Genomic DNA, 123,624 nt, shown 5'->3' on the forward strand with positions numbered 1-123,624 from the left:
CTATTACGATAATTGCCTTATTGATGGGCATATTTAGAGCTAACACAGAGGAAAATGTTCTTTTCCCCGTTTCTCATTTCACTGAAATGCAAAACACTCAGTAGATCCAGGCCGGTTTGCATACGCTTCTGCATGCCTGTGGTGCCCAGCATGGGTGAAGGAAGAGGCTTTCTTTGGATGCTAGACCCAGGAAGCTGTTTATTTTCCCTTCAACAATAGTGGCTACATTTCCTTTGCAGCAAAGTGCCACCTCCCACACATCTTTCTCACACAAATATCCCTGTAAGTCCCTGCTCTTCTCACTGTCTGAAACACCCATCTTTCAGGGGCCCAGGGGGAGTCCCACCTCTCTGATCAATTCCATCTTGAGCCGGTGAGGCAAAAGCTGTCCTGAGACGGGTCCAGGTAAATGGTCTTGGTGACAGCCACCTGACCGAGCAGTGGCCCTTTGCACAGGTGTATGGCCATCCTGGACCCAGTTAAACCTACAGTAACCTACCAAAATGAAAGGAAAGCAGGTTCAGTCAAGTTCTCACTTAATGGAGAGTAGATATTTGGCTCAAATTCCTATTAACCTTTTTATCCTCTGTAATTATGACTTAATAATGTTGTCAGTGGGAATTCTTTTGATTTCTGAAAAGAATTTAAATTATCATTTCAGCATGTGCCACTAATTAAAAATGAAGAGGCAAAGGAACCAGGGCAAAAAATAAAGTACCAGAGTGTGAGGTGTTTCCCAGGTAATTCCCTGTCATTCTTCAGCCTTCTATGCAGAGAGTCCTGGGGGTTCAACTCCCACAGGTCTGATCCATGTGACAGCTATAAGCCTTGATGCCTTAAGCTTTAGCTTTCATATTTTCAGATTCTGTGCTGCCTAGGGATGTAGTTCTGAGCCTCACAGTAAGTGCCAGTAAGCTCTCTTCACAGAAGCAGGGAGGCAAAACAAATCCTTCTCCTGCTGAGGACCAAGAACAACTTTCAGCCCAACAGCATAAACAACAGTGGACTGAACAGAAAAAACAAGAAAGATGAGACCTCGCAACCCGAAGCTGTGGTTGGACAATTCAACTCCAATATGCAAACAGACCAAAACTTATAAAAATGTAAGATCTCGTGACTAGTTAGCCATTTTGTGACCATCTGAGTCCACCTGATGTATAGCCCTGGTCAGGTTCCTGTCCTGCCCAAGGTGGATCCTGGAGGCCTTTCAGTAAATACCTACTTTATTCTTTAGCTCTGTCCAGTCTCTGTTTCAGGTCAGCCTTCCCAAGGCATTAGCCTAAACTGAAAAAGGGCCAGACTTTGAATTGGTTTGGGAAAAAATAGAGCTTGAATGAAAGAGCCGAAATAAATCCTCTGAAGGTAAAGCACAGAGCAAGCACAGCATTGAATATTCTGCAGCATAGAGTGATCCTTCAAAAAAGCCTGAAGGTTTTTTTCTCTGTATTCATAATCTTGATTCTTATCTGTGCCAGCTAAGTCAATGGCAATCAGCCCTCCCTCAAGCCCACACAGGCAGGCACATAGGCAAAGGGTGGTTCTGTAACATTGTGACACCATAACCATAACCTCCTCTTACTCCTGCCACATTTAATTGTATTTCTACCTCATTCATGATCTGAGACAGGAAAAATGGCAAAACACAGAACAGACTTGTTCCTAGAAATCATTTTTAAAAGTGCTGGCCATTTGTATTTGTTTTGTTTTGGGGTTTTTTTTGTTGGTTGTTGTTTTGTTTTGTATTTAAAGAGCATGTTAAAAATATTTCAGTTAGGGAAAGAATGGTTTTGAGGCACTGGTCTGCGTTTTGCCTGTGTCCTTGTTTCCTAGCATGGGTGGAGTCACTCATGAGAGCAGACATTTCTCAGGAGCAATGGTGGAGTTCTGCCTGGGTGGCCAAGGAAAGACACTGGCCACATCTTCCAATTTCTAGTTTAATGTCTTAATTCAAAAGGAAGTCATGCTTCCTGACCAAATGCACTTGTTCCCTTTGTTTGTCTCTTTTCTTTGAACTTGACTCTGATGTCTCAGCAGTTTTCACTGAAGACCCTGCTACCAGCAGAAGCTTGTTTGTGACTTTTTTGCTCTCAGTGACTGATAGAGGTGAGATAATGAAGATAGACCAGAGAGGTCCAAATTCTGCCCTCAGCTGTGTTTGCAAGTTGGCAGTGGTTAAAAAGCTCGTTGTTAAGGGTTGCAAAATATATTCACTCTGCTATTATTTTTCCATAAATTACTGGTGATAGGGTTATTGAGATTGTTTTTGTTTTTTACAATCCTTCTGGATACATGACATTTCTAGAAGGCATTTTTCCAATCCAGTTGAGTAACAGAATAATTGCTGACTTTTTAATTGTTTTGTAGAACAGCCTCTACCTCTCAGACTGCACAGATGCAGATTCACAGCTTAGCTCGATTCACAGCCAAGGAAATTTCATTTTATGGAGAAAACAACTTTTACCCCTTGATTCAATCACCACTCATCACCCCAGCTCCAAGACGCGCTCAGTGCACACATCTGTCAGAGAAGCAAAGAAGATGAAGAAGAGGGTTTCAGGAAGCTCTCCCCAGACAGGTTTCTACACTAACCATCGAGACCACCTCTGCGTCTCCCGGTTCCTGCCAGCCCAGCTGCAAGCCTGCCGTGGCCCTCCCGATACAGGCAGCCCCCAGAGAGCCTTGAAAGGGTGCCTGCAGGTGTGCTTTCCTGCCCGCTGCCTCTCTCGTGTTTCACTAACTCTCTCATCAGTGTACATCAGAACAGGAGTTATCTGAAGGTGCAGGGAGGCTATCATCATTTCAGTGAGGGGTTTTTGATATCTGTGTTCCTACCAACTCAAGGCAGAGACCTCTGAGGTGCTGGCTCAGCCTTCCTGTGCAGATAAAGGTGCTGCTAGCCTGTGCTGCTGGCTGGGAAATGGAAATCTGCAAGAGGCTAGAGCTCCTACCTGCTCAGCCAAGCCTTCTTACACCAAAGAAATAAGAAACAGCTGTGGTTTGCTGTAGCCAAAGGCCTAAAATATCTTTCAGTGAAATAATAAAGAAAAGAGAAAGAAAATTCTTTTCTGCACTGCTCATACTGGCCATCCCCTCTGCACTCCTACCGACTTCATCTCTGTTTCACCAAGGCGCACATCCCTGATGGAGCTCAGGCCCAAACACTGCTGCAAAAGGATTGATAAAAGTTTCTGGTCTCCATAACAGCAGTGAACCCAACCCCATACTTGGCCAGGACTAAAGACATGGATGGTTTCCGTGCCCATGGCTGATGTGCTCCTGCCACTCCCACTCAGCAGAGGCCCCACACACTCACAATGGTTCTCTTGGTATCCTCAGGTTCAAGATCATCTTCACTGAAAAGCAAGCTCTGATGGTATCTCAAGTAACATCCTCCATTCAAGGAGGGACACAAAAGCCTTTCACTGGAGGTGATATGCTCCTGGCTGGAAGGCCCACCAGGAATAGGCAAGACAGGCCATGTTACACCCAGATTTTGCACCCTGTCAGCAGCTTCCCACCTGCCCAGGAAAGGGATGGGTTCTCCTGCAGTCCCACAGTGGCAGTCCAGGAGCAGCAATCTACAGGCACTCCTCCTGAGCTATCATCAACACAGAAACACCCTTAACTTTCTTTAATCAAAGAGGTTAGAGTAATCCTTTTCTTGCCAACCTCTGATTTGTGGCCACATCCTTTAACAGCAACCCCATAACAAATACAAACGCAGTTAGTATGGTGATAAGGTACAGAACCGATATGATAGTCCCTCCTCCATCACTGCTCTGAAACCCAGGGCTTTCTAGTACAAACCTTCATTGCAGCCAGCTGGAGTAGCTATGGATCTCAGAGCCAGATCCAGCATGATCAGGGAGGATTGAACCTGACCCACACCTGCACCATGATTTTGCCTCAGAAATCACAAAGCAGCAGGCATGATGATTAAAATAAGATGCTGGATTATTCCAGCAGTCCCCCTGCCTTTTTGTCACTACTAAGTTTTGCCGTGCTGTTTGTCTGACATCCAAAAAACACTTATGGCTATCCTCTCTGGAGCTGATCAGTGGAGCAACTTGGGTTTTATGTGAGAAATTGAACAGTTAATGGTGAAATTTATTTGGTACCTTTGTTTGCCTTCCTGTCAGTGATACAAGTTCTTCTTCTTTCCTCTTTAACATCCATAACTAACATTTTCCCAAAGGATTCCTATAACAGAAATACACTTTTGTCTAGAGCACAGGAACTTTTCTGGAAGGCTTAATGTCCCAAAGATAGCGTTGTACTCTGTGGAAGACCATGCTGAGGGTGCTGCAGCTTCAGCCTTGCTCCACCAAAGCAGGTTTCCACACCCTAATCCAACCTTTCCAGTAAAACCAGGCTCTGTGAAAGAAGGAGAGTCCAACAGCTACATGTGTAGGTTTGGACTGACCAGATTTCTCTTGACTAAACACACAGGCTGGCCAAGGACACCCTAGTTCTGGAGTTCAAGTGTTGCAGTGATGAGGATGTTTTGAGAAGTTGCATGTAGAACAACACAACCAAGCAACAGAGTGTGCTGCCCTTGCAGTTTCCAAGTCCTTGAATCTGTTGAGGAAGTTTGCGTTCATAAGACAGCTGCTGCAAGTCAGCAAAAGACTTCTCTGGGAGGTGATGATTTTCCCTTATCTCATGTTAAGCAAATGCATGCAAATCTCTCTCTCTTTCTTATCCATATATTGTGTATTTTTTAGAAATAAAGGAAGGATATTTTACTGAGCAGAACCAAATCCCAGCCAGCAGTCTGAATCTGTTACAGGCCGTGTATCGTGTGCTTGCTGTATGGAGTCTCTTGTCCGTCAGAACAAAAACTCACAGAGGACGGAACTCAGACAAACATCAGACTCCGCACTCAGAAAAAGAGAAAACGATCCAAACAAGTGATTGCTGTGAGAACATCTTCTCTGATGAGAACTGAAACTGCAAGTCACTGGTTTTCATTGAAAGCAATGCAACCAAAAGTCTGAAATCAGTCATGTCCCCCAACTGATGAGTCGTCTGAAATCCACCACCTTCCAGATCACACAGATCCTGAGATTTCTCAGCTTCCTCATTTGTGATCAGCGATTTCTGTAGAAGGGTATTTCATGATTAAAATCAAATTAATAATAATAATCATAAAGACACCATGGAAAAAAATAATACACAGAAGTTGTCTGACATGTTTGGCGTTTTGTTTTCCCCCTGATGAATAATGTGTTAATTTTTCAATTTATGCTGAAAGCGATTTAACACAAAACTTTTTATCTTAGAAGCAAGGTTGTCAGAGGTTGGTTCAGATACATTGGGGTTTAGAGTAGACTGGACTTAATTTCACAACCATATTTTAACCTAATTCTTCCATGCCTGCTGCAAGAGTTTCCAGCCAAGTCAATGGGAGTAATCATGTGAATAACACACGCAGGTTTCAGCCTGAAAATCTCTACCACCCTCATTTGTGGGTCAAGGTTGGTCTGCTTGGGGAAAAGCACAATGCAGTGCCAACAGTGAATGGCCTTGACATGGTCCATTTCCAAGAGATACAATGATACCACCAAACCACCAGGACTGTATGCACATAATGAAAAGTGACAATGCACTCATTTGTGAAGGATATGAGACAGCCATGGTAGTTAGGGCAACATTTGCATAATCACATTAACTTTAAGGACCTACTTTAAAATTGACCTAACAATGGCTGCCATTGTTTAAAGCCACAGCTGTCCATGCTGATCGGACAACATGCTTGGTCAACTTGTGTCCCAGCCATCTTCTTCAGGAGGACTTAGAAAGTTTGACTGAAAAAATCATAGGCTTCAGGACATCCTGTGAATGTCTGGCCTCCCACTGTGGTTTGAGTTTCAGAGAATCCACAGCTTTCAGGGCTGCACAACTGCTGCATTCTCATTGGGACTGGTGTAACCTATGACACAGCTTTATTTTTCAGAATTGTTCACCAAGGTTGTGTGAAAAAACGCATACCAATTACTTATTGACTGCTAAAAATATTGCAAAACATGAATAGTCTGAGACCTAATTATTTTAGGCTGGAGCGAGTTACTGCTTGAGATTTTTTTCAAAAATCAGAACTTGTGCTCCACACATGACATTTCAGTCAGATATTTCTTCTACACACAGGGAAGACTGAACCATTTGCATCTTCATATGCCTTGCACAATCATCCCCCACCACAAAATTGCTGATATTCAGCCAAAAATGTACCTGGTGGATGTTCTTCAGTAGAAAAATATTTACATACATTATCACCACATTTCAGGGTAGTTGGTCATGTACATGGTTATGGTGAAAACCCAAACTCTAAGATTTTTTTTGCTCTGATTTTAGAAAGGTAGCCTTGTCCACTTTGAAAAACATGTTTATTTTTAACTATTTTCAGGATTCTCAGACAATGGAGGTGGTACTGGACTAGCTGGAGGGAACTCAGAGTTTCAGTTGCAGTGTGTCTTCTTTGAATAACACTAACCACAGGTAGGAGAATGACTAGAGCACACATTCTAGAACGGAAAACAAATAAAGAGAAATGTTGAGGAAAAAAATGTTGTAGCAAAAACAGTTCAGCACTTTCTGAGAATGAGGTTGAGGAAAACTCGTTTTTCCTTGCCCTGGTAGGCCTAGTTAGCATAGCATGAGTCTGTGAACTTTAACTGACTTTTTGTTTTGCATTGCATATACTGTGATTAAAAACCCATTTAGGCTCCCCACTGTCATTTGGTCTCAAACCATATTAACCAGTTTAAATATTCTTATATTGGTCTCAATTAAGAAAATCTCCTGGCTTTGCGTTGTGGATCAGGGACTCAAAATTTTAGGCAGGAGTGTAATTTGTGACTCCTATTCCTATGAGGATTCATATAAACTTGACCAAGTCATGCCCTCTGAGCATTTCATTCAGCACAGGAGCACCAGGGGCTCACCTCCACTTGGCAGTTCCCCTCCTGGGCAGGACATGCCACAACTCTGGGGGTGAGGGGCTGCATTTGGCCATCCATCACCCTGCTCTGTGCTGTAGGGAGTGATGCAATGTCACACCGGGCTCAGCTGAGCTGCCGTGGTCCCTCCTGCTGCTCCACACTATGCCTGCTACATGGGCAGGACAAGGTTGCCCAACACCAACGTGGAGGGACGCGGGGTAAGGTGGGTGTAAAGGCAAGCTGGAAGCAATGGGAATCACTGGCTAGGAGCCAGATGTAAATATGTGCATTAGTGTGTGCACACACGTAAATGTGACTGTGTAATCAAGATCAGTGTTGTAATGAATATACAGAAAAGTGGGGAGAGAGGGGAGGGTGAATTAATTGCATGTCAAACCTCAGTTCTGACTCTGCTAACTTTGAAGTACTGCACTCCCAAGCCTTAATGATCTTTTAATTTATACTTTAAATGATAACTTTTACCTTTTGATTATTCAAAAGATGGGCAACATTTGACACCAATAGTTTACGTTTAAGAAAAGTAATTGAAAAGATGCAAATGCCTTTACTAAACAGATATGCAGAAACGCCCATTTGCGTTAAGCACAGGTAAAGTGAACAAGCATATTAATATAGGCAAAGCTTCACTAACCACACTTATTTATATTTTAGGCACTTGTTCATCATGAAGATCAGCATTTACTCCTCATATTCATATCTGATCATATTAAAGCTACTGGAATACTTCAATGGCATTGCAAGAGAACTGCAGCTAGAGCAAAGATAGGGATGAGTTCTCTGAAACCTCTTCAGAAACACTTATGCTGTTTCAGCACTTCTATACTTTTCAGTACTTCAGAAACCTCTGTACTTTGGGACTGAAAGAAAATACAGCTTCATATTATATTCAAAATACAGCTTCTATCACTTAGACACTCATACCTTTTCCACACGAAGGAAAGCCTCAGAGGCGAGTACTGTTAAAGAAAAAAAGTAATGGTTCTGCACTACTGTCTTCTGACAGTCAAAATAAACCTTTGGCTGGGAAAGTGATATGACACCTTCATTTGATCTTATTTTAAGATTCTAAGAGCTATGGCAGTCCCTTTATGTTAAGTCCATATCAAGATTCATTATGTTATTTCTACTTTCGAAAATCAGCATTGTGGCATTTGTACCTTCCTATGGATTTGGTTGTTGCTGTTGAACAGAGTTTTGTTGCAGTATGGTAACTAGGCATTTCGTTACACAAAAAGTCTTGTGTAAGTTTCTGCAGGGATCCAAGAATGAATGGTCAGGTTTCATTTTTCAGTGTGGCAAGGATGACATTAGTAGCTCCAGGATTTCTGCCTAGAAAAAGTCTCAGTATTTCATGGGAGAGACTAAAATGTGTAAAGCACAAAGAGCTGAACTAGGGAATCCATTAACCTACTCAGTAGGTGGAGTATCAAATCCCTCCTCATCATCAGACATGTCCAGTACCACCTACCTGCCAAGAACATTTCTGCATTCACATTAAAAAACAAATGCCTTTAGATGCCATTCCCAGCCCATCCCACATACAAGCCCAGTCAACATGGGCTAAATCCAAAGCTTTGCCAAGGGAAAGGCTAACAGCAAAACAATATAGCATCCAACTCGGGCCTTCTCCACTAACTGGGCCCATCCAAAGTTTGTGCATCTAAAAAGGAAGAAAGAAGTTCTCTTTAGGAAATCACACTTGCCTTTCAGGCTCAGTCCATTTGAGGTAAAAACTTGCTCATTTGTTCAAGCAATGCACATTCACTTTCCTGTTACCACTATTTACTGACAGATTAGAATATTTCAGGTTTCAGTCCCACCATTTTACACAGACTACAGCACTTACACTGAACACGTCTGCATTGGAGAACAATTTGAAGTAACTTGAAAATTATGTAAAATATGAGCTCGCAACAGCATAAAATTGCCTATTTACAAATTGCATCTCTGGTAAAAAATGCAGACTCTAAACATAACCTTAAATTCATTCTCTGTAAGACAAAATTAATTGTTAGTAGTTCATCTGGATGTGAAATGAGGAATATGAATAGGATCGTAACTGCTTTATGTAACTCTCCCTACCAGAGAGAAACAGTGAGTCATTTATCTTAATGACGCCAATATTCTGCCAAACATAAGATAAAACTTCACAGCATGGATAGAAAGTTCAGAAACCCATTCAGGCACCAAGAAAATTCTCTTCAGCTATCAGGAAAAGTAACTCATTTACTACGGAGTCAGACAAGGTTTACAAGGAGAGCAATATTTTTATTAGACTACCTGATACAGCTTCTTAGATCAATGGTTGAGCTAAGGCAAAGATATTACAGACTTTGATTTTCTCTGCAGCAGAAAGCACAACCTCACTTGCACCTTTGGGCAATCACAGGTTCGGGAGCATTCACCAATTGCATGACACACGTGAGACAGAGTGTTGTCCCACGACTGCATATGGAAGTGGTGGTGCAAAACCAGGACTGGCAAGACCTCCGACTCAAAATTGACACTGCAGGGCAGGAAGGCCAAACTGCACAGAGGCACAGGAGCACACAGTGTATGTACTAGAGCAGGTGAGATCCTCCATCCAGCTATTATCCTAGTCACACACACCACAGGTGCTGGTACCTCTTGCTGTAGGTATTTTCTGCAGTGGTAGAGAAGAGGCAAAGACATTGTTTTTGGGGTACTGCATGCCCTGACATGTGAGATTTAGTTAATCTTTCCTAATACCAAGTGTTATTTTGTAGCCAGCTACCCATGTTATACATATAAATACGCACTGCTTAAAGATAGATTAGCATTAGAAGGTCATAGACAGCTCAAAATAAAATTACACAAACCCAGCCCAGCTACCTCCTCCAAGGTCCCCACACACTTCATTGCAATATGTATGTGGGTTAATTTCAGCTGCTGTAACTCACTGATCTCCATTTAGCAACTTCTGGGGGTTTTCCTCTTTTTTTTTTTTTTAATGGCACATCAAAGACGTGGGCTTGTAGAGAAGTGATGTAAAACAACAACCCGAGAAAACAACCTAAATTAAGCATCTGTTCATATCACTGAGAAAAGAGGGGGAAAATCAGATGTGTTTTCCTTATGATAGTATTTTCAAAACCCACACAAACAGTGCATAACTCTTTAACCTTTCCAATGGATATTTAGGGGTTTTCCCCCTGCTGAAAGCCCTGTCTTGGGGACTGTTATCCTGCAAGCCTTAAATACTTAAATACAAGTCTCACATTTAAATATCTCATATCTTACTAGTGCTCTTTACCTGTTGTTCATTTCTATCACAGCACCAATCAAAAACGTCGAGGAGAGCCTCACTGTGAGACACAGCGTAGCACAACCCCAGCAAGTTCCTATTGCGTCAAGAAAAATTGGCTGCTAGGGGAATTATTTACTAGTAAAATATTGTTGTAAGAACAGATCTTGCACCTTCAAAGAGTCCATGCGTTTTCTGCTGCTCGTGACAGGCAGTGAAGACACCTTCACAGGCAGGTGGGACTACTCATTTTCATCATGCAAGGGCATATAATGACATAAATCTACACGGATTCTGGGAGAACTTCTTTCATAGGCACACATCAAGACATATAGCCAGAGCTCCCAAGCAATCTTTTGCCTTTCTTTTGCTCGTTGGAGGAGCTGCAATAGCTCCTCTATCGAGGAACTGCAGTAGTGATACTGCAGGGTGTGTACTATACCCTGGTGGCTTGTTCCCTCAGCTATAGTCGATCAGTTTGGGATTCCTTCCATGCTTTCACTGTCTCTTCCAAAAGAAAAAAAAAAAAAAGAAAAAAAAAAGAAAAAAAAAAAAAAAAAAAAAAAAAAAAGGATAAGAAAGAAAGGAAGGAGGCAAAAAGGGAAAAATTTCTCAGACTATTTCTTTCACATGGAGACCATGTGCAGCCTGCTTCCTGCTTTGCCATGTTCTGTGGCAATCACTTTGATCCCTGGGGACGTGAGACGGAAGTTGGTCTTCACAATTTAATTTTTTTATAGATAGCAAAGTCCATCCTTCCACCTGCATCCAAAGCACTGAGGCAGCTGGCAGAACAAAGCAGGAGAGAAAAATAGTTGACCAGAATCTATCTGAAATTGCCAGCATACAGGTGCAGCCTTGTTTTTCATCTCTGTTGCAGCAGTCCCCAGTGACTGTCAATGTTTTACTGAGGCTAATTAACCCTTTTTTGCCTAGAAAAGATCGGAATAAAAAAACAACCAAAAAAAACCCACCAAAAACCTAAAAGCTATCTGGACTAGAATAAAATTACATGAGTAGAGGAATGCAAGAATCACATCTAGTTCAGAACTGTGCTACAAATAAAAAGGTTGCTATGCAAGTAAAAATACCCTGCAATCTGTGGGGAAAATTTCCATCTTTTGATTGCTGAGACAGCTCCAAGGTTAGCATGTTACTTCTAACACCTGAACAAGGTGGTAAAGATAAACTAAGAAATCACTCAAGAAGCACCGTCAAGAGTAAAGGAGTAATTGTTAAGCAAGGAATAGTAAAACTGAACAATAAACTTGGATAAGCACTGTAGACGGGAAGTCAGCAAATCTAAACAACTGAAATAAAAGATAAGACTTTGAGGGTAGATAAGAATTCCCAAAGCTGCAGTTTGGCTGAGCCGTCCACATTAAACATTCCTCCAGATCCTCAAGGAGAAGCGGTGGCAAAGGAGCCTTATGAGGAAATTCGAGTGCAAAAGGCAGGACTGTTCCCTGCAATGTGGTGCCTCGTGCTCCTTCTCTGGCTGGTTGTTCGAGTCCTAAACTACAGACTTCCACTACTACCCTGAGGAGATGATCCCATAATCCCAATGTTAAGATTTTTCCATTTACATGTAGCGCAAGTTTTGCTTCTCATTTTCATCTCATTCCTGCTATTTATATCTCCTTCCATTAAAAAGAAAATGTCCATCGTTACCATTTGAGTATTACACATATTTGCCTCCTTTTCACTCTCTAGCTAAGCAGCTGTCATTAACAAGGGTGTATTTAGTTCTCTGACAGCCTCTGTGGAATCCACCCCTCAGTGAAGGGTCCTTCCAGCCCTCCAGGACCAGGCTCACTGCAGTGGCTGCCGAGAGGGAAAGGTCCTTGTTTTTTACTTCCATCACCTGATACCTCAAAATGCCCCTCTCAAAATGCACTGGGCTTTTTTCCCCTTCTCCAGTCACATGCTGAGTGCATGTCTAACCTTACAAGCAGTGCAGTTTTTTTCCTTGCAGAAAAGTTTATTTGGTCCAAGTTACTTTTCCCCCAACATCAGTTTTTCCATAGCAACTTGAATTAGAACTAACCATCCCTCTGATTTGTCACAAATTCTGACAGCTGCCTACCCACCACTGAAAGCTGAGTGATGGCAGGACAGAGAAGTCAAACACTCAGGCAACATCTGGGCTTGTTTTTACCTTCAGTCTTTGGTGCCTCAGCTTTCAGGGTGGAGAGTTTGTAAGGATGCTCTGCAGCTGCTCTTCAGCTGTGACAAACCCAGACTTAGCTCTGCCAAAGCCTTTGTAGCTGTAAATAAGGCAGTTTTGATAGACAGAGAATAATGCATAGGTCTGGGAGGAAAGAAAGGAAAATGGGGGACAAATGCTCAGTTATGCTGGTACAGCAGGAGTTCAGCGCCAGTGTCAGAGCTACTGAGCCCTCCTGATTCACCCCAAACAGGCCAGCTCAAAACACCTCACCAGCCCGGAGCTGGGGATCCTTGAGCTGCAGTCACACTCCTGGCCCCCAGCGAAACCACCCAGTCTGGCCCCGAGGAGCAGCGCCAGGGAAAGCCATGCCTCCAGACCCAGGAGCCACGAGCCTGCCCGGGGCTGGAGCTGCTGGAACGCCGGGCGTGATGCAACCCTTTGGCAACCATCGGCTGCGCTGCAGGAGCGCTCGCCTGGCCGTGCCAGGGGTGCCTTCTCTACCCCTCGCTTTGGAGAATGCCATGTGCAGACTCAGTGAAAGGGAAAACATTTCCCTTGCCAGGAGACTGCAACAGCAAGTCTTGGATGTTCTGCTGGCTGTAAAAATAGAAAACACTGGTGGTGGTAGAGATGCCCAGTTTCTTCAGACCTCTCAGTTCCTCACACGATGTTTTCTAAAAGTCTTACCTGAATCTTCCTCACTGCAGTTCAATTCTATTCCCTCTTTTTCAATCAGCAAAATCATGGAGAATAGCTTGATGTTTTCCTCTTTGCAGCAATGTTAATAGTATTAACAGATAATAACCCTCAAATGAAACGGAATGAGATTTAGAAATATCAGCCATTTAGGAGCCTTCAGCTGAAAGGGAGCTGAAGTATGACAAAACCTGCTCTTTTAAGTGTAGTATTTCGGGATTTAACTGGATTCACACTGTTAAATGGAAATTCCACAGCAAATGGAATTCTAGGCTTGCAAAACAACTTCCTCCCATTTATAAATCGTATCACTTTGCATATATTTGAATGGTCAAACATCTATTTAGTCCTTGGAATTATTTGTTCTTTCATTAATGGAGACTAGATGAAAGCTGCAGATAACAGCTAATAGTGACTGAACATAAAGTAAAACCCCTTTTATTGTACAGGCTCTGCAGCCCGAGCACCATGGCAATAATCTAATGATGCCAAAACTTGGATGCCCTTCAAATGCTCCAGAACAATAGGTGCTGCCAGCATGACCCACACGAGGCACCAGCGGCTGAGGAGCCAGGCTCCGAGGTTGCACTTTAACTCTGTGGCCGTGGCAGCGCCCCAGGGGCACCCTGGAAGGGCTGTGCCTGCACAGAGCTGGGCAAGGGGCCAGCCCTGCTCAGGCCCAGCCTCTGGGGCTCCTGCTTTAGACCCTCTGAAGTCCAGCTGCCAGAACTCAGGCAGAGGTAAATCGGAATCTTCGTCAGGGTATTCCAGAGCAGGGAAGCCCAGCAGCTCCCAGAGACTCCAGCAAGGCTTGCCCAGCAGTGAACCTCAAAATCATCTCTGTTTGCAGAACTTCCCCATTTTAAAGTTGGCAGGGGCTCAGTCTGGGTGTGGGATGTGAGACAAAAGTTGCCCCTAGAGCTGCTCCAGCACTTTGGAGCCTTCTCAGGGACAAGCGTGCAGCACACTGTGGACAATTAAATGCACTGATTATGTGCACTCAGCTGTGCATCAGCAACTCCTTTAGAAAAAATGTCCAGCTTCCGTCATTTGACACCAAAACCCAAATTATTTGAATGGCTGGTGGGATTATTCAATGTATGTGCCGTAAAATCCACGTGCACTCTATGTAGCATGAAACTAAAACACCGATGGAGAAAATACATTTTACTGGCAGGCAAAAAGTGATTTCTCAGACTAGTACTTGGAGTAGATTTGGTGCTTTGAGACAGTTTGTGGGAATGGGAAAGGGTAGGAAAAATAACAAAAGCAAAACCTGGTAATATGGTGTAATTAATTTCCTGACCATTATTTCCCTCCTGTTCACCAAGTGGTTACATTCATAGAGTACCTAATTTCCTGAACAGAAATCTTGTTAATTCTGAATTGTGGAGAAAGAGTCTCCCACGAAGAAAAAATGTGAGAACATTACAAACCATTCACCAACTGAGATCACAAAAGAAGGGAAATGGACAGGGAAAAGGCCAAGTTCTTCACCAGTGAGACATTTCCAGCCATGCCACAGTATTTATTTTACTTAAACATACGGCTCAGTGAATTAATGAAATGAAGGTGCAGAGGTGAGGACCTACCAGAAATACTGTCCTCTACCTGCTGTCATCAAACAAGTCTGCATATTTTTCAAAAGGCTAAGTGGTCACAGCTTTTATAAGTCCTGTTTTGAAGTAAAGATACTTCCACTCCTTAATGAGAGAGTGCTTACAATTGAGATAAATACTGGATTTGCTGCATGACCCTCCTATCTATTGGTAGGACATTATTATCTCATGTTCTGTAAAATAAGCAGGCTCTCCTCAACTACTTTTTAACACATTTCTGTTTTGTTATCAAAGCAAGACACCATCATATGTGCTGGGCAGGCATTCCTGTTTGTAGAGGACAGAAACTTGGGTCTTCTTCTTGCCAGCTTATCCAGCATTCATCTTTTCTCTCTGTTTTGATGGTAATTATCACTTTTGAATGCAAGAAACCTGAGGGGAGAAGTAACCTCTCTTTCCTTGCCATGGAACATACTTCAAGGCTTTCAGTTTTTCTGGCCAGACTCCCATTCCAGATTTTTGGAGCTCCAGTGGAGCTTGCTCTACTATTATAGCTGCCAGCAGAGTGTATTGTAATAAGTTACAGTGTCCAACTACAGCTGAGTAATTCACCTTTACAAACAAAGGCCTTTTCCAGAGCTTTTTCCTCTCCTGCCTGATGGTGCCAGCCCCAAAAATAAAATAATCAAAATTGCCTTTCCAAGCCGTAAGAATGAAAAACATGATTTTACAGAAGTACTTAATCCCCAAACCCTCAAAACTTAGTCTCACCATAAATACAGACTACCTTTCAACTAGTGAGTCCTAGGTATGTGACAGCTAAACTTTTAAGATTCTGCTTGAGGACTGGACATTGTCAAGACAGTCTTACACAGATTAACTCTCAGGCTGTCCATGGGACAAATATTAGTATCTTCAGCTAAAGACAGGGAAATTGAAGTGGAGGTTCAATTTACTCAAGGTCATGCCATAAATCACTGAAGAAGCACAATTAAAACTGAATAGCCATGGGCTCATGAGTTCTGGAGAAAGAGTCAGGGTCAGGATTTTTGATCCAGCTAGAGGTTTATGACAGAGGAGATAATGAATAAAACATTTTCACTGCAATTTTCTTCTCAAAGAATGGTTGTTATGAATCAGCACTGATCTAAGTGAGTCTTACAGATGCTATTCTAGAGGAGGAAAAAGGCAACTAATAATAGTAGACAGGACAAAGAGAAAGAAAGGAAATATATGATCATATAATTTAAATGGACCTAGATATACTTTTTTTCCTCCATCACACTGCTGTAAAATAAAACTAAACTTTTCCATGAGAGAGAAAAGAAATAATAGACAAACTTTGCTAATGAAATCACATTCAGATACCAAACAGAGCCGCCTCATTTCTTGCTTTCTGTAAAAACCTTAAGCATCCCTATTGTGTCTCCCAATCCTTAACTCTTCTACACAAACAATTCCAATCCCTTGCACATTTTTTGTAGGTTTCTAAATCTCTTGTCATGCCCACTGCTGTTCTCTGAACCATATTCAGAGTGTCTGCCAGATCCAGCATGCAGTGCCCAAAACTAAAGCAAAGTATTCCTGCTGAAGTTTCACCAGCCTAACTTGGGAAGAAGTAACAATCTTCTGATCTTACACACTCCACCTCTGCTGATATCTCTCAGGTGACCTTTTTTTCCAAACAGACATAAGTGTGCAAATGATTCACTTAGTTTGCCTTTGAACCTGTCACCTTTCATATTTTTCTGCAATGAAACTGAAAAGCCAATTTATATTTTTGTCTTTGGTTCTTTTTTCCTCTTGCACAAATTTCATTGGCTCCTATTTTACCGATTTGCACCATTATTTCCCTTTTCTGACATAATTTTTAATTCTGATCATGACCTACAAGCAGCCTGCAAACTCCTGGTGTCACGCACACATTTTATAAATACAACTACATCATCCAGCTCATTAATGGAAATAGTGAATAGAAGTGACAGAGAACTGACCCCAGGGACCTCACTTGCAATATCTCCCTGGTATGATAACTAAATTTGGATAACTCTTTTTTGAATGCAGCTTTTCTTTTTTAATTAGTTATGCACCAACTCCTTGTGATAGTTGACCATATTTCCCCCAATTTGGCAATAAAAAACATCATATAAGACAGTATCAAAAATTTTACTGAAATCAAAAGTCATGTCACTTATTATGCACTCTTATTCACTTAGACTGCCAAATAAATGAGTTCATTTGAACATCCAACATCAGTATTTTTCATAGAAAGATTTTACCCCAAAATAATCTTTAAATAAGCACAGAATTTCTTTGTGAAAAACTACCAATATTTTCAATATTTCCTATGATAATGTAATCTTATTCTTTTCAAAATTTGTAAAATCACTGCTGGCATTTTTTAGTAAGTACTGATAAAATATATCTAATGAATTAGGTCATTGAGTACTTAGGCACAAGTTTCAGATTAAAGTCAACTAAACTGATTTCAGTTGAAACTCTAGAAAACAGCTGTAAATTAAATTCAGCAAAGTGGAAACAAATAATTATTTCAAGATCTTTTGACAGAGCGTTTTCTTGGTTTTCAGACAGCACTAAGAACCCAGACCACAACTTTAAATTGAAATTTCCAAAGCATTTCCAAATGCTTTTCCTCCTAGAGCAGATACTTCTTAGGACAGAATAAGCAAAAACTACTTCTACTCACATCTTTCTAGTCAAAAAAAGTCATCATGATAGTGGCAAATCAGCAGCCAACCTGCCTACACAAAAGAGCCAACCTTCAAAAGGCCCGACATAAAACAAGGCAGCTATACCAATATTTGCACAGATTTTTCCAGGAGTGAGGAAGTTCTTTGAGCTACAGGAGGCACGAGTGCCTGAAGAAGTGAGTCACCCCGGGGATGGACGGCAGGGTGTCCGTCAGAGAGATAAGCGGCGCTTGGTGCCCGGGCAGCTGGCACGCTGCCACCCATCCCATTTCTCCATTTCAGCTGGAGTTTTACACAGGAGGCAGGAGGCCAGCAGGGAGCTGAGGGCAGCTGGGAGGGAGAATGGGAGCAGCACCACAAATTGCATGTCCTTCCAGGAGTCCTTAATCCCGTGTGACATGTGCCACTGCTTACAAATCTGCGTAGAGCCAGGCCTGTTTTCCACACTGCTGCACTGTGCAGAGAGACTGCCAGTGCCCTGCTCAAGCACTTCTCTGCTGGTATTGCACAGGTTCAAATGGCAGCAAATTCTCTTTTCCTCTCTCTGGCTGAGTTCTTATTCACTTTCAGGATTCAATCTGACCCTGTGAGATGTATTTATGACAAGAAACTCCAATTCACACCAGAACTCTGCAAGTAAGCTTAACCAGCATTCAGCTACAGGCACAAACACATGCATCTTCAATTTGGAAGTTGTGCTGGTCCATTGTTGGGTCCTAAGAAAGCAAGTATCTAAATTTAGCTAATTCCAATCCTAGGAAAATATGGCAATGTTCTGGAAAAACATACCAACAGTTCAAATAAATTAGGAATAGATTTCTTCAATTATACAAATTTCCAATATGTTTTACCATACATTAAAAAAAAAAAAAGGAACAAAAACATTAAAAAAAAAAAAAAGAAAAAGAAAAAAAGAAAAAAGAAAAAAGAAAAAAGATAACCCAAAACATTCACAGATGTTACAGCACTGTTTGTAGCGTGGGAAACTGGTGGAGTTTAAATGACTCAATGAAGTAACCTCAGCCTACAAAAAGACCAGACCTTGACAGTGTTTGACCAACGTCAGCTCCAATGTGCTGAACTAAGTCACTCTTTCCTCTCCTTGCAAAACGTGTCTTTAGAACAAGCAATCTGAGCTAAATGTTAGGTTTATCACCTTTGGTGGTAGGCCTTGTATGTACATTTAGGCTGGAAGATATTTGAGTCTTACAGCTTTCTTCTCCTAGTTATCATGGCTCAGGAGGAACATTTTGTGATGTTGGTGATGGCTGTCAGCATTACTTGTCCTGTACCACCTTCCGTTTCACTGGCATGAAAAAACAATCAATGCTAACCATTGTTAAAAGTATTAATTCTCCTGATGAAGCAAACTGAACAAAGCTGTTGCTGGATGATAGCACAAACCATCAGGAAATTGTATCTTAGACCATGTCTACACAGGTCTCTTCCTCCAACACAGAAACTCAGAATAATCAATTATTTTCCTTGTGAATTCAGGCCACTCAGGGATCTAACTGGAGGCAGCCAAGTCTCTAATTCTTGTCCCACACATCTGATGTCAAAAACACTACTTCAAGTAAGTCTCAGCTAGAGCCAGGTGCCCAGGTTCCCAAACATGACTTGAAAACCCATACTATTGTGTTGACAAAGAGTACAAAGGGCAAAATGCCAGAGACACTGAAATCAAAGAGCTGCCATTGAGGCCTTTTTCTGCTTTCAGAGACAATCTAACCCTGACTGAAAGAATACAAGAAAAAACAACTGTAGCTACCACTTCAACTGAGTGTGAGGCAAAAGCGCCGTCTAGGGCTCCCAGCCTCCTTCCCAGTGCTGGCTCAGTGACCGGCACTCATCCCTGGGGAGCAGGAGCCTGAGCCCCGGCCCTGCCCAGTACCAGCCCCTGGGGAGGGTGCTCTGGGTGCCCCTACTCACAGGAGTGAGGGTGCTCTTGCTGACCCTAAGGGCAGCCCACCTCCTTCTCATCCAAACCTTTGGGTACAGGCAACAAATTAGGAGCTTTGGGGTCTAAACTGGGAGTCCAGCTTCTGGGATGTTTCCCATGGAGGATAGGGCCTGCAAGGTCCCATGAAGCTGTATCCTTGGGAAGCAAGCCAGCGCAGGGCCACGCGTTGCTCCACACCTTCTGTGTGCCTGTGCACATCCACGGTGCATCACCAAGGAAAGCCACGCCGGGATGTTCGTGGCTCTGTAGCTCTGTCTCAGTTAACAGAAGAGCCATTTTCAGTCACCCTCCATTGCCACCTGGACCCCCTCAGCTCTGCTCGTGCTGTTGCTTAAGGAGGAGGGATGTCAGGAGCCCCTGACCACAATGCAGAGCACATTTACTGCCCCTTCTGCCCTTTCCCTGATGTCACTTTTTTATTATGACATTATACCAAACCACAATGGGGATTAACCACCCCCGTATAAGCTTATTATAGGCTTATGCAGGCTGCTGGAGCTTGGCTTTGGATGGCACTTATTTTAATGAGCCTCAGGCTGATGTCACTATTACACCCATGATTGTATATCCCCATCAAGCGCTAAAATGAATGCAGAACATAACGTGAAGTTGCTTTATACAGTGTCTATACAAAGGTGTCAAAATCCTGATGACATACACCGAGAAAAAAAGCAGGCTGATGATGCAATGGCAAAATAAAAACGTTGAGGTGAAACTAAGGGAAAAATTATGGTCCATAAAAAACCAGCACTGCCAAGTGAGTAACACTTGGTGACGTTAACTACTTGCATGTACTCTGCACGGCTCACCTGTAGCAATGGATATGCAAAGGCTTAACTTGTGCACATTAAAACATGCAGTGCAAGTAAGGGGGCAAACAAGCCTATTCTACTTACCAAAATTTTGGGAGGGGAGAGAGAGGATTTTCTTCAAATTACACAGTTGTGCAGTGCTGAATTAGCTATGTTTAACTGTGGATTAATAGCAGGATGTTCAACACTGAAGATAAGCCTGAGAAAAAGATGAAATTCAGTATTTATTTTACCTGAGAGCTGATGCAATGAACTTAGGATAAGAGCTGAATGCAAGGACAACCTGTTCTAGTCACCTCTGTAAGAACTAGGGACATTAAAAAACAGATTTGTGAAGAATCTGTACTAATTCTCTCTGCAACACACTGACAATTTCATTGGAACTCTTTCACTATTACTTGACAAAACCAAGAGTCTCAAACACGGGCAGAAAAACAAATATGGACTGACCAAGAAGAAAGTTAAAACAGCACTGAGCGTCTCAGCTCCACTTATTAACTTCATCACCAAAAGTCATGGCTAGGCCTGCGCTGACTCAGAAAATGTGTGAAAAGAGGTTCCTCAGTCGAACATGTCCACAGAACTTCATTAACTCTCCTTCTGATCACAGAACAGTAGGATCTAAGCCAATATATTCTGCAACCATTTCCTTCCCAGCTACTGCAGGCAGAGGTACTGACTCTGCCATGTGCACACCAGGATGCTGGTGAATGTTAGTCTGGTGAAAAATTTCAACATAACAGAGAAATAATGGTAATACTGGGCCATCTTTTTTTCTTTTTCCTTTAATCCCTGCATTTTGTGTGACTACAGAGTTTTCAAACAGCTATATCATAACAGTCTGTCGCAAGCGTATTGGGTGTTTCAGTTTGCCAGACCTGTCATAATAAATTAATTACAGGATGTTGCAGAAGTGGCTGAGCTCCAGCAGCATCTTGCACAGTTTAATATAGACCTATTTCCCCATTTCGATGTATTTGTGGTTAGATAAATCCTCAGAAAATTTACAGCTGCTACACACTAGTTTATTATACTCCCTGCCTTTGCAAGCAATATAAATGCAGCAAAAATTTGAAGTCTGCTCAGAGCATAGATTTTACTGATACTGCTTTACCGGTGTGGAAACATTTTTTCTGCTAAAAGTGGCATCTGCAGTTTCTGCTGATTGTTTGCATTTGAGCATTACACAGGACTTGTAAACTTGCTCATCACAGCCAAATATAGGGAAAATTCATTTGGCTTGACAAAGTCCTCACAGACAATCAGGTGGACGAAGTTTTTGTGAAATGCAGAGCTGACATTTTCATCTCTGACTGCAAGAGAGAAAAAGTTTTCCCAGCCTTTAAAGTTAGTATACACTAATTGCAGCCAAGATGTTGTGGCTCAAAGCCTGTTCCTTGCTGATTTTGCTGGAGCTTTGAGCATAGGGGTCCATCTACTCCGAGCAGCTTGCAGGACTGGGACTCTACATAAACATCCCAGTGCTGGTAAACAAACCCTTCTGAAGGGGAGGGCAGCAAGCAACCTGCATACAATACACGAACAAAAGACAAAACTCTTGTCAAAATCACTGTGAATAGCACACATCTTTCTTACTACAGGTAAAGAAGGGATCATATGACACTAAATGTTTGAAAGAGCAACTGGATTCCAATCTCTGCTGCAGCTGTTCTGCACCAGATGAAGAGGCAGGAGAGGACTGAATCAAGGCAGAGGTGCCTATTGCAGCAAACAACTATAAAGGTGCCTCCTGAAAACCTGTACCAGAAATCAGGAAATGAACGCTTCATCTCTCCTAATAGCTCTGCAACTCATAGACTATGTGGAACTTTGTAGGCTGTAGCTCAGAGTTAGAACACCAGAGAGCTAAAAGAGTTGGTGGAGAGACACAGAATGTTGTTCATCGGCTCTGAGGGTTCATCCAGAAAGTTTCTGTAAATGGGACAAAACAAATGTTTTAAAAAGTGAAGTGGTTAAATATCTGAATTTCTAAAGTCTAAAAAACATGACTGAAGCAACCAAAGCTCTGCTACAACACACCTACATGCTATCTTCTGTTCCTTCTTCTTAAGTTCCAATTTCTAATTGCCACATTTTTGCAAGTCTTCCCCAAGCAGCAGCTTTCTTCTCAAGTTGCTTATTTCCCTCTCTCAGACCTCCTCTTGTTTCTATTCCCTACACGCAGCAGTTTTGTTCCTAAAGCATGTATGCTAAACTTCAAGCAATAAACCCCCTTGAACTAACACATTACATTTTTACAAGTGCAGGTGTACATCTATAAGTTGTTTGAAATATTCTGCATGGACATTGGACAGAATGCTAAGACAAAAACCCTGGAGTACCAACCTTTACATGAATCTTCCTGGCCTCCCTCCACTAGTCAGAAAATACTTCTATCCCCTCCCAATTTCCACATCCATAAAATAGGTTGCACTGCATACATACTAATTTCATACGTGCTGGAAAAGGATCATTAAAAAACCCCATCACTCTTTGTGTTTACCAAACAAGTGTTTTTGCTCTAGTCTGTTCCCGCCTTAAATGAAGTATTTCCTATTCACCTGAGTAATTAGAGCAGAAGGATGTAGTGAATGAAGTGCCTCATTATCAAGTTTGCATCCACGGTCCCTGCAGAATGACTACCATGCCGGCTATTTTTCATAGCTGTCTGCTTTTGCTTGTAATGGGCCATTGTTAACCCTAAATGATCCTGACATTCAATTCTCTGTCAGACAATTGCGTCCAGCCGGCAGATTTAGTTCACTAGTCAACAGAGACTTTCGGTTGTCATGTTCCTCTGTGTTCTCATTAGCCCTTGTTTGACTGTGATCCATCCCCTACTGCCTTCTGAATTAAGTGATGCTACAAATACACTTATTATGTTTTATGATGTCTTCTCCTCAAATTATTTTAAGGAAAAAACTAAATGCAATATGATAGCTATTGAGAGACACAGGAAAAACATGGGCACAGATTTTCGTCTGCACTGCTGATTTACACACAGTTCTCGATATCTCTGCCCTATCATAAAAACATAATAGCAACTCTACGGTGTAACCACACACACAAAACCTACAAACACCAGAACAATGAAAGACCCACGATGCTGCTATCACCAGACAGCTATAAATATCTAACATTCACACTTTTTAATGCAACATTTTATCTGGTTTGTTCCAGCAATGAACTCATGTCACCCTCTAAGGAGTCTCACAGAGACTTTTATAACTCTTGCATTTTAATTCACACATCATGGCTCAGGGAGCAATTTTGCAGTACACTCTTAATGCTTCATCTAATAAAAAAGAAAAATTTTCATAGGAAATCTGAATCTTTCGGGAATTCTTTACTTCCACTGAAATTTAAGTCCTCTAAGTACTCAGGCAATATTCAGCAAATGTACTATGATACAAACGACAGTCATCGTAAAGTGATTTTAGATAATATGCAGATTGTATTAACACAGAAACAATAAGCATTTAAAGTTTTTAAATTAAAAACTTCTTTTTAAACCATTACACTAACCAAAAGTGTTTAAAATTTTTATCCTTTTTTGTAAGTTTAAAATCCCAACAGCAATGTCTGAAGAATAAAGACTACTAATACCAAAAAGCAGTTTTTCTGAAAATGAACTGTATCAGCCATATTTCTGAATAAAAGGTAAAAACTGTCTTTGCCACTGTGCCGTGCTCATAATTTGTTAAAGATATTTTAGGGTGAAGGCTCTAATTTTAATACTGAAGGATCATAGACATTTTAAAATTTCAGATATTTTTGTTCCTTTTCTATTAAATGAATGCAGAAAACTAGCACCACAGTGACACTGAGTATAAAGGAAAAGAAGTCTCTAACCAACCATGTGGTAGGGAAGAAAAAAACCTACAGAAGCAAAACAAAAGCTATTGCAATTACAAGAAAACATTATGAAAAGTTTATTTTCAACTCCTGCATTTTCATGTTTGGCTCTTATCTGATTCCTTCTGCTTAATTGTTATTTGGAACTGTGCCTTGGAAGACACTACTGCTGCCTCTCCTCTCAATTTGGAAAGTGTGGCAAAGCAGCTCTATTCAGCTTCAGAGCAGTGAACATAATTGGAGCCCTAGTTCGCAAGCATGAAAGGAGGTGCTGTGCCTTTGATTAGAACTTCCATCTCTCTGTGGTGTTTATCTGAAGTGTTATTTCTGTCTTCAGTGTCGACAATGGCAAATTAACATTTTACAACGCTTTCCAATGAGCTCTCAGATCTTGGCTACTGCTCAGCTCTCCCTGACGTGGAGCCTGATGTCATGCTCTGCCCTTGTTTTAAACGTGACCCAGGACATTTTAAGAAATGTAAGATGTCGAGATTTTTCCCCTTTATAAAATCTCTAAATGCCACATGTCACACAGGATGATGAGCTGAAACACACTGCAGGGACATAAGAGGTGGGGAGCCGTGACAGAATCAGCCAGCCCCAGGACTGAGGTAATTTTACACCACCTCTGACTGGGGACAGAGACATTACTAAGTTTGCAGTACACACAAGCAAGCCCCATCTAGGGCAGGGCTCCATACACACACTCTGGGCAGCGCAAAGTTAGGACTGCTGGCAAATAACAGCTACCAGTGGGGCGAAAAAAGAGGATTTGCTGCTGTGCTTTACTTGAAAGAAAGAAGTTTACAGACTTTTCTGGCTTCCAAACATGTGCAAGGAAGATATTACAATATACAGCAACTAGTCCTCTGCATCTGGGGGCATTTCACACATCAGTGCCCAGCATTGTTATTTTCACTTCTTTTTTTAATGGAATCAAGTGCCCTGTCTACTAAATAAGGGTTTTCTAATTTTATGTTATTTATTGCTTCAGAGGGGGAGGAGAAAGAATTTCCTAGCAGAGTAAAAATAAACTGGACATCATCAGCCAGAAAAAATACCAACACTAACTGGTAGAAAGTCTTTTGTTTAATATAAAATATAAATTATTTAACACTGTAGATAACTACTGAAGTCATTAGCAAAAGTTCACAAAATAATACTCAGGTAAAAAAATAGATTACTGATGCTTACAAGTGAATAAGGACTACAAGTAAAACAAACAGCATAGTTGGATATGAAATATTTCATTCAGACAAAAGAAAGTATATTTGGCAAGACTGCTGCTGAAGCAGCCAGGAACTCTGACAAAACTGCAATGAATCTTTACTATGTGCAGCACACCTCATTTGAAAAATACAACTGCCTGGAATTTGCAACACTAATTTATTTTGTTAAGAACAAGTATTCCTACTGAAGACAGCGTAGTTGCATAGGTAGTTACTCCACAATTCCCTTCAGAGCTGCAAAATGCAGTCCAAACAGATATTTGATGTCAGGAAAATATATTTTGAAAGCTTGTGTTTTCAGGTACACCTTAATATCAGCACTCCTTTGGTATTTTACCATTCTGAGCACTCTTCTATTTTGCTTACAGCACACTTTAAAATGCTAATTTAATAATTTACGTAGTGGTTGGGCTTGTTTTGCTCTAGATCACACTTTTTCACTTGATTCTTTGCTCCCAATGGATTAACCTACAGCCTACATAAATGCCTAAGTGACAGTTTAATCAGATATCAAATTAGGAAACATTGTATTTGACAGTTTCAGTTCTTTTCCAGTGCAGTGAGGAGCTGAACCTCCAAGTTCTGTTGATTTCAAGGAACTCAGGGCAAAAGTCATACAAAACAGGTTTGTACCACTGATAAGCCACAACTGGTACCATTTTGCATATTTAAGTATTTGAATTTCTTTGTTTGTTGTTAATCCTAGAAGAGAGGTCATAATTGCAGCCTTCAACGTGTATAATGAACGTCGCCCCAGTATGCAGAAATAAATTATGCCTCTGAGTCATGGCATTCGGGCTCAAAGGCAATATTTGTCCTTCCATTTGTGCTTAAGTTTGAGCCTCTCACTGTCTTTTTCTTCTTCTTCTTCAATTCCACCCCATGGGATGCAGGTTCGTTTTCAACACCATTAGTTGTAACTGATGACAGAGGAGTATCGACACTCATTAAGTTGTGCTGATTTTCTCTCTCATTCCTTTGTACCCTTTTCTTCTTTTTCTTTGTACCTCTAGAGGAAGGTGGATATAAAAAGAGTAAAAGAAACACAAAGTTAGCCCAAATTTAGAGCTTTTTCCACCTACAGCTGATGTGTTAGAGCAATTGTCTGCTTGTCCTCTTGAGCACAATGCTGAAACAACTACAAAAAGTACTGTTCCACAGCAGAACAAAGACAGAAAAACCACGAAGACAAAATATGAGACCACTCCACTAGCCTACTTTTTATCATAGCATTGCTTTGAAAAGAACTGCTCATGATCTTAAAAATCAGCTTGTCTTGATCAAAAAACAACAGATGTAATTAAAAAATACAAATTACCAGTCTCCTCCTCTCATAAAAGCAATTGCACTTGTTTTTTTTCACTTTCCTAAGCTCAGACACCAAAATACTTACAAATAAGGAGAGATTCCTGGTTTATTTATGCAACAAGAATAAGGCAGGCAGTCAAAGTGCATAAGATTAGTTTTTCCATTTTAATTTACCTTAACAAGGACAGAGTCAGAAATCAATTTAATGTCTATTTAAGCTTATCAGCCTTCATACAGTGCCAAAAGTATCAGTCAAGCTCCTGCATCCCAGTTGATGCCTCTAACTGGTCTTGCACATGATGGCAGGGATTATGCAGATGTTACATCACTTCTACCATGAACTCCCACTCTTGGCAGAAGTTGTAACTTTATTTAACTATAAATACATAGCAATACTTCCACTCTAACCTTTCAAACAAAGGTATTGTCTTTGTTCAAAATCTGTATTGTGCCTAGCACAAAAGGGTCTTGGTTTATGACCTGAACTGTTTAATGCTGCTGAAATACATTGGCAAATTGATGAATCAAGACTGAAGAATGTAATGCGGGTCTTTTTCACAAAAACAGTGTTACAAGTGCTGCACTATTGATGATATTGTTCTAAGGTAATCAGACTTTATAGATGAAAACATTTACACATCAGACTTGCTAATGAACTGATGAATATCTGCCTGTAGTTGAAAAATTTTTAAAACTAAACTGTATACCTATATGTGGATTGCTGTGTCTCTAGTTCTTATTGGAACATCCTAAGGATGTTTGGGAACCCAAGACCCTCAGTGTTAGCATTCCCAAAACAATTTGAGCAGTACTGCTGCATGAGGAAATTAGGGTACAAAGTCATAATTATTCAGTGTTACAAGTACCAATGTACCAAACCCAGTGTTCAGCTGGGTCTCATGTAAATTTATGCAGAGCACTACCTAGTGCAGCTCACGAAAACTGTACAATGGGAACATACCTAAGGACATACTGGCTGTGCTGATGAGTAGCAGCTAATGATTAATATTTGAAGGGCAAGGTTACAATGCTATTTCCAATCTAAAGCTACTCTAATTGTGAGAAGCAGTTTACATCTTTTTATTATTTGAACATCAGATGTGATGATGTATCAAAACTTAGATTAAAATCACTTGGCATCATTTCTCTGTTTTTTCTAGATTCTGCAGGAGACTGCACTCAACTGCTTGGCTAAGATAAAAGTCTATTACCATCTTGTATAAAATTTGTTTTATTATTGCAAAGCCATATTTTCCACCAGAAATTCTCAAGAAACAGACATTTCATACAGACTTGCCATTCATGTTCTTTTACAGCAGGTATTGTGGCTGTAGTGAATGATGTTCTAATAAGCAAACCCGCAATCATTCATTTGGCTTAGTGAGTTGTGCAGGTGTTAATGTTTCACTCGTCCATACTGAAAGTGTGTCTTGGCAACCACTTGATTCTTAGGAATTGTGCAGTAAATAAATTTCATATTATATATGTCAATGTGACATGAATACTGAGTAAATTTTCACAGGAAACAGGAAAATAACAGCATGTTTTAGGTGGAGCAACTACTTAAGTACAGATTGGACTGGATCTCAAGTCATGTTGATACTGCTGTTAGATGCTGAAATATAAACCTTTTCCAGTTAAGACGGCAACACTTTCATATATGTATATTTTTAAGGCTATTTCAAGACACACTGACTGCAGTGAGCAAGAAAATTAGAGTCCTGGTAGGCTATGTTTTCGGTAACAGTAATACGAGAATTTTCATGAAAAATAGGCAGTCCTGTTTCTGAGCTGTTTTATTATCTGATGTGTGCTGTATAAATACCTATAAACAGAAATACTGACAGTTTTTCAAACTAGTGGCATCAGTAGTGTTAGAGGATTCTTTTCTAGCTCTCAAAATAAGGCACCAGCTTTCAGTCTTTTCTGAAAAAAAACCTGGTAGATGTGGTCACTGCTATGAAGCGCTATGACATGGAACATGCATGAATTCAGACTGGAATCTCCATGATGCTCCTGCTCCCTACAGTTCAGGGCGAGGGAGCACATTCCAGTAACTCAAGCATGCAGGTGTCTTCTCTCACTTTTTTGAAATGTAACTGAAGTGATTTTTGGGCTCTGATCCTTCAGTGTGACATCTTCTCAGAATAGCCCTAGTTTGCATTAAAATTAACATTTGTATTTAATATGACTCAAATTCTTGAATTTTCTTAAATCTTTTGTGATTCCACATTTTAAATCTATGGTCCCACATTTTTCAGTGGATGCCCTGGAAAGGTCACTCAAAATAACTGTTTCCTGAAGTCCTACCAATGGAGTTGAGTCATCCCAAATTTTTGATACTGACTTCTAACAGACTGTGTCAACCGTCACAGTAACTGTGCTTTAAGGCATTTCCTTCCTTAATGTATATACTACTAGAATAGTTGTGTCCAAAGTTCTACACTGAATTCTGTCAATGTGTAGTTGTTCAGCCCACTCCTCATCGTAGTTGAGGGTTAAACTTTCCACTCACAATTTATTTTCAAATCTACATACAGTTGGAGATAAAAAATTCAGATTTAAGTGCAAGTTAAAATGAGGTATGTATCTACATCTACAGCATAATGTACAGATTGTTTATATGAGGAGGAAACCAGCCTGGAAAATGATCAGCAAAATAACTTTGTTTAGGTGACAGGTACAATGGCAAACATGAGAATTATTTTCATATATCAATTTTTGAAGCAAAAATGGCTGCAAAAGCTAAAGATATTGTGGAAGGTCCTGTTCAAAATGCTGAGATCTTATCTGGTTACAGCTTTCACGAAACAGAAACCTACAATCTTTCAGATAGGCAAGTGTCACCATCAAAGGTGCTGCTGGCATCTTCTTAGAATGTGAAAACCTCTTGGAATTTACATTAATTAACTTTTAGAAGGAGCAAAAATAGCTTTCCGTCTACAGCAATAGTTCCTAATGCATAGCTAAGGCATGCCAGTGAGCAATCACATATCTCTGAGTTTTGATTGTCATGTACATTATAGTCCTTGCTCTTCTGGGGATGTGTATATGTATATGAACTGTTATTTCCTTCACATTTTTGGGTGTGAAGCACTCTCTCACTGATCACCCTAAAGCTAACTTCTTGTTTTGCTTGAAAAAAAAATAACCCTTCCAACATTTCTCACAGTTTTCAAATAACAGTTATAGGAATAACATTGCAAATTGTTTTAAGCATTTCTTGCTTACTGTGTTGTAGGTGAGTCTCTATCTGTGTCATGTTTGGAAATAGATTTCAGGCCCCCTGACTGACTGGCAACTGCTGACATCTGTAAAAGAAACAAAAAAACCCAGGAAGGTAAAAAGACGACAGACAACAGGGGTAACACGTGCATAGAAAACCCACCAGCTTCCTGAATAAGGAGAGAATATACCTCGTTTGAAAAAGAATGTCTATCAGCATAAAATGTTAACTCCTATGTGGTTACAAACAAGGAAAGAGTGCCCTGCTATTAAAAAAAAAAAAAAAAGCTACTTGCAAATAAAAGACAGTTTTCAGGTATGTGTAGAAACAGGAGGTTATGAGTCTGCTTGGAGACAGCTTAAAACACACATTGTTTTAAAAAATTGTTTGTCTACTACAAGTGAAAAAGCAGAATGCTATAAAGCCTTCTTGTGGCACAGTTTTCACAAGAAAAAACGTCATTTTTAAGCATGCAAGTTTCATTCAAAAGCAGTTCAAATCACTCCAGGTTACTTTGTAATTCAGGGCTGAAAAGATTCCCCAAATCTGGAAAAGTAAATTCTCTTATTTCCAAAACAATTGGAGGGTCTCTGTAAAGCTCGCTCCCTCTACAAACAAACCTAATTCTAACAGGTCTCAAACGTAATGAAAGAATTCCCATAAGGAAAAGTGAATGCCCTTCCTGAGTCTTCAGGGACAGGTTATTTTATTAGTTTAATATTATTTCTTTGCTGACTTAGAATAAACAGGGTCAAGCTCCCACTAACTTACTGAATTCGTACATTTACACTGCCCACAACAACCATGTTCAAACATTAGTCATTAGAATTAGTCTGCTGTAAAAACACAGATTGCTGGATTAGTTTAGACAAAAGTCAGCCTATCAGAATAGAATAATGCAGCACTGGCAGAGCTAGGAAGAAAAATCATCTACTTCACAACAAAATCCTTGTTAATACAGTAATAAACTTGACTAAGTCAATGGTGAAAGTAAACATAAAAGAAGGAAATATAATACCACTGATATGAAAATACAAGGGATGTTGTAAAAGGAATGACTCCAAGTAATTAGTACTTCCTTCAGCATTTTTAACCTTGTGGTTCCTTGCCATACACAATCATGAATTCACTCTGCTTGCAGTCAAAACAAAATCTTTTTCAGAAAATCCTGTGTGAATATTGTTGAACCACTTTTACCCACCTTTTTGAGTAAATACTACAGAATCTTCTCACTATACTAATACTATAATCAAATGTGAACCATTCTAAAGAATGGTAGAGTAGAATTCCCTCAAGTGCCACTACAGAAGACTGACCTCCTATAAACAACAAAGATTTTTAACACTTTCAGACACCTAAACACAGAAAATTATCCTTGTTTTACAGTTGGAAGATTAAAATATCCACTAAATTAAGCATCTTAACTGAAAGTTCTTCTTATCTGTTTTAAAAAGATCTCATCACATAGCCTTTCAAATATTAAAGCACAGCTTTTTAGTATGAGTACCAAGGAAAGCAGAGCACACAACTGGAGACATTTGAACAGCTGTTCATCTCACATGGCAACTCATGAGAATTCCTAGGTCTGTGAAGACAGACTCCCAACACTCCACAGTACTGTTCATGACAGCTTTCTTATTTCATTCCTACAAACTTTCAAGCATGTAACAAAGGAGGAACCAGATACTAGATCTTTTTGAAGCAGATCTTGCTGCCACTGACTCCTTTTGTCTGTCCCACACACCTTTGTGTCCCTCTCAGCCTACTCCTTGATCCTCTTTTCCCATCCTAGTGATGTAAGTAGTAGCAGTACTGAAGAACTGAGGGTTTCAGTGGCAGATGCAAGGAGGCAGTGCAAGAACTGGTGAAACAAGGGGATGAAGCGTCAGGGGGAAGAAGTGGAAGCTGGGAAAACATGCAGGAAGCATTTGGCAAAGGAGGTGTGGTAACGCACACTGGGAACTCACTAAGGACATGTCAATGCAAGGAGCAAGCCAGGGAAGGCTTGGAGCATGGAGGAGCTGAGGAGGCTGTTGATCTCATTGTTGTCTGTTTCTAAATCTCTCAATCACTTGTTCTGCATGGGCTCCCAGGAAGCTCCAAACATCTCTGCACTATCCTCACTGCCTCTGTACTGAGATGAAGTAAAGCCAGTGCTGGAACAGGAATGGTGTGAGCTGTGACACTCCTCCAGATCGCAGAGCTTAAATATTAATATAGTGTTATTAGGGCAGTGTTCGCTTTAAAGAAAAAACACCCTAACATTTCAGAGACTTATGAATATTTTTCTGTTCACAAGAATACTGAACACATTACAAAAAATGAGTTCATTTGTACAGTGCCACTAATGGCGTTCAATTTTGTTGCCATGTTCTAATTCTCCACCTGTTTGTGAGCCATAGCCTACCAGAAGAAGAGAATATTAGTTCATGTCAACTGTAGAAGCTTGGATTTTCTAAAGGGTTTTTTTGCTTTATGACCACAGAAAGGAAAATTGTAATACAGTACATATTTTCCTTCTCTTAAAGGCTTGCTTGCTTTTGAGCTCTTTTATTTTACATTTAACATTCTCTCTAGCTGCCACATGAGAAGCAAGCAAGGCAGTATAAATAAAGACAAAATACACAAAAGTATATCAAGTTCCTGATCCCTGCTGTAGAATCCACAGCAGTAAATCAAGCACTAAACCCTTCCTGTGCAACCTGTGGGAGCCATCAGGTATTTCAGAACACACTTTCTAAAAGAACCTGAAGCAGAGGGCATCTAAAGGCAATACTAAGGACATAGTCTCATCTCAAATCTATGTTTTTGGTGGTGCTTTCCTCTAGGCTGTGCAGAGTTGTCCCTAAGACTGATGGTCTGCAGATGTTTTCTGGGAGACTAGGAGGTAGATGGACAGAATAGAGTGGTGCAGAAAATCCATTCAGATGATTCAAGCCACGACAGTAAATGAGTTTGCTTTATAGCCTACAGAGGAATTCTCCCATAGAAGCTGTTTCTACAGAACTTCATCTAATTAAAAACTCACTGGATCACAGATGGCAAGAATGAACATGTCTCTGTGCCTTTTCAGACTTGTCTTTAGGACACTACACTCAGTCCTAAGTCTGTATTTTGTTTTCTAATATGCAGTCCATGGATAAAAGATTCCCAGCCATGTATTTAACTACCCAAAACTATGCCAATGCCTGCTGTCAGAACTGTTCTAAGAAGTCGAATTTGGGAGAAATGTGACACCACACCTCACTCATCATTTTCTTCCATGCTATTCTGCATCCATCCACACATTTCCCATTAAATGAACAACTGGCAGAAACCTTTGCTAGCAGAATTACATATAATTCTTTGCTACAACCTTCCTATTTAAAATGCAATTAAATTACAATTGCTTTCCCCCCTCTTTAGAGTTTTTGAAGAGCAAGCCTATCTTGTCTAAATCTATTAAGTCTAAATCAGACTGACCATATTCTGGCCCTTATATCTAACTGTATGAGCTTTGTTGTGAGAATCTAGCAGAACCATGGCTCTGTATACAAGACAGACATTGGCACGAATTTCTCTCTTTTGCATGAAAGGAAAAATCTGTTGGGTGAAAACTGTAGTTATTGCTTAACACCAGCAAATACTGCATCACAGAAATCAAATCCACTATGTGAGTTTTTGAGGGATAACAAAAGGAGGAGGAGGAAGAGTGGACACAAGATACTTCAGATTGAAGCAGTATGGTTTACAATACTTATTTTCAGTCTTGATGATTTGGCCTTTGGGAATTTATATGGGATCACAGCTTTGCATTAACACTTGCATTAAAAAAGTTCAATTCTCTTCAGAAAGAGACTATGAGGACCCAAGGAGAAAAATGGGGAAGGGGGAAGTTAGCTTGCTCCTGAGATAGTATTTGTCACTCAACAGCATTTTTGGTTCTTCTTGACCAACTCAGTAGCTCAGTCTGATTCTTCTATCTTTAAACAGACTGGTTACCTACAGCAAACATCTAAGCATGGAATTTCACCTTTTCTTTTTCCCCCAAACAGGTATTGATTTCCTTATAAACCAAATACCTTCTCTTTCAATGACTCAAGTAATACTATAGATACAGGCATAAATATTTCTTGAGACAGAACACGTAGCTACTAGCTTACAAAAAAGTAGCACCACACATACTTAAGAGCGAGTAACTCAACTTGCACACGCAGCTGGACATGCTAGAGGGAAGTCATGCCATCCATCGAGAAGCTCGAGAGCTGGGTCTATGCAAACCTCATGAAGTTCAACAAAGCAAAGTACAAAGCCCTGGGCTGTGGCAATCCCAGACACACCTACAGGCTGGGCAGAGCAGTGATTGATTGCAGCCTTGTGGAGAAGGATTTGGGGGTGATGGTTTATGACAAACTCAACATGACCCAGCCATTTGTGCTCACAGCCCAGAAGGACAAACAAATCCTGGGATGTATCCAAAAGAGTGTGGCCAGTGGGTCATAGGAGGTGATTCAGCCCCTCTACTCTGCTCTTGTGAGACTCCAGCTGGAGTGCTGTGCCCAGTTCTGGACACGGAATTGCTGGAGCAACTCCAGAGGAGGGTCACAAAGTTGATTAGAGGACTGGAGCACCATTCCTATGAAAACAGGCTGAGAAAGTTTGGGCTGTTCAGCCTGGAGAAGAGAGGGTTCTGTGGAGACCTCATAACCTTTCAATATCTGAAGGGGGCCTACAGAGAAGCTGGAGAAGGACTCTTTTTCTGCATCTTGATTTCAGCCAGGGCAGGGTTAAATTCTGTGCTACAGCTGAGAGGGGCACAGCCAGGACCCAGATGTGATAGGACCTCACATCATTGCCAGGGGTGGGGGAAAAAGGACTCGCTTGGAGAAGGGTCCTTCCAGTTGGAAACTTGGTGGGAGGAAGAAGCCATCTGGCGTTAATTTATTGCAGCAGGCTCCACCGAGAGCATCTTTGGATGTGAATCACTCCCTGTTTTGTACATTTTTCTTATTAACATTGCTGATGCTACTGTTCATTTTCTTATCTCATGGCTGTTTACAGTAAATAGTTTTTATCGCAAACCATGATCTTCATCTTTTGTGCCTCCAATTCTCAACTTCATCCCGGCGCAGTGAAAAGGAGGGGAGGAAGCAGGAGCAAGAGAATGGTGAGACTGGGATTGGGAGAGCCTCAGTGGGGGCACCGAATTGGGGAGTACCATTCCTACAACAGCCTGTAATGACAGGACAAGGAATAATGGGTACAAACCAAGAGAGGGGAGATTTAGGTTACATACCAGGAGGAAATTTTTTACTGTGAGAGTGAAGAAACACTGAAACAGGTTGCCCAAGAAAGCTGTGGATGCCCTAACCCTGTCAGTGTTCAAAGCCAGGTCAGATAAGCCTTGAGCAACCTGGTCTAGTGGGAGGTTGGGACTAGATGCCCATGACAGAGGAGGTTGGGACTAGATGATGTTTAAGGTCCTTTCCAACCCCTTCACATTCTAAGATTCTATCTTGAACAGTACAAACTGCTTTTTAAGGGAAAAACAGAGTACCAAGACATAGGAAACTAAAGAACTCCAAAGCTAAAATATGTAAGGATTAAGAAAAATGGCCCATTCCTCATAGATGGTGCCACAGGAACATTTCCTTCAGATGAATGGTTTTGTTAAAGAATAATCAAAGTCATTACTACTTCAAAAGTAAGATTTGTTAAGATATATCTGTTTTATAATTCTATTTAACTATTTATGTGGAAGACTACACAGCAGCTTTGCAGATTGATTCTAGAAATGCATAGTTTCTTTCAGCCCAGATGTCAATACCTTCAGAAAAAGAGATCTGTAATTATACTAGCTAGGAATGAAAGCCAGAATTATAAACTTCACTATAATACAATCTAATTCTATTGAAAATCACTTTTTTTCATATCTGCTCTCTCTCTGAACCTTAAAAATGGACACACTTCATGATGTGTCAAAAGTCTTCAGCCCTATTCACTGCATGAACTTCCCTGTATTAATTCCTTAGTGTTTCCCTCATTAGCATAATCACATCTTCCTATTTCCCCTTCCTCCTCCTAAAACATAATCAGTCTCCGAAGTGTTCCCCAGTAAACTGAAGAAAGGTACTATTAATGGAGAAAATAGGAACAGTACAAACTATAAAATTAAATTTTTTGATGAAACTAATAGAAAAAATTCTAGCTATTATTTTTGAAATATGGAACAAGTTTTCCATGCTTTTTAAATTTTTAGATTCAATAAATAAATTTTAAGCCCACAAAAATCACCCACATGTAAACAGCTCAAGCCCAGGGGAAAAGCATCAATTGCTTGGCAGGTTAGTTTCAGACACACTGGGCTAAGTATTCACAAAGTCTGATAACAACCTCCTCTAGGGGAAGAAGAGTGAGACCATGAATTATTTATGTGAACAGTGATAATCCCTAACTTTGTTTAAACATACAAGGAATCAAGTTTTGATGACCTTTGGGTAGATTATTCAAATTGTGCAATAATAATGTGGTTCTTGCCAGTAAGCCTTTTTTTTTTCTATTTTACATCTTGGCATCATTTTCCAAAGATAAATATACTAGCAAGAATACTTTCTTACACTTGTAATGGCACTTTTAAATTTACTGTTTTCTCTATTACTACTTCCTACTATTCTCATGTAACATGGCATTGCATATTTAATATTCAGAATCCAGTTACATATATTTCATGTAGTGAGTGACAGGCTATTGAATTACAAAACATGTTCACAAGATCTTACAGCCAGCAGAAAATTTCTGGGAAGAAAAAAAAAAAGACATTATATTGGCTTTGAAATGTTTCTGATTGGCCAAAATTTTGCAAAACCCACCTTCTCATTTCTAATAGAATCCTATCTGAATTCCTGTCCTTTCCAATTTCATCTTATGGAACTCAAAATAACAAATTAACTGGAGCAGCCAGATGATAAGTCCATCTCTATTTCTTGGAATTCCTCATCAGTGCAGCAAGAACTTCACTCCATGAAATTTCTATTGGCAGTTTACATGCATGTTGTAATTAAAGATGATTATGACCTAATTTTGTGGCTCAGGAGTTAAGTAACTCATAAGGCAGGAAAACAAGGTTTGCATAAAATTATTATGTTATGAATGCAAAACTGATGGTAGAAAGTATTTTGAAAGAAAGTTCTTTGAACTAAAGCTTTTCTAGAAATTATTTGCAAAGATTAATATTGGACCTTAAGTATTATGCCATCTTCAAATGTTAATAATTTCGCTTTATTCACTCATAATGCTCTGATGATTACCTAAATATGCATATGTAATATCTGCAGTTGGAAAACTATTCTTAATTAGACTATCTGGTATTCTCAGTAATTAAAACCATAGTCATATCAACATTTTAAGTGCCTCATTTAGTCTTGAACAGTAGCAAAATTTCACAAGCAATTGCTAGGATGATTTTCACAGTAACTGTTTTGCAGTATTAACAGTGCTAAACATTTGAGTAAACCTCAAAAAAACCAAGAAAGAATAATAAATACAGCAGATCTAGGTATAACTACGTATTTGGGAAAACATGCTTGTGTCAAAAAAACAAACAACTAAAATATTCTTTTATATTTTCCTGCTTGTGGCCAACAACTTATGTAACAACCTAATTACTCAATAAACTTTTTTGGATTAAAAAAATAAATGCTTTTCTGCCAAAGGGAAAAAAAAAAAAAATCAACGAACCAAGAAAACCCCAAGAAAACACAGGGTTTTACAAAAAAATGGTTTTTCTTATTTCCCATATAAAGGAAATTGGTATTTCCCTTCATCAGGTCTTATACTGAAAAAAATGAAAGGAATAGGAAGAAAAGTTGCTGTGTCACTGCTGCAAGACAGGAACTGCCATAACCGATGAGCCCCCTCAGTGGTCATCTTAACAGTTTTGTCTCAGAAGTCTCTGGTATTGCCTAAAGCCAAAGCCCTGCACAACTTTCATTCATTTTGGCAAACAGCTGAATGACAAGTTGTTTCTTCTATGCAGAACTCTGCAGCTTTTGTGACCCTATTACACTTCAAGGCATCCTAAGTCTTACAGAGATTTGATTCATCATTTGGTTCAACTCACTATCTTCTTGATGGTTTATATGGTGTTGGTGTGACTCGAAATGGAAAAAATATCCTCCACATCATGTTTCCCAGTTATTCTCATGCTTTTGAAATCTCAGCCATCATTTCAGCCTAAAACGTAATGGTTTGAGCATCAGCTGATTAATTAAGTTAGCTGATTAAAGCAATTAATCCCAAAGCACACACATTTAAGAGCGTCTTGTAGTAGCTGAGTTCACCAGGCTAACTAAGCATGGCATAAAGAAAATTTCCTTCTACCGACAGTAGATGTGTTCCATTCCAGTTTAATGCTCCCTGATCTCGTTTAAGAGCAGAAGGAAAGAAAAGTAAAAGAAAGAAGAGTGCATTGACTTCACATCAGGTACTACTTTGGACACTCTCTCCACTGCTCATTCTTTGCTAGTTTAATCTCGTATGTATACCCCCTCATATAGTTTTTTCCAGGACCTGTTGCATAACTTTCCTCTAAACTCTGTATGAGTTTGTCTGCCCTTGGCTGCTGTGCAAGATGAAAAGCAATATATTTGCTTGGTTTTGGGCTGTTACTATAAATTGGATTCATTATGTCATTCTTATGTCTGTAGGTACTATGTAGACTACTACAAAATTCCAACTAAATATTAAATATGTAGTTAATTTAACTCAAGGTACGAGCAGAATTCAAGTAAAGAGCATTTTAATAAAATATTATTAAAACTGATAGTACTAAAACAAGTACTACTAGTAATACAAAAACTAGTGTTAAGAAAAAATGTCACCCATAGACACTTGAAAAATTCTAAGCAATGAAAACTAACCAAATGTTGCTTCTCAAAAAACCGAGTAACAAGTATTATTGCAAATGTTAGCAACAGTAGTTGGTGTAGATAAAAGTATCATGATACAGTAAATTGACTAGATTCCTATCAGATTAAAACAGAAAAAATATGTGGATAACAATGACCAAGTCTAATAATAATAGGTATCTCAGTGTTTCTCTCTCTTCTAATCCAGGTATGAGTGAAACTGGGTGATTACAACAAGCTCCTCTGGGATACCCTTCTTGCCTCTAGCTATGTAGACAATAAACAAAGAAATCTTCAGTAATGTAATTTTTCCTGTATTTATTCTAGTCTGCCTTTACAGAAGTATCTGGAAGTAGTGCATCCTTGTCTTTCTTGGACAATGGTTTGGCTAGGAATTCCTCAGCTACAAAGAGGTAAAGGATACTTCAGATTAATTACTATTATTTAGTGTAGTGATTAATTCCCTTCTTCAAGTATAGTTAGGAACAAAACACTTAGTAATTCGATTTATAGCAGTTGGCTTCAAGAAGACACCTGGCTTCAACAAGATTGCCAAATGAGTAATCAATAATTTATTAAATGCTACCTTTCTATATTCACCTACTAAAAACAAAAGCTGCACAAAAAAGGTCAATAGAAATAGTCTTGAGTGTTTTAACCTTGAACACTGCAATGTCTTTCCCAGCCTAAATAATTCTATGATTGTATACATTATGAAGCTAAAATTAGATGAATCACCTGAGAAGTCCCCAAAAGCTGTAACTAAGCAACACAGAATATGCTTAGAGTCTTGCAAAGCAGACACAAAATATTAGATCCAATTTTAGAAAAGTACATGGAAAAGTCAAATAATTTAAAAAAAATCTGAACAACACTTTTAAAGTAGGTTTGTTAGTACCATTTCAGTAAATGAACAGTTGTAGAAAGTACACTTACTAAGGATACAAACATTCTAAAATAAAAATTTATTAAATTCTAACAGTTATTGAACTAATTTTTTTTTCTAGAAGATATCCCATGTTTTAAGACAATCATCAGTCTTATTTCACAGAAGAGAAACATAAGCATGCAAAGTTTCTAATCCCCTGGACAAGTGAGAGTCAATTGGCCTGCTTTGCATATAGTGTAATCTCTAAAATTCAGGGCAAAAAAAACCCCAGTCCATAAAAATCAAATGTATATTTCTTCCTGGACTAAAAATCGGGTCCCGTTTCTTTATTCTTCTGCACATACTGTATATTCTAACAAAAAATCACAGAAACGGGAATGCTTACGCACACATAACTTCTGTAAACTTGGAGTCAAGGGGAGTTTTGCCACCCATTAAAATGGTGGAAGTAAGCAGGATATTTAATTGCCACATGATGGAACAGATAATTCCACACAAGATAAATATTAAACTTCTGCTGAAAATATATCTGTTTGACTGGAATGAGATTTACACATAAGAATTTTTTACATAAAAGATCAAAAATTAATACAGTCCATGTGGCACACAAAAGACAATCTATCACTACTTACAGAATCCTTCCTTCTCAAATTATTACCTTATCTAGTGTCAGAGAACCTTCCTCTGCTTCTGTTGGTCCTTCTGGTAGGAGAGGAGCAGAATCTGGTACTAATCCTGAAGGTTGTTCTTCATATTCTTCTGAAAAGAGGAACCATAATTCGCCATTGTTAGAGCTATGAAAGAATTTGTGAACCACCATGACATTACAATCTCACCAAAAACAGGATGTGAACGAAAACAGGTCAAAAATGTTTGAAGGCAAATGTTGTATGAGAATTTATGAAAATTTCTCCCATAAACCTTTATTTATACTAGCAAGTTTAGATTTAAATTGATTTATATATTGGTTATTGTATAAAAGCATTTTTTTACTTAAGAACAAAGCTCATACTATTAGGAAGCAGCTGATACTTAACAAATGTATCTTGCACATATTTTGGTTCATTAAGATGATCACCAACTGCAAAAGCAAATTATTTACCAGAGATATTTATTCACAGTTGGACAATGGCCTCTAAAATTTTATTTAGGCTTTTTTTTTGTCATTATTGGTTTTTCTGACCATTTTTAAGGCCCTCCCTGAAGACTCTTCCTTCAGACTTCTTTCTGGGTTATTTTGCAAGCAAGAAAGGCAGAGCAAAATGCACAGCGTGTACAAGGAGAAGACAATAGGGGAGGGCATAGTAAATCTAACTTCAATTAACCTCATCAAGTGACCATAGTGTTACGATCAAGTGTTTTTTAGGAAAGAGGCTTAAATACTAGATTCCACTTTAAAGACATAGGGAGGAACTAAAAATGGGGGAAACCATCTTGAGAAATGCTGGGTTAGAAGATTTCCAAATACCAGTATAACTGATAGTTTGATAGTTTAGGAAGGCAAATCAATTTCTTGTAGTGTGCAACCACATGCTGTGTCCACAAGCTGAATATTTACAACTGCTAGCACACTGAGCATCTTTACAGCAGTGGACTAAGTAGGATGCTTCCTATAGTCTACATTATTTGTTCAAACTCATCTAGGTTTGTCTATACCAGTTTAATCAAAACTGTTTTAAAGAAAAGGACCTGGTAGCAAGTTCAATGCTCAGATGTGAGATTTAACCATTACTGCTCTTTAAAAACTTCATACTGAAATCCAGATATTTGGGAACTGAACATTCTCCATTAAAGCAGGGGGAAAATTAAGCGTTTGTACAAAAGCTAGATTTAATGGAAATTGCCTAAGAAAAAACCTCAAGATGTTTGCGAAATGCTCTGATGTTTCCTAAATCATTTCCAAGCTGGGGCCTGAATTAGGTAGCTCTGTATTAGAAGAGACAATCCAGCTGACAGATAATTAAGTCAGTAATAAGCTGACTTATTCCATAAGCTGAAATCTTTAACCAAGTGCAATGGTTAGCTAACTTTATACAATTTTTGCACCACAATAAGTCATCATTATGCCACGTGTGTACTACATAAATTCCTATCTTCAGAACAATAAGCAGAACAGCACAGTAAAATCTTGGTGCATCAGTTAAACCCACACCGGTATACCAGGAAGACAGCAGTAAACTTACTTTCACCAGCCACATAATTAGCTGGAAAATAGCCTTGCTGTCCATTTGCTAGGCTGCCAAACCACCAGTTATCATTATCTTTGTATAACACTTGGATAATGTCACTGCGATGGATGGTTAGCTCATCTGATCGATGCGCTGTGTAGTCATAAAGAGCCACTACCTAAAAGAGAGATAAGAACACCACAGCTTTATCACAACCATGCCACAGAGAAAAAAGCGCAACATTCACTTCCTCTTGCAGAAAAGCAGCTGAAACCAAAGCTGCACTTTGGTAAAAGCTGAGGCTGCCTCAAGTTTTGCTAATGGGATCAGGGGTGGTGGGAAAGCAGCAGGAGAGGCAAGATAAAGGACTGTGGGATTGCAGAAATGGTTAAGAACATTCAATTCACTAAGATTAGCTTCAAAACAGCAGCTGTTAGTTTTATAAGCAATTTGCTTGTGAAGCAAAAGGGAAAAAAAACTTCATACAGTCACTTTCACAGAATTGTTACACCACCTTCAGATCCCATTCTCTGTGTGCTCATGAAGCATATGTGTTTGAATAAATACTTCAACAGTATGACAGCTTTATCCAAGGAAAAGTTTAATACAAAAAGACACTGCAAAGTTTTGCTTTGATCACTCCGTTTTTTTCTTTTTTTTTTTTCTTTTTTTAATTTGTTTTGTTTAGCAATAAGCACTTGCATATACAATTTTATAAATATCTGCAAAAATATATTCTATTTCACATAATAAATCTATTTGACAGAGAAATTCAGCGCAGCTATACTTTTATGAAAAACAACTATCAGGGCCAGGCATACTACATATAATAAACTACTAGAAGCCCGTTTTCTACCCTGAATATGAAAATATCAAGTACAATTTCTTATTTATTTCCTATGCTCTATGACCAAAAATCTGTCCTAGTGAACTCTGAGCAGAAAAGCATGAACAGAAAACAAATGAACTGAAAGAATAAGGGAATTGCTCACTTCCCTTATCATAAGTGAAAAGCAAAATTATGACCTATTCTACCCAGAGAATGCTGCTTCCCTACCTATAATCTTCAACTCATGTTCCTCTAAAAAATCGTAAGCAGAGATCAGAAACAGGGATCATTAGGTGGTAATGATAATCATAAGGGTTAACAGGATTGAAGGAAACAGCAAAGTTATGATGATATGGACAGAAAAAAACCCCTCTTTTTTACTATCATGCATGCACTTAAATGTTAAGACTGCTGAATTCCACAGTGCTTTTTATATTTTTATTTCTGCTTAGTGTAAAATCACCTGTGAGTTGTGTATGTAAAAATACAGCCAAATGTCACTTTTATTTTCATAATTCCATGTCACCAATTAAACTGATTAAATCGGTTATGATTGGGAAAAGATGGAAATGATTCTACCACTGTAAAATTTATGTGGCAATTTGTGAGCTGGTCAGCACCAAAAAATTAGTATCGGCATAGTTTTCAGTAGACAGGAAATTTACCTAAATATGCATTCAATAATCCTACATTTACATAAAGATGTAAACCATGAAATGTGTTTTATCATAACTCTCCTCCCTGCATTAGGAAAGCCAACAGTAATCACAGGTGATGTTGGTAATACAGAAATATGAACTGTAGAACAGAACCAAACTAAACCACACTAATGAGCACCATGACTATGTCCAGTAAGAAGTGCTCTAACAGTGCCCACTTCAGTTCAGTGACAATCTCATAAAAACCGTGCGGTCACTTAAGGTAAAGAAACCCAAAACCCAAACAGGAATGTAGGAATGCAACACTAATTACTTGGCAGCATGAAAAACAGTAAAAGGCAGAGCAACAGCTACTTTGTTTTGCAGTGTCTTTTGCAAAATACTTCTGGTGGATATGTTGTGTTTTTTTGGAAAAAAAATTTAAAAATTCAGTCACATGAAAACTGCCACAAACCGTTCAAACCAATCAAACAAGTTCCACTGTCTGTCTTTCAAAAAAAAAGCCATTAATAAGTCAATATACTACTACTGGTTTAGTAAGCCTGATAATCTAAATAAAATGTGTAAATTGCCATTATATTCTCTGTCAACACATGATCAGAAAAATGACCATAACAGGATATAAGAAATGCACCTCAGAGTCAAAGAAGAATGTAAACCACTCACAATTACACCTAAAGCAGTGGACTTTCTTCTGATGTGAAATTTAAAGATTTGTCAAGTTCTATTTTGGTCAAAGAATAAAAGATCTATATTCAAAAAAATTTTATGAAATTGTTTTTCAAGATTGATATAAACACAGAAGGAATGTAGTTATACAGTTATGGACATCTTTGTAAGAATTACAAAAATCTACAGTAGAAAAAAAAGAATGTCCTTGGGATCATGCTAAAAAAAAGGGCATGCTTTCAAAAGCAGATACAGTATAACAGGTACAGAAGATATTGCAAAAAAATTACATCATACTTACTGTCTCTTGCCCGGGTGGACAACTGTTTCCTCCTCCCACTCCCAGTGCAGTCAGGCTGTCATCATTCTAGAAGAATAAGTTGTTTAAATTTTAATATGAAGCATTTTGCTAAACTATGATTGTATTTTCATTTCTCCTGTAAGATGACAAGAATTATCTGCAACAAAATGCTTTTTCAAAAAGGAAAAAGCAGAAGTCATGTTAAGCAACACTGAGTAAGATTGGCTATTGGCTGGTAGATGTTTGGAAAAAGATATTAAATTTTTCAAGTATGTACACCACACTAAAGGCACAACTGGACTGATGACTCTGCAGTCCAAGCTTGTTTGCACTGCAAACACCACAGCAGATATTTAAGAAGTTGTTGCAGTGAAATTTGCCTCTGAACCAGTATGCAAAAGATGTCACTTCCATATAATGGAGAATTTTAGGGTGGTCTTAATAACCAGTACTTTAATTCAAATTGTTCTACCCTTACCACTTGCTCTTTAGTCTTTCAATGAACTCAAAAGAATAGCAGATATGTATTGCAATAATCAGGACAAGTCTGTACCTTAAAAAATGATTTCTGTAAAATAATCAAATGCTTAAGCTGAAAGAAGATTTAGAATAGAAAAATTATGAAAATTAGCAGAGGAACAACAAACTAGGGAAAAAAAGGAAGAGCTGGAAGGCCTTTGCTGGTGTTACTCAATTTTTTTTCAGCGGTCTATCTTCACAAAGGGGAAACCAATTTCCCCTCAATTTTGTGTGCATCAAAGGAGACACACTACCATACAGAATAGAAATATTACACAGCAATTAAAATATTTTAGAAGCATCAAATGTGTGCTTTGTGAAGTAAACATTTCCACCTCTAACAGATATAGTGCATTATAACCATTTAAATCTGAAAATTTAAATCCAACATACTTCATCTCCTTCATATTTTACAGCCAGTCCTTTATATATCTTTTGCACAAACTTCTTTCTCCTCTGCTTTTAAAAAATACATCTAAAATGTATTTTTCTTTTTATTTTCAATGTTTGAGGTCTTTTATTTTTATTTTGGTGGTCCAAGGAACATCATTACAAATTACAGAGAAAATCCTTCCAAATCCACAGTAGAAAAAAAGCCATTCTTGTGAACAGGGATTATTGCCCTCAGTGTTGTTTTCATAATCTAGCTGGGCTTATCCTATATGGGAAGGAAATCACTGACTATCCTGAACTCCACCCAGTCTCCAGATTGTTTTGGTACTGCCACAGTAGTTGCAGAAACACAGAGCTGTTACAGATGAACTCAGTATAAAAGCAAACAGTTGCACTCAGTTCTTATCATCTACCAGAACATGTAAGCCTACCACCTAAAGAGTTCTGAATAATTATGTACATGCACAGAAGGAAAAAAAAAAAAAAAAAAAAAAAAAAAAAAAAAAAAAAAAAAAAAAAAAAAAACCAAAGAAAGAAAGAAAGAAAAAAAAGGTGTAACTACCTGATTTGATAAACAAATTTTGAACAAAGACTGGGGGAGCTGCAGTTCAGAGTACTCTGCTTGTTCAGTGGTCTATTGGTAGTCAGCACTGCTGTACAGGTTTCAGCTAATTCTCATTTTCCATTCTAAAGGTTAAGAGAACTGTGCAGGCAATGTGCTTAGCCTGTGGGATGGGAGTGCCTCCTGTTGCTCAAAAATGATTCATCAGAATTATTAGCAGTATTATTTAGGTATCTAGTTCAGGTACTCATATTGCCCCATTATTGTGTCTCAATCTGTCTGTCTCTCTTTTTTAATAAAGTATTTATGTGGCTCTCAAACACTCGAGAACAGCTTGAAGAGAGCAAGCTGTGTGGAAATAACAAGCTAACATCTATGAGTCACCCTGAGACTATGCTGAATGTTCTCAGACACTGCCTTAAACTTTTAAGGCAATAACAATCCAAAGAGGTGCCTCTTAAAGAGGTGCTCTGAGTACGTCACCAGCTGCACACACCTCTACCTCCAGCTGTCCAGGGCAATTGCCATGGCTGGCTACCACACACACAGCGACTGCAAGGCTGCCTCTGATGTGCTGTGCCATCTTTCAAGTAATGCCCAGCCATTCCTCAAATAGTGCCAAGTACCAACAAAAACCAGCGGCCTTTCAGCTTAGAAACATCCTTTTCTAAATGCTGTGTCACAAGATTAACATACATTTTCAGGATCTCAAAAAAGCAACAGGCATACTCTGAATGGTATGAATACATCATTCTTACTACAATATTAATGTCTCTTTATTTTCAGGCAGGATGGAAACTAGCTAATTCTTGCACTGGAACAGGTGTGGGGCTATAGCTATGTTCTGAGGATTTGGTCTTTTTGGGAGGCAGATCATCTGTGAGAAAAAGAAACAAAATGCTTGCTGAAAAAGTGTGCCATGTCACACTGATTGTGGTTGAACAAAGCTGTTAGGAGCTTTCAGCATTAAGGAATATCCTCAGATATACAAATCCATCAGTTGATGCAGAGTTCCAGTCTATGGAGTATCACACTGGTTATCCATGACTAACCCACTTAGATACCCTTGACATTTCTACTCAAAACCAAACAAAAATGTTTCAAGACGCTGATACAAAAGAGAACATTGCAAGTGAAAGTGTTATATCAAGTTTTATTGATTCCTGATAATAGCCTTAATTAAAATGTTTATGGCTTCTTTTTAATGGGTCAGTTTCAGTGATTGCTGAAATGGAGATTTTGTTTTTTTGATGCAGATGTATAGTGGCCAACAGGATTTGGGCATTAGATAGCAATCATTCCCTACAGAGGGGGAGCACTGCTTTTTCTGTAAAAATCTCAGCATTTCATGTCTACTACTGAACCAATATACTTCAACTACCACAATATCAAAATTTAAAGAGAAAAAGAGTAAAGTCTAATGATTCATATAGTTTCATATGCTTCTTCCTTATTTGTAAACACATTCTTCATTGCAACAGAAAAAAAACCATACAGATTAAATCCCACTTCTAATTAACCATTAACTCTTAATAGCAACACTTGGAAAATAAGCTTTTCTGAGATTAATTTTAGGCAGACCCTACACATACCAAGATGAACCCCAGTGTGTATGCACACAGGGCCAAAGCCACCCTCCCTCCTTTTCCCATCAGTGACAGACTCAGGGACATGAAGAAGGTCAAACATCTATTTTCTGGATGCTTCACAGTAGCACTGCTTCCCTCCCCTCTAGTCCCCCATACCTATCTGACACATTGTGAGAAAAACTGGGAACATTACTTATGGAAACACTGCAGAAAAGACACAAAGAATGTGTGTTACACCTTCTCTTGTCTGTCCAGTTAATATGTGCCTCAGTGTGAAATAGGCAACATTCTGAGGCTGTCACCTTTTGCACATTTCTTTTGTTGCTGTCTTTGGTTTTTGGTGGTTTCTTGATTATTTTTTTTTAAGGAGAAAAAACAACAAATTAATTTGCAGAGCCTGATTGAAAAGTTATTATGCAAAATATTTTAAAATTCTACAGAAATAATCTGAGATTTTACTGTTGCTTGATTGTCTTTTTTCTTCCTTAGGATCCTAAAGGTTAGAGATTTACTTAATTGTCTCCTCACCTAAGAATGCTATGCAATCTCTTTGCTCCAGTAAATTAAATTTTAAATTAAATGCTATGTAAGATGAGACTTAGAAGAAAACAGCTGGATACTGTTAGCACTTCTGTATTCTGTTCTCATTCTCTGGTCCTAGCTCAGGACAACTAACTACAAATTTTGTCTATGGGAAACAGAAATACAAATACTCGTATTAATAGCTAAATTAAAATTATGTTAAAAGTATCAATTGGTAAGAATGATAAACTCTTCTTCAGTCATAATTAATCTGTCTGTAGACACTGTAAAGTTACTTCCTCAGGCTTCAGATGACTACAATCCTGATTTGATTACAGCTCTTCAATATTTAATAAGCATGGGAATCTATAATTTGCCTAGAGAAAGAAAGGACCAAAGCTGCACCAGGCTGCATTTTATTGAAACGTGCAATGTACAAACAGAAATCAGAAATGCAAACACAGCTGCTGCAGTAAAACCTACAGGGACTTTAAAAAAGAGAGAGAAAAGAAAAAAGGGAAAAAGATCAATTCAAAAGCATGTGAAATACTCCAACTCTTGAAATGAAACCTCTTTAACTATTTTGACATTTACAAAAATGGTAGGTTTTGATATTAATTACTTGGTTGACCTGCACTTCTATATATTAATGCGTTTATAATAGAAGAAGTAAAAAATATATTCAAAACCTTAATTTAGCTCTCTCAGAAAAAACTATTTTAAATTAGCTGCTACCTAGTATTTCACAAACGGTCCTGCAAATGTTTATCAAGCTTGCTGTGGTGGAGAACACTACAGTATTGGCTGAACAATATATTTTTCCCTAAAAAATTATATATTGATGGCTAAAAATTTGAAAACATGAAAACAGGAATCATTTAGCAACTAACACAACACCAAAGTAAAACCATGCTTTCAAAATTTCTTAGTGAATCTTATGTATCTTACAAGATTTCCACAACTGTCTTAACAGGTTCATTTAAAAAAGGTAGGCCCAAAAATCCAAATAAAATTCCAAACTGAAACTGTAAAACAGATATAAATTGCCCAAGTTAATTTATGTCCATTTATCACATTTCTCTCAAGAATTAAAATTAGTGCAACTACAGCAGAATGTTAAACCATGGCATTCTGTCCATGGGAACAGGAGGATTAACATCTCCAGTACGACAGGCCCAGCTTCAGTACACTTGGTATTCAGAAGCACCACTTGTTCTTTCTTCACTAGTTTCTCCATAAATTTTATGTTTAATATAGGTTGATCAAATCTATAGCTGCAATTAATGGCATTTACAGATTTTGTTAGATTTTTATTATGGTGATCAGGAAATCAGAAATAAAGAAAGGAACAAACATAATTAGGAGAAGCTTACAATCAATATTTAGAAGATAAGCCACTAAGTAAACAGGGGATTGCCGTGATTTAATTTGTTACAAAAAGATGAAGTAAACAATGAAAACATGGTGCTGCAATGAGAATTTCATTCCAAGTTATTGTCTCAGCTTTTCTCTCAGCTACTCATGTCTGTTATCTCAGTAAAAACAAAAACAATGGGAGTGTGACTGTATTTTATTTATTTCTAAACAACAAAAATTAAATCATGAAAAAATATAAAGCTTTTGATTTGCAGATATCTGATCTCGCTACCAGCTGGTCACAGCATAAGTTAATTTGGCCATGTAGACTACTGGTTTGAAGAAACCTCTTTTTTGAATAAAGACAGGATAAAAAAAACCACCTCGCTACAATGAGAACTTGTGAATAATGACATTTTATAGTTAAACATCAATTTAAAAAAAATGCAAAGAGAGAATTCCTTACCTTCTGTAGTCTACCCAATAGTGCTTGACTAAGAGGATTTCCTACTGGGCTGAAGCACCCTGTGAAAAGAAAAGGCTGTGAATTTTCTGCTTGTTATCCTTTTCCATCGAATAAACCATTTTATTTTAAAATCATTATGTTAGCAGGGTATGTTTGACAAAATTCTAATGAAAAGCAGCAGCATCTTTCAGTCACAACTATGCATCCTTCAGTCAGGAACAGTTGGAGGGTTTATTTAACTAACAGACCTGACACAAGGTTAACTAATCCAATATTTCCATTCAAATGATTTGGAGAAGTAGCTCAAGCTATGTCCACATGCCACCTCGTGCTCAAAGCTGACACTATTATCTAGGCCGTATTGCTTTTCTCTTCATTGAATTTCCAAGTAATGCATACAAAGTTTTCCAACAGAAATGATCACAAAAACTCACAAAGGAATTACTTCCTTATTTTATCTAAAGAATAACTATTCCTATTCAGTAGTCCCCTTTGATCATCTGAGTTCCTATCACAACACATCTTGCTGTTTATTTTATTCACTCTCTACATAGCACACTTGAACAAGTACTTGTAAATTCTTTTCTTTTCAGACTATTATGTTAACTACTAAGCTCAGGAAAATCCTTTCATCATCTATGGATTTATCTTTTTGTTATTGGTCTCCTCAGCTGTATACTTAAGAAAACATCTTAAAAAGAAAAGATACAAAAAAATCTGAAAATCGTTGAACATGACAGTGAAAAACGCCACCGCTTCACTGGAGAACAGTTTCTTAAGTACAGAAATGCCAGGCAACACAGAGTTAAGCTCACTGGATTTTCTCTGTGAGACATTAGCTTTGAAACAAGTTTTGTTTTTGAAGAAAATAAGTTCTGAAAACTCATTTTCATTTGCCACACCAAAAACCTGCTTTTGAGGAGTCTAGTATCTGAATAAAGAGGACTTTTCAGATTCACGTTCCCATGTACTGGCAGAGCTCCACAAGGAAACCTGCACAACTCCACCTACAGTATACTTTCTAAAGCCTAGTGGTTTTCACTTTCACAGGAGATTTACTCATAAATGTTTAATCATTAAGATATTTAGATATTTCTAACTAGAATAAAAGCTGCAAGCTCAAATAACTGTAGTTAAACCATGCTCCTGCAAATCTGCACGTGACTAATCTCTAACTTGTGAGAAATTCTAAATACATGCAACAATGGATTATTCAGCTTCATGTATGAATTAAAAACATTTTGATCTTAATAATTCCAGAAGAATCTTGTACAAATTCTGAAATACTTTACTTTGAAACACTTTCTTTGCTTTTATTACTTTTCCACACCTCTTCTAAAAAGAAGAAAGAGATGAGAATGTAAACCATTTTCTGAATTCAACCCATATTATAGACAGTAGTCCTGAAGGCAACCTTTTTTTAAATAAGCTATTTGCTAAAACATTTGTTCAGCACTAACCAAAAGGCAGTGGGGATATTACTCCTATTAATATTGTTATCTACACACTCACAAAATGAGAAAACCAGATGCTACAGAGATGATACAACATATGGGTATACTGTCACATATAAATTGTATCAAGTCTTTGAATAAAAAACAAACAAACTGAAAGCCAATAAAATGTCTGCATGATAAAAATTTTTATTTTTTAGACAGCCAGTTTGAGCATGGGAGTCTTGTGCCAGCTCACACAAGCCCATACTAAGATAAAAGATATATAAAATACTCGATAAAAACAATTGTTTGTCTGGAAAAATACTCAAGTTTTAATTAAAAACAACATTAATCTGCATTTTTATCAGTAACATAATTGACCTTCATATTTTTCTAAGGAAAACATGCATTATGTCCAAGTGCTCCAGTACTGTACATTTCTGCATGTCAGTACTCCTGTGCAGCCTCTATATTCAGCTACTTCTCAGGTGAAAACTCTATGGTGAGACCAGTATTCCCAATTAAGTCCCAATAAAGGGCAGCGCAGACCTGCTATGCTGCAAGCATAGGACAGAGACAGATGTGTAGCTCAAAGATATAAGGAGTGCTGTACAGAATTCTAGAAGCTGGCACTGGTTCAGACTCAGCTTTTTCCATGACGAAAGACAAAACAAACAGAAAATTCTTATTACTTTGCTTGAGGTGTAAACAGATCACAGCACACCTGGGCACAAATACTCTATGATAATGCCTACTGGTCACCCCAAAGTAGACTTGAGTGTTATCTGTTACTTGTTTTTAATTATCAAGCATTCCTTTAGTAGCCCCTGCATTCAAAAGGGTCATATTAAAAAATACCAAGAAAACAAAACAAATCCAAACCAACAAAAAAACCTGTTCAAACCTTCCTCATTCACAAAACCAAGCTTCATTCAGAAAGCAAGGGAATATCCATCCCTTCTTCCCCAAATGAAGCAGTAGAATTTTAAAGCGATGTTCCACAGCTACGGGCTTGATATGGTTCCATGCTTGATGAAGCATGTAAATGCCATCAAGCAGGTGTGACTAACAGCCTCGGCAGTGCTTGCTTTGGTTCTCTCTCATCCACGCTCTACACGCTTTTCAACTACTATATTGAAACTGAGGTCTGCATTCCAGAAGGACATTTCCACTTGATCTAAAAATTAAGTTTACAGGACACCGTGACCTGCTGGCACTCTCACTTAGTCTGAACTTATAGAAAGGTCATTAAATCCATTGTAAGGTCAAGCCTGAAACACTCCCAACACCCAGCATAATCTAGACTGTTCTACCTTAAGGATGCTTCAGAATCACTAATGGAGAAGCATTTTTATTGATGCAGATGTTTTACTTGTACTCTCCAACAATCTTCTTTCTTATCTGCTGTCCTCACCTTCAAAATCATATGCATCTTGAGAAGCTAATCTTCCCTATGGAAGTCTCAACATTTGAATTACTGCATTTCCTATTACTCTGCATTGATTCTTCAGTGGTTTCCTTTACATGGAATTTTACATGAGAAGAACATATTACTTTTAGGAGAACTTACTAGCTGCAAATCAGGCATCTCAAAATGATAGATGTTAATCCTTTACCTCAAATGATCAGAATTTTCTCATCAACACCATTTAACAGCAGGACAGCTCCTCTTTAGGTCCACATAATCCTATTGTTAAACTTATGTTGTGAGCCTTTCAAAGAACTGGTTTGAAAAAATCTGTCTGCCTTGAGAGGAGTCTGAAACTCTTGTAGTTTCCTGAAAAATTTGAACAGTGAACTAAAAGTGTATCCTCAGTTCCCCTCTGGCAATTTGTTCTCTGCCAGTATAACTGCAACTTAACAGGAAAGAAGACAGAAGCCAATCAGTTGTCCCGTCCAAAATGTGTCTGTAATACCAAGTCCCCAGTTTTATTGCATGCTTTCACTGAAAAGCTGCCCTCTGATAACACATCAGTGTGAGGTGATCAAATTCTAAGTAGCTGGACTGAAAGGCACAAAGTAGATAAGTTCACTACCAAATAGACTTGACTTATGTATAAATTGATATGACAGCAGCAACAGTGCCCCAGAACAGCACTTGTAATAATTAAGAACACTTCCTTTTAAATAACAGCAACTTCAGTGATTTTGTTTTAAACTAATAGCATAAGAGGCAGAATAGGGAATGAAGTCTTTCTAGGCAGTCACATAATTCCACTGTTACCCTATGGGACTGTCTATAACCACCCAATGTGAAATATTTTTGTAAAAAAATGCTCTTTTAAAAAAGGTTAAGAGAACATTCATTACAGAAGAACTCCTATTTTAATGAACTTTTCAAAAGAAGGCTTTTTCTCACTTCCTGAAATGCTCTTGATAAAGTATTTTTAATTATTAAAGGTATTTGAGCATAATAAATCTCTAAGGATTTCAGTCACATAGAATCTACATCTAATGAAATAATCTGAAAGTTCATCCTGGAAGAGCCTCAGAAAATCACAAAGCAAAGGACAAATATGTATCTAAGTAAACTGAAATATGTTAATATTCAGACATTTCTGTGACAAACACCTCTAAAGCATGCAGAGAGAAAAAAATCTTACCCACTCTAGTTATACATTATTCTGTTTTTAACTTAGTTTTACTTTAGGTTTACACTAATTGCTAATGTCTCAAAACCCACCAAAAATCCTGGAAGACATGAAAATAAACAATGCCTCTAGGAAATGGTGTTTCTTATTGCAGACATTCTTATAAATTATATCATGGTCTCTTGCAACACAGTGTAGTTAAAATACACCCAATTAAATAACAAACACTTGAAAAAAAGGCAAGTCATATATGAATATGTGTAGATCAGCTCATTCATCTTCCTACTCCTCTTCTGTGGCTTTAAAACTGTTTCCAGTAAAGAGAATCATGTTTTCATCACAGTCACCTAGTGTAGTATGACCAAAAGTATCACCTTTGTGACCAAAGAATCCTTTAATATGCAATATAATCTCTACTTTAGGTTCCAAAGGTTTCAAAGGAAAGTTCAGAGATTTTTAAAGTAAAAGCTTTCTGCTATTTCTGCAATTTTATTTTTCAAACTGTATAATGTAAGGGAATTAAGATAATTTTTAATGATCTAAATATATATTAATCTTCCCTGAAAGACTTGATCCTCAAACCAATTATGCTCAAATAAATCAAACAGAATTCATTATATAAAATGATGGTTTATATATTGGGTAGGAACCTGTTTTCCTTTATTTAAACACAAGATCACAAATACATTTAAAATCCACTACAAACATTTTCAGATGCAGTTCACATAAAATAAAAGGAGTGGATGAAGTCCTTAACACAAGCATACCTTTTTGTTTTACCAAGAAAGAAGATTTTCCACTAATATCCATTACTTGAGGTGAAAGCCAACTTCCAACTCTGTTCAACATAACTTAGTCTAGCATCTATGATTTTGAAGATATTCCAGACAGAACAGGAGAATTGATAGGACCAAAACGTATTGAAAATTGTTTTAGTGAAGTTTAATCTGTATCATAGTGACACGACAAGAAGAGATGGTTTCAAACTGCATTAGGACAGGTTCAGGTTAGATGTCAGGAAGTATTTCTTCATGGAAGGGGTTGTTAAGCATTGGAATGAGCTGCACAGGAAGGTATTGGCGTCACCATCCTTGGAAGTGTTCAAGAAACGACTCGATGTGACACTTAGTACCATGGTCTAGTTGACAAGGTGACTCTTGGTAAAGCTTCAGCTCAGTGACCTTGTAGGCCTTTTCCAACATAAACAATGCTGTGATTCTGTCATCTTGCAAACCACTTAAAATGTATGTGCTTAGGACAGTTCTCACATGCTGTATATACAAAGGTGCTGTGATAGCAACATTACAGAATGCAAAGGTCTTCTACAAACACCCATAAGATTCTTGCAGTGTATTTTGCACTGACAGAAGTCTACTCAGTGCCAGCCCATGCCATTACTCGCACTCTCCTTGTCTCCTCCTCACTATTTTCTTCTATCAAAGCATCCAGAAAAGGTTGGACTATCTCCTCATTGTCATTCTCATTTTCTAAGTGGGGTTCAAATTTATTAACCTCAAACTATCCACTTAAAACAAAAACCCCAAATCTATAGGACAAAGAGAATCCCTCTCTGATTACTGTCTCACTTTTCATAAGTTATACAGAGGAGTATCTGTTAATTGATTTTGGTCATTGGATATGAGAGCTGTTTACATCCTATATACACGTCAGTAAAATGAGAGACAAAAAACCTCTGGCAACTGTACTGCCAGATGTCACTCCTCCAGTTAGTGGACACTGATCTAGATGGCAGGCATAAAAAACCCCAAATCCCCTCCACCTTGCCCTCTCCAAGTTCAGCTGAACCAAGTGTGCTGATAGGTAGAAAAGCATAACTTGTTTTTGTTTACCTTCCCCATCACTATTAATACAATGAAAACTTGTAAACAAACAAAATAATCTTGGGAATTTATGTCAATAGATCAGGCTTTGTTTACCGTTCAAAATACTACACTATATAGAAAAGTTTGTACAGAAGGATAAGCTTTCAATGAAAAAGTAAGTAATGTTTACCTTTTCAATCTACTGTTTCCTTAATACTGGTATGAAAAAGAGTTATCTAGAAAAAAACCTCTAGAGAGGTACACAATTCAGGACCACACAGTTCCATACATTGTGCTGCAGCTTCTTTAACACAGCATGTGATTTCCCAGTGGATGCCCCTGCTGCAGCTACTAGGAGATCCCTGGGTTCCCAAACCACGAGCAAGTCACAGTTTTCCTGAAGTCAGAGCCACAACTGCTCTAGTGTGCTTTAACATAGTAGCTTCCAAGGACTAATGCAGTTCTCTCTAGCTAATGCATCTGGTTGTCTGAATCCACAGCTCAAGTGACCAGGTAGTTTGTCCTTGTAGCAGAGCTAAGTGAATACTGGAGCAGTGGAACAGAGCAAGGCTTAAATTCACACCTGTAGATCCACAGAGAGATATCTTTGCTGTAATATCAACCAATTTCAATCCTCATATAAGAGACCTCAGAATCAGACAGCACTAACATGAAAACACTATGCTTCTGGCAGTGTCAGATCCCACAACATAATTATATCTCCCATCAGCCAAAAGAATGCATCGAGATAGTCATTCAAGGTTAGCCATCACTTTCATTCCTGGTTCAAGGTATACAAAGGCACATACATGTGTTTACTCTGAGAATAATCCTCCATGAGGAGGACTACAGAGATAGTCTGTCTGTCACTGACTTTGGGTTTCTTTTGAAAACATTTATTCTGAACTTAGGCACAATGAAGAGGCAGAATTGGGCCCCTATTTACAAAAAGCATAACGAAATAAAAACTATTGCATCACAAAAACAATTAAAAAATCCAACTTTTTAATTAGAGATTAAAATCAAATACATTTAGCAGCCTACACACCCAGCTAATTATTTCTGAGTAATCTTATCAAACCATCATCTTACATTTTTCTTGCAAATGTTAAGTTTCTACAGTACCATATATAAACAATGCAAGTAGTAGCACGTGTCCCAAGCATTCATTTGAAGTAAAGAACACTTATTGAATTCACGCTAATCAGGAACGTGGTAATTTACAACTTCTAACATTACATCACAATGGCAGTAGATATCACTGAAAATGAGCAGAGGTTATAGTATCCAGTTGTTTCTTTCTACAACTTAGAGTACAGAAAGTGATTCTACAGCAAACATCAATAAGCCCGCAGAGATACCATCAGCTTTCTGAAATCAGATTGGCAGCATTATTTACAAGCTTTAGATAGCAGATAAAAAAGATGTAAGGAAAATACAGACTATGACGCATTCTTTGTATTAATAAGGGTTATTTTTCTTCTAGTGCTGCAGATATCCTGAGAAAGTCATTATTAGCTTTGCTAAGCTCACTTGGACTATTTAAAAGCAAACAAACTAAAATAAAATAGAGAAGAAACTTATTTTGTATTCTATTACATGCAGTTTGTGGTGCTCCCTATCAAAATATGCTTCATGAAATATAAAACCTGGAGGCCCTTGGAGCTGTAGATGCCCAACATTGAAGTAGCAACCTTCACTTTTGGGTTTAGTAGCATTTTTGTTTCTGCTGTAACTTACCCTTTCTGAATCACAGGAAATGGAGTTCTTAAGCACGATTTATGATTATCTCCTTTCTAAAGATATGTAGGACAGTTAAATTTTATTTATTAATACAGATAATTCCTACGTGATAGTTAAATAGGATTTAACTATCTGCAACTCTCAGTCAAGTCTCTTATGGCCTCATGACTCTACTCGTGTCTTTAAAAAAACATAGTTAACTACGAATAAAAGACAAAGAATGAAAATTATGCAAGGAAGGAAAACAAAGTAACTTTTTCGCATGGTTCTTCCCACAACAGGAATTCAGCATTGGCTAGTTACTCACAGTTACTTAAATCAAATTAGCTTGGCTTTCTACAAGTGGAAAGCTGTAAGAAAATATGCTTAGAATACCACAAATATCTTTCAAAATCAGCCATTAACACATTTTTGCAATGCCAAGTCTTGTCGACTAAGTAAAAACAAGCACTTACTACATAAACTACTGAATTTCTACATTACCCAGTAAGCTGCACAATGTCAAATCACATCTTGACTGGAAAAAAATCTAAAAAAAAATCAAATCTTGTAACTGCTTAAAGAACTTATGTAGCATTTTCCTAACACTTACATTCAAGGTAAAATAGTATCACAAACATCATGAGCAATATGCTGGAAAAAATAAGTCTACTTGATATTTCAGGTCTTTATCATGACCAGAATAGCCACTACTTTAAAATACACCCCCAAGTTTACTTTCCACTTTGTAGTTCAGAAATTAGACTGGTCAGATACGTCATGGAAATACGTGTGCAGTGAAACCAAACTACTCCATGAGAGTTTTCCCACATGCACATTTTTTGAGTTTTCAGAAAATTTGTGAACAAACTACTTTTAGAAAGAGGTTTTCTACATGTTAGTGATTTGAACATGTATGAATAAGTAAGCCCTTCTAATCAGTATCCAACTGTATAGGAAAATAAAATAATGGCCTGCAATCACTTTGGTAACAAAAATCTGAACATACTTCCTTGTAAGTAACATATGAAAAAGCACTTGAGACTAATATTGGTATCATCTGTTACAGAGAAAAATATCCTGAAATGTTATGTCCAACATTAAAGCAACACACTGGAGATCCAGCTGGGCAAAGATTTGAATGATACTGATTTTTCAGTTTCCTTTACCTGCAAGGTCTGCAAAGATTTTAGAATGCAACAGCAACCTGTTACTGCTTTTACAGCAGTGAATTCTTAGAACGTTTGGGTCTTAGGTGGGGGATATGCGGAAAGAAAAAAGCATGGAAAATGCTTGCAATGAACATATTTACGAGGCAATACTCCCTTAATTTACAACAGTGGTACCTGATCTGAGGAGAAGTAAAAGAAGGAAAATCAAAACAGGCAGATTCATAAAGCGTGCCTGTGCCCAGCTTTAGGCTAAGACCACATTTCTAAAACTCTGGACTATCCTGGAGGAACAGAATTCTCTCCAAGGTTCAATCAGGAGCACAAAATGCTACAGCTGGGATTAGAAGAGAGACTTTTCACTATCCCAGTGGCAAGCCAGAAAGTAGACGTAACAGTCCTATCCAGTTAATTAGTTTCTTGCTTGTATAGCAATTTTGCAAGCAAGACTATGCGCACAGCAAATCTAAAGATGTAAACAAAAACAATAATGAAAATTAAATTCTGAATGAAGAAATACCATTTGACTAAGTACTTTTTACAGTATCATGAAATACAATTTAAGTACTTAATACAACACTATATTAGCTTTTTTCACATCATCACATAGGTAGTGCCAAACAGTTAAAAACTACAGTACTTTAACATGTAAGCCTAATTATATGACCCATCCACTCTGGTTTGACTACCAGTTGCAGATAAAATCACTACAGACTATGCTCATACAGCATCTACAATAAGCGAAAACCCAGACAAATGCAGCAAGTGCTAGGTCTTCATATTCATCAGTAAGAGGAAGGTGATTAAGGTCTGAGTATTCAAGGACAGGAAATTCCTCTCCATAGCCTTTTCTAAAAGGAACCACCCGTTTCTATGCATTATAATGATATCCGAGTTTCTTTAAAACTTGACTTCATCGCCAATTGCTACAAACATTTGCTTCTTCAAAAGGACCAAACAACTGAAAACCACAGAAAATTGTCTAGTTTGGAAGTTTGGAAGTCTCAAAGCATATGTTTTAACAGCCTTATTCAGTAAACCTTCCTAGATGGTTTTTGCACACATTTACGTGCCAATTATTAACTCAAGAACTGGTGATACAGACAATCCTGGACACACCTTGTTCTCTTTGAGTGATTCCTGGAACTTACTCTGGAAATTGTTTTGGTAAGAAAAGCTGATTTGCAGGAAGATTCTTAATTGCAACCACCATTTCAACTGCTGAAGATCCTTTACATGTGTGAGTAGCAAACAAAGATGGAAGTTTCCTTTATGTTCTTTACCAGAAGGAAAAAAAATCCAATGAAATACTGTTACCAAGGTACACACGATGTGGTATATTATAGATGTGCATTAGGTGGGCACTATACTCCAAATCTTGCAAAGAACAGTAGAACACTTATATTTTTTGTCCTCTTGTTTCTGCTTTTTATGCAGAAGCAGCCAAAACTGAAGCAAATATAATTTGGCAGAACATACATTATATTAGATTGAACTGCTGGACACAAAAGGTGAAAAGTTGCCACTAATTAATCAACATATATATTCAGAACTTGCATTTTCAATTATTTCAAAAATGAGAAATTCTGAGAACATGCTTGGAGTCCCCATAGGAAAGAAACACCAGCTTAGTTTTAGCTAGGACCTGGCTCACAACAGAAGTTCTTCAACTAGCAACGTGCATAACTCTGTTACAACATTTTCCTGAACAAGCAGAAGAGGTGACAGACCTCATGGATATCTCCTCTGTATTGAGACAGTCACAAAAACCTCCCCACTTTAAGAACAGGATCATTCTTTTTTACTACAGAGGTGAACTCTGCTTAAATGTGATTATCCATTAATGAAAACTCGAAGATGCAAGGAGTAGGAAAATGAAACCTATTCAAGGTATTCACCTGAAAATACACCACCTCACAAAGTGAATCTACAGTGAATCTCTGCAGGTGCACAGTGACAATCAGAAGTTTGGCAAATGAATTCTCTTGACATTTCAAATTGCTACTAGGCAATTTGTCACACCCAAAGATACTCAATGCATATTTTGAAAGAAGCTCCAATTTTCTGTATTATCTGGCATATTAGCTGCAGCAGTCTGCTTCCTTTGACCAGTCATACTCTAAATGGATTCCAGAGAGACCTGTATCAACACATGCCACTGCAACACCATTCAGCTAATCTGTAAAAAACCCCAATCAATGAGGCCATAGAAGCTAGCACACATATACAGCTGGAGTAGAGGTTGACAAGATAGGAAAACATGTTGTATCTAGAATTATATGGGAATGCAGTATGCTGGAATCAATCTTTAGATGAGATACAGAGTGTCAAATATTATCTGTTACATGGTCAAGTAAGAGCCTTCTGCAAAGAGACTGTCCAGCAAGCCAGAACAAAGCCCAGGGTCAAGCGAGCAGGGGAGACACTTAGAGAGTTGTTTTGAATTTACCTATTTGTCCCTTGAATCTTTTTTCTCTGCCTGAGAAAGTAAAACCTGAAGAAACTGAGTCCTAATTGTGAGATGAAAACATGAGAAAGGAACCTCTGCAATCTCTTCCTTCACTGCATGCTATAAGGTTGCAGAAAACACCCAAATAAGAGTTTTCAGAAGCAGTTTTAAGAGAATTCTAGTGCTTCATTTGAGGTCAACAAGCAATGAGTCACTGTTCCCTACAACCTCCAGCAAGCAAGAAAGCAAGCTAAAGATGAGCATGCAGGCTCCAGCGAAGCTCTCATTTCATCTGGATCAAGGCAGCACATTGAGGCCAGCTCTGTATGTAGCAGCAAACTACTGTGTAGCAACAGCAATGTCTGAGTTACATACTTACAGAAGCCCCCTCACTTCCCTCTACCTGCCTTCTGCTTTCTTAATGCTTTCCTAAGCCACCATCCTCTATCATTAGTTTCTACAGGACCAACATGATCCGTATCAAACTACAATGACCAAATTGCATCAGTACCACAACCCACTGCAGAGCATACTACAGACCACATACACCCAAAGTTAACTTCAAAGATGTTACATAAATAAAATTAATCATGTCAGGAAAGTTTGCTCTCACTGAAATCTGTGCTTCAGCAATGAGGATAAAAGGTGCATATGAATCCATGGAAGTTTAATTGCTTCACAGATAAAAATCTATCAACAAAATTAGAAAAGGCTTTTTGGAGCAGTTGAAAAAGTATGCATGTGTACAAAAATGGAATGGATACTACATGTTTAAAACATAGATTTTTTTTATTTTTTGATGCACTTAGGTTTTGCTAACTTGCCAAAACCAGTGATGAAGTCAAAGTACGTTGGTCTCCTCTTGGGAGATGGAGAAATCTCCCTCCTGTGCAGTGGCTGCTACCAGGTCTTTGCACAGTCCTCCCAGCTCCTCTGGAAATGACAGTAACAGAAGGATTGGAGCAGTACATGCAGGGATCAATTTTCCCATTTTATTCACTCCTGTTTATTGCTGTACAGACAGCATCTTTGCTGATGTGAGCTCTCTGCTGGACAAGAGAACTGATATTTTACTGGACAGTCCTTGGCAGAAGGACTGTTTCTCCCTCTGTGACCAGCTGAAATTTCATTCAATCATGTTGTTGTCTCATGGCTCAATGGCCCAAAATTACAGACAAACTCAGAGTGAAAACAGTTAACAGGACTTCTCTACTTAGGAATTAATTACATTCAGTTGTTTTAGGATCACATAACTGAGAAAGTAAGGGCACACTTAGGCCAAATCACTTTTGGCAGAGACTTTCCACAGTACTACGTCACACCCTGATTTTGCAATCTAAATCCACTGCTGCCAAACAGAGAGTAATGCTTCATTTAATCCACACCCTTGTATAATTTGGCTGCGAGTACTTCCTTTAGCCTGAAGGCTCAGCAGTAATTACCCTAACATACACCAATTTCAAGTAAATATAAATGGTGTTCTTTAGATAAAGTTTTTGGAAACTTCAAAGATTGCTGTTATTGTGCTCCGTATTTAGTGTAATTTTTAGAGAAATATTTTAATTAACTTACCTAGAAGAAACATGAAAATGAACATATAATAAAGGAACATGGGTATCTTTGATCTCAGTATAAACAATTCTAGCAAGTTTAACTAGAAAATACAAACTCTTCTGACATTTATAACATCTTATCAATCAGACAGAAGAAACTGGATAAGCAGCCTTTTACAATAGAAGAACTAGATTGTCATTAATGTTAATGGTTATGTCTCTGTGTTTTTACTATTCTGTTGGAACATTTTTGTGGTCAGATGAATCTATTTATACAACTTATGTTTTCAAATTAAGAAAACATTTTTACTATTCATTTTATAAATGTAAACACCTAGCTCTTCTACCTTAAAACAAGGTCCTGTATTTGTGCCTTGAGCCAGAACTCTGATATTGTCCAGTGATGTGGGCAGCACAGCAGGGTCACAGGTTCCTTCCTCAGCAGAATGGCCCGAGCTGCCTTTAAGCCATGACGAAAGCACAGGTGTGTCCTGACACTCTTCATTTTTATTTACTGCCAGAGTCAGTTGTAAGCTGGAACATCATAAGCCTTTGCAATCTATTTGCACTGAAGAAACTACTGAGTCACAGCTACTTCAAAATGTAAATGGTACAGACAAATAGGTTATAAAAAGAAGGTATAAAAAAACCCAAAACAATCTTGTGATAGATGTTCTCATTGTTTTAAAGGAAAACTAACTTTGAGAAATGTATCTGTAAGCTGTATTTTTCAGTTCTTCCACTGTGTTATAAGCAAATAACAAAAAAAAGTTTTATTTTTTTCTTTCTCCCTTCTCTTACAGATTTCCCTTAAGTCAAAGTGAGAGATATGAATATCTTAAAATGAATGATCATTTTCCCCAGGGGAGTTCCCATTCAAATTAACAGACACATATAAAAAGCACTTTAGACTTAATGTTCTTCTGCTTATGATAAAAATACTTCTAGCAAACATCAGTGTAATTACATCAGTTGACACTTGCTGAGAGCTGATCTGTGGTGTTGATCTGGAGATTTCTGTCTACTGAGTTCTCCTACCATCTTTTGAAAAATAAAGAGAAAATCTGCTAACTGGATCTAAAACCTAATTCATTATAATAAATTCTCAGTGACTATGCAGTAATCTTTAGTTAAAACAAAGGCTTGTAATTACTGTAAAGGTATGTTTACCTTTGGTTAACAGGAGGAAAAAATCTCAAAACAGAATAATATATTCAAAACCCAAGGGACTAAAATAAGTGAAGTTTACTCACTTGAAAAGTGCTAGTATTCTGCATTATTGTTATCCAGACCAAGTGGTGGTGGGGATGTTTAAGTAATTCAGTTTCCAAAAGAAAGAAAACATACATTCTTGATCCAGCCACAGAGTTAAAATCAATTACATCCTACAAATTACAGAAAACATGAGAATTCTGCAAAGTCGCAATAAGATATTTATTGTAATAACAAAAAATAACTCACATTTCTATATTTAGAAATGTAAAAGAAAATACTAGGCAAATTTTTTTTTTTTGGCCTCAGTGCCCCACTAGAATAACTAAATGAAAAAGGTCACATTAAAAAAATCCATCCCCATAGAAATACTATAACAGTTCTCTTGAAAATTTTTTAAAGTTCCAATTTCTGAAAACCATGTCAGGCAGCATTAGTTGTTCAGATACGTGACAGAGCAGGAAGACAGCAAACTGCATAAGAACATAGAAAAATAACTGAAAAGTGAGAGAAAAGTACGAGGCACTTACTTATTTCATCTTGATGCACATTCCCCTTTTCCAAACACATGACATAATCTACTAGCAGCAGCCTGTAGCTTGCAGGAAGCCAACCACTCCGCGAGCATTCATTCTCATGTATCGCTTCCTACATTGGCAGCACCTCCACAGGACATACTGAAAGTGTTCTGCATTTCTGTCCAGTTCCAGTTCCAGTGGGTAGCACACTGCTAATCAAAACATATTTTGCCCACTGGACTACCTGATCACATCGAGGCCATTAGGACTATCCCTTAGTGAACAAGAAAGTTGCATTTCTCCCTCTGTAGAGCAAGGAGGGAGCAGTAGCAGTTTTAAGAATAAATGGAAAAGATAAATAGATCAGATCAATGCAAAGACTACTAAACAATTTTGCACAGGCCTTGTAACATCACTTCATTATTGTCTCAACAACACCAAAAAAAGACCCAGCAGACTCACCAATTCTAATGAAATTGAGAAACTTTGTGAAATTATTATACATTACCTACTTCCCTTTTTTACGTTGTTTTCCATAAATAAAATGAACTTAAATTAGTTTCCTATCATTACCTACACCTCCTAGCATATTGTACTACACTCAAACCACTTTCAACTAATAGTGTGGGTTCTGAACCACTTTTAGGTGTGTATTTGGTTCTCTTCACCATAATATGCTTCTGCCTCAATTTTAAGATGTGGGATAAAAAGAAAAATGTCAATGGGACTTAGACATTATGGCAAATTGCTACACCATTTCCATAGCTCTGATCTGTGCAGCCCTGCAAGCTTAATTGCTTTCACCATCAGAGCAAATCTAAACAAAGCTGCTAGGTGAGCTAATGAGGCAGCATACATTACAATTCGACAGCGAACAGATATACCCATGTTCTTTCAAAACAACATTGAGTTATTTTCTTGTGTTTACAAGAAGTCTTTTACACACACTCAAGATATTTCTCTTAAAAATTGAATAGAAAGATATCTCACTCCTACATTAAAATTTGATTTGTTAAAATACAGTATTAACACTAATATGCTAGGATTAAAAAACAAAAAAGTATGTATCCAGTGATCTGTGTGCCATTCAATTTGCCTGCATGGATTGGATCCCAATAATAGATTTCTCCAATGGGCACTCCCACTGGCACGCCCTCTAAACAAAAATGTCGTCCCCCCCCACCCCCCCCAAGGTTAAAATTAGGTATTTTCAGCACAGTAGTGCGAGGAAGATGGTAATACTGCCACCTCTACCACACGGCTTCTTTTAGTCATCTTACTTCTTTCAATCACGTCTTTCAAGAGATACTACAAATATTGTATCTCATGTTGTACTTGGACTATATAGTACACATATATGCACCCTCCAATTAATATGTGCTCTGTTGTCTTTTTTAGTATCTCTTTGGAATATTTTGTCGATGATTATTCTCAAATTAGAAAAAATGAGTTATTTGAATAATGAAATTGAATTCCATTGTTGTTTTCATACATTTTCAATTACAGTTTGTGTAAGTCTTCTTTCCCCCAAGAGTTTCTTAGTAATACATGAAAAGAGTAAGGCCACACTGAACAAGCTTTCTGCAGACATTCTTCATTGAGCAGCACAAAATTATGTAAAAGGCATACCCGCCAAAAAACCCAAACAAACACATCCAATTCTTCCAGGGGTGTTGCAATACAGAATGACAGATCTTACAGAACTAGAGAGAAAGTACAAAATACTGGGGGAAAAAAAAAAAAAAAAATCAATGATTTAAGACACATACGAGACTGCAACTTTTGACGTGTTTCTGCAGCATCTCTGCACAATGTGCATTTTGCTACTTGGTGTATCTCCTTTTTGTGTTTCTAAAAAAAACCCCCAAGGATAAAAATAGTATTCTAAGAACATTTAACTGATGCATAAATACTTCTGGTATCTTTGATGTAGAAATCTATTTCACCATTTGCTTGAGACTGAAAGAGGCCGTTTTAAATAGTTTATCAAATGTAAGAGAGGACTTAAATGTGAAGTCAGTTTTGTTAATACCCTTAGACAGCAATAAAGAGTGCTTTGAAGCTTTCCCTTTATATAGGTGGAAAACACCTTTAATTGTCAGTTGTGTTAATGGAGAGAAAATTTCTAATTGTTCTCAACCCTGCCAAAATGTTTTTTGTTTTTGAGATTTTCTTTAAAGATACAAGAATGATCACGTTTCTAGCACATACGTAATTAATTTTTAAGAGAAAGTTTAATTAACTGGTCTTACTGAAGTCCAAATTTCAGTGAACAGATCTGTGTAGTATTTATAGTCGAGCTTCAATCTCCCACATAATTAACAATTGGGGTCACTGTTAATTACAATGACTTGAAACCTAAAACTTCTTTTAGAAAGCACGTGCTGAACATGGTGGTAGTTACTGAAGAGTCACTGTTGAATAAAGCCCAATGATGCCAGATATTTCTTTCATGGCATGCCACAGACCTGCAAAACAGTGTCTCATAGGAAAGTGATTTCACTGTCCAAAGATGCTCACAGTCTTAAGGAGGAAAGGCAAATGAAACCAGAGGGGATTTTAATGTCTGTCAGCTAGAATGAGCAATTGAAAATCTGGAGCTTTTGCTACTTCCCTATTTGTTTAAAAAATAATAACTAGGAAATGGGAAGAAGTTATGAAAGAGGAGCACATGAGAAGAAAGAGACAGGAATGTTTAAGACGAAGTCCTAGATAACACACAGTGCACTGCTGCAAAACAGCACTATAGGCCAGGTATGATAAAACTACCACTATGCATGAGCCTAGCCAGAGCTGTACAGCACAGGCAAGGTAAAAGCTCAACTCTGACTATCAAAAACTGATCTTAATCAAATTTTATTACCAAGGAAAGGAAAAACAAAACAAAACAAAACAAAACAAAACAAAACAAACAAACAAAAAAAAAAAAAAAAAAAAAAAAAAAACCCAAAAAAAAAAAACAAAAAAAACAAAAAAAAAAAAAAACAAAAAAAAAAAAGGAAAAGAATTTCAGCAACCTTAAATATCACATACCTTTAGGGACAGATTGATTCCTCACAATACTAAACACCCATAAGACTTTGTGAATCTAAATTACAGATGTAAAACTCAAAGGGGATGACCTTCTCCAAAGACAATTATCTAGCAAACTTTTCAAATTATTGAAATAGCTACAAGCACAGCTACAACTATACTGAGGCAGACACAAAAATTATCCTGACGTGGTAAAATGAGCCACACTCCTGATGAAAAGTTTCAGCTAACAGGCTATTATATAGACAGTCGGTAAGAAAACCAAAGTTCCATGCCTTACCCTCAAATTTAAAACAAATTTTGTGAGAGAAAAGCACACAATACACATTTTCTTTAATTCTGTTAAATGTGATTAAATGTCTCTAATGAAGTACTTTATACCTAACATAAAAATACGTGCACCCATGTCTTGTACCTGTTTTGTGGCACTTATTTAGCTAATTACTATTTGACAAAATTAATTACATTTTTCTAGTAATTCCAACCATGCTCTTGACAAAACTCTCTCTTGCACGGCATTGCATAGAATCAATGGGAAAGCAGCAGATGTTAACCTTGAACTTGGCAAGATTTTCAACACTGTCCCCCATAACATTCTCACAGACAAACAGCTCAAGTGCACATTGTGTAAAACAGACAGTGCAGCAGACTGGAAGTTGGCTGAGCTGGAGAGTTTAGAGGTTTGGAACCACCCACATGAAATCAATTTGAAGACTTTAGACCAGTGGTGCACTCCACAGGTCGATACTGGAGACCACACTTGAACTTCTTGATTAATGACCTGGATGATGGCACTGAGTACACCCTCAGTGAATTTGCAGATGATAAAAATCTGGGAGGAGGGGCTGATACAGCACACGGACATGCTGCCATTCAGAGGCCTTGACAAGCCACAGAAATGGTTCAACAAGAACCTCTTGAAGTTCCACAAGGCGAAATGCCAAGTCTTGAACTAGGGGAGAAATAATCCCATGCACTAATGCAGACTGAAATGCACAAAATATATAGAGAATTAAAAAATCTTTCTTTGGGAACAGTCAAATATTGTAATAGGTTGTCCAGAGATGTTTTGGAGTCTCCATCCTTAGGGATATTCAAAACCCAAATGGACACAGTCCTGAGCTCTAGGCAAATCCACTTTAAGAGGAGGGTTGGGCTCCATGGTCAATAATATCATGATCTGGTCTTTACTCAGCTCACATAAAGAATATTCTGTCATTGAGAAAGATACTGAGGCTCTCTATCAGATGATTAAACAATTAATTACTTAATTTAGAGCAAACTGGTTGGAAACAAAGGCAGTCTTGCCTCAGAATCCATGAGTTAACTGATCTTGAGGGAAGTAGGGAAATAGCAGAATAAAAAGCAGAATAAGACTGGGACTTCATTAAAGCCTATAAACCTGTGAAATTACGCACTTGAAGAAAAGTCAAAATAAATGATCCATCAGGGTATACAGAACCCATTTGTCAAAATAAACACACATATTTAAAAGCCATAGTAGTGAATATTATTTTTATTTTAAGTATTTTATAACAAAATGACATACAGCTAATTCTGCAAATGTATCTGGATATGAAAAGATTGAAAAGTCAGGAAAGATCTGTATTACTGCTACTGCCCATATAGCACATAGATGGAAACACTGTTTTCCCACTGTTTCCTACCTCAAGCAAGACCCAGACAAATAAACTGTCTTTTAAAAAGAAATGACTGCATATATTCAGGCTACTACACTGCCCATACCACAAGGTATCAGCTACCATCTTACCAAACTCTTAGAGCACGCACATACACCAGTTACATGGTTAAATATATAGCTAACAGATGTCCACACATGTAAATGGGAATTCTGCGTTCTGCTTTAAGAAGCACTAAATGCACAGCAAAATGTGACAGAACTGAACTGTCAACATAACCTTCAGAAATATGCAACCATCTGCTGGATCTCTAGTACAGGCAGTTGTTAACAATGCAACATCCCAACTAACAGAAGTAAAAAATGAAAATATATTTTGTATATAAAACCAACACAGAAAATAAAGGTTCTGTCCATCCAGCACGATCAATAAATCAACAGATGTGTTTAAGTACACATTTTCTATTATTCAAAAGCAAAATTTAACTGGCAGTTAGGCCCTATGAACATCAGCACTTATCTTCACAGTTTATAACCAAAGGGGAATGATGAAATAGATGAGTAAATCTTTTTCATATTTCACTGAAAACAAGTCTACCACAGTTCAAAAACTTGGAGGCCCACAAAATGACAGAGAAGTAATTCACAATTGTAAAAGATTTTCTTACAGAAAAATCTATTTCAATTGTGGCCCACAAGCATTTTATGGTTGCCTTCCCTTAAAAATCTTCCTGTTCTCATGGCTTCCTCTTTACTCTATCTCCTTTTTTAACTATGCTTCCCTTGTAGAAATACTGTCCTGTACCTGTGGATCATCTTGGAAGTATCAGTCAGTTTTGGAAACAAAAACACAGAGTGTTCATGAACAGTTATAACATACACCTATGTTCACTTATGCTATGTAGGAAGTCTCCATCAACACCTTTTATCTGTGCTTCTGCATAAAGTAAAATTCAAGAAAATAAAATTCCTTGGTTTGAGCAATACTAGGAATAGCCATGCAGAACAACTTAAAAGCATATGTTAATGTTCTCTAAATGGTTGGTCCACTTACTTTAAGTATTTGCAATATGTAAGCACATGCATTCTACTGCCTCTGTAAGATTTACACACTCTGGAAATAACCTGCATCTGTTGAGCAACAGATGAATATTATTAATTAATTAATTAAGATTAAGCTCTTTTGTTTAGGTAGAAAATAAATACACTAAAGTTAATTGGTGCATGGCCATTTGTATTGTGAATTAGTGACTAAGAGTGATTCTGAGACCAGTGGTCAATCTTTTAGACCAAACTAAGGACCATTTCCCCAGCTGCTCAGAAAAAGTAATCATAACTTCATTTGCAAAAAAACTTGTCTGCCTTTAGGAGATAATTCTGTTTAATTACAGAGATTATTCTTATCTTTACTATCTACATTTTAAATCTCTACTACCTGTTTTTATTTCATTATATATTTCGCCCTCCCTCTCGAATTCTTATTACTCTTCTCAAGGATACAAAACAAAAACACTTCAAAATTAAGGTGCCAATTTTCTGTCTTATTTTACAGGTGCCCAGTAACAGAGAAAATGGCATGAAATTATAAATTTTATTATTAGATACTGTGATTAGCAATGAACCAGATATTATTAGCAAAGTAAGCATCACAAATGTACATAATTTCATTGCTTACCTTCTTCTCAACGTCTTTCAATATAAAATATCTTTAGAAAAAAAAGTCTAAAAATACATTTAAAACAACCGCGAATAGACTATCAAGCACTATGGTTCTTTATTAGTATATATGCTTTTAAATTCTATTCTTTTTGAGTGTCCATGATGAAGATACTTTAGTAAGCATTGAAACATTATGAAAATATTAAATTAAGAAAAGCTGGCAATCTCATCCTCTTCTGCGAACTTAGAGCACTAATAAATAGGCATATAGTTTAAAGAAAAAAAAGTATTACAAAGAAATATGCATCAGCATAGGACTATGTCACACTGCACTTAATAAACAGTATCACCTATAACAAAACTGGGTTAGTCCCTGAAAGAGCTGCACAGCAAAATTTTAAAAAGCAGAAAACAAAAAGTCCTTACAGAGGTTATCACTCCTTCCCTACAAAGAGTGAAGAAATAAAGAAACTTACCACTTTCAGCAGTGAAAGAATACAGAGAATTCAGTGGAGCACTCAGAGCGCCTGGCAGTCTTAGCTTGGAGTGTGGTGACAGAGATGATGGTGCAGGAAGCAAGAGATTTGAGTTTGCCTGTAATAGGAAGACAAATCAGAAAGTGAAGTGTAATTTCCTGGGTGACTTACTGATGCAATAGCTAGAAGAGAAACACTTGCTTACTGTAAATAACTATTAAATTCCAGAAAAAAAATTAAAACTCAAGCTGAGGATGACTAACATCATCAATATTTTTTTTCCTTAATATTTGGAGGGACTTGGAAAAATTAATATAAACTGAATGGTGTGTTTATATATGGCCACTAACTCTCAAGTAGTGCAAACAATGAAACAGAATTGTTGAACCAGCATTTTGCTGCAGCTTCAGGTATAAAAGTAAGAAGACATGTACCTATGCTCATAAACTTACAGATGTAAAATAATTTCTCATTTCTGAGTACTCAAACTACACTACATCCATGAAGAGATACTCACCACATTTTTTCATAGGAAAAAAAATCTTAAACCAATCCTAGCACAGAATTAATTTCTGCAAAGCAATGAACACCAAAATCCCAGACACTTTCTACATGTAAATTACACATAATATAATTCCAGTCCTAATTTCCAAAGCAACAAAGATGATGCAGTTAAAATCTGTATTCCTATGGACTTTCTTGATATAGATACAACTATTACAAAGCAAAAGCCCTTCCCAAAGTTTACTCTTATCATATTTTTCAATACAGTCTATGAAAAAAATGTAATAATCTTAACTTTTTGGTTGATCCAATTGAGAATTTTACTGTTTATTAAATATATTTTCAATGGAAGAAAAATAGGTCTTAAAAAAATATTTGTAACTCTCTTCAAGCAAAACAGTCATATACTAAAATTCTTGAGCGTTATTTACATAAGACAACATAATTCTTGACCCTTTCAAAAGTCAAGCCTATTTCATCATATAGAATGAAAGCATATGGTCGCTTAATCCAAATAAAAGCTCCCAATCACTGGAGCACTACCTTTGGCCTCAGTAAACTCCAGATCAGAACCTTAAACTTCAGTTGTGGGCCAGTGACGTTTTGCAAATTTTCAGACTACTGACTTGCAAATTCTGTTTAAAGAAAGGAGACAATCACCGATTTGTTTTGGTTTAACTATCTCAAAAATTATATATTTTATATAACTATTATTTGTGTAATTCAATAAATATTATTCAATTTAATAATGTATGATATTTGGGTACTGGCAGGGGTACTGGAATGCAGGTAATATAGCAATAAAATGCGTGTTGAATTACTTGACTGTGCCAGAGGGTATCTGCTCTGCATCACTACACCTGATCTTCACCTTAATGTGTCTGGTTTTTGGGCAGGAATATGCATTTAATTCTAATGAGGAAAGTTTATAGTAAAAACTATCTTTGACTAACAAGGAATCTTGCAGCAGAAGTGCACAGTTGTAATGACTATACTGCAAAGCTGACAGAAAGAAAAGTGAGATAGAAAATGAGACTAATCATTGAACATGATTTTAAAAAAGCATTAAACCTGCTAGATTTTACTACAGTGTACAAATTTAAATGAATGATAGTAAACAGTAGCTGGGAAATGCTATCAGAATGGAGGCCAGTTTTTCTGAAAAACTGCAACAACAAAATCAATCCGCTTTTCTTACATTTACATATGCAAGCAAGTAAGCTGCATTAATACAAAGTTTTCTCCGATACAAAAAAAAATGGTGGAAAGCCATTAGACTACTTATTTACTCAAAAACAGAAAAAAGAATCTGTTCTGCAAATGTTTTGTGGTCAGCTTCCCAGTGTTTCATCTTTAATCTAATGTAAACTCCAGGGAAAGCCTTTCTCCCTAGATAAATGAGAAGATCTCCCTTTCGCATGAATTTCTTGCTAAGTGCACACTACACCATAAGACAGAGGTCTTCCAGTCAAATACTTTAATGGAAGTTTCTTTCAAATTTGCTATCAAAAATTAGGTTTCAGATAATACCAAGAAATGAAGACAGGTTGGATATACAGGCATTTGGAAATCAAACTAAACAGGACAGAGTAAACTACTGAAAACTAACACTTAATAGATGTATCCCCAGTTCATCCTGGAAGGAAGAATCATGAAGCTAGGCTTGTCTCGATTCTGGTCCTTGAATAAATTATATAAGTGATATGGAACGCTATGTAAATTATTCTTGTACAATACTTAATTCACTTCTCTTTATTCCTGCTGTATTATGCAAACACTCTCACTATACATGCCAAACAGAACACTTTGAAATCAAATGCAACAAGACATACACAAGAGAAGAGTGAATGTGCAGACCTGAGGACTTAAGAAAATCACCTGTTCTAAAATGCTGCGTAAATTCTCTTAGAATACTTCTTTCCTGTCCAAGGCTTTAAAAAAAAGATAAAAACCTTTTCAATAAAAGAGATATTAAAAATGAAGTTTTAAGTCTAAGCAGTTTTACAGGAAGTGATTCATTCCTCCCCTTAGTGGCAGTTGAGTTCAGGTGAGCTATGAAAAACTGCCCATCCAAAGTAGAGACAAAACCAGAGTTTCAATGACCTTCTTGCCACTAGCTTTTAAGCATTATTTAAATCTCTAAGAGGCCCAAGGAGACAAAAAAGGCACAACACTGTAACAGAAATGAGAAGCACTCAGCTAATAAGTGAGGAATAGTGATTCATGCACAACTATTTCCAGGTGAAGTACACTATTCTATGAAAAATAATTAATTCTCCTGCAACAGGCAGACATAAGACTACCCACAGAACAATATGAAGCAATCTTTTTTTCTGAAATGCATGCTGTGGGAAATCATTGCTAAATACCTTTACAACAACGATCAAAGTTGGCTAAGATAGCCAACCCTGAATTTACTTATTTTTCACAACAGGCTCTGCTTTCTTCATGCATAAACCACAGCTTTATCAAAGACACTGTTTACTACAATTTAAGAATTGAATAAAACTAAGAGTTAAAACATTCCTATTGTTTCTGTCACAATAAAGACACCTACATAATTTTTGCCAGGCTAAAACAAAGATGACTTGCATTTTCTTTTTTGTGTTAGTGCAGCTCTATGCAAATTATGCAAATACACATGTTCAGTGAAACTAGTTTTTACATTAAAAATGAATGGCATGAGACAAAAATAGAATGCTCTAAGACTTGACAAGGTGGCAAAAGCAATTTCTCTTTTTCCTAAGGATGCAATTTTATGATCTTTGCAATCAACTTGCAATCCAAACTAAGGTGGTCAGGTCTATATTACTTCTGAATCTCTCAGTTTTAAGTTTCTCTTCTGAAGCCTATGTCTCTAGGACACTGCTTTTAAAGACACTTTAAAAGCATTATTAAGACATTATTCGTCAGAATTTAAAAGCTGAATCTGAAATAAAAATCCCCCACAACACAATCTGGTATTTTTCTCAATGTAAGAAGACAATACATAGGCAATAATGCTTAAAGTAGGAATATGGCACTACAGCTTTTAAATCTGCAATATAAGTTTGAATCAAGTTTACATCAATGTAGAAGTACAATCATTACTTTGACAGTAGCACCAGAAGGACTCAATTGAAAGCTGGGATTCTGTTGTGGTAGGGTCCTGCAATCACTTAGAGATAATCAATTCTGCTCTTATATAGCTCTAGACTAAGTAGAAAAGCCAAACACAGCTAAAATGAGATATTATCCACACATTATTTGCTTGTCTGAAGCAACTGTGTTCCCCTGAGGCTTCCTACAGTCCTCTTACTTGTCTAGGTGGCAATATGGTTTCCTTGCAACTTGAGTGCTCAACTGTTTTTCCCAATAGAAGCCCAGAAGTGACCAGGACATATAAATGAAAATTGGCAATAACAGGGGCTTGATCCTACAGTTCTGTCACTGTCTACAGACACTAAGTCTCTTTACAAAGTAATTATGTATATTCAGTTCCTTAGTTCTGCCAGAGTCCTGGCTTCTTTTTTTTTTTTTTTTTTTTTTTTTGTCTTGAAAAAAGATTTTAAGGAGAAATTAAGATTGCTATAAACACTTGGAATAGAAAACTTCTTTCATTTAGCAACAAGGAACACTAATTTCTGCACAAGATACAAAACAGTTAAATAAAGGCTTGGTTAAACACAGGATTTAGCCATTACATGCAAAGAGAATTATCTTTCCTGGACTGGATAAAACTGGCATTTCAGCTTAGAACATGCTGAGGTATACACATCCCAGCAGAAATGTCACACCAATAATAGTAAAAAGTAGTTTACTGTATAAACTGTGACCTCATGTTACGCTTAGTGCTATCAAAAAACATATGACCAGGGGAGAAAAATCCATTACTTCAGTAGGTAATTTTAAAATGGCTTCCTTTTTGTGCAAATGAAAGATGAATGTAACCTGTACCCCATAAAAAATACACCCAAAGATACTTTTCCTTTTATTTCTCCACTATGAAAAATAAGACACTAGAAAATTTTCTAACATACATTTTGTCAAATACATACACAAACCCATTCCTTTGTACCTGCTGATAAAGGACATTATGACTCTAAAGAGTACAGAGCTTCAGGTAATCATGCAGGTGTGCTCAGATGTTTTTAACCCCACTCCACACACTGTCCCCAATCCCTCCTGAATTTGGTTATACTCTACGTTTAATCTTGTATATAATTCTTTAACTCTCAGCTATAGTTTATTGGTATTTGAGCCACGATCCATTTCCTTTCTGCACCCAACACAGAATCATTCTGTTGGCAAAGACCTCCACAATCATCAAGCCCAGCCTTTGAACAAACACCACCTTGTCAGCTAAACCACGGATCTAAGTGCCAAATCCAAACACCTCTTGAACATTTCAAGGAATGGTGACTCCACCACCTCTCTGGACAGACAGTTCTAATATTTAATCCGTTCAGTGAAGAAATTCTTTCTGATGTCCAGCCTGAAACTCCTCTGATGCATCTTATGGCCGTTTTTGCTTGTCCTATCACTTGCTGTCCAGGAGAAGAGGCCAACCTTGCCACAACCTCCTTTGAGGCAGAAAGATTGTTCTCCATAGTGCAAGAAACTCTATCACAGCCCCAATAACCATTAACAAAGTTGTCAAAAATGCTATTCATTGACTCAGTGCCCATTTATGGTATTTTCTCATATTAAAAGTTTCTAATAAAAGCTGCTTTCCCAACATTTTGGTTGTTGAGATAAACAAGCCAGCTGGCAGAAGTAGAAGTAATTTGCTGGGTTTTAACATGAATGAATACAACTTTCTCTGCTTTAAAATACTATTTTGAATAAACATAGCAGTACTCAGCCCTGTTTAATTTTGTTCAGCAGGGACAAAATACACACTGAGTTATTAAACTTCATAACTTTACCAACATTTATGACAAGAAAGGTAATATGCTAAGACTGGAAACAAAATTAAAGACCCAATCAGTAAAACCCACACATAGTAAAAATGCTTGATCAGTGAGTAACTTTTCCTTAACTGTACAAACTTCCATGACAAGAAAGCCAATATGGAAAAACTGAAAACAAAATTAAAGAACCAATCAGTAAAATCCTCACACAGTAAAAATTCTTAACACCATCTTATTTTGCCCATCTTGTTTTGCTGAAATTATTGTAATGGTATATTTTTGTGCTTAAAATGAATGCAATTAATTCTTGCTGACATACCATCTATACAAAATATATATATATATATATGCCACTGAGAGGCATACAGTGCTGAAAGAGGTCATGGTTCGACTCCAAACCAGGCAAAACCAGTACATACATCTATTTTAACTATGATGTGTTAAAATTCACCTGGTGGTTGCTAAAAATGAGGAATGTATTAAAAAAAAAATTAGGCATAAAAATCTTCTATTACAGAAAAATATTACAGATTTCAAGAACCTGACCTGAACCTTTGTAAGATTTTTCAGAGGGCACAGGAGAGGGAATTAAGCAAAACAAAAAAAAAATCACAAAAAAACCCAGCTATTTGTTCAACCTTTTCTAACACAGGCAACTTCATTAAACCTAGAATACTTAATGAATTGATAAGAAAAAAATCATCACAATTTCTAAAACCTTACTTTATAGTGAAATATTTCTTAAAGACATACGAAGTAAAATTCTGGCAAACCTTTCATATGCTATTAAGTACTTTACCTGCATAAAGCTTCTAGTAATAATTCAGCCATTTCATATAGACAGTTTATGAAATCACAATGATTCAACAGTATCTGCTTGGCAAACAGAAAAGAGCTTTGTAAAAACTATTTTAACATAGTAAATGAAATGCACGGGTTTACAGGATATCAGATGCATCATGGCTTACAAAATACATCCTTAGAATCTGCAGCTGGGAGTAGCTTTGTGTAAAGTAGTAATTGCAATAAAATTTCTTAGAGTAAGAGCATTTCTTAGCATTCTTAAGAGGAATACAGGAACAGGAAAAATCCTACATCACTGTTAAAAAACCCACCTATTTAATTTAAAAGCTCTCATCCAGTGAGATGCATCGTACAGGTCATACAGAAAATAACTGCCTGTGTTACAGGATCATCTACTAATATGATAAAAAAGTAAAAAAGAGTTTTAAAAATACTTCACATTTCTAATATGTATGATAAGATTATAGAATTACCTTCCCATTACCTTCCCTGGTAGCTTGTAGATAAACATTTTATATTGCAGGCACGATGAAGTGAAACAGCTATTTCAGCCTGCAGAGAATGGTATTTCAGAATTTACTAAGAATTTACTAAGAAACTAAGATGAAACAAAGGACAAATTCTTACGAGACTGAAAATGGTAGCATGAAAAAAACCACACCACTTGGGCATCCAGCTGTGCCTCTAAGTCTTTGTTGTAGACAAAAACACAAGTTTCTGTCTTCTTCCACTTGATGGCTCAGTATCACGCTTATTTGTTCCCCAAAAGGGTTGCACATTTTTTTCTTAAAAGCAGTGGCTTTAAATTCTGTTATATTTTAAGACAAAAAGATGTATTTTGTATGTCCACAAAATTCTAAAAGGAGATCATCTGAAAGGACGAAATAGTCTAATATCTGATATCTACTACACCAAAACATCATGAATTTATGAATATATTTTATAGATATATAGCTCAGTGATGGAAGTTCAGTACATTTCATGCAGTCCAAGATAAAGGCTTCTGGATTCTCTCACCTACTATTTCTTTATGAATTATGCCACAGTAATAAATACACTCAGAGGACAAAAACCAAAAACCAAATAGTTGTAAGCATTTCTGTACATAGGAAGGAGTATTGTACATTCCACTTGTCTAATACTGCATTTAATATGCTCCGAGTATCAGAATTTTGCTAGCCACTTAGATAACCTTTTAATAGCATTTTCCATAAATACATCATGAAGTAAGGATTGGAAAAGCTAAACATACCTTAACTTAGAAGCATTCATATATTGAGAGATAAAGCAGCCAACATGTAATTGATTCCAAAACTATTACTACAGAGTATATCCAGATGCTATTTGTAAGTGCTATAAAGGAGTTAGACATCTAAAAGCCCAATTTCAGAGCTAGAATACTACATCTTCAAAGAAAGCCCTTCTCTCCATACCTACACAACACATATCATTCCTTTGTTATGGATAGTTATAAATATGTTTTTTCACTGCTAGGTGGAAGTGAAATTTAAAAAACATAAATAGTAACATCGAATGAAAAACACTTATGAGCATTTCCAAGAGTCAGAGATGAGTTAAATATTTTCCTATCAAAAACTTCCTATATTTTCCTATCAAAAACATGAATAGAATCATACAACAAAGTATTAGTTCCTTGAGGCAGAGATAAATAATAATTGCTTCCAGGATTCACCACTCTGTAATTTCTCTATGTGGTACAGAAGACAAGTCTGCATTCTGGTTTCATAAAGAAATTAATTTTTACCTTTTGTATCAAAAGGTCTTAGCTTTTGTTAATTACTAAAGCTTTAGCACAACAGTCAACTCTTGGTTCTAATATCTGGGCTAATAAGAATGGCAATGCAGCAGAAGAGAAGAAACTTCATTTATCTATCATTCATTAAGTTTCATGTTTAGGTAAAAAGAAGAAAAACAGAAAAATAAAAAACTATTGGTTCTAATGGGACCTGGAAAGGGGGCACAGGTCATAAGACAAAGAACCCAAGCTTATACAGGATCAGAGTATTCTCTCTATCTAGTTTAAGCCAAACTTTAACGTACTGACATCCATTTTTCCAGTCCTGTATCTAAGTCACAGAACTCCAAACTCTAAAGTTGATTTTAAATCCAGTATCTGTGCTCTTGACAAATCTTAAAACCAGAGACCCCCATGTTGGCAGATTTTCTGCTGTGTTCCAGCACCTTTGTCTCATAAAACATGACTCCAAGTGTGACCTTGGGCCAGGTCTACAAGGCATGCTGCCACCATGCTTGTCCCGACATGGTATTGCTGTCACATGTCTGTGACAAGGACATGCAAACATAACCCAAAGACCAGGACTACTCTGCACTGGGGCAGCCTCACCTTGAGAGCTGTGTGCAGTTTCAGGTGCCACAACGTAAGAAACACATTAAATCATTAGAGCGTACAAAGGACAGAAACAAAGATGGTGAAGGGCCTTGAGGGGAAGCCGTTTAGAGGAGTGGCTGAGGTCATTGGGTCTGTTCAGCCTGAGGAGACTGAGAGGAGACCTCACTGCAGTTACAACTCCCTCACGAGGGGAAGAGCCAGGGCAGGCACTGATCTCTGCTCTGTGCTGACCAATGACAGGGCCCAAGGGAATGGCCTGAAGCTGTGTCAGGGAGGTTTGGGGTGAATAACAGGAAAGGCTTCCTCACGCAGAGGGTGGCTGGGTACTGGAACAGGCTCCCCAGGGAAGTGGTCACAGCACCAAACCTGACAGAGCTCAGGAGGTGTTTGGACAATGCTCTCGGGCACTGGGTGTGACTCTTGGGGATGGTGATGTGCAGGGCCAGCAGCTGGACTTGATCTCTGAGGGTTCCTTCCAATTCAACATATTCTATGATTCTGTGAAATACATACAAGGTAACACCTGTGTTCTCATCTGGATTTTTAATGTTACAACTTGACCACACTGCAGCAAGCCAACCTATGTGTGGTTTCCTAAAGTCATCTTTCTCCATTTTTGCTTGTCTGTTCCCAGAAATATTAGCACACTCTCACACATGGGGCTGAGTGGCAACTTTTAAGAGTTCTACTCTGACAAACACTTTAGCAAACCATTCATGTGAGTGTGCATTCTAATAAGCCTTACAGCAAAGCCTGCTCTTACATACATGCACACTTTTCATATGAGAAAGGGAATTGAACACACATGAAAAACTAATTCCCAATTACAAATTAGTAGAAACTTTAATTTTTAATGTTGTATGTTTTACTCTGGGGCTGTCCACAATGTGATAAATCAGGCAAGCAATACTGCAGCCACAAGCAAAAATGATCCTAGCCCTGCTTGAAAGTATCTACCACTGTCTCCCGAGTTTCATGTTGGATCACTGAAAAGATTAGCATCAAGACTCCTCTCAAAGAAATCTCTTCCCCAGTACCTCAATGGTTCATAAAGCCCTGCACAAAAGCGTTCTCAGTGTTCATATATGTGACAGATATCAAACTGGATGTGGATTCTTTCAACCACCATCCTGTACTGTTTGGTAACTGACACAGTGAGAAGACTCAGATGAAATTTTGACATCTCCACATGGGTAGAGGGCTTGGAGAACACTGTCAAAACCACAGATCATTACGCTGCTCACAGTGGACCTACTCATCCCAAACTAGCCAATGGAAATCTAGTGTTACAAAATTCCAGAGGCTGAAAGTTATTCTCTCAAACACAGTTGTAGGCTTATCTATTTCATTTAGTCTCATGGTAATGTGGAACTTCTACATGCTTCTGCTAAACCACATGTGTCTTCCACAGTCCAGAACCCCTGGTTAATCTGGGAGTAAACAGCTGCAAGATAAAGACTCTCATAAATTCTCTAACCCCATCTTTTTCTTTATACGACCAGACATCCAGAACAGTGAAAATTTATCCTGGAGTATCCTCCTGGAGTACTTGTCCCAGACACAAGGCTACATGCTCCATTCTCTCCATGTTGTTTGTGCCTTTCTCTGATAAACAACTTGATGGCGCTCACTTTGTAGGTGAGCAGAAAGTATAAACAAGGTTTGCTTCCTTAAGTCAGGCCATATGTAACTGAAAGGTAGAAGCAACATGCTACTCTTATCCATGAGAGCTGCCATATGCTGTTTCATTAAGGGGTTCATTGGGAGTTCACAGTCCACAAATCTGTGGTCTGTGTGAAGGTCTGTGGGATAGCTTTCTTCCAGACAGTTTCAAATGTCAGGCCTAATGGGGATGCCAAAGCCAAGGAACCAGACTAAATCTAATCCAAAGTAAAACCCCATGATGACAGTAGTTACAGCAACCTTAGCAACAACTGCTTTCATCTATTCATCTGCTTCTTTTGTGATTCACTACTTATTAATGCAGACAAAACCTAAAACTACATTAAAAAAAATCTACACATACTCAAAAGTACTTCAAAATGAAAAACAGTAAATGCAAACTCAAATGCGGTTCCTGTCATTGTGAAAAGTAATTAAATCTTCACAGTGCTATTCAGAAACATTCTGCTTTCTTTTTGCATGCAAAATTATCTCAAGTTGGGGAATTTAACTTAATTAAATTTATTGCCAATTACAAAAGCTTTAATTACCGATTTGGGTATTGAGAAGCAAGACAAATAGTAAAACACCCAACCAAAGAAAGAATTTTTTATCCCTCTTTTTCTGTCTCCACTTCAGGCACCTTTTTTCTCCTTTCTAATCCCCAGTGTCCTTGATTTTGACATTACATTACACTCAGTCCCTTCAGAAAGGTAATGGAAGGGAGGGGCAATAGAGTGAGGTTAGTACACAGTGACTTGCTCCTTTTGACTCTTTTTTCCTTTTCAACTCTCTTTTAAATGCTCTTTTCAACTGCTTTAGTATGGATCCTCCATTAGACAACATCCCCTTGGGGATTGTACCTGTCCAGCAAGGATTCTTCCACTGTGTGCAACCCCTTGGTCGGAGGCGTACTATCATCAGCGTTTCCTTTTGCGTGTCCTCATGTATCTCTTGTCTTTCCCTTCAAGCCTAGTCTGTTATTTCCCCTGTATTTCCATTTCTCCATTGTTTTGTGTCTCTTGCATCACCTTCATGCCTCCTTCTGTGTCTTCTTTCACATCTCCTCATTTCACTTGACTTCTCACATCCCTCCTCCTATATCTTCACCTGCACCCCCTGACAAATTTTCCTTTGCATTTCTCCTCTGCTGTGGTGTTTCCTTCTTCTAGCAGGTTCCGACCTTTCTCAAGTCTGTTTCCTCAGAGTTGCCATATCCTGTTTGGTTCCAGTTTCAGTTGTGCAGTGGGTCCATATTGTCCTTCACTGAACTGGCTTGAAACAGCTGTGCCCAGCACAGGGCATGCTCTCCTCCCAACCCTGCAGCTCCCTAAAACCCCTAACATTTATGCCACGTACCATTTTTAAGGTGGATAGGAATCTCAGCCATAACGATCTATGGATCCCCAATTTCACATAAATAGACAAACAGCAATGGGCACTAGCACAAAAAGATCCCTTGTCATCATTACTTGAAAAACAAAATTAAGTTTTTTATGACTGCTCTTTTCTTAAGAGCTACTTACACCTGCATTAGTATAAGTGAGAGATCTCATTTCTAAAGACCAGATGCCATGACAACACATGTACACGTTTTTTTAATGTATACCAGTTCCAGAATATGGGAAGACTATACACTTCTGAAATTAATTAAATTTGACTTACCGTAACAGAATCGAGTTTCTGTTTCACCTTCTGCATTCTCATTGATGCTCTTGCAACACTGACAAACTGATCTGCTGGAGACATCACTGAGTTTTTTTGTACAGGAATTTCAGAAAAACTGCTAAAGAAGTGTGGCCCTCTTGGTGCAGCTGTGGTAAATGATGAACTGAGATCTCTTACGAGTTCAGCTTCCTGTTGTGCAACTGTAGAGATAATATTAATGTCTCAGGTGAAGCCTGATATTGCCATGGGAAGAAAAATTGAAGTATCACAGTCATTTTGCTAGCCATGTCTTCAGTCAAATACCATCAGAAACTGTACCAATAGTGCTATAGGGAAACCCTGAAAGTAACATGAAATTTTACCCTTACTACCCCATTTTCCCCCTAACTCTTCTGACCACAATATCTCACTTCAGTTATTTATCTTCAGTAATCTCTCAGAACTGGTACTTTTGTATTGCTTATAAACAATAGTGTTCCCCATACAGAAACAGTGGCATTGGATGGGGGGAAAGAGTGGGAAGAGAAAGGAATTTTTCAAAGGCAATAAAGTTATAAAGCCTGCACTGAGTTCAGGTCGGTGACATTTCACATTTTTTCCAACCTAGTTCAAGTGAGTTTATGATGCCTGAGCAGTATTTCATAAGTTGACAGACATATTATACAGGCACAGGACACACTGACTGATGAGTTGACTTTTGCAATTTTTCGTACTATGTTCTCAAGCCAACCAAAGGTGAAAGGAATTCTTCATGGAAGTTCTGCCCAGGATATTAATAAAACTGTTGGTGTATCTAAAACACATGCTGTCAGAGTCTTAAAAATCATGCCAGTGACAAAAATTAGTATTACTATATGTTTAAGTCTTTAAACACTATGGTAGTATGACTATTTTATGAAAGCAAAGAGGGTGCTTCTAACCAAAAAAGGAACAAAAAGATAGTAACCAATGATACAAAAAAAGACCACAACCTATGCAGTCTTACTGTCAGCAGTTAAGCAGCAGAAGACACAAATAACTACCACTGTGCTGTGTAATCTCTAAAAGTGTATGCACACATATATATATATTTCAAACTACTACTTTATGTTTTTAACACTGCCTGTTCAACAATCAAAAAGCTCTGAAGAAGCCCTTCATTCCCCCAAAATTTTATTGTTTTCTAAAATAACCACATCCTACTTAATTGAAGTATAGCACTAAATAATGATTGTAAAGTCACTCCACTAAATGTTTCTGTAAAAGTCAACCAACTCAACAAATAACCTACACTGAGATCTTATATGAGTAATCCTATTACTACATATTACTTAAAAAACCAGTATATAAAGACAGGATTAGCTTTACAGATCTATGTCCCCTGCAAATGTAATTCATACAAAAAGATCACTCCATAATTCATATTAACACATTAACTCTTTAGATGGAAGTATTCTTAATTGAACAACTATCAAAAAAGCCTGCAAAGGACAATCTGAATTTTATTTTGTATACCAAAAATTCAAAGTTAGCATTTATTACTACCTTCTCTTGAATACAACCTGGGGAAAAAACATATCTCCAACATAATCACATCACATCTATAACAGCTATTTATTAGAACTCTATACTTTCTCATTCATTTCTACACAGATCCTCAACATTATTTTGTAACATAGCTGGCATAAGCTACTCAGATTGATTAAGCTACTAATTAGTTTTCCAAATAATTGTATTTTCTGGCTCTGTAATCCACCTTGATATTGCAAAAAGGGCTTTATATATAAATGTGCTATATATATGATGAAGTGCTGTAAAAATCACACAGTACGAAATACAAAAAACTTGAGGGACCTCTGGTGATTCTGGCCAGGCCAAAACCCTTACTAAAGCAGCCTCACTCAGAACAGATTGTGCAGGATCATGTTCAATTCAGTTTTGGTATTTCCCAGAAAAAAGATATGCATTATCATCAAATGACTTCTTTTTCTGTCAAAAGAAGTACATATACTAACAAATCGCTTCTGAAATAAAATACTTACAGTGAGTATCAGGAGAATTTGTACTGTACCTTTATAATCATAAATGTATACAAGTATTGGATGGTTTTGACCAAAGGCACAAAAAGACACCATGTGCTCGTGTGGATGAAAGGCAACATCACGAAGTGGAGATGTGAAGGAGAGTTCAGAATATATGGCCACCTGATCTCCTGCAGAAGTGAAATAAGTTTATTAATGCCATGGAAAAATATATGAAACATTTGACACAGCAAAATAACAGTTGGTTAAATCTTGTATTATTGCAGTATTTGCCACTGTAAATAAGTCTTCCTCAGTTGATTTCCCAATTAAAATGTAGTATTTTGGCATAAGACAAAGGAAATATTGCATGTTTTTAAGTTATTCAATAAGTCAGAAAAGTCAGTGCTGTTGCAATAGCTGCAGGAAATGCCAGAGGAGGATGCACCAGGTTAGATGAGTTCTCTTGTTCTGATAAGCACGTTCTGGAAAGGTGGCGTTCCACAGTATTTGTTTGTGCTTGCATTGTACAAAGATAGCCATCTTACTTGTGGATTTCAGCTATATAATACTGATAACAGGAGTGAAAGTTGAGCAGACAATTATTAAAAAAATATAAATAAAATTAGTTCTTCAGCTGATGGCACTATAAATGCAAATACAGTGTGTAAACAAAAGTCAAAATCCAATAAAAACATACTAATAAAAAAGTTCCCCTTTTACTTGATTTTTTTTAAAGTTCTCAGGCAAATTATGTAGCAGCAGAGATGCAAGTTAATGTAGTTGAAAATGTGGAAAGAAATTCAAAACAGAACTGTTAATTATCAAAGTTTCAAAATATCTACTTTTTTATTTTAAAAAAGTATATAGATTACAATTACAGACAGAATATAATGTCATCTAATCCAAAATAGTATTCTCCTACTTTCTGCTCTTATTTTTTCTCTTTTACCTCCTGTACAAGAAACTCCACCCTACATTTTCGTCACATTTTTTCAGAAAAATTTTGGTAGCTATCTTAAAACTCCTTGGCTTGGGGTCTAATTGACAGAGAAACCTTATGTACCACACACCAAAAATAGTCAGTCTCTGACCATCCACCACAGAGATGAAGTGGTTCTGAACAAGAATCTGATTGTCAAATCTAAACAACAAAACAGAAAAACTTATCTGACCTAAAACATTTTTTGTGCATTCCATCTTAAGATTCTCCCCACATGTAAAGAGTTGCAGTATACAAAAAGCTGAGCCTGAGGTGCTCCAGTCATGTGGGATATTATAAATGTTACCTCTATTAATTTCCTCTGGAGAATTAAATCTCAGAGATTAAATAACAGCTATTTAAAAGGTGGAGCTAAAGCTCCAGGATTTAAGAATGTCTTACTCAGGTTTTATTTCGTGTAAAAAGTGTTTCAATAAACCTTTAAAAATCCTTTCCCCCTCAGCTTTGACAATTTGGCTTAAACCCATAAAATAATTAGTTACCTGTTTCTGGATTCCAAACATAAGCCTTTCCATCTTCACTTCCTGAAAACAGGAATGTACCACATGGTGTTAAGGTGCTGTGAATCTTTTCTCTGTAATTTGTGGCACCTACATATTTCTTCGTCGCCAAGCTAAAGATAAAGAAAATATAGAAGATATATTCAGAAAAGACAATGTAACTTTTTAAGTGTCAGTTCCCTCTCTATTCCTCAGAAAAATCAGTACGTCCGAAACAGAAATGCAAATACTTTTTGCAGAGTGCAGTATTTATTTACCCTTTATTTGCATAAAACAGAGAAATTGACACTATTAGTGCAAGCTCTGTCAGAAAAGTTTTCATTATGTTTCTTGAGCTTGAATGATTAAACTTATGCAGCAGCTCTCGTCAGCTCTCCAGACTAATGTCTCCTTGGTCAGAAAACCAGCAGTAGTATCAACAAATTTCAGACATAAACGTTCATTTACTATTAATATGTTTAATATTATTTTGCAACTTAGGTATCCTAATATTTTTTCAGTGAAACACTATTGGTCAGCACAGTAATAATGACCTACTGTCAAGCAGGCATCACGTAGGAGAGAATCCCCAAAAGGATGGAAAGAAGCATAAATCAGCTTGTAAGAAGCTATTTTAAACACGAGGCATAGCCTGGAAAAGGATATCAAAGTTCAATATGGAGACTAACCCAGCAGCAGTACTACGATGCAGAATCTGAGGCAAGAAGAACAGCAATAGGCCACCATAGCCCTCAAGGACAGAAGGCAGTATTATTTCACATTTGTTACTACAAAAACAGGGGAGGTATGCTGGGAGAAGAGCAGTGCATTTAATATGACAGGAAAATTACTTTAAACAATATTCCAAATACATATACCCTACATAAAATTCTATTTGGCAAGTAAGGGAAAAGGAAGCTCTAATGATCGCAGTGCAAGATCATATTAGCCCAAATAAGAGTTTTAACTGTATGAATAAGAAAGATAGTATCTCTGAGATGTCATTAAAAGAGCCCTGCAAGATGTAAAACTAACCTTCATAGGAAACCCTAAGGAGAGGACTGAACTAAAACTAAATCCCTGATCACATACCTAAGTGACAGGACAGCAGCATTATCCAAAAAGATCAAAAGAGCAAGTTGAAAGAGGAAAGTTAAGAGCGACCAGCTGTCAATCAAAGTGAATTGTGTTCATCTGTGACCTCCACCCCCTCTTTTCTCATGCAGGGAATGAACAGTTAATGCTGACGTGTAAAATTATCACTGCTGGGTATCTGACCCTGTGGTTTATTGATAGACTGAAGTCAATGTAGCTGTGTTCTGTGGTCAAAGTAGCAGTCCTGGTGGTGTCCTCTCCACCCTTATTTTCCCAGGCTCTCCCTCATTTCTTCTCTAGTCTTTGGGCAGTGATCAGATGAGTTTGATCAGATAGTTGATTAAAATGAAAAGTAATCATTTGTATTTGTAGGCTAATTTTTAGTTGGATCAGCTCAGTGATCTGACTTACCCCGCATCAAAAGATCTCTAGAGATGATAAAAAAGAAATGCTAGGAATACACGGCCAAAGGTGTGGGAGATTGCATGAGATGGTACCTCCTATGGATAAATTAGCTTAAACTAATTGTGAAATTGCACCTCATATTAAACCCATATTAATATGCATACCCATCTTTCCCTCTCAAACTAAAACTCTGCAGGTTTTAGAAAGAGGAGCAACAGAAGAACACTGCCTCAAAAACTACAGGTTCCCTCTCTTAATTCAGCAATTTCATGCTTCAATTGAGTGGATAGTTTAGCTTCTAGCATGGTCATTATAATTTATCATTTACAGTAAAAGAGAAAAGTGCACCATAATACAGTAGAGTCCTCAGCTAGTTCAAACATTCAATCCAGTAAAACAACCGAATTGCTAAGTTTGGAAAAGACCTTCAAGATAATGAAGTACAACTATTAACACAGCACTGTCCCATCCACTACTGAACCATGTACCTAAGGGCCACATCTACACATCTTTGAAATACCTCCTGGGATTTTCTTGTGGTGAGGGGTGGAAAGAAACCTATCAAATGTATAAGTATGCATTGAGCTGTCATGTGAAGCTGTTCTTATCTTTATTGTGACTTTCCAGAACAGAATGTTTAAGTGCATCTTATCATCATATGTGATTGGTGAGAGACTCTGCTCATTCCTGCCCAATGAAAGGACAAGAGGGAATAGACATAAACTGAATTATAGCTAATTCTGCTTAAAAAATAAGAAAAAAAACCCCTTATTTTGAGGGTGAATGAACACTAGAACATGTTGTTTACAGAAGTTGTAAAATCTTCATCCATCAAGATATTAAAAATCCAATTGTATAAAGCTCTGAGTAGTATGCTGTTGTGATTTGATTATTGGGTTGAACCAGTCATTCTCCAGTATCAAACCCAAGTGAATCTCTAATCTCCTTGCTTTTTATTTTTGTCATTAAAAACACTTATTATGTTTATACCAATTAAGAATGAGAAAAATCACCAAAACCTGCAAAACTATTGCACAGCCTACTTAATAAACCATAAAATTTACATCACTGCATTTTTTAGTATTTATGATGACAATCATCTTCCACTTCATCATCAAAATATCCTTCCCAGAGTCTTAAAAATGCAAAATTAACACACAAATGTGACCACTTCCAAGTTCTTTTCATGCCCAGACTGCATTTTAAAAGGGATTTCAATATTTAGAAGACTAACATTGCATTCTTCATGCCACTTTAGGTTCCCAAGTAATCTAGTAATTTTTAGATACTCTATTCTAACGGACTTACTCAATATCACCCAAAACGTCTGTAACACAGCAGTGTTTTGAAATCATTTCCTAACCCTAACATTTCTATCCTTGATTGTTAGGACATCTTTTTCTCCCCAACTACACAACTAATGCGTTCATGGTGTTTTATTTCCCCATGTCAATTTTAAAACATAAAGGAAATACACATTTGTCACCAAAAATACTAACATTCTGAGGTCCATAATTCTCAGGGTACTGTCTTTGGCGTGGATTAATAAACGTCTTCCATTCGGATGCACTTCCAAATGATTTATTGGTGTTCCTTTAATATCATTTTCTTTTATCTCCTACAGAAGGATGAAAAATAAAGTAAATTATATAACTTTGTGTTTTAAAACTCATGTTTTTATGCATTATTGCTCAATTGCCTCTTGCATTACTAGTTTCCTGCTCAATTCATTTTATTTGGTTAAAGAAAAAGTTTGCTCCTATATTAAGGCATTACATCCTAGACATTAACTTTTTACAACCATGAGGCAGATTCTGTCATGACTGAAATTTTAAAAAATTAAGCTGATGACAGAAATGCTCTAAGGTGTGAAAAAAGGTGTCTTTTCAAGCCTGTGATCTATTTTATTTTTGTCTCTAGAGAACATAGCATTTACCTGTTAAAACAGTGCTATCAAACCTCAAGTATTTTCATGTTTTATATAGAAAAAAATATTACAGAATCACAGAATCCTAGAACATCCTTAGTTGCAAGGGACCTGCTATGAACATCAAAGACCAACTCCTGGCCCTGCATAGGACAGCCCTAAGAATCACATCATGTGCCTTGAGAGTCCAAATACTTCTTGAATTTTCTCAGGCTTGGTGGTGCAATCGCTTCCGTGGTGAGCCTGTTGTAGTGCCCAACCCAATTAAGTTGAAAAACAGTTTAAAAAACTTAAGTCAGTGAATCACTGCACATTGTATCAGTTCTTCTATACCAATTTTTAAAGAAAGTACACCTCTGTAGTTAAACAAAAGGTAATGTATTAAAAAAACTTTAAATCAGATTACTAGATTTGGAACAGTTCACATAAAAATTACAATGCTAGTTTAAGAAACTTGTTTACCTTATTGATCTTCCAGTGTTGAAAAAGGTGTGGAGAACTTCCTCTTACAGGTGTATCCCAAACTATTATCAGTCCTGAACTATCTCCTGAGAACATGTAGTGTCCTGAGAAATAATGTCTCATAAGTAAAATACCAACGACAAAACCTTAATACAGAAAACAAGAAACAACCTTTTGTTCTCTCATTTTTTTGAATAAGCAAATACCAAGTCTTCCATCTCTTTTGCCATAATACTCATTTCAAATGCATTTTGCTCATATTGCATGACATAAGCTGATATCATGAATATGGATGTAGCATAAACATTAAATCCTGAAGTGAAGAACAGATTCTTAGACTTTTTTTATTCCAAAACCAGCAAAAAGGGAACATTTACAGCTCAATGAGCTTCACATGACAGCTCAGTGCATACTTACACATTCACTAAGAGAACCTTGAACTAGAACAAATAGTGTTCTTTAAGCACCAATATTTATTCTTTATAAAAAATACAGCTTTCCTCTTTGTAGTACCTACCCCAGTGACTAAAATGAACCACCTAACTATTAATGATGTCACTAATACTAGAAAAAGTCAAATTTTAATTTTTACCCATTTACAACTCTTCCTCCAGTAGTACGTGTCAGTAGAACATTCACTTTCAGCTGTAAACCTACCAGTTAATATGACTCACAATGGTCAAACCTCTGTCTTTTTCTCCTCTCCTCTGTCCTTTTCTCTCCATGTTTCTTATTCTCTGTCAATATTGAAAAGTTCATCATCTTCCCACTTATTAAGTCTAGTACTAAAATTTTCACAATCTAATTACTACTACCTTGTTTTCTTTATCAAAGAGTCATATATTGATTTGGGTTGAAAGGGACCTTAAAAATCATCTAGTTCTGACTCCCTGAAATGGGGAGGGACACCTTCCCCTAGAACAAAGCCCAGACCAACATGGCCTTGAACACCTTCAGGCAATCTGTCTCAGCGCTCTCTCAGTAAAGAAATTCTTTCTAAGAATATACTGCCTCCATGAAGTAAAGAAAACTAGTAAAACTCAAGTTTGTCTTCAATTGGAAAGATAACTATTTGTAAAAGCAATTATTAACTACATACCTTCTGCATCAAAACAAAGGGTGTTGATGAAACTTTTATGGCCATCAAGCTCCTGTAGCAGTTGCCCATGGACTTCTTTCACGTTTGCATTCCAGATTCTAATCACTGAGTCATAACATCCTGTCACAACCAACGAGTCAGCAACTGGGTGGTATTTGGCAGTGTAGACAAATGAAGGATGAGGGAAAACTCTCACTGCAGATGCTGCCTTCAGTTCTATTTTCCACATTCTAAAAGGAAACAAAGTTACAATACCTGCTGTATAAAGCAGTCACACACATACATATAACTTACGCTGTATTTTGTGCTACTGGTTCTAGAGGCAAATGCTTACAAACACTTAATAATACCTGTTTATCCCACCAATGTGTTCCACCTCTATTTAATCCTTTAATACGGTACTTTCTAACAAGAATTAAGAAAAAAATTACTACTTTCCACACTATTGGGTCTTCAAAACAGATTAATGACTACTTACTCACTTAATGGATTTATTTCCCATTTTGAAATACTCAAAGAATCACATGGAATGAATTTCTTTCTTTCTTTCAGGAGTTACAACCAAATTAGGCTACTTTGGGGTATCATTCATTTAAAACAATATTAGAACAAGAAAAACCATAAAGGAACATTTAGGGCCACTAAATATAAATAAAATCCCAGGAAATTTTAGAACAATAATTACCAGCCACACAGTGATCATGATCTCAAGGATGATTACATCACATAAATTCATAATATTAATCTATTTCCTATCTTTTGCCACTCATATCTGTAAGATCAGATTTTTTTTAGTGTTTTCTATTTGATGATATGAATTTTATTAGTGAGTCTTCCCCAAAGATGAGTCCATAAAGAATAAAACAGTACCTGGATCACCATATACAGGTGGGCAGCACATTACACACAGTATTCAGTTAAAAAATGTTATTGAATTGTTTTAGTGGCACCCCTCCAGCTGAGGCAAACACTTCTGGTGACTATTGAAGAATTCTAAGCTTACTCAGAAGTGACTTAATTACAAAATTGCAACCCTTTGGAGTACAGCAATTAATTTGCAATTTGATGCAGAAAGGTCACAAGGAGTTAACATATCTTTTAGAATGGTTTTAATCTAACAAAATAAAAATTAATTTATTGTTTACAAATAATGTGGGACTAAACCCTGGGAAGACTTGAGGATAACATAGAACAATATATAAAGAAGAATTCACATAAGTTCATGAATTTACCTTCATGTTGCCTTAGAACTCAGTATGAAATAATCCAGATAATAATGACTTTAAAGTAGTGGGGTGCTGACACTTTTTAAGGAGCTGAAGGCAACTCACAACAAATACAGGAACTAATAACTTGTACAGTGACTGCACATAGTACACAGAAAAAGAGGCAGACCACTGCAGTTTCAACTTGCTGTCATAAAATTCAAGAATCAAGGAGCAGCTTGGCCTTCTTATAGGCAACATAAATAACTGAAATTTATATTTACCTCAGTATAAAAAATTCTTACTTAATCCACTCCCAAATTTAAAAAATAATGTGCTGAACTCTCAACACACTCTTTATGCCTACATATAAGCACCAAAACCCTCTAAAATAATTCCACGCATACAATATATCATTTAACAATTCTTCTGGCATTTCAATTATGCAACTGCCTGCAGCATTACTGAGTTGCATAACAGAAATAATAGATAGGAATCTGAAGGGCTAAAAAACCCAAAAAGCTCTACAAAAATCAATAAAGTTGCTCACAATAAAACTGTACAGTGTCCCAGCAATATTCCCATGTGTATTCAGCTTTGAGGGTTTTGGTTTATATCTGAACAGAACAATATTTTAACATTAACACTGTAGGGAAGTACATTTTACTTGTAGAGGATTCAATTTAAGAAATAACAGGATCAAAATTAATTTATAGCAATTTAAGCTGAATTACTTTACTAAGTGTAAAAAATCAAAAGAACACCACCAATATACATATATGCAGTGGTAAACTTACACACATAACTTGAATCCTAAATTTTCAATTTCCTGCCTAGTGTTAAAATTTGCAAACGTAATACTGCATTCATAGTTTGACAATTTCTCCAGGAACAGAATATTACAACTGTCTCAGTGTCTTCTTGAAACAAAATCTTTCTTAGTTTTTTACTACACTGTAGATTTAGACACTAGAGTTTTTGGAAAAGCTTTGGTTTCAAATACAAATACATTAGAAATAGTAAATACAGTGTAAGTGATTAACCTAGACACAATTTTTATACTATTTTAGTCACATGGTAACCAAATCTTTTAATTAAACATTATAGCACAGTTTGTAGTGAAACAATGAATTGAACACTTTTCTTTTTCTTTTTGACTTCTGATGGTATCTGCCAGAACATCTCATCATACTCACCTGACAGTGCCGTCAGAGGAAGCAGTAAGAAGATAGTGATTGTCATTTGACCAACAAAGATCATACACTATGTTAAGGTGACCATAAAATTCTCTCAGGAACTGTCCAGAAGGAATTTCATACACTAGGGAAGTTGAAATAGAAAAATAAAAGTTTTGTAAGTATTCAGTCAAACAGATGTAGCTACTAGAGCCAAAGTTTAGTCTAATCTTAGGCTGCTTTCTGCTAGCATAAATCAACTCATTATCTTCTCATTTTGAGGCAACAGGGTGAAATAAGTGCTAGATGTGAATAGACAGCAAGCCTCTACTTCCATCTAGTGGTTCATGGATGTCACAAATGTCTTATCCCTTAAGGAACACATTATTTGCATTAAATTATGAGAACCAGATTAGGATTATGTTGGGTTTTTTAAAATTTTGACAACTAATTGACAATCTTAGAAATATTTTAACACTGAGGTGATTTTCAGGGGCTGTGTAATAAAGGAATTTAGATTTACTGTTCCTTGCATTTAAACACTTACTTTGTGTGTACTTAAAATACTGCTCTCTCCGAATCTCAAAACTTTTATGCAAGTTTTAAGAACTATCCAGTCGAAGCTACCATCATGAAGCAGTCAAAAATTTGAGTTATAAGGAATGTTTGTTATAAGGAAACTTTATGTTTGTTATAAGGAAACTGGACCACGGAACACAGCAGCTTCTAGTAGTCTGTCAGTAGATGGTAACATTCTGGTATCTAACTTGCAAGACAGGTTAGGAGATAAAATTATATGAAAAGTGTGTGAGGTGCAGGCTTAAAATGTTATTTCCCTTAAAAAACTATCATCAGAAACTATGTTCCTTCTGCAAACTGATTTAGTATTTCCATTAGGCCTCTGGGCAGAAATGGTGCAATTTCATACCATGTGTGTATGTAACCATGTAGGAAAAGACAGTTCTAGCCCTATCAACACAGAGAGAGCATTTTCCTCACTGTTCTTTAATGCACAGAACAATCTTCTAATCACAACTACAAACCAGAAACTCTAAAAAAGCACAATTTGAAAATTAACTTCCCTTAATCTTTAATTTCCAAATACATGGATTAAGCAAAAAGCCAAAATGTATTTAGACTTACAAGCAATGGGATAGCCATTCCTTCCTGCACATGCTGCTGCCAGCGTTCTCCCATCATGCGAGAAGCGGATACAGAAGCAGCCCAGATCTCCACCTCGCAGGGAAAACAGGTGCTTGTTGGGTATGCGGCAAGCCTGGCTTTTCAGGGAACAATTGGCAGGAATATTAACTATCCAACGAATAGAATACACTCTTAGCTCCTGACATGCAGAAGTTCTAAAAGGCTAGTAGCATTTTAATGGCATTCCATAGTAAAATTCAACAGAGTATTATAAACAGAGACAGTTTTGCAGCACAGCCTAGGCTCCATGAATGTGTATCTCTTTCTGTCCCATTATTACAAACAATTTGCAAGTTTAAGAAAACTAAAAAATATTTTAATTCAAATAAATTCCTTAATCTTAAGAAATACTTAATAGTGCCTACCATCAATGATGTAAGCTGTGGAGTCAGACTGTAAGTGAAGCTTGTTTAAGGAGTCTAAGCACAACTTTTAGTAACCTAATGACTGCAGTGTGAACTCAGAAACCCAACTAAAGGCACTCAAACCTTTGGTCTTCTATCAAATCATTTTAAAATTCCTCATCTGTATTTAAATATCTTGACTTTTCAAGACAGAACCAGAGATGAAACATTTCAAAAAAGTGAACTGGTATTTTAGACCCCCTTCCTTTCTCCCAACATATTACGTCTTCTTGACCCAATGGCTTTTTCTCCAAAACTGAATTCAAAGTTTAAGGTGAAGGGCAATATCCACAGTAGCTGTGTGATTCTTCAACATAAGCTCTTTCTGTCATAGTTTAAAAATGTCTTCAACAAACAAAAAGAAAAGTCAAGAAAACATATTTCTAATCAAGCTGAAATCCAAGAACTGGCTTCCTGTCTTACTTCCATTACCCAAATAACCCTACTGTTTCAAATCCTTAGAGAATTCTGCAGCTAAAAATACCTGGCTGTTCTGGTAAAAAAATGGTTAAATCAACCACATTTGCTAAGCTTAAGCCTCTTCTACCGTCTATGAGAGTTTTTCATGTTTTGCTTAGTATCTTTGTTAATTATTCTAGTTATTACTTGCTTCATAATACCTACAAAAATATAGTAAATATTAAAATTATTTTCATTTAAAATTCAAAGAAAAATGCTTCACCTGTCCAGGTAATCTTGACCATTTAAATGGCTCCTTTTTCTCCTCTGAAGAAGGCTCACATCCTTCTCTCTGGAGCTCAGACAGTGCTGTATTACTTTGTTCCTGTTGAACGGCTGCCATAGAGTGAAAAGAAGGACCAACCTTAAGGCAAACGAAACTAAGTATCAGGGAAAAAATATTTTTGGAGTGAACCATGTAATTTCTAAAAAGGTACTTTAAATGTCTTGCATTTGTATATCTGGAACACAGAGATTGGAAAAGTTTAATACATGAAAACTGCATTGCAAAATATCATTTAAAGTAACCAAGAAGTCGCAGAGCAATCCAAGCTTCCAAAGCTGTGTCAATCAAGTGGTATCAGAACTTTTTCAAATAATCAATAATCTCCAATTTTTAGTAACTGTCAAGCTCAGTGAAAATTAGAATTACTCCATTATTGTATTGTACTACTGAGAATCTGCACATCTCACCAGGCTTCCACCCTTCACAGCACAAAAGTGAGCAGAAGAAAGTATTACAGCTCTAAACACCAATGGGAAATTATATAATAGAACAATATTGCACTTGCATCAGAGAACAGAAAATGCCATATTTATCTTGAATGCCCATCTCAACACATACCAGCGTAAGCTTATTTTTAAAGAAGCTTTCATTTGTGGAAAACAATACAGCTCAATGCAGCTAGAGGGTGCAGGGAAGCAAAGTTAAGTAACTTACATCCTTCTTCGTATAAAAGAATTTATACGCCTGTGTGAATTCAGTGACTTAAAAATTACATTTCTGCTAATAAGAAGGAACTTTACTTCAAGAAAGTACTCTGAAAGTTTTCTGTCAGTGGCAAAATATTCGAAGTTGTAGGTAGAAAAGTATGCCTATTTTTCAAGGATACCTACGAAAGGCTGAGTTTGAAACACCTATCTTGAGATGTAACATTCTTATTGTGTATTTCATATGCTGCATGTAAGCACAGCTTTATATACAGGCATACGAACACAGACTCACATGCTCTACCCAGGTACTAGTTCCTACAGAGAAGTCTGCATATTTACAAACATATTTATATATTATATATTTAACTTACATGATCTGGCAGTTTTAGGCCTTTTACAGTTACATATAGAGTTGATGGGTAACGATTTCTAGGACATTTTGCCCACCAGTCATAAACCTCAACAACATTTGAATGTGACTTGGTCCTTGAAGGTGGGTAATATAATTGTAGACGAAGTTTTCCACCAACGTTTAGAATTCCATTTGCACCCACAAGCTGGAAGAGTGATTAAAAAGAGAAGATAGGAAGAAAGATGAACACAAAAGTAATTGGTAATTTCTAATATCTTAATTAACAGTATGAACTCTTGAAATCCACTTCCAATTGCAGAAATACACTAACTCTGAAAGTGATAATGAACTAAGTATTATTTAATCCCCTCAGGGTCAAATCATGAAGATTAAATCTTAGATGGCAGCCTAGTTTCAAAAGATGCATCACAGCAGTAATATCTAGAAAGTGGGAAGACCTCTGCAGTACCTCTTTTCTTGTTTTTTTTTAAAACTGCCACTTGCTAAAATCAACCAAATCTCAAAGGACTGCCAATCCTTTTGGATTCTTCCAAATCTGTCCTCTCTGAATGCTGCAATGAAGGGCATTGGTAAGGCTTTGGTTCAGAGCAGAAGATACAGCAATGTAATAACCTCTTCAACTTCAGAGGAGACAGAGTCCTCTCTACTGAACTGAAGAATACCAGAAGTACCTTCTGCCATTAACTGATCAGTGTTGAATCGGGACATTTCTACTTTGACTGACAGAGGTAAAAGGATAATTTAGGCAGCTGCAGTAAGAATGAAGACCAGGCAACAATTTTATTCATATTTATGAGCTGAAAACTCATTCTTTCCTCTGTTCAGGAGTAGGTTGCACAGAATGCCTGGATGCACAGTTCCTACCAGCTCTGCTAACAGACACGGGACAGCAGACCCCTCATTCCAGTAGATTTATCTTGGGCAGAGCTCAGAAGAATCCCTGTATTGAATTGCTATGGAGGCCCCCATCCCTTCACCTATACTTGCAGTCCATTATCTTCTCCTGTATTTCTCACATTTTCTTTATGTTGTGGACTGCTCAATGATTGTCATTGTTTATCACACACAGAGGTAGGTGTAAATAAACAAACCTCATAGAAACTGAAGTTTGTCAGCTCTCAAACAACTTATTGACACATGCAAGGCTCTCTTAAAAGGGTAGAAAGGTACATATGTGCTGGCCTAATTACCCATATCTCACACTTCACACATTTGTATCTCAATTGCCACAGCACATCAAACTCTGCAACTGAAAATGAGAAGCATTCCATAATTAAGTTAGGGAGTCTTTTTAAAGACTGGGCAACTGCAAATGCCACTAGAATACACAACAGCTGAGGTACAGAAATTAATGTGTTTGTAATTTTCTTCACAATCACATAAACGCAAGAAAATCCTAATAGAAAACAACCTTCTTTACTTCATGAACAAACATAAAAATCTTACACATTCTATGCTTTCTTGAAAAACACATATTCTTTAATGTCAAGCCTGTTACTGTGTTGATTTTACGGAATGGAAGAAGAAGAAAAGGAGAGAACATCCAAACAAACAAGGATTTTGTCTTTTCCACCTCTGTTGCTGGAAATATTTTAAAATGCTTTCCTACTTTCCTACTTAGTATAGTCTGAGATTTTCGGATAAAAGGATTTATGAATTTTAGTTCTTCATTTAATTATTTACAGTACCTTTAGAAATGCCCAACAAATTCTTCGGTAACGACTTTCCTGAATTTTTACATCAGAGCTGGCTCTCACTTCATGCATACTTGGAGAATCAAGGACCTAGAAGTATCAGCAGGAATATAAATGCATTTCTAATGAACATATACTTCATGGTAATTTTAAAAAATCTGTTGAAAATATGGTCAATTCACTAACTTAAACATGTAAATTTTAAGAAATTACAAAACCAGTGTTTCTTCCACACAAGTATGAAAATAGAAATAACAGGTCCTCATGCATTTATCTGCTGACTATTTAGGACCTCCATTAAAAAAGAAGTCTAGTCTTAAAAAAAATTATTCTTGCTCTCCTTACGTCTCAATAAAAGAGAAAAAACAATAATGTGTAATTTTCTTCATAATTCAGAAATCATTTAGATCACAATTCTGACAGCTAAACCAGCTGCATATTAATGTATATGGAAAATGGCAGTAAAAAAGTTAGTTTTTCTTTCCTAGCTTTATCACTTCTGTCATCAAATAAGTCATAGAACAGTTTGGGTTGGAAGGAACCTTCAAAGATCAGAGTTCTGAGCCATGGGCTTGGACATTTTCATTAGATCAGGCTGCTCAAAGTTCCATCCAACCTGGCCTTGAACATTTCCAGGGATGCCTATGAGTCTTCATTTTTCTGCCAGGGACCTAAATTTTCCAATATTTCACTACTCCTGGAAGCTTATCTGGTATACAAAAAAGCCTTAGAGTAATACTCTTTTCAAACTTATGTTTCATAAGCCACACTGAAGCTAAACAGCCTTTTTTCAGTGGAATCACACTTTTGCTTCCAACATTATTTCCATGAAGAATCTTTACATACAAACATAATTAATTTTGTGTTAAGCAATTAAGGATTCTTAATTCTATAAATATGTTCATTTGCAAGCATCACAAAACATTAACAAACATATGGCAATAAATTATATTCAATCTATTTGAAACAGGAAAAAATACAAGGAACAAAAAATGTTTATTGTATTAGGCTGCCATTTTAATGTTAATTCTACAAAATCTCTCTGTACAAATATTGAAAGGCCTAAGCTAAAAATTACATTGAATATACAACCTAAATTTTTCCTTCTAACATAATTGTACTGGAGGGCAGATTAATAATTACTTTATGAAGACTGGGACAGGAGAGGTAGATGTGTAAAGTGTTAGCAGAAACAATGCAAAAGTTTGCTCATTGGTACAATGAGGTGCTGCCACATGCAGATAAATTCTACCTTTGAGTTTCTTGTACTTAAACATCTTTTCAGATTTCAAGAATGTGAAAAGAGTGATATCCACCACATCCTACCAGCCTTCCCCAGAAGTTTAAGAGCTGATTTTATAACAAAGCTTCGTACTCCTTGTTACGATCAAAACAAGATCCTTTCCTATAAAACCCCCACTTTTTGGTATCTTCACTTGACTTTGTACCATGTTATTAACCCAGTGTAACTGAAATAAAACACCCAATTCAGTCAAATAGATACTGTTGAAGAAACAAACCAAAAACCAGAATGTGCATAAATAGGATGCCAAATATTTCATCTTACCTCAAAAAACAGGATAACCTGAGGGTTTTCCTCAGTGTTTTGAATAAAATAAGTAAAACGCTCATTAAATATTACTTGCTCTTCCCACTCTGGAATTGTTGATTTAGACTTTCTAAAGTCACATGGTTGGGTCATTATAGGAAGAATGTGCTCTATTTCTGCTTGCTCGTAAGAGGAATCTTCCTTCTTGCTGTTTGAAGATTTCCAAAGAATTACAATTGTTAGAGCATTTAAAAAACAACCTTGATCAAAACAATATTTTCAATTACTGAAAGCTAAGAAACATGTAAGATACTATTTGTCTGATTCTGGAAAAAAATTTCTAAACCCACCAAAAATTTAAGACAATTTGCAATGTATACAGAAAAACTACACGCTGAAGTTGAAAATCCTAACAATTATGTTACTGTTAGCAAATTAATGCATAATGGTCATGATGGAGTCTACTGCTTAAGCCTCATTAAAATTTGGTTTCAGGAAAATTATGGATAATGGCAGTGGAAACAAGCAACTGAAGTAACTAGAAATCGAAAGAACTAAACTTCATTTAAGGATTTTAAAAGTTCTTAATCTAAAAGGCAGATGCTGTTTATACGACAAGAATTTTGCTAACATGTTCTTGGTTTTTATATACGTTTGACACTTAAGAAATTTTGCCTCTGGAAAGAATACAGAATGAACTGTACTGGAAATATCACAGATTCACAGAACATGCTGAGCTGTGAGGGATCCACAAGTCCAGCTCCTGGTCCTGCACAGCACCATCCCTACAAGTCACACCGTGTGCCTGAGAGCACTGTCCAAACACTTCTTGAACTCTGTCAGGCTTGGTGCTGTGACCACTGCCCTGGGGAGCCTCAAGAGCAATACAGCACTGGGGAGCATTTAAAAGTGCCAGAAGGAAAAGAAAAATAGCCCCCTCACTTATTGTATATATATATATACACATTATCATAGATGTAGAAACTAACAAACAACTACACAAACTTAAAACACCAAATTGTTTTCATTTTCACATTTCATTTTGTAGGGAAGAGTATACCTATTTGTTGTAATCAGTCATAATAGATACAGTTTATTAAAAGTCACCTGTAATCCTTCTTCACATACAAGCCACTTCTCTGATCAACAATATGGATTTTAACCACAGGATGAGATACCAAGTGATCAATTTTAAGTCGATCCGATCGATGGATATAAACTCCCAAAACAAGATCATCACCAAAACCAAATTTAGACTGAGTTGAAATTTCTGAATTCTTCATTTCCTCATCATCTTCTGCAGCAACTTCCGTAGTTTCTTCTAGAAATTGGAGCAAGGTAAACAAACTATCACTAATGGAACATAGTAACTTGTGTCTCAATTCACAATTACTTATAGTAAACAAATTTTCAAAAATTTAGATTGATTTATGAAATAAACATCCTCACAAATAAGCCTCAGAATTGGAAGAACATAGGTACAATTGAGTAACATAATAAATATAAGTAACTCAAACAGCTCAATCACTTCCGTGTTACTATTTTGGACAAATATCTCTGTAGTAGCAAAAAAAAAAAAAGTAAAGTTGTACAGTATTATAACATTTTGTTGGCAGACCTTTTCTGGTTTTCTTCTTAACCTTCTTGGCTTTAGGTTTCTGTTTATCCATGCTTTCCTCCAGTTTCTGTCCTTCTGATGTAAATAGTCTTTCAGGTGACCGACTTTCATTGCCACCTTCTTCTGGATAATGATGCTGCAGCTCAGAAAGGGACATTGCACTGCAAGGTAATGCATCACTGTCAGCAACTGCAGTCCACTGCATATATTGATACAATTACTCATTGCCATTATTAACTCACTTGAAATCCTGCAACCCATCATCTGTGTATCTTGAAAACATAAAAGCCCTCAGCGTCATTAGTGTCCTGCCTTTTTCAGTGCTCTCCCTCCTTCCTTTCCCCCAATTTCCAGACAAGTGTAGAAACATTTATGCGAACAGTTAAAGACATACTCTTTTCCTGGATCAGGGCCATCACTTATCACTAAAAAAAATCATGCACAAAACTAGCTTAAAGTAGTTAAGAATGAGTTCCACAGTAAAAAAGACATCAAATAGCAATGAAGAATATTTAAAAAAAAAGTTAAAAAGAATCCATGAGCTAAATATTAATCATGACAGCCCTTTGAGAAAGTATTTAGTACAATTTCTTTCCTAATGGAATAATCCAGTTAATCACTTAGAAAATATGAACAATTTATCAGAAAGCTGCTGTCTATCTTAAAATGAAACATTTTGTTTAAGATTCACAGACACACCATGTACAGTTTGTCATGTTACCTTGTTTCAGCTTCACTCAAAACTGCTTGCTCTTTCTTCTTTTTCTTCTTTTTGCCCACTTCATTATTCAATGCAACTTCATGTCTTTGAACAGTGGAAGTAGATTCAGACATCTGTTCCTTAAGTTTCTTTCTCATTTTCTTTTTAATTGCATTTGCCTCTTCCTCAGCCACGTGCAGCTGATAGGCTTGAATTAGCTGCTCTTCCTCTTCTAATTCAGTTACATTTCTCACTTCAGTCAAGGAATTTTTGATCTTTCTATCACCTTCTTGATGAGGTACATCTGTTTGTGATTTACTTTTTGTTTTCTTCTTTGGAAAATCATTAGTCTTTTCTTCAAAACTCCCCAATTTAGCTTCATATAAATCTTCCTCCTCATTAAATTGTTCTTGTAACACTGATTTCTTTTTCTTCTTGTTCGACTTTGGCTGCTTGTTCTCTTCTCCACTAACAACATCATTGTTTATTTTCTTTGCAATTGAAGCTTTCTCTCTCAATTTATTTTTTGTAAATCTTGGGCTCTCTTTTTCAGGATTATATGTGTTGTTTATAATTGCTTCATCATTCACACTTTCCTTAGATAGATCAATATTATTTTTAAAGGTATCAAGCTATAAATGAAAAGAACATAAAACGTATTTTTACTAAAAATCATGTTCCAAGGATAAACACTGCACTTCATGTTATTCCTTCAGCAACATTACTCAAAGTAAAACTAAATCAAAGATCTAGTTATTTTGTTGTTTCACTTTGACAAGTGACAGATGGAAAGTCAACAGAAAATTCACACTGAAAAAACACATCTAGTATTTGGGCACCTCATCCTCAATGTTACACTATGTTTTCATATGACTTTTACATATATTCAGTAAAAAAAGGAATCAACAAGTCTACTCCAAAAACAGATGCCAGTGTTTTACACTGTGGAGGATGAGAAGACTACATGCACCACAAAGACAAATACTTTCCTCCACTGGAAATCCAAGTTAGAGATAGATTTCAGGCTCAGTTGTTTGTAATCTCCTATACTGAAAGCTGCTTGTCCGAACAAAATTTCAGCTAATGCATTTGTTTAAGCACTTCTTGATGGTATCATAGAAAACACATTGTAAACTTTTCTCTCCTTCAACTTTCTACTTCTGGTTACTCAAGGTTATAATGCCACATCCCCGCCTCCTTGGATATGTTCAAGGTCAGCTTGGAAGGGGCTCTGAGCATCCTGATCTAGTTCAAGATGTTCCTGATCACAGCAGGGCGCTTGGATTAGATCACCTCTAAAGTTCATTTGAATCCAAACTATGATTCTATGATAATGTCAAAGAACACAGCAAATAACTGAGGCCTAATTCTTCAAGGTCAACACAGAGGTTTCTGTTCTTTGATGTAACTTCTATGAAGTCACTGAGGTTCATTTATGCTGTTGTCTTACAGAAAACTCTCTTAGAGCTTCAACATGAAACATCAGAAAGGGCTTTAAAACACAGCAAAAGCAAATTAAAAAGTTTGAAGTAAATATACATATCTGCCTACAAAGTTTTATTTGCCAAGACCTTCTTCCTCCATAAACACATACATTGTTCCCTTTTAGTCAGGATACATCTCCCAGTTACAGAATCATGTTTGTCTCAAACATTTGTAAAAAGGGACAATATATAATAAGTAAATATGCATAATAAGTATGAAAAAATTGTCCTTGTATTTTCATCTACACTTGATTAAAGAAAAAACTAACATCATATTTATTTGTAAGTCAATGATTCAAGAGGATGTGGAAAATTTCATATAAATAACTTGAAATACAGGACAGAGTAAGGAAAATAAAAGAATTAAAGAGCAAGCTTTGTATAAACTAAGAAAAACCCCAAAACAGTCAACTATTATCAGTTTTCCTATTTTATGCACAAGAAACAAAGGGGTAAAAATCCAGTGGCAATCTCAACAATATGTTCCTACAACATTGTTTACTTCCTTATCTTTATTTCTGTGAATAACTTTAACTGTACAGTTTGAGAAATGAAGATTAAAACACACGGACAATCAAAACCCAACAGTGACCAATAACTAAGGTCATGCTGACTTTTGTCTTTGATAAAACATCAATCCACTAAGTGCAAGTAGTAGAATTATTTGAGAAATCCTAAACAAAAAGTCCTCATCTATGACTTGGTCAAGAGTTTCTAGAATAACTCTGATATTCAAGAATAATCTCCTTAAAGAAATCTACCTGATGCAAAAAACTAGCTGAAAATACTTACTAGAACTTGTTATTATTATTGCCTACAAACAAAAAAAATCAGAATCACTCAGGTTGAAAAAGACCTCTAAAATCATCATGTCCAATCATTAACCCAGCACCACTAAACTACATCCCAAAGTGCCACATCCACATGCCTTTTGAACAGTTCTAGGGATGGTAACGCCACCATTTCCTTGGGCAGCTAATGTCTGTCTATCCTTTCAAGGGAAAAGTTCTTCCTAATATCTAAACCTCCTCTGGTACAACTTGAGGCCACTTCCTTATAACAAAAACAAACCACAGTCTCAAATGACAGCAAAATTCAGGAACATTAATAGATACTGCAGGCAGAACAAAGCTGCTTCTGCAATTCAAACATAAATTCCTCAGATAAATAGCCTGCATGATCTCAATTCAGGCCACCTTTCCCACATACTACAATTACATGACACAATTCAACAGAGGAGAAAGATGCAAAGAAGCTACAAAACAATGAAGTAAAAGCCAAGAGGTTCATAAAAACCTTCAGATTAGGATTCTGGCAGAGGTGGGAACACTGGTACAGATTCTCTGGAACACAGAGAGATATCAACTAAGAGCAATCACCAATACATAAACACTAAACTGAATTAGAGAAAGGAGTGAGGCTAGAAAAGCAGCTCATTAAGACAAGCCTGTCTCTGGAGTAAATCCAGAGGGTTGCTGACCTGAAATTGACTTTCTCAGCTTAAAATATGGAACATATTTTATGAGCGCTTTGTTTCAAAACAGCTCTGTGGGCACATTACACCAGTGTAGAGTAAGCACTTCCCCCTTGAAAAGGTGTAAGATTCTTAACACCTAAGAATCTCACACCTTTTCAAAAAGACTTCCCAAATATGCATGAGTGGAAGCTGGCAATCTATAGAGTGATTTTGTCATGGTATTTGGAAACTTGTGTAACCTGATTTACAGAGGTACCTGAATTTCCACCCATAATAATAGAGGCACACCTTGAAAAATTAGGGATGGACACTGCCAGCCCAGTGAAGCACTGACATGTACTCACTGTAAAAGATCATTAACCCACAGTTGAATTGTTAATGAATGGACTTGTAATGGCTTGTTGGATGGGATGTTTAAGAAAATCTTAATGTACTAGGAAACCAATTTTACTGCCATTGCTTGTGTAAGGCTATAAAATATACACACTCAAAGCTAGAAGAACTTTAATTTACAGAAAAGATAATGAGTGGGGATTTTCTCACCAAATTCTAACAGAAAACATTGCAAAAATGTGTGGATCAATTATATAGGCAACTATTATCCGTTCTCCTATTTTATGCATAAGAAAGAAAAGGGTAAAATCCAGTGGAAACCTCAACAATTATTCAGTGCCTTTCAGCCAACAAACCAGATAAGTCTGTTGCAGTCTGCCTTGAACACAAAACCCAAGTTACCAATGCCTGTCCATCCCAATATTGTAATCTGCTCAGACTAGAGTCTAAGAAAGAAATTTTTGCCTCCATAGAGGGATCTAACCTTTTCATCTGCTAGAAAAATTTGAACATCCTCTTTCAACCACAGAATTTAGACTGAATCAAATAAATTAAATCATTTTCATGATGACTTTAGACAGATTAATGTACCTGGATATTGCCTGATGTGTGGCTTGCCTCATGCTAACAAGTTGTAATAGGTGGCACAATTGGTAAAAAATAAATATGGTGACTTACTAGAAGGGATATTAGCAAATTCACTTTCTGACTGTGTCTCAATTGCTTATTTTTTCCATGATGCATTTAGGCTTCACACCCCACTGCCCCAGTGCTATTTATTGAACAGCAAAGCAGAGTTTTCCCTGGCCACAGCTGATGTGTATTTCCATCTCCATTACAAGCTCTTCATTCCTTTCAGTTGTGGCTTCAAACTCATCCTGCCCTACAGACCTTTCCTCTTCAAAGCAGATCACTTCCCTGCTGTCCAGGCAGGCTCTCCAGGCAGTAGGCATACAGAGCAGAGCAGGCAAGCAGGCAGGCACTCTCCTTATCCTCACTTCTGTCATTTAAAACCATAGCAACCCCTGCAGCTCCACAACTCAGGTTTCAAAGAAACAGTGGACTATAAGGGGAAAAGTCTTATAAATCTTTAAGAAAGGCTAGAGCAAAGACAAAGGAAGGAAACCAACTGGAACATTTCAAGTGGAGATAGGCTCTGAACCATGACCTGTTTTTGATCAAAGCTGGAAGACCATTTATGGCAAGTGTGTGACACGAAGCCAACCATCACTGACAAATTTCATATTATTTCAAGATATGTGAAACTCTATACAGTTAAATCATATGAACTGAAGAAAAGGGGAACAAAACCAGCCAACCTCTTCCATCTACTTACTCTTCCACTCCCACACACATTTGTTTTTTACAGAGAAATGACTTGTTTATTTGCTGAAGCTTTTACAGAAATTTCTACTTGAATGCAACCAGCACGGAAAATACCAACCTAAGCTCCTGCAACTTTGTCACACTTTCAGGAAATACTCCAAATGGTCAATAGTGGGTTTCAATACAAGCTCTCCTCAAGTCCTTAATTTTTAAGTTGTTAGATTTGTAATATTTAGAGCCTCAACAAAGCCAGAAATTTGAGCTTCCACAGAGATCTTAAAAATGCTTTTTGATTTGTTTGCATATCACTGACTTTTGATTCACGTCACTGGGATTTTAAATGTTTCTACGTAACTCCAAAACACTAGCGTTTTACATCAGAGACTTCTGGAATGGAAACTGATTCTAACATGTAGTTGCATATGCACATACAATTATGTGTTCAAAAATACTTATATATTATGGAATTACAAGTTCACATTTCATAAAAATGTAAACTTCACTGAGGAAGAGTTTATTTTATTTATTAAGTATTTATTTACATATGTGCCAGTAAAGAAGGAAAAAAAACACCTTCTAACTCTCTGTACTATTTTTAAACATCAAGTTGATTCTTTGTATAGACTATTGACTAAATAGCATATGCATCAAGAAATATAAATTTTTTAAAAGTCCATACAAAATTCAACTTCAAATTGTCAATCTAAACCAAATATTTAGCAATACTAGCATTAATGTATCTATTCTGAAAATACTTAATATGTACAACTACACGTAACATTTATATTACATGAAATACTACTCATTTGTCTTAAATGAGTATTAATGAAGGAACATTCATTTCCAGAATCTGATATGGACACATAAGAAAAAAGACTGAAAATATAAAACCTATCAAGAGGAGAATAAAAACCAGAAAATTTGTCTTCTAAACAATTTACGTTCTTTCCAAATTCCAAATCTTCTAAGTCAATAATCAGGTTTATGTAGAACAAGGTCATACTGAAATTTATTTCTCCTCTTCAGGAAAAAGACTACAATGTGAACCATAACTCAGAGGGATTTCTGAGGCTCCTTTAGTGACAGATATGCCACAAACAAAAATATCATCTAACTATAAAATCAGGGTAATAGAATCCTTCCTAATCTGCAAGTCACAAGCTAAGGTCAAACTCTAAAAAAAGTCAACACGTGAACATGGAACCACTCAAGACATAAAGCTCAGTACATGCAGAAATTCACTGATTACTGAGATAAAAAAAAAGTAGAAAACAGAATTATTAGTTATTATCTATACTGTTTTTATACTTTCTCATCAGTTCTCAGTTCACAGCTGTAGTAGACAGACATACCTGTAATTGCAGAGATGTAGTACTCTCAAAATTGAATACTCTCACAGCTATAATCTACTAGCCCTCAAACATCTAATTAACTCCCAGTAAAGTCAGTACTGAATTTGAAACATTTTATGAAAAAAGGGTATGGAAAAACAAGTAGTGGTGGATATTAAACGAGTGCACGCCTGCATGTGCCTCTTTCTTTTCACCAGCATTATATTCTATAGAATTTTGGCATACCTTGTTACAAGGATGCTTTGCTGGTACACAAAAAAAGAAAGTAAAAGCCCCACCAAAATCAAGGGGTAAGTACAGAAACATACTTTACACTTTTTTTTTTTTAATGCTTACATCTTCTTTCTGCAATACAATTTCCTGATCTTTTTTCTATTAAGGAAGGCAACCAAACAAAGCCTGCATGTGTTCCAACTCACCACAATACTCTCTTGAGAGTCAAATTTCTTATTCTTTGATTTCTTTGTGTCTGCTAGGCCAGCATGGCGTCTGAAGATTTCCTCAAAGCGGACTTTGGTTTTTGCCTTTGCCTCACTTTCAACTGCAAAAAGAAAACGAGAGTATGATTTGCCATCTCATTAATCACCATTGCTAAAAAACTTGCATAATCATGCTTTAAAATTGCAAAGGATGAAAATTATTTATCAGGGAAAGTTTACAAAGAAATTCACTTTGTATTCAGTTAAGAATTGCCACTGCCAACATAACCCATACAAGGATAACTCAGCAGCTTTGCACAGACACACACACCAGTCTTTCATTTGCTGCTGAAGTCAACACCACCTACTCTGTCTCCTGAAGAATTTGAAGAGCACGCACATCAGGATCAGCACAAAACTTTGCGCTAGCCAAAGCAAAGAACATATTACTGCCTTCCCTGTTCATGAGCACAGGTGACACACTGTCTTCCAGGAGAAGCAGCAGCTCTGGGTTCTTACTGGTTCTGGAAACCAGAGCAGCACCATCCTGAGACAGACCTGTAAGAGCCAGGAGCTGGCACTCTTGCCTTTCTATGAATTATGGTGCCACCAGCAGCATTTCAAGCCTTGAAGCAGTAGGTGTTCTAGTTCCCCTCAGGAAATGCTTAATTTGTAACTAAGAATTGAAAATGCAACCTGGAACACCACTGAAAAAGGCTGTTGAATCCTCAGCTACAGCATATTTACCACTGTCAGTACAACTTCTACAAAATACCCTGAATTCAAAATAAAAAAAATAACACCACTTTGAAAATTAGCTATAATCATGATCTGAAAAAAAAAAGCCAATGGAGCGTTAAAGATTTATATATGACAGAAATAACTTCTATCATTTGTACCTAGTTCTAACTATAAAATAGGTCCTGGAAATCAAACAAAAAGATCCTTACCTGCTCGCATTTTCAGTCCTCAGTTAGACGTGGCTCAACACAACAGCTGCTTCTTCATCAGAATTCACCATTCTATTTAAAGTATTTAACAACTGTCATTAACATAAGTTGTCCATAGACTTCAAGTTAATAATTGTGTGCTATTAGTATTAGGGATGAGCACGTTTTATGTAGAAGTATTTCTCTACTTGTCTAAATTATTAGAAGTTTTCTGCTATCAAATCCCAGTTCTGATACTTATTATTTGAGGGTAAATAAAAACAACATTACAGCAATTTAATTAGCTATATTTTTGGGCGTTAGCCAAATAATTCAGGACTGTAGTCTTTCAATTTTCTAGAAAACCCAACAGTTTATTTAAATAATAATGACCCTTGAAACCATTTATGTTGAAGCCATTCTAATCAGATTCCCCTCCTGACAGGAGGGAATCATTGAGGAAGCCAGCTGATAGTTTTCAGTATGAAGGTTAGTATCTGCCAGCAAATCTAACTTTATTACAAATCTCTAAATATTTATGTTTATATAAAGCATTTGTATTTTTTATAAAGCAGACAAGCAACTACATGAAACTCATTTCTCTAAAGAAAAAAAATTGTTAGGCCCTCCTGGTTGTGGAGAAAAGCCTGCAAATGCATTCCAAACAGAGCTTAAAGGCAAATAAAAATATTACACAGGTTTATCTTTCCATCAAGAAAATTCCAGCTGTTCTACAAAAAACTTTAATACAGAGCTGTTTTGTAAACACTGGAACTAATAAAGTGTAGGTTCCTATGAAGGTGTGATGTTCCCCTTAGCCTTCCACACAAGGAACTCTGGTACCTGTGTCCCCCACAGCGCACCAGGCAACAGCTCCAAGCTCTCCTGAGGTAAGACTTCCTGTTCCACACCAGTAACTCCCATTCACTGCACACCCTGACTACACTGATCCTAACAAATTACAACATAGCATTAAACACTGCCAGGACGTGTGGCTGCATTATTCTTGCACCACTTTGGTCCAAGCCATCCAACACTCACCCAAACTATGCCTGGGTGCAGTTTAGGAGTTATGGATTACTATAAGGAGGCAGTTTGCATGCAGCTACTCTGATTTGAGGCCGAGGGAATTGATTAGCAGTGAAGTGAGCCAAACACAGCACTTGGCCTCAGTACTAAAAATGTCTCCTGAGCACGCACATTTCACCAGCACAGGCAAGAGCTGAGGCTGTACTTGGGTCCCCAAGCATCCACACCACCCTGCTCTCACATCTCTCTCATCTCTTGCACAGCGTTACTTGCACATGGCTGTTACTTTCAGATCATTTCACACTCATTACTTAGTGCTTTGGTCTGCTGACTATCCAAACGGAACCAAATTAAGGAAAAAAAGGCAAAGCGTTCAGGCTGGTTTGGGATTACAGAGGAGCTGATTAGCCAGATGCCACAACTAATTAGTTTTCTTCATTTAGCATTTATACAAAGTATCCAACAACCTAAGGATGTTTCAAAAGAGCAGGGGCGACCAAATGGACTTCACTAGCAGTAAGAAAATGTTTAGTTTGCAATATGCTTGAAATGACACTGATGAGGTTGCAAAATTTTCACTATCCAAAACATGTTCTGACTCCAACAGAGAAGGTTTACTGTTACAACTAAACCAGTAACTGTTAATAATAACACTTCTTCAATAAATTAAAAGAGAAAATACCATTGACAAATAGAACCGCTTTTGCAATTTATAGTTGGTTAAACCAAATGGGCATTTTAAAAGTACTACAGTTACTAAGTGCTGCTTTCCAAGCAGTCAATTCACAATTGGCTAGAAAACACATAATTTAGAAACCATATAAATTCAAAAAATACAGCAGATTCTATCACTTTAATAATTGATTGAGGACCACAGGAACATGGAGAAGTATCTTATAATTAGCTGAATGATTTCAACAAGTCCTCAAACACTAATTAGAAACAAGAAATGAAATACTGAAGGGCTCTTAAATTTAAAGCAAAAAATATGAGAGACAATACAGTACACAAAAGCAAAATGCAATAAATACATACCTATTCTGAGTATGGAAATAAGTTTCTGGTCAAGGTTAAATAAATTAGTCCACCAAAAAAAGCCAACCAACCTACAGGATGGTTAAAATATTGATTTTGCAAATAGTTTTTGATTATAATCTAACATCTTACCAAAGGCTAGGCTAGCCTCACATCTACAAGCACTCTCTGTAAAATGAAGAATTAGCAAAATTCACCCATGAGTGCATCACTGTTTATTTATTCAGTGTCTGCCCTGTTGTGGCAACAAACCAAGAGATAAAGTCCTCTAATGACAGTGCTATTGTTTAATAGGCATTTCCAATTTAGAACTTCATGGTCTCTGACACCGTGCATTAAAGTAACTATCAGGCTTGTGTAAATATAGATCATTAATCAACAAGGATAAGAACAAGGCTGTTTACTTAGTGTAATCTCACCTTAGAATAGGAGAGAATTAATCCTATATCAAAGTTCATCAACCACCATGCCCCAATCTGAGTAAGCTCAGTTATCATTAGTTTTGTAAAAATCATTTTTGCCTGATCAGATTGGCTCTCTTCCGTGCTAGTAAATATAAGACAATCCAAGACCAACAAAAACACATACCTGGAACAGTGACATAGTCCAACCACCAAGAATAAACAATAAAACCAATTCAAACAAATTCATAAAGCCCAAACTTCCAATTACTATATTTTTCCTGAAAATAACCTAGTTTGCTCTTCTCCAATATTCTATCTGTATTTGTAAGTGTTTCTACATTAAACTCTTTTCACAGAATTCTACAATACTCATTAAGTTGCTATATTCTACATCTGTAATACAGGGATTCTCTATGCTAAACATGCCACAGTGGTCACCATACACAAAACCCACTTTTACTGACCACTAATAAAAGATAAATCAAACCCATACTACAATGGGCAGAACATACAGAATTTGCACCACGCAATGGGAAGTGAAATATTTCCTACCTAATCATAACCATTTAGGAATCTGAGCTGACAAAATGTAATTGCACGCTTAGGATTTTCTTGAACTAAATTCCTCATTTTTCTTTTCCCACAGTAAGTGAGCATAAACTTCAGTGACTGAAAATAAGTAGAACATCAGGCCTTGTTTATTTCCCATCTTTTAGATGATAGAGGGAAATCTTGGGTTTTACCAGTAGGTTTCTAATTGAGCTACATGTAGGGATCATTACTCTGAGATGCGAAAGAGCTTCAGCTCAGAATTATACAGCAAAATTACACTGAGATGAATCTGCTCCTCTTCACTATTGACAAATCTGACATCAAAAACTAATCTAGTTTTATTAATGAAAATTCAGTATTTCAGTTTAAGTCCAGAAAACTGACAGGCCAGGTAAACACCTATGTACTTGCATGTCAAATAAAAACTAATACAAGTGCAGTTGTTTTCTATCAGCTTACACTCATCCTAATTTAAAAAAAAATGTTTTAAAAGGCTGGGGCTACCCTCGGTGTTCTAGTAGTAACGTATCAGAAAGCTTTTGATTCGGAAAGATTTTGATTAGGAAGTATCAGGTTGGGGTTTTTACCCCAGAAATTTGGCACCTTTAGTCAAGAGAAAGTTGCAAGTAGACTGATGGCAAAATTACAGACTTCAGACCTATGTAAGGAAATATAGAAGACTTTTATTAAGTTTTAAGTTTCTGCTTTATCTTAGATGCTAATTATGAAAATGCAAGAGACCACCCCAAATATTTTCATTTCCAGTGTGGCATTTTGCTTTGCCTGGAAGAATAGTGGTAGATTTAAAAGATATAAAGGGACACTCAGACCACACACCACAACTGGACTAAGCGACGGAACTACTCAACGAGGATGTGATGTGCATCCAGATGCGCATTCCACATGCGAGGGAGGCATCCCCGCTTTGGAGCCCAAGGTGCCCGGCATGGAGAAGCACCGTAAGTTCACTACACCTGCCCACGCACGTCACCTCCGTGAACTATAAAGCCCGTGAAGAGCGGCGGGGGAATCACCACCGATCTGCGGATCAGGGCTTCCGCGGCACTGCCCCGCGCCCCCGCGCCGGCACCAGGCAGCGGCAGCTCGCGGGCCGCCCGTTCCGCCCGCCCGGCACAGTCACCGCGGGGCCGCCCGGGCCGCGCCCGCCGGGAGCGCCCCGCTCCCGCTGCCTCCCGCGGCGCGCCGAGCCCGCCCGCGCACCCCGGCCCGCGCTGGCCGCCGCCCGCCCGGCCGCGCTCCCGCCGCTGCTCCCGCTCCCAGCCCGGCCTGCCCCGACCCCGCTCCCGCTCCCCGCACGCGCACGGCAACGGCCGCGGTCCCGGCGCGGCCCCGAGCGGCTTCGGCCGTGCCCAGCCCCAGGCTGAGCCCCCCGCCCCGGGGCGGGCAGGGGAGCCGGGGGAGGGAACAGCGGCGGGGAGGCGTTACCCAGCCCTTCCCGCCCCCGGGGCCGCGAACGAAGCCGAGCTGCGGCACACGCCCGGCGGGGCCCGGCCCCGCTCCCCGCCGTGGGCAACACTCACGTCGGCCCCGTCCGCTCCCGTGGCGGCCGCGACGTGGCCCGGCGGCTGCTGCGGCCGCCCCGCCTCCCCCCTTCCCTCCGCCAGTGCGCTCTTCCGTGGCCCGCTCCCCCCTCCGCAGCGCCGCGCCGGTGGTTCCGCCCAAAACAATCCCGGCTCCCAGGGAAACGGCGCCCGCCGCGCAGGCGCGCAGGGAAGCGCGGGGAAAAAAAAAAACAAAAACAAATCCCGAAAAACTGGTGAAAAGCATTAGAAACGGAAGCGCTCCCACGGGTCACTTATGGTCCTTTGAAAAAAAAAAAGAAGAAATGTCGAAAGTACATGTTAGCTCTCAGAGTTCAGACTAACACCAGTTGCTTGCGGAGGAATCAAGTCCCTGGGTAAGGGCTCTGCTGGGCTCAGGAGGGCAGGTGACAAGTGTTTGGAATGCGCACAAGCTTTCTGCAAATAGCAGCACAAATGGATGTCCTCGAGCTACGCAGATACTGAAGAAACTTTTATCTGTTGCCTGATTTAGTAGTTGATTTAAGCAGTGCTTGGGGGGATTTTTTTCCCCTCGTGGGGTAATTACCTACTAAGCATATTTGTCATTGAAAAACTGTATATTCATTTTTTTTCTGTGTAAAAATTTTGTTGAACTGTAAATGTCGAAGTGTAAAGGTTTTGATGAACATGGTTTATTTTTTTTCCGAAGTTGGGTAAAATAAGCCTTCAGCTGACAGCAATTTGCACAAACTAGAGGTGAGCAAATGCTTGTGATCCTGAGTTGGTAACATGGTTCCCAAGCATTGCATTCCTCTAATCCTGCCGATGAATTACACTGGCTTCCAAAAGAATGCACCTTCTGAAACCTGGCTTCTCTGTTCCTCCTGTGTTATTAGTGACAGACACTACTATCTCTTTTTGTTCTTACCTGCCCTCTGCTTTCTCAAATGCTCAATATTTCTTTTTTTGTAAGGCAGGTGTCCCGGGTTGTCTTGGCATAAAACAAACAAAATGGCATAAAACAAACAAAATCCAGCTCCTAAGCATTCTTGTGCTTCTCTTTATCCTTAGTGTATCTCCACTCTTTTATCTCTCTGTCCTTCATAGTACCCCAAACTCCATGCAATAATGGCCTTGAACAATGGCCTGGTCTCACTTTCAGGTTGGCCTTGCATTGAACAAGAGACTGGACCAGAAATCCAGATGTTCCTTCCTAACTAACTTCCTGGCAGCTGAGGGGCTTAGTTAGGGCGAACTCAAAACCAGTCATTTTTAATCATTTACATAGGAAGCAGATTTGGTATTGTCTAATTTGACCAGCAGTAATGGGCTATAAAGCCTTTTAAATAAGCCTGGCACAAGACATCAACAGGTTTTCTATTACTACCAAAACCTTGTGTCAAGTTTCCAGGAATACTCGTTTCAAAAGAATGTGACTATTACACCTCTGACAAACATGAGGTGTTTGTGCCATCTGAGACCTAGAAGCAAGTAGTAGTCAGGCCCATTTTCCACATCAGGAGAGAATAAATCTGCCTTCTTTAGCTGATTTGTTTAGTTGAATTTGGGGGGATAGAGATAGATGACAATTTATTAGAATGTCTCTTTATTTTGCAACATGAGGAAAAGAAGGTAAACACATTTTATTTCTCTGCCAGAGATCTAGGTTTCAGAAGCCAGAGGTTCAAATTGTGTGTCCTGACAATGAGGTCATGAACTCTCTGAAGAAAAAAATTATTGTTTTTTCAGTATTTATGTTTCTTGAGCAACATCTCCTGAGGTATAACTAAATCTCTACTGATATTTTCCTGTCCTCAGAACAAGAATGCTAAGTCTTTTTGGAGGCAGGTTATCATTTGGAAAACCCTTGTGTTCTCGGAAAACTTCAGGTACTTTGCCACAGGATGGCACTGTAACAGCACGTCGTTAAGTCTAATTTTTGTAAAGTGTTCTGGAACCGTTGGCTATTGGAGCTAGAATTTGTAACTAAGTGCAGCATTGTTGCTTTTTAACTTTTCAAAATACAGTTGTTTCCCTTGTACGATTAATGCATCTTTGCATATGTTTTAATTAAATTATTTTAATTTTGTGCTGTTTATTAGCTATACAATTAGCTTTAATAAAGAGTAACAGATCTCCTGAAAATTCGTATCGTATCCTGTGGTTAATAGTATTTTATTCGTAGACTAATTCCCACAATCTCTTTTTCAGAAAAGTATTTATTCTTTGAAATGTACTTGTTTTGTTTCAGAAAGTAATTGTTGATGTGGTTCATGGGATAGCTTTTCTTTCTTCTGAAGGGTTGGTTTTTTAATCCAGTCAGTTGGGAGACTTTAGTTTGTAGTCCTTCGAAATGTTCTTATAATTCTTTTTTTCAAAGTCTTCAAGGCTATCTTTTTAAACATTATTGTTTATCTCTCTGGGATATTTTATTTTTCAGTATTTTATTAAGGTTCATTTCTTTCCCTACTTCCACTGTCTTATTGAGTAAGAATCACTATTGTCAGCAAGCAAGTGGCCATTTTTTAACTTGGGAAATACTTTATTGGTTTTATTGCAAATATGGTGTTCACAGGTCTTGTTCACAGTCTCGCATTAAAAATCAACCTGTGGTGTGCTGCTGCCCAGCTCTCACTCCACCTGTGCTGAGGGTTGAGAACATCCAGTTGTCTTGGAGTGGCTTTTGCTGCAGCAGGAGGCAGTTCCTCATCCCTGCAGCTTCCACACAGATGCTGGTATCTGTCCTCATTCACTCCCAACTCCCACAAGCACACTTGGCCTTGCTGAGCTACATGCAAGGGATGTCCTTCCCACCCCATTTGCCAGACCCACCTTTTTAATATTCCACCTGTAAAACAAAGCCAAGAATTCTTCTTTGTATGTACATCCATAGAATATGAAAAATAAAAAGAAGAAAACCTGTTCCTACCTCTGAGTTTCACCATAAGGCTTCCAGAGATTGCTGTACTTTCTTCCCCTTCTCGTGTCATTTAGCTATAAAACTGATGTTAAGAAAATAAATATAAGAGTTACTCCAATATTAGTGTAAATCGTCAACATTACTAAGAAGAGCTTTTCTCTAGCATAGACAGTGATTATTTACTTTCCTCTCACCTTTTTCTTAACTCTTACTTTGCAATTTTTCTTTTTTTTCTTTTTTTTCTTTTTTTTTCAGCTTGCCACCACATGGTGGCAGCTACTTCCTGTCTTCTGGTAATCGAAGCCAAAAACAAATGCTTCAGGCTAGATTTCTTCTGAAGTCTATTAGGATTGGAAAACCAACACACCATTTTTCCATTTAAGCAGTGGGAAAGAAAGTCCTGCTATGTCATGCAGCTTGGTCACAAAATCAGCATGGGAAGGGAGCAGAGACAGAATCCCACATCTAAATAGACTATATTTGGGGAAAATTCAACCTTGGTTTCACAAAAGGTTGCCTGTCGTGAAAACAACTTATGTTTGAAAGAGTTCAAATCAGTGTAAATCTAGGCCAACTCTCCTGCAGGGATATGGAGAAAGAAGCACCCACAGGTTAGTCAAGCCTCCCAGAGCCATGGAATTGGGCCTGGATACCACTCAGAGCAATGGAAAAGGACTGCTCCTGGAAATGTCAAGAAACTCCTTCAAGCAGTACTACAGTGACCAAAGGAAACTGAATGGGGCGTGTTCCAGCAGCAACAAAAATGAACAGGAACACACCTGACCCTTAGACTCCCAGCCACTAACCAAAGCTAATTCCAGAATTTTTAGCTATTGTTCTAGTTTTCTATGTATCATTTAAAAACTTACCACTTCCAAACAGAATATGTATTGACCTACATATGAAAGAAATGTGCACCTGCCCAATGGAAATGGACCTCAAAATCTGAACAAGGATATCTATATTTTTTAAGTCTTCCTGTTGAACATCTGATACAGAGTATATTATAAATTTATATCTAGTATTTAGGTATTTCATTATTGCCATAAAGAACCCTACAGTGATCAGGCTCTGCAAAAGTTCATTTTGGGATTTTTAAAAAGCTACGGCTAAAAAATAAAATATTTGTAGACTCTCACCTTACGCCTTAATAATCTTCATCAATGATTTATGGCTTCCATTCTGACCCATTCATCAATTTCTTTTGTTTGAATAACTCTTCTGTAAGAGTCTTTCTTGACAGCACCTTTTTGTTGGATTCCTTCCAAGTCCTGAATATTGTTCCAATCTCCAAGCTCCTGCTCCCCAATTCAGTCTGCCCTTAGTATCCCCACCATGGCCATTACACCAGGCTACCTTTTCAAACCATGTGACCCTTAGTGTGGAGTTTCTCACACCACCACAGACCTCTGTACTCTCACCCAGGGATGCTGAAAATGCTGGTGGCTTTCCTCCACTTTTTCCTGTAAGAAAATCTGAACAGGCCATTACAGGGGACTGTGCTTCAGCCTACAGCCACTTCTGCAGCCTGCTGTTACCATTTCCCTCACTAATCAACCAGTGACAGGGTTAGAGAAAAACCTGAAATGTGAACGCAAAACAAGCTCCCCTTGCTCAGGCATAGTACTCAGTGTATCTCTCCCTAGTCCTCATGTTGTACTACAGCCCCAAAGGCTTTTCTTGAGCTTCATGCTCAGTAAATTTGGATGTTTTCAGAACCTGTTGAGCACACAAAAGGCTAGCTGCCATCTGGCACTTGCTTTCTATCCCCCGTGTACTGTTGGCTTTGAAAGTTCTGCCAGTAGTGCTGTTCTTTAAAAAAATATTGGCACCAATTTGCTGTAATAAATTTTTGGGTCTGGGTCAGACCCAAAAATTGTTCCTCTTTCTTTTGGTTCCTATGAGACATTCTGCAGGTCCTGTGGGCACTATCTAATGGAAATTTCTGGTATTTGATACTGTTGTGCTAGCAGATGCTGAGCTGTGCCTGCTGGGATCTGCCCCCCTAGGTGATGCTGTTGCCTGCAGAGGCCTGGCACAGTCAGCTTGTAAGGCCCAGATCACAGCAGGACAGACGTGCCGTGTACCCCCCATGGAACCCAACAATCCCATGTGTTTGTCACTGAAATACTGCTGCTGTTTCATGTAAACCAAAGGCTATTGTTCTAGATTTAAAAGTTTAAACAAGGCTACTCTTCTCAGACACTTTACTTCTCAGTGCTCTTTGGTTAGTTTTGGGGTGACTGTCAGGATAACAATTTTCACGTTGTTAAGCATTGCATTTGGAAATCAGGGGTTTTTGCCAGAAAGCTGTGTGACTCATTAACAGCCCAGCCTCTTGCTGTAGGATTTTCTCAGGAACTAAAGACTGTCAGGCCTTCACTTCCCAATATCCTGTGAATCTTCTTTGACTTGATTCCACAGTTGAGTGGAATTTGAGTCTTTTCTATGTGTCATTTTGTGACTTAGGATATTGTCTGGATATCTTGCATTGTTTTCTCCAGCTGAGAAAATGGTTGAAGTTTTTTTTTGTTCTGTAGCAGCATAGTAATTCTTGATTTACTGTCAGTCATCTGTCCTAGTTCAGGCACCTATTCAGGTGATACTTCTGGCAAGATTTCCTGCATTTTCCAGTCTTTGATGTGCCCAAGTAATAAATCTCTTTTTTCTCATATTTACAGTTGAATACTAGGACTGTGTCATTACTACTAGGACCGTGTCAATATATTGTCAACGAATGTAGGAACTTGGACTCTGATTCTGATGATAACACCAAGACTTTGTCATCAGATGGGACTCTGCATCCTTGGCACATAAGTACCATCATCCTCATTTCATCTGCTTTGGTGATTTGTATGTCCTTATTCTGGCACATTTTCAAATGTAGTACCACTGGATTTTTCTGTTTTCCTGTATCTTAACCCTATAGACAACTGCAAAGCTCCAAAGTCTTCTGAGTGCTAGAAAAGCACTTTTTTTTCAAGAAAGTATCTTACACAAGATGTCAGAACACTAATGGGTAGTTTGTAACTAGTGAAGGTGCTGTAGAGTTTGAAAAACAAGTTTGGAAAAAGTTAATAAGATAATTCCAAAAAGTTATTAAGATTGCAGACAGCATCATCTGTTTAAATTTTTACCCTATTTCCATCCACCTTCCACCCCACCATTTGTGATGACTCATATTTCTGCAATTTCTATGCCAAAAATAGAACATAGTTTGCTACAGTTTTTGGGACACACAGCACCTGTAAGTGGTCTACCTTTCAGAAATTTACTTGAAATTAAAATATAATAGGAGAAAATGATAAAGCTGATCAACAAATTTTGCATGATTTCTAATGCAAAATTTCCTGATCTCAACTTAGAAGTTTACATGAGAGTCAGAAAAATAAAAATTTAAAAAAAAAAAATTAAAAAAAAAAAAATTAAAAAAAAAATTTTAAAAAAAAAGTTTTTCAAATGTTGTCTTCAGCAAATGCAAGTTGTGGAATATAATGACAAAGGTCTTTTTGCACGAGGACATAAAGAATAGAGGAGTTTTATACAACATCTATTAAACTGAAACTGTCATAAACACTCTTATTAACTGTTTGTAAACAAAGATGTTGTAGTAGGTTATATTCACACACATAAACACCCTCACACACATATGCATGCCCACACCCACACACATGCAATTTGTCGAAATATTAAACTAAACCTGAAGGTAATATTCTCATCTTGCTGACATATTATTGAAAAATCTCTCTGACTTAAGTGTCTTGAACAGATTCCATTAAAACAGCCCTGAATGGAATATTAACATTTTCTGCCTTACTCTTTTAAGACTTTCAATAAGATTAAACTGGTTAGAACATCCCTCCTTTGTGCAAGTTAATGAGCCAAGAGTAAGCATGAAAATAAACCTACGTGTAAGTGACAAGCAGAAAATGCACTTGGAAATTTCAGTATACACTTTGTGTGAAAATGGAGGTGGCTTGTCCCTCTTTTCTGAAACTGTCGTAGAACTAAGGAACTATAAACATTCATTTTATTTCAGTGACATTTCTTGAGTCATTGACAATCAATGACAGTTGATTTCATCACTAGCTGGAACCATCAGTTAGCAGAACACTGCAGCACTGATCATTGTGTAAAACTGCCTAAGTGTGTAGAAAAAGACCAGAACAGACCTTACAAATAGCAGACATTTGCAGGAGTCTTAGGAAGCACTTGGAAAACTGGTGGGTAAAATGCAAAATTTCTCCACACAGTCTGTCCTCTGCTTTTGTAACCAGAAGTGGAATAAACATTATGCTTCTTTTCTTCAATTTCTCTTCCACATTCTGCTGCCAAATTGCCCTTAACCCCATCCAAGGACTCCCCATTAACTTGAACCTTTTGAATAGAGTGGTCAAAGGGTGAAGTTGCACCAGGAGGTGTCAGAGGAAGGACTGACAAGAGTTCAACAGCCCTCCCTCTGCATGGGCTCCAGAACACAGCTCACAGCTGAGTCCTGTGACTTGGAACAGCAGAGACAGGAACTGCTCTCCTGCTAAACACAAAGAAGTGCAGCAGTGACCTGGCATGCACCGGTCTTCGAGAAGCCTACATACAAAAAGATTCTCACTTTCTTACAGACTCTTCCAAGAAGAACAGAACTAAAAAGACAATCAGATGTGTTGCTCTTCAGGCCCTATTATGTGCTGCTTCTCTGTTTGTGTTCTGCAGCCCCACATGTAAAGAGTGGGTAGAACTCTTTAGGCAGGGTGGTGACAGCAGTACAGCAGGAGAATAACAAAATCAAGGAAGGACAAGTCTGGGTGCAGGACATGCTCCTGATAGCAACGTGGAGCAGGCTACAGCAGGTCACCACAGCAGTTTTGCTGAACCACTCCCCGAAGCAATGCTGGTGCTGGATATTACATGCTGGGATACTCCAGCAGGACTCAAAGCTGCACAATACCTCTGCAGTCCACAATTCTTTAGTTAGCTGTGGTTTCTCTGATGTTCTCTGTCTAGGAAATGAAGAATGATTTTACCCTGTTGTCTAGCAGCAGCATGATTCAGTTGTCCCTCTGTGGTGCAAAAAGACCTGTAGCACACTGTGAGCTACATACTGGCTGTCAGATTCTCTGTGGCTTTAATGCTCTCCACACCTCTGTTAAAAGCAATTGCACAGTCCCTATAGTTCCAGATACTTTTTCAGCAATGCAGAAGGCTCACTATTTAATTCTTTAGATCTTTCTGCTATAAAGGTGACACTCAGCTTGCTCACTTCTAGCTTCTCATTTGTCTGACTTTATTCTGCTGGTTTCTTACATTTGGCAGCAGCCAGAACAAATGAACATTTTAGAAACAGAAGCTTTCACTATTGGAAAAAGATCCTCTCTGTATCTCCTTATTGTCATTCATTTTCCTTACCTTGGATCCATTAGCATCTGTGGCCAGAAATCATAGAGATGAGTTTATCTACCTGACCTTCTGCCCTGTGAGTTCTTTCATGTGCAGAGCAAGGGCAGAATTTATTTTTAACTTGGCTACATTTCCTCCTCCCAAACTCCTCCCTACCTTACATTCAGCAGCACCTTCTGTTAGAAGCCATCCACATTATCCATCTGGGGTTGCTGCCCAAAGTTTCCTCTGGCTCTTTGGATCAGGGGTACATCTAACCTTTGTTACTTTTTCTGGTGGTGTTTGAAAAGAAAGTAAAAATACCTTTCTTTTTTCCCAGCTGCTCATTGCATGGCATTACTCTTTGGAGCAATTACATGAACTCCTTTACTCCATGCTCATCCCTGTCTTGCAGCTGTGCAATGCTTTAGAGATGCCTTTTGAATTTTCCCCTTCCTCTGAAGATATTTAAAGATAACTAAATCTTTCCTTTGGTTCTTTCCTCTTATCAAGCAAATGATAACTCAGTGTCTGTTTTCTGACATTTTCTGATTCTGAAATCTAGAGAATTTGTGTTTAAGGGAATTTATTCAAAAAATTGTGCTCTGTGTTCTGACATTGTTTGCAATTTCTTTTGTGGGGGTATTTTGCTGAATTTACAGTACACCCAATTTCAAGGGTCAACTTCTATTTAAAAAGCCTCCTCCTGTTGTTTATATTTTAACCACTGTGCTAACTAATGTACCCTGACTCTGAAATAAGATCTGATAAACTTCCACCTATGGGTGGGCCTCACAGTGATCAAATAAATGAGAACAAACACCACAAGACCAGAACTGAGGAGAGATTTAGATACTGTGTGCATCTGTGAGGGAAAAGAGGAAAGAAGGAAAGGCACAAAAGGATAAATCAACAGTTTACAAGAGATCCTCTCCAACATA

General features: G+C 37.6%; 1 protein-coding gene across 7 annotated transcripts; it reads right to left on the reverse strand.

Moving 5' to 3' along the window:
• Positions 1–23,531: 23,531 nt before the first annotated feature.
• On the reverse strand, positions 23,532–114,978 carry AHI1 (Abelson helper integration site 1). 7 transcript variants are annotated; one of them, XR_010079278.1, is made up of 26 exons: positions 114,409–114,974; positions 109,869–109,940; positions 108,919–109,040; positions 102,549–103,159; positions 101,828–101,988; positions 101,317–101,530; positions 100,228–100,417; positions 98,655–98,750; positions 96,965–97,150; positions 95,884–96,024; positions 94,738–94,870; positions 93,616–93,739; positions 91,215–91,444; positions 90,116–90,219; positions 89,226–89,344; positions 86,230–86,360; positions 84,795–84,935; positions 82,742–82,944; positions 70,844–70,961; positions 49,564–49,622; positions 44,157–44,222; positions 41,714–41,876; positions 40,189–40,289; positions 37,855–37,967; positions 29,762–29,841; positions 26,180–26,231 (listed from the first exon to the last, which is right to left on the reverse strand). XR_010079278.1 is itself a non-coding variant. In XM_063390067.1 (25 exons), the coding sequence occupies exons 2-25, from the start codon at positions 109,876–109,878 to the stop codon at positions 25,994–25,996; spliced, it is 3,717 nt and encodes a 1,238-aa protein (XP_063246137.1). In that variant the 5' UTR covers positions 109,879–109,940; positions 114,409–114,973; the 3' UTR covers positions 23,532–25,993. The 7 variants fall into 7 exon arrangements, 6 of the variants coding, with proteins under 6 accessions (XP_063246137.1, XP_063246136.1, XP_063246135.1 ...); XM_063390067.1 differs by lacking the exon at positions 37,855–37,967 and having other exon boundaries at positions 23,532–26,231; positions 94,738–94,874; positions 95,884–95,996; positions 114,409–114,973; XM_063390066.1 differs by lacking the exons at positions 37,855–37,967; positions 114,409–114,974 and adding an exon at positions 113,705–113,842 and having other exon boundaries at positions 23,535–26,231.
• Positions 114,979–123,624: the final 8,646 nt, after the last annotated feature.

Source organism: Prinia subflava, chromosome 2 (genome assembly GCF_021018805.1).
Source record: "Prinia subflava isolate CZ2003 ecotype Zambia chromosome 2, Cam_Psub_1.2, whole genome shotgun sequence".
In the NCBI taxonomy this organism is placed as follows: Eukaryota; Metazoa; Chordata; class Aves; order Passeriformes; family Cisticolidae; genus Prinia; species Prinia subflava.

Bases quoted from the DNA above. Each gene is read 5' to 3' on its own strand.
- AHI1 (XM_063390066.1), bottom strand. The intron at 90,220-91,214 runs GTATGTAGTTAA...ATTATTTCTCAG, and splicing joins CCTTTGTTTTGATGCAGAAG to GACACTACATGTTCTCAGGA. The intron at 49,623-70,843 runs GTAAGTTTCTTT...TTCTTTTCACAG, and splicing joins TTCTTTCACTGCTGAAAGTG to GGTGCTTCAGCCCAGTAGGA.